The following is a 144179-nucleotide window of genomic DNA, read 5'->3' on the forward strand; positions in this document are numbered from 1 at the left end:
ATAGATAAAATATGGAACTATGAAAATATTTTCTCACTTATCTTGAAATGAAATGATATATTTATGACAATTTTTAATAATACATGATTTTATTTTTTTTTTCATTTTTTATTAGGTATTTCGCTCATTTACATTTGCAATGCTATACCAAAAGTCCCCCATAGCCACCCAACCCCTCTCCCCTACCCACCCACTCCCCTTTTATGGCCCTGGCGTTCCCCTGTACTGGGGCATATAAAGTTTGCGTGTCCAATGGGCCTCTCTTTCCAGTGATGGCCGACTAGGCCATCTTTTGATGCATATGCAGCTAGAGTCAAGAGCTCCGGGGTACTGGTTAGTTCATAATGTTGTTCCACCTATAGGGTTGCAGATCCCTTTAGCTTCTTTGGTACTTTCTCAAGCTCCTTCATTGGGGGCCATGTGATCCATCCAATAGCCGACTGTGAGCATCCACTTCTATATTTGCTAGGCCCAGGCATACTCTGACAAGAGACAGCTATATCAGGGTCCTTTCAGCATAATCTTGCTAGTGTATGCAATGGTGTCAGCATTTGGAAGCTGATTATGGGATGGATCCCCGGATATGGTAGTGTCTACATGGTCCATCCTTTTATCTCAGCTCCAAACTTTGTCTCTGTAACTCCTTCCAAGGGTGTTTTGTTCCCACTTCTAAGGAGGGGCATAGTGTTCACACTTCAGTCTTCATTTTTCTTGAGTTTCATGTGTTTAGGAAATTGTATCTTATATCTTGGGTATCTTAGGTTTTGGGCTAATATCCACTTATCAGTGAGTACATATTGTGTGAGTTCCTTTGTGAATGTGTTACCTCACTCAGGATGATGCCCTCCAGGTCCATCCATTTGGCTAGGAATTTCATAAATTCATTCTTTTTAATAGCTGAGTAGTACTCCATTGTGTAGATGTACCACATTTTCTGTATCCATTCCTCTGTTGAGGGGCATCTGGGTTCCTTCCAGCTTCTGGCTATTATAAATAAGGCTGCTATGAACATAGTGGAGCATGTGTCCTTCTTACCAGTTGGGGCATCTTCTGGATATATGCCCAGGAGAGGTATTGCTGGATCCTCCGGTAGTACAATATCCAGTTTTCTGAGGAACCGCCAGACTGATTTCCATAGTGGTTGTACAAGCCTGCAATCCCACCAACAATGGAGGAGTGTTCCTCTTTCTCCACATCCACGCCAGCATCTGCTGTCACCTGAATTTTTGATCTTAGCCATTCTGACTGGTGTGAGGTGGAATCTCAGGGTTGTTTTGATTTGCATTTCCCTGATGATTAAGGATGTTGAGCATTTTTTCAGGTGCTTCTCTGCCATTCGGTATTCCTCAGGTGAGAATTCTTTGTTCAGTTCTGAGCCCCATTTTTTAATGGGGTTATTTGATTTTCTGAAGTCCACCTTCTTGAGTTCTTTATATATGTTGGATATTAGTCCCCTATCTGATTTAGGATAGGTAAAGATCCTTTCCCAATCTGTTGGTGGTCTTTTTGTCTTATTGACGGTGTCTTTTGCCTTGCAGAAACTTTGGAGTTTCATTAGGTCCCATTTGTCAATTCTCGATCTTACAGAGCAAGCCAATGCTGTTCTGTTCAGGAATTTTTCCCCTGTACCCATATCTTCAAGGCTTTTCCCCACTTTCTCCTCTATAAGTTTCAGTGTCTCTGGTTTTATGTGAAGTTCCTTGATCCACTTAGATTTGACCTTAGTACAAGGAGATAAGTATGGATAGATTCGCATTCTTCTACATGATAACAACCAGTTGTGCCAGCACCAATTGTTGAAAATGCTGTCTTTCTTCCACTGGATGGTTTTAGCTCCCTTGTCGAAGATCAAGTGACCATAGGTGTGTGGGTTCATTTCTGGGTCTTCAATTCTATTCCATTGGTCTACTTGTCTGTCTCTATACCAGTACCATGCAGTTTTTATCACAATTGCCCTGTAGTAAAGCTTTAGGTCAGGCATGGTGATTCCACCAGAGGTTCTTTTATCCTTAAGAAGAGTTTTTGCTATCCTAGGTTTTTTGTTATTCCAGATGAATTTGCAAATTGCTCCTTCTAATTCGTTGAAGAATTGAGTTGGAATTTTGATGGGGATTGCATTGAATCTGTAGATTGCTTTTGGCAAGATAGCCATTTTTACAATGTTGATCCTGCCAATCCATGAGCATGGGAGATCTTTCCATCTTCTGAGATCTTCTTTAATTTCTTTCTTCAGAGACTTGAAGTTTTTATCATACAGATCTTTTACTTCCTTAGTTAGAGTCACGCCTAGATATTTTATATTATTTGTGACTATTGAGAAGGGTGTTGTTTCCCTAATTTCTTTCTCAGCCTGTTTATTCTTTGTGTAGAGAAAGGCCATTGACTTGTTTGAGTTAATTTTATATCCAGCTACTTCACCAAAGCTGTTTATCAGGTTTAGGAGTTCTCTGGTGGAATTTTTAGGGTCACTTATATATACTATCATATCATCTGCAAAAAGTGATATTTTGACTTCCTCTTTTCCAATTTGTATCCCCTTGATCTCCTTTTGTTGTCGAATTGCTCTGGCTAATACTTCAAGTACTATGTTGAAAAGGTAGGGAGAAAGTGGGCAACCTTGTCTAGTCCCTGATTTTAGTGGGATTGCTTCCAGCTTCTCTCCATTTACTTTGATGTTGGCTACTGGTTTGCTGTAGATTGCTTTTATTATGTTTAGGTATGGGCCTTGAATTCCTGATCTTTCCAAAACTTTTATCATGAATGGGTGTTGGATCTTGTCAAATGCTTTTTCTGCATCTAACGAGATGATCATGTGGTTTTTGTCTTTGAGTTTGTTTATATAATGGATTACATTGATGGATTTTCGTATATTAAACCATCCCTGCATCCCTGGAATAAAACCTACTTGGTCAGGATGGATGATTTCTTTAATGTGTTCTTGGATTCGGTTAGCGAGAATTTTATTAAGGATTTTTGCATCGATATTCATAAGAGAAATTGGTCTGAAGTTCTCTATCTTTGTTGGATCTTTCTGTGGTTTAGGTATCAGAGTAATAGTGGCTTCATAAAATGAGTTGGGTAGAGTACCTTCTACTTCTATCCTGTGAAATAGTTTGTGCAGAACTGGAATTAGATCTTCTTTGAAGGTCTGATAGAACTCTGCACTAAACCCATCTGGTCCTGGGCTTTTTTTGGCTGGGAGACTATTAATAACTGCTTCTATTTCTTTAGGGGATATGGGACTGTTTAGAAGGTCAACTTGATCCTGATTCAACTTTGGTACCTGGTATTTGTCCAGAAATTTGTCCATTTCGTCCAGGTTTTCCAGTTTTGTTGAGTATAAGCTTTTGTAGAAGGATCTGATGGTGTTTTGGATTTCTTCAGGATCTGTTGTTATGTCTCCCTTTTCATTTCTGATTTTGTTGATTAGGATTTTGTCCCTTTGCCCTCTAGTGAGTCTAGCTAAGTGTTTATCTATCTTGTTGATTTTCTCAAAGAACCAACTCCTCGTTTGGTTAATTCTTTGAATAGTTCTTCTTGTTTCCACTTGGTTAATTTCACCCCTGAGTTTGATTATTTCCTGCCGTCTACTCCTCTTGGGTGAATTTGCTTCCTTTTTTTCTAGAGCTTTTAGATGTGTTGTCAAGCTGCTAGTATGTGCTCTCTCCCGTTTCTTCTTGGAGGTACTCAAAGCTATGAGTTTCCCTCTTAGAAATGCTTTCATTGTGTCCCAAAGGTTTGGGTACGTTGTGGCTTCATTTTCATTAAACTCTAAAAAGTCTTTAATTTCTTTCTTTATTCCTTCCTTGACCAAGGTATCATTGAGAAGAGTGTTGTTCAGTTTCCACGTGAATGTTGGCTTTCCATTCTTAATGTTGTTATTGAAGATCAGTCTTAGGCCATGGTGGTCTGATAGGATACATGGGACAATTTCAATATTTTTGTATCTGTTGAGGCCTGTTTTGTGACCAATTATATGGTCAATTTTGGAGAAGGTCCCGTGAGGTGCTGAGAAGAAGGTATATCCTTTTGTTTTAGGATTAAATATTCTGTAGATATCTGTCAGGTCCATTTGTTTCATAACTTCTGTTAGTTTCACTGTGTCCCTGTTTAGTTTCTGTTTCCACGATCTGTCCATTGATGAAAGTGGTGTGTTGAGGTCTCCCACTATTATTGTGTGAGGTGCAATGTGTGCTTTGAGCTTAACTAAAGTGTCTTTAATGAATGTGGCTGCCCTTGCATTTGGTGCGTAGATATTCAGAATTGAGAGTTCCTCTTGGAGGATTTTACCTTTGATGAGTATGAAGTGTCCCTCCTTGTCTTTTTTGATAACTTTGGGTTGGAAGTCGATTTTATCCGATATTAGAATGGCTACTCCAGCCTGTTTCTTCAGACCATTTGCTTGGAAAATTGTTTTCCAGCCTTTCACTCTGAGGTAGTGTCTGTCTTTTTCCCTGAGATGGGTTTCCTGTAAGCAGCAGAATGTTGGGTCCTGTTTGTGTAGCCAGTCTGTTAGTCTATGTCTTTTTATTGGGGAATTGAGTCCATTGATATTAAGAGATATTAAGGAAAGGTAATTGTTGCTTCCTGTTATTTTTGTTGTTAAAGTTGGCATTCTGTTCTTGTGGCTGTCTTCTTTTAGGTTTGTTGAGGGATTATCTTCTTGTTTTTTCTAGGGCGTGGTTCCCGTCCTTGTATTGTTTTTTTTCTGTTATTATCCTTTGAAGGGCTGGATTCGTGGAGAGATAATGGGTGAATTTAGTTTTGTCGTGGAATACTTTGGTTTCTCCATCTATGGTAATTGAGAGTTTGGCTGGGTATAGTAGCCTGGGCTGGCATTTGTGTTCTCTTAGTGTCTGTATAACATCTGTCCAGGCTCTTCTGGCTTTCATAGTCTCTGGTGAAAAATCTGGTGTAATTCTGATAGGCTTGCCTTTATATGTTACTTGACCTTTTTCCCTTACTGCTTTTAGTATTCTATCTTTATTTAGTGCATTTGGTGTTCTGATTATTATGTGTCGGGAGGAATTTCTTTTCTGGTCCAGTCTATTTGGAGTTCTGTAGGCTTCTTGTATGTTCATGGGCATCTCTTTCTTTAGATTTGGGAAGTTTTCTTCAATAATTTTGTTGAAGATGTTTGCTGGTCCTTTGAGTTGAAAATCTTCATTCTCATCCACTCCTATTATCCGTAGGTTTGGTCTTCTCATTGTGTCCTGGATTTCCTGGATGTTTTGAGTTAGGATCTTTTTGCATTTTCCATTTTCTTTGATTGTTGTGCCGATGTTCTCTATGGAGTCTTCTGCACCTGAGATTCTCTCTTCCATCTCTTGTATTCTGTTGCTGATACTGGCATCTATGGTTCCAGATTTCTTTCCTAGGGTTTCTATCTCCAGCGTCGCCTCACTTTGGGTTTTCTTTATTGTGTCTACTTCCCTTTTTAGGTCTAGTATGGTTTTGTTCATTTCCATCACCTGTTTGGATGTGTTTTCCTGTTTTTCTATAAGGACTTCTACCTGTTTGGTTGTGTTTTCCTGTTTTTCTTTAAGGACTTGTAACTCTTTAGCAGTGTTTTCCTGTTTTTCTTTAAGGACTTGTAACTCTTTAGCAGTGTTCTCCTGTATTTCTTTAAGTGAGTTATTGAATTCCTTCTTTATGTCCTCTACCATCATCATGAGATATGCTTTTAAATCCACGTCTACCTTTTCAGGTGTGTTAGGGTGTCCTGGATTGGGCGAAGTGGGCGTTCTGGGTTCTGATGATGGTGAGTGGTCCTGGCTTCTGTTAGTAGGATTCTTACGTTTACCTTTAGCCATCTGGCAATCTCTGGAGTTAGTTGTTATATTTGTCTTTGTTAAGAGATTGTTTCTCTGTTGATTTTGTTACCCTCTATCAGCAGGCGTGGGAGACAAGCTCTCTTCTCTGAGTTTCAGTGGTCAGAGCAGTCTCTGTAGGCGAGCTCTCCTCTTTCAGGGAAGGTGTACAGTTATCTGGTGTTTGGACCTCCTCCTGGCTGAAGGTGAAGGCCCAAAACAGGATCTTTCCCAGAAGCTGTGTTGCTTTGGCCAGGAAGGTGGCCAGTTGTCTGGAGTCGAAGATGTCGCCGCCTCAGAAGCTCTGTGGCTCTTGTCCGGAAGGAGGCCGGCCGTCTGGAGCTGAGGATGGCGCCGCCTCAGAAGCTCTGTGGCTCTTGCCGGGAAGGTGGCCTGCTGTCTGGGGCTGAAGATGGCGCCGCCCAGAAGCTCTGCGACTCTCGCCCGTCCCAGAAACGGCTGGCACTCTGTATTCCACACGGTCACCCGTGCAGCCTGCCCTCCGCGGAGTCCCGGAGCCAAGAAGGCTCCCGCCGGCGCCTGTGCCACAAACCTCTCAGGCCGGGCAGACCCCCGTGCTCTCACCAGGAAGGTGGCCGGCTGTCTGGAGCTGAAGATGGCGCCGCCCAGAAGCTCTGCGACTCTCGCCCGTCCCAGAAACGGCTGGCACTCCGTATTCCACACGGTCACCCGTGCAGCCTGCCCTCCGCGGAGTCCCGGAGCCAAGAAGGCTCCCGCCGGCGCCTGTGCCACAAACCTCTCAGGCCGGGCAGACCCCCGTGCTCTCACCAGGAAGGTGGCCGGCTGTCTGGAGCTGAAGATGGCGCCGCCCAGAAGCTCTGCGACTCTCGCCCGTCCCAGAAACGGCTGGCACTCCGTATTCCACACGGTCACCCGTGCAGCCTGCCCTCCGCGGAGTCCCGGAGCCAAGAAGGCTCCCGCCGGCGCCTGTGCCACAAACCTCTCAGGCCGGGCAGACCCCCGTGCTCTCACCAGGAAGGTGGCCGGCTGTCTGGAGCTGAAGATGGCGCCGCCCAGAAGCTCCAATACATGATTTTAAATAATAAATGCATAGAAATTTTTAAAAATACATATAATTTTAACTATTTTGTAGCAAACTCAATTACAAAGAGCCATTTTAAATAATCAAATACTATGAAAAGTATATAATAGATGCCAATTTATTTTTGTCAGTGATTATGTTATTAAACCTCAGTATGATTAGTCTTCATTATTTTCAACTCAAATTAGTAGTAATTTTTGATAATTCAAAATTAATTTACCTAAATCTTATCGTAACATTATTTAAAAAGGGTTTAGTTCCTATAGGTACATAGGCTTCATATCAGGAAACCTATTTCAAAGCAACTCTCCAAATTTCAAGCTGTCAACTACAATCCACAACCCAAATATACTTAAAACTATTTCTGAAAATCTAGTTATCCTTGAGAGATGGCTTGGTGGTTAAGAGTACTTATTGCTGTTGCAAAGGACCTAGATTCACTCCCCAAAACACACATGGTGGCTCATAACCATCTATAACTCCAATTTCAGAGAGTCAGAAACCCTCTTCTGACCAACATGGACACTAGGAATGCACTGGTATACATACATATAGGCAGACAAACACATTTAAAATAAATATAAATACATCTTTCCAAAATTCTAGGTGATAAATGTAGTAGTTCAGTTGGTAGAATATTTACATATTATGCACAAAGCCTTGAGTTCAATCCTCAACACTATAAAAAGTGGTGTAGTGGCACATACAGGTAATCTCACCTTTTAGGGGTAGAAACAGGACCATCAGAAACTTAAGATCATCCTTAGGTATATAGCCACTGCAGAGTCAGCCTGGGTTACATGAGGCTTTTTCCTAAAATAATTCTGTCTTACACTGTCAGTAATGTCCAAATGTCTTCTACATGACATTTACTTAGATATGGAAAAGCAAGATACAGTGAATACTGGTCTGAGATTTAGCTGATTTATTTTTTGTCTTGCCATGGTCCACAAGTAGCTTTGACATCTTGAACATGTTATTTATTACAATGTTTCTTATTTTCCCACCTATAAAATGAAGCATTTATAAAATTTTATGGCCCCTTCTAGCACTTTCTATGGTCTGAAATACCCACATAAGGAAAAAAATGTATTAACTAAAAATTAAAACAATTTAGACTATTACGTTATTTCTTGTAATTATTCTGAAGTAATCAAAATACAAAAATATTATCAATATTAACACTTAGGTACTCAGCACAAATATTTCCTTTGGCTCTACTTTCTTACTATCATACACAGTGGGAGCTTCCCTTGTGTTCCACATTTTCTAGACAGCTTAAGTTTTGAACAATATACTACAACTTTTCAACATAAATTCTTCATGTGATCATCACAAATGGTAACATGCAACTGCCATGGTTCTGTATGACTCTTCTAATTAGTCTGTAGGAAAACTGCTTATATTACTGAAACAATCAAATAAAAAACATCAAAATTAAAAATAATATGAATGTCAGTAAGTGAATAATGATATACAAATAGGTCATAATCACCTTGTAACCTAACTGGTATAGGAGATAATAGGAAGCAATGAGATCACACAAAATTTGAGCATTGTAATAACATTATCCTCTCTTGTTTTTATTTTAATATTTCTTGCTTCCAAGTTTCAATCCTATAATTCTAGCTACACATGGATTAATAGACTATGTTATGAAATGTGTCTACATGCCTGAGAATTTCCAGTAAAACATGTGTTTATCCATTAGGGGGATTTGTGCAAACTTCCTTAATAATCATATTATTTATACAATAATCAATCACTGATTAAATTTTCTGTATTTTTACTTTATATTTTGAAATGGATATGATTTGCTCCATTTTAAAAATATGTTGCATTATGTGGTTTAAATTCGTGTAACATATTAAAATGGTATTATTAATTGCAATCCATTGATAAATGACTCTAGACAAAGCATCTTAAAATAGTATATGTTTATAACTAACATACACTGGATGGTCTGACTAAAAATCTTGATTTCTCAACTGAATAATTATAATCCAGGAGCATGTTAGTCTAAATATTCCTGTTTTGTGACTGTAGAAAAGAATTTTAAATATTTAATTATTTTTGTCAATACATAAGGTAGTTAAAGAATTCATAGAGCTATAGAAATACACTTATTTTGCAGTGGTTTATAGGAGTTGAGTCCACTGAAATTCATAAATTTGTTTAATACAGAGATGTATGTAAACTAATTTCTAAAGAAATGAGCATTAAAACAATTTGGTTGCTTAATCTGTCAGAGACTTGATTGCCAGAGAGCGGGGACACCCGGGAGGCTCCTCTTCTCAGAAGAGAAGAGGAGGGAGAGGATCTCTGTGAGGGGTGACTAGAAGAGGGAGCAGCATTTGGTATATAAGTAAATAAATGAATGAATAAATAAAGTTTTAAAATAAGAAAATTCCATAACAAAACCTAATACTTAGTGTGCTATTTAAAAATAATTTTGTACATAACTTATTCCTTTTTAATTCATCTCAGAATTGGATATGCAACACCACCTAGAATGAGCAACTTTCAATTAATATATTTTATCAATTAATTAACTTTTTACACTTCATATTTTATCCCCTCCCCATCCCCAGTCCACCCTCTGACTGTTCCCCATCCCATACCTCCTCCCCACCCCCTCCACGTGTATGTCCCCATCTCTCACCCCACCAGACCTCTAAACTCCCTGGGGCCTCCAGTCACTTGAGGGTTAGGTGCATCATCTCTGAATGTACACAGACCCAGATGTCATGTACTGTATGTATGTTGGGGGCCTCATTTCAGCTAGTGAATGCTACCCATTTGGTGGTCCAGTGTTTGAGAGGTATCAGGGGTCCAGATTAATTGAGACTGCTGGTCAATCGCCCTTCTCAGCTTCTTTCGCATTTCCCTAATTCAACAATAGGGGTCAGCTGCTTCTGTCCATTGGTTGGGTGCAAATATCTGCGTCTGACTCTTTCAACTGCTTGTTGGTTCTTCCTGAGTGCAGTCATGATAGATCCCTTTTTGTGAGTGCTCCATAGCCTAAGTAGACCTCCCCTTGAGCTGTATCCCACTTTGGGCCTGTCACTGGACCTTTTTTTCCTCAGGCTCCTCTCCAATTCTGTCCCTGCAATTTTTCAGACAGGAGAAATTATGGGTCAGAGTTGTGACTGTGGGATGGCTCTCCTTTCCCTCATTTAATGCCGTCTTCCTGCTGTAGGTGAACTCTATAAATTCCCTCTCCCCTCTCCCTACTGTTGGGCATTTCATCTAAGGTCCCTTACTTTAAGTCTTAAGAGTCTCTCACCTCCCAGGTCTCTGGTGCATTCTGGAGCCCCCCACCCCAACCTCCTATCTCCCAAGGTTGCCTGTTTCCATGCTTTCTGCTAAATCCTCAGGACTTCTGTCCTTTTCCCTCACCTAATACCAGATCAGCTTCCCTCTCTCCCCACTCCTACCCTGTCCCCAATCCACTTTCCCTCCCAGATCCCTCCCTCCCTCCGCACTTGTTCTTGCTTTCTTCTCCCTCCAAAGTGGGACTGGGGCACTCTCACTTGAGCCCTTCAGTTTATTGAACTTTTTGAGTTATATGGACTGTATCTTGAGTATTTTGTGTTTTTCCCCTTTTTTTTTTTTTTGGCTAACATCCACTTACTAGTGAGTGCATACCATGGTGAACTCTCTTTTGAGTATATTCCCAAGACTGGTATAACAGGGTCTTCAGGTAGATCTATTTCCAATTTTCTGAAGAACCTCCAGATTGATTTCCAGAGTGATTGTCCCAGTATGCAATCCCACCAGCAATGAAGGAGTGTTCCTTTTTCTCCAAATCCTCTTCAATGTGTATTGTCACCTGAGGTTTTGATCTTAGCCATTCTGATTGCTGTAAGGTGGAATCTCCTGGTTGTTTTGATTTGCATTTCTCTAATCACTAAGGACTCTGAACATTTCTTTAGGTACTTCTTATCCATTCGAGATTCCTCAGTTGTGAATTTTCAGTTTAGTTCTATACCCCATTTTTTGATTGGGTTGTTTGGTTGTTTTTTTTTTTTTTTTTTGGTGATTAATTTCAGTTCTTTATATATTTTGAATATTACCCTCTATCAAATGTGAGGTTAGTGAAGGTTTTTCCCAATCTGTAGGTTGCCAATTTGTCTTATTGACTATGTCCTTTGCCTTATGGAAGATTTCCAGTTTTATGAGGTCCCATTTATCAATTCTTGATCTTAAAGGCTGAGCCATTGGTGTTCTGTTCAGGAATTTTTCCCTTGTGCCCATGTATTTGAGGCTCTTTCCCAATTTCTCTTCTATTAGATTGAATGTATCTGGTTTTATGTTGAGGTCCTTGCTCCACTTGGACTTGAGCTTTGTACAAGGTGACAAATATGGGTATATTTTCATTCTTCTACATGCAGACAGCTAGTTAGACCAGCATCATTTATTGAAGATGCTTTCTTTTTTCCATTTTATATTTTTGGTGTCTTTGTCAAAGATCAAGTGACCATAAGTATGTGGATTTATTTCTGGGTCTTCAATGCTATTTCATCACTCAACATGTCTGTCTATGTACCAATACCATGCACTTTTTATCACTTTTGCTCTGTAGTAAAGCTTGAGATCAGGGATGGTGATTCCCCCAGCTGTTCTTTTATTAAGAGTTGTTTTCACTATTCTGTTTGTTGCTGTTGTTGTTGCCTTTCCAGATGAATTTAAGAATTGCTCTTTCATTGTCTTCGAAGAATTGTGTTGGGATTTGATGGGGATTGGATTGAATCTATAGATTGCCTTTGGGAGGATGGCCATTTTTACTATGTTAATTCTGCCACTCCATGAGCGTGGGAGATCTTTCCATTTTCTAAGATCTTCTTTGATTTCTTTCTTGAGAGACTTGAAGTTATTGTCATACAGGTCTTTCACTTGTTTGGTTAGAGTTACCCCAAGATACTTTAAATTGTTTTTGGCTATTGTGAAGAGAGTTGTTTTCCTATTTTCTCTCTCTGCCAGTTTCTATCCATTGTATATAGGAAGGATACTGAGGTATTTGAGTTAATTGTATATCCGGCCACTTTGCTGAAGTTAATTATTAGCTGGAGAAGTTATCTGGTAGAATTTTTGGGGTTGCTTATGTATACTATCATATCATCTGCAAATAATAATACCTTTATTTCTTCTTTGCTAATTTGTATCCCCTTGATCTCTTTTTGTTGTCTTATTGTTCTAGCTAGCAATCAATTACTACATTGAATAGATATAGGGAGAGTGGGCATCCTTGTCTTGTCCCCAATTTCAGTGGTATTGCATCCAATATGTCTCCATTTAATTTGATATTGGCTGTTGGTTTACAGTAAATTGCTTTTATTATGTTTAGGTCTGGGCCTTGAATTTCTGATCTCTCCAATACTTTTAACATCAAGGGGTATTGTATTTTGTCAAATGCTTTTTCTGCATCTAAGGAGAAGATCATGGGATTTTTTTCTTTGAGTCTGTTCATATGGTGGATTATATTAATGGATTTTCATATATTAAACTAACCTTGCATTCCAGGGATGAAACCTACCTGATCATGGTGAATGATGGCTTTGATGTGTTCCTTCTGTTTTTATTTTGTTGAATAGTTTGAGAACAATTGGTATCAGATCTTCTTTGAAGGTCTGGTAGAATTCTGCACTAAATCCATCTGGCCTTGGGCTTTTTTTGGTTGGGAGGGATGTTGTTGTTGTTGTTGTTGTTGTTGTTGTTGTTGTTGTTTTTAAAGTGTGGAATAGTGTGCCAAAAATAGCACCCTTTTTTATTAGATATTTTCTTTATTTACATTTCAAATGTTATCCCCTTTCCTCGTTTCCCATCCGAAAAGCCCCATCCCCTCCCCACTCCCCCTGATTTCCAACCCACCCACTCCCGCTTCTTGGCCCTGGCATTCTCCTATACTGGGGCATAGACCCTTCACAGGACCAAGGGCCTCTCCTCCCACTGATGACCAACCAGGTCATCCTCTGCTAAATATGTAGCTGGAGCCACGGGTCCCACCATATGTTTTCTTTGATTGGTGGTTTAGTCCCAGGGAGCTCTGGGGGTAGTGGTTAGTTCACATTGTTTTTCCTCCTATGGGGCTGCAAACCCCTTTAGCTCCTTGGGTACTTTTGACTTCTTCTATTTCCTTGTGTGATATGGGCCTTTTAGATAGTTTACCTGCTCTTGATTTAACTTTGATACTGTGTCAGCTGTCTTGAAAATCATCCATTTTATCTAGATTCTCCAGTTTTGTTAAGTATAGGCTTTTATAGTAGGATCTGATGGTTTTTTGAATTTCCTCTGTTTCTGATGTTATCTCTCCCTTTTCATATCTGATTTTATTAATTTGTATACGGCCTCTCGGCACTTTAATTAGTTTGGCTAGGGGATTATCTATCTTGTTGATTCCTTCAAAAAACCAGCTTCTGGTTTTGCTGATTCTTTGTATTGTTTTCTTTGTTTTTCTTTGGTTGATTTGGGCCCTAAGTTTGACTATTTCCTGCCTTCTACTCCTCTTGGGTGAGTTTGCTTCTTTTTCTAGAGCTCTCAGGTGTGCTGTTAATTTGTTAGTGTAAGATATCTCCAGTTTCATTACCAGGGCACTTAGTGCTGTAAACGACAGCTTTAGGCCATGGTGATCTGATAGGATGCATTGGATTATTCCAGTCTTCTTGTATCTGTTGAGATTTGTTTTGTGACCAATTATGTGGTTGATTTTGGAGAAGATACCATGAGATGCTGAGAAGAAGGTGTGTTCTTTTGTTTTAGGGTGAAATATTCTGTAGATCTCTGTTAAATCCATTTGTTTCATAACCTCTCTTAGTTTCCATGTGTCTCTGTCTAGTTTCTGTTTCACTGACCTATCCATTGGTGAATAGAGTGTTGAAGTCTCCCACTATTATTGTGTGGGGTTCAATGTGTGTTTTGAGTTTTAGTAAAGTTTCTTTTATGAATTTGGACACTCTTCCATTTGGGGCATAGATGTTCAGAATTGAGACTTTCTCTTGGTGGATTTTCCCCTTGATGAATATGAAGTGCCCTTCTTCATCGCACTTGATAACTTTTGGTTGAAAGTGTATTTTATTGGATGTTAGGATGGCAAATCCTACTTATTTCCCAGGACCATTTGCTTGGAAGACCTTTTTCCATTCTTTTACTCTGAGAAAGTGCCTGTCTTTGTTTTTGAAGTGTGGTTTTTTTTTTGTTTTTTGTTTTTTTTTTTTTTGGATGCAGAAAAATACTGAATCTTGATTGCATATCCAGTCTGTTAGTTTATGTCTTCTTATAGGTGGGTTGAGTCCATCAATATTGACAGATATTAAAGAGATATGACTGTTTGTTTCTGATTTATTTGTTTTTGTAGCTGGCTTTATGTGCTTGTGGCTCTCTGCTTTTGACTTTGTTGTGAGATGCATAATAGATTATCTTTTCTTTGGTGCATGTATCTTTCTTATGTTGAAGTTTTCCTTCCATGATCCTCTGTAGCGCTGGGTTGGTAGATAGATACTATTTGAATTTGGTTTTGTCCTGGAATATTTTGGTTTCTCCATCGATGTTGATTGAGAGTTTTTCTGGATACAGTATCTTGGGCTGGCATTTGTGTTTTCTTAGTCTGCATGACCTCTGACTAGGCTCTTCTGGTTTTCATAGTCTATTGAGAAGTCTGGTGTAATTCTGATACGTCTACTTTGTATGTTACCTGGTCTTTTCCCCTTGCAGCTTTTAAGATTCTTTATTTGCTCTGTGCATTTAGTGTTTTGATAATTATGTGTTGAGAAAATTTTCTTTTCTGGTCCCATTTATTTGCTGTTCCATAGGCTTCTTGTACCTTTATGTCCATCTCTTTCCTTAGGTTGGGGAAGTTTTCTTCTATGATTTTGTTGAAGACATTTTCAAGTCCTTTGAGCTGTGAATCTTCATCCTCCTCTATTCTGATTATTCTTAGATTTGGTCTTTTCATTGTTTCCTGAATTTCCTGGATGCTTTGGGTTAAGAGTTTTTTTATGCTTTGAATTTTCTTTGACAATTGTGTCAATCTCTTCTACTGTATCTTATACACCTGAGATTCTGTCTTCTATCTCTTGTATTCTGTTGGTAATACTTATATCTGTAATTCCTGACCTTTTTCCTAGGTTTTCCATTTCCAGGTTTACCTCCATTTGTGTTTTCTTTATTGTTTCTACTCCCCCTTTTAGGTCTTGGATTGCTTTATTTAATTCCTTCACCTGTTTACCTGTGCTTTCCTGTATTTCTTTCAGTGAGTTATAGATATCCTCCTTAAAGGAATCTATTAACTTCATGAGATGGGATTTTAGGACAGATTCCTGATTTTCAAGTGTGTTCGTTTATTCACAACCAATGGCTCCAGCTGCATATTTAGCAGAGGATGACCTAGTCGGTCATCAATGGGAAGAGAAGCCCTTGGTCCTGTTAAGGTTATATGCCCTAGTATAGGGGAGTGCCAGGGCCAGGAAGTGGGAGTGGGTGGGTTAAAATGTGGTATGAGAACTAAGTTCTAATGATGCCCACATATTTTGGCTTCTGTTGCTTGTGGTCTTGTTCTTGCCTTTTGCCATCTTGTATCCCTGGTATTTGTTGATCTAAGTGACTGTATGGTCTGCTTCTTTTGTCCCTGCATTGCACTAAGTTCATAGCAGTCTTATTTATGATAGTCAGAAGCTGGAAACAATCTAGATGTTCCACAACAGAAGAAAGGATACAGAAAATGTGGTTCATTTACACAATGGAATACTACTCAGGTTAATATCTTTTTTTTTTAAAGGGCACTCTATAGCATTGAGACTGCAGACTTTCAGAATCAAAATGGCAGAGTTTCAATTCCACTTTGATCACTTACTACCTTGAAACCATGAGCAAGTTAGTTAATCACTGTTTTAATTTGTTTTCCTATAGCATGAATTTTAAAACAGTATCTACTTAATAGAAACGCTATTAGGATTGAATGAGTTGCCATGTAAAATGCACTTGAGTTGCAGCCAATCAATTCTGGTTATATATTCTGTAGTCTCTATTATACATCTTACACTATATTGAGATACTGACTGACTTGACCTCATGCAAGTCATGTGCTTGCAATCCCTATTACTCTTCAGTTTTTGTGTGCAGTTGTGCTCTCATGGCCAGCAAATACTGTTTTGATAACAGAAATCCATTCCTTCTATCTCCTACAATATTTTCATCTCCTCTTCCATGATGATTCCTAAGACTTTGGGGGAGATCGAGTGATCTAGATGCCCCACATAGAGTTAAGCATTCCACAGTATCTCATCTGCTGCATGTTTACTACTTATGGAGCATCTCTAAAGAAAGTTGAGAGGTACACTAATATATGTGTATAAAGTTAAGAACTTAGAAGACAGTTTATATTATATCCATTTATCAGAATAATAGGACATGGTTGTTCCCTAGGGCCTATAATCTAGCTAGTCATAGATTTTTTTGTCCCAGTTAATGGTATTAGGCATGGGTTCCATCTTGTGGATTGAGTTTTAAATCCAATCAGATGATTCCTAAGACTTTGGGGGAGATCGAGTGATCTAGATGCCCCACATAGAGTTAAGCATTCCACAGTATCTCATCTGCTGCATGTTTACTACTTATGGAGCATCTCTAAAGAAAGTTGAGAGGTACACTAATATATGTGTATAAAGTTAAGAACTTAGAAGACAGTTTATATTATATCCATTTATCAGAATAATAGGACATGGTTGTTCCCTAGGGCCTATAATCTAGCTAGTCATAGATTTTTTTTTGTCCCAGTTAATGGTATTAGGCATGGGTTCCATCTTGTGGATTGAGTTTTAAATCCAATCAGAGAGTGACTGTTATTTCCATACATGTGCACTACTGCACCAGTGGGTATATCTCACCAGGGAATATGTTGTTTATAGGGTTTATAGCTTGGTAAGACCTTTGGTGATTTTTCTCTCCCAGTAGCATGCATAGAACCTTCAAGAAGTGTAAAAGATAGTCAGTGTGAAACTTCTGGGGTAGTTTGAACTGGATTTCTCTGTGTGCTATGACTCAGGTGTGTGGTGCTTCCAGTAATAAGACACACTGAAAAGTTCTGGAGGGTGACCAAGAGCAATGTAATAGTTTGTATTTTGGCAGAGGAGGTTTATAACCCCACTGACAAACAAGTTGAAAAAAGGTAACCAATAACTGGCACTGAAGTTGTTTTTTTTGCTTGTGTTTGTTTTTGTTTTTTAATAACCCCTGCCCCTCCTCTGTTAGAGGGAATTTCCATTTAAACTCATCTTATGTGTATATATTGTAAGAAACTTCCATAGTAGTAGGTTTCTTTATAGCATTTTCAATGATCTCTAATATTAGTTATTCTTCCACAACACCTCCTTTGCTACCTAGATCCATTCATGTTCCATTATTTCCATTTCTCCCTTCATACTACCTGAAGTTCCAATAGAAAGAGAGACTAATATTGGAGCAGAACAATATTCAAGTTAGTAAGTAACAAAAGTCCCTTTTTCATGAAATCTACTCTATACTTGCTTTTCTTTAACCAATTATCATAAAGCAGCTATAATTTACAAAACTGTCAGCATATTTTGTCACACAATGCTTGCAAACTGGTAACCATCCATAAATATTAATAGTAGAATTGTTATACCGGGAGCAGCATGTGGCGGAGCTGCGCTGTGCTCCACTCCTTTCTGCTCTCCGGCGCTGGCCCGCTCACCGGCTGTAAAAAATGATGAAAGAAACCACTTACTACGATGTTTTGGGAGTCAAATCCAATGCCACCCAGGAACAATTGAAAAAGGCATATAGAAAACTGGCCTTGAAGTACCACCCTGATAAGAATCCAAATGAAGGAGAAAAATTTAAACAGATTTCTGAAGCTTATGAAGTTCTTGCTGATTCCAAAAAAAGGGAACTATATGATAAAGGAGGGGAGCAGGCGATTAAAGAGGGCGGAGCAGGTGGTGGTTTTGGCTCACCCATGGATATCTTTGATATGTTCTTTGGAGGAGGAGGAAGAATGCAAAGAGAAAGGAGAGGTAAAAATGTTGTTCATCACCTCTCAGTGACCTTAGAAGACTTATATAATGGTGCAACAAGAAAACTGGCTCTGCAAAAGAATGTGATTTGTGACAAATGTGAAGGCCGAGGGGGTAAGAAAGGAGCAGTAGAGTGCTGTCCCAACTGCCAGGGGAAGGGCATGTAGATAAGGATTCATCAGATTGGACCAGGAATGGTTCAGCAAATTCAGTCAGTGTGCATGGAGTGCCAGGGTCATGGAGAACGCATCAGTCCAAAAGACAGATGTAAAAGCTGCAATGGAAGAAAGATAGTTTGAGAGAAGAAAATTTTAGAAGTTTATATTGATAAAGGCATGAAAGATGGTCAGAAGATAACATTCCACGGTGAAGGAGACCAAGAACCAGGACTTGAGCCAGGAGATATTATCATTGTGTTAGATCAGAAGGATCATGCCGTTTTTACAAGGCGAGGAGAAGACCTTTTCATGTGTATCGACATACAGCTGGTTGAAGCATTGTGCGGCTTCCAAATGCCAGTATCTACTCTTGACAACCGAACCATTGTCATCACCTCTCATCCAGGTCAGACTGTCAAGTATGGGGATATAAAATGTGTGCTAAATGAAGGTATGCCAATATACTGTCGGCCATATGAAAAGGGACGTCTAATCATTGAGTTTAAGGTAAACTTTCCTGAAAATGGCTTTCTCTCTCCTGATAAACTCTCTTTGCTGGAAAAACTCCTTCCTGAAAGGAAGGAAGTAGAAGAGACTGATGAAATGGATCAGGTAGAACTGGTGGACTTTGATCCAAATCAGGAAAGATGGCGTCATTATAATGGAGAACCTTATGAGGATGATGAACGTCACCCCAGAGGTGGCGTCCAGTGTCAGACGTCTTAATAGGCCAGTCATCAGTCACTCTTTGACATTCTGTATGCAGTAGTGAATGTGGGAAGGACTGTAATCATAATAATCTCACTACTTGGCTATTGTTTTTGTTTTATTTTTTATTTATATATATATTTTTGCAAGCAGGTGCACTTACTTTATTTTTTTCATTTTAAATTATTTTTAATATTTTTATTACATATTTTCCTCAATTACATTTCCAATGCTATCCCAAAAGTCCCCCATGCCCTCCCCCCACTTCCCTACCCACCCATTCCCATTTTTTTTTTTTTTTTTTGGCCCTGGCGTTCCCCTGTACTGGGGCATATACAGTTTGCGTGTCCAATGGGCCTCTCTTTCCAGTGATGGCCGACTAGGCCATCTTTTGATACATATGCAGCTAGAGTCAAGAGCTCTGGGGTACTGGTTAGTTCATAATGTTGTTGCACCTACAGGGTTGCAGATCTCTTTAGCTCCTTGGATACTTTCTCTAGCTCCTCCATGGGGGGCCCTGTGATCCATCCAATAGCTGACTATGAGCATCCACTTATGTGTTTGCTAGGCCCCGGCCTAATCTCACAAGAGACAGCTATATCTGGGTCCTTTCATCAAATTCTTGTTAGTGTATGCAATGGTGTCATTGTTTGGAGGCTGATTATGGGATGGATACCTGGATGTGGTAGTCTCTAGATGATCCATCCTTTTTTCTCAGCTCCAAACTTTGTCTCTGTAACTCCTTCCATGGGTGATTGTTTCCAATTCTAAGAAGGGGCAAAGTGTCCACACATTGGTCTTTGTTCTTCTTCATTTTCCTGTGTTTTACAAATTGTCTCTTATATCTCGGTTATACTAAGTTTCTGGGCTAATATCCACTTATCAGTGAGTACATATCATTTGAGTTCTTTTGTGATTGTGTTACCTCACTCAGGATGATGCCCTCCAGGTCCATCCATTTGGCTAGGAATTTCACAAATTCATTCTTTTTAATAACTGAGTAGTACTCCATTGTGTAAATGTACCACATTTTCTGTATCCATTCCTCTGTTGAGGGGCATCTGGGTTCTTTCCAGCTTCTGGCTATTATAAATAAGGCTGCTATGAACATAGTGGAGCATGTGTCCTTCTTAACGGTTGGGACATTTTCTGGATATATGCCCGGGAGAGGTATTGCTGGATCCTCCGGTAGTACTATGTCCAATTTTCTGAGGAACCGCCAGACTGATTTCCAGAGTGGTTGTACAAGCCTGCAATCCCACCAACAATGGAGGAGTGTTCCTCTTTCTCCACATCCTCGCCAGCATCTGCTGTCACCTGAATTTTTGATCTTAGCCATTCTGACTGGTGTGAGGTGGAATCTCAGGGTTGTTTTGATTTGCATTTCCCTGATGATTAAGGATGTTGAACATTTTTTCAGGTGTTTCTCTGCCATTCGGTATTCCTCAGGTGAAAATTCTTTGTTCAGTTCTGAGCCCCATTTTTTAATGGGGTTATTTGATTTTCTGATGTCCACCTTCTTGAGTTCTTTATATATGTTGGATATTAGTCCCCTATCTGATTTAGAATAGGTAAAGATCCTTTCCCAATCTGTTGGTGGACTTTTTGTCTTATTGACAGTGTCTTTTGCCTTGCAGAAGCTTTGGAGTTTCATGAGGTTCCGTTTGTCAATTCTCGATCTTACAGCACAAGCCATTGCTGTTCTATTCAGGAATGTTTCCCCTGTGCCCATATCTTCAAGACTTTTCCCCACTTTCTCCTCTATAAGTTTTAGTGTCTCTGGTTTTATGTGAAGTTCCTTGATCCACTTAGATTTGACCTTAGTACAAAAAGATAGGAATGGATCGATTCACATTCTTCTACATGATAACAACCAGTTGTACCAGCACCAATTGTTGAAAATGCTAACTTTCTTCGACTGGATGGTTTTAGCTCCCTTGTCAAAGATCAAGTGTCCATAGGTGTGTGGGTTCATTTCTGGGTCTTCAATTCTATTCCATTGGTCTACTTGTCTGTCAGTATATCAGTACCATGAAGTTTTTATCACAATTGCTCTGTAGTACAGCTTTAGGTCAGGCATGGTGATTCCAGAGGTACTTTTATCCTTGAGAAGAGTTTTTGCTATCCTAGGTTTTTTGTTATTCCAGATGAATTTGCAGATTGCTCTTTCTAATTCGTTGAAGAATTGAGTTGGAATTTTGATGGGGATTGCATTGAATCTGTAGATTGCTTTTGTCAAGATAGCCATTTTTACAATGTTGATCCTGCCAGTCCATGAGCATGGGAGATCTTTCCATCTTCTGAGATCTTCTTTAATTTCTCTCTTCAGAGACTTGAAGTTTTCATCATACAGATCTTTCACTTTCTTAGAGTCACGCCGAGGTATTTTATATTATTTGTGACTATTGAGAAGGGTGTTGTTTCCCTAATTTCTTTCTAAGCCTGTTTATTCTTTGTGTAGACAAAGGCCATTGACTTCTTTGAGTTACTTTTATATCTAGCTACTTCACCGAAGCTGTTTATCAGGTTTAGGAGTTCTTTGGTGGAATTTTTAGGGTCACTTATATATACTATCATATCATCTGCAAGAAGTGATATTTTAACTTCCTCTTTTCCAATTTGTACCCCTTGATCTCCTTTTGTTGTCGAATTGCTCTGGGTAATACTTCAAGTACTATGTTGAAGAGGTAGGGAGAAAGTGAGCAGCCTTGTCTAGTCCCTGATTTTAGTGGGATTGCTTCCAGCTTCTCTCCATTTACTTTGATGTTGGCTACTGCTTTGCTTTAGATTGCTTTTATCATGTTTAGGTATGGGCCTTGAATTCCTGATCTTTCCAAGACTTTTATCATGATTGGGTGTTGGATCTTGTCAAATGCTTTTTCTGCATCTAACAAGATGATCATGTGGTTTTTGTCTTTGAGTTTGTTTATATAATGGATTACATTGATGGATTTTCATATATTAGACCATCCCTGCATCCCTGGAATAAAACCTACTTGGACAGGATGGATGATTGCTTTAATATGTTCTTGGATTCGGTTAGTGAGAATTTTATTGAGTATTTTTGCATCGATATTCATAAGAGAAATTGGTCTGAAGTTCTCTTTCTTTATTGGATCTTTCTGTGGTTTAGGTATCAGAGCAATTGTGGCTTCATAAAATGCGTTGGGTAGAGTACCTTCTAATTCTATTTTGTGAAATAGTTTGTGCAGAACTGGAATTAGATCTTCTTTGAAGGTCTGATAGAACACTGCACTAAACCCGTCTGGTCCTGGGCTTTTTTTGGTTGGGAGACTATTAATGACTACTTCTATTTCTTTAGGGGATATGGGACTGTTTAGATCGTTGACTTGATCCTGATTTAACTTTGGTACCTGGTATCTGTCCAGAAATTTGTCCATTTCGTCCAGGTTTTCCAGTTTTATTGAGTATAGCCTTTTGTAGAAGGATCTGATGGTCTTTTGGATTTCTTAAGGATCTGTTGTTATGTCTCCCTTTTCATTTCTGATTTTATTAATTCGGATTTTGTCCCTGTGCCCTCTAGTGAGTCTAGCTAAGGGTTTATCTATCTTGTTGATTTTCTCAAAGAACCAACTCCTCTTTGGTTAATTCTTTGAATAGTTCTTCGTGTTTCCACTTGGTTGATTTCACCCCTGAGTTTGATTATTTCCTGCCTTCTACTCCTCTTTGGTGAATTTGCTTCCTTTTTTTCTAGAGCTTTTAGATGTGTTGTCAAGCTGCTAGTGTGTGCTTTCTCCAGTTTATTCTTGGAGGCACTCAGAGCTATGAGTTTCCCTCTTAGAAATGCTTTCGTTGTGCCCCCTAGGTTTGGGTATGTTGTGGCTTCATTTTCATTAAACTCTAACAAGTCTTTAATTTCTATCTTTATTCCATCCTTGACCAAGGTATCATTGAGAAGAGTGTTATTCAGTTTCCACGTGAAAGTTGGTTTTCCATTATTTATGCTGTTATTGAAGATCAGCCTTAGTCCATGGTGATCTGATAGGATGCATGGGACAATTTCAATATTTTTGTATCTGTTGAGGCCTGTTTTATGACCAATTATATGGTCAATTTTGGAGAAGGTCCGGTGAGGTGCTGAGAAGAAGGTATATCCTTTTGTTTTAGGATAAAATCTTCTGTAGATATCTGTCAGGTCCCTTTGTTTCATCACTTCTGTTAGTTTCACTGTGTCCCTGTTTAGTTTCTGTTTCCACGATCTGTCCATTGATGAAAGTGGTGTGTTGAAGTCTCCCACTATTATTTTGTGAGGTGCAATGTGTGCTTTGAGCTTTACTAAAGTGTCTTTAATGAATGTGGCTGCCCTTGCATTTGGGGCATAGATATGCAGAATTGAGAGTTCCTCTTGGAGGATTTTACCTTTGATGAGTATGAAGTGTCCCTCCTTGTCTTTTTTGAAAACTTTGGGTTGGAAGTCGATTTTATTCGATATTAGAATGGCTACTCAAGCTTGTTTCTTCAGACCATTTGCTTGGAAAATTGTTTTCCAGCCTTTCACTCTGAGGTAGTGTCTGACTTTTTCCCTGAGATGGGTTTCCTGTAAGCAGCAGAATGTTGGGTCCTGTTTGTATAGCCATTCTGTTAGTCTATGTCTTTTTATTGGGGAATTGAGTCCATTGATATTAAGAGATACTAAGGAAAAGTAATTGTTGCTTCCTTTTATTTTTGTTGTTAGAGTTGGCATTCTTTTCTTGTGGCAGTCTTCTTTTTGGTTCGTTGGGGGATTACTTTCTTGCTTTTTCTAGGGTGTGATTTCTGTCCTTGTATTGTTTTTTTTTTCTGTTATTATCCTTTGAAGGGCTGGATTCTTGGAAAGATAATGTGTGAATTTGGTTTTGTCGTGGAATACTTTGGTTTCTCCATCTATGGTAATTGAGAGTTTGGCCAGGTATAGTAGCCTGGGCTGGCATTTGTGATCTCTTAGTGTCTGTATAACATCTGTCCAGGCTCTTCTGGCTTTCATATTCTCTGGTGAAAAGTCTGGTGTAATTCTGATAGGCCTGCCTTTATATGTTACTTGACCTTTCTCCCTTACTGCTTTTAATATTCTATCTTTATTTAGTGCACATGTTGTTCTGATTATTATGTGTCGGGAGGTATTTCTTTTCTGGTCCAGTCTATTTGGAGTTCTGTAGGCTTCTTGTATGATCAAGGGCATCTCTTTCTTTATGTTTGGGAAGTTTTCTTGTATTATTTTGTTGAAGATATTAGCTGGCCCTTTAAGTTGAATATCTTCATTCTCATCAACTATTATCCGTTGGTTTGGTCTTCTCATTGTCTCCTGGATTTCCTGGATGTTTTGAGTTAGGATCCTTTTGCATTTTGTATTTTCTTTGATTGTTGTGCCGATGTTCTCTATGGAATCTTCTGCACCTGAGATTCTCTCTTCTATCTCTTGTATTCTGTTGCTGATGCTCGCATCTATGGTTCCAGATCTCTTTCCTAGGGTTTCTATCTCCAGCGTTGCCTTGCTTTGGGTTTTCTTTATTGTGTCTACTTCCCTTTTTAGTTCTAGTATGGTTTTGTTCATTTCCATCACCTGTTTGGATGTGTTTTCCTGTTTTTCTTTAATAATCTGTAACTTTTTAGCAGTGCTCTCCTGTATTTCTTTAAGTGAGTTATAAAAGTCCTTCTTAATGTCCTCTACCATCATCATGAGAAATGTTTTTAAATCTGGGTCTAGATTTTCAGTTGTTTTGGGGTGCCCAGGACTAGGTGGGGTGGGAGTGCTGCGTTCTGATGATGGTTAGTGGTCTTGATTTCTGTTAGTAGGATTCTTACGTTTGCCTTTCGCCATCTGGTAATCTCTGAAGCTAGCTGTTATAGTTGTCTCTGGTTAGAGCTTGTTCCTCAGGTGACTCTGTTAGCCTCTATAAGCAGACCTGGGAGGCTATCTCTTTCCTTAGTTTCAGTGGTCAGAGTATTCTCTGCAGGCAAGCTCTCTTCTTGCAGGGAAGGTGCCCAGATATCTGGTGTTCGAACCTGCCTCCTGGCAGAAGTTGTGTTCCACTCACCAAAGGTCTTAAGATCCCGTGGGGAATCCTGTGTGGGTCCTTGCGGGTGTCAGGAGACTCCGCTGGCAAGGCACCCAGGTGCTGGAGTGGCTGTTTTTTGTTTTAATATTCAGCTATTGTAGTGTTTTAAAAGTTAAATGAAGGATAAACACAAATATAAAAGCTCTGACTTTGCCCTGTATGTATGATGACTTCAGTGTTCAAGATGAAAATGAATACTTGTAAAAACTAGTTTAAAAAGTTCCCTAGCATCTGTTTGGCCATATCTTGTGTGTAACTGATAATAGCTGTGTACATTAGACTGACATGCTAGGTATGTGTTGTATGACCCTTCATTGTTAAGCTATGGGATTAAAATTCTGTATTTAACTGGTAATCAAAAGAAAACAATTAGTTACATGTTGGTCTGTCTAGTTGTATGAAGTGAACCAAATGTGATGCCTTTGCATTGTATTGCCTCAGCCATTACTAGAAGGTGGCATAATACATTTCACCTGTGTTATTAGTGATAGAAATGATTCATTCCTAAAGAAGTTTATCATAAGCTACTGCTTAACGGCTTGCTCTTCTAGATTGCATTCCCTTCTGCTGTGCCATTTTTAAGATATATATATATATATATATATATATATATATATATATATATATATATATACATAAACAGAAAACATGATCACCTTTTTCCCCTTCTCAAACCATGATAAGCCCTTGCTTGGGTGTAGTGACTTCCAAAGCCCAAGTAATTTACAAATTAAAGTGATGAGATCTGTAAGTGGAGGGGTGATTTGCATGTATAATCCAGGGAAGGTGCTCCTTAGGTCTGTTACAGGCTTTCTATTCGACTTAGGCTCCAATATAACTCCAGTTTAATGTTGGTAGTATAGCAAATTATGAATAGATTTGTTATATGTTTTGAAGTCACATGCTTACATGCTTAAATCTGGATATCAGAATTTAAGCAGTTACTGAAATGTATGACTGTCTAATATACTGATTACAAAGTGAAAAAAAAAAGAATTGTTATACTGATATCATTCATCATAGAGTATAGCCACCAAAAATTTGTCATGGGTTATGTCTTCATGATTGTGTTATTAATTAAACTAATATCTTGGTTGTTTTTTCTTGAAGTCAGTTTAGAGCTTTTGCTTTTTAAAATATATTTACTTAATTTTACTTATATATAAGCTATGTACCTAATTTAGAAACAAAACTTTATAAAGAAAATTTACTCAAAAAGCATCGATTTCCTCTTGTGGACCTGAGCTTCATTATTATTTTTCTGCAAGTGTTTGTCCTAAAGCCATACCTGACTTTTTCTCACTCTTTCATTTCTCTTTTGAGAATATGAACAAATATGTGTGTATTCTTATAGAAAATTCTGCTTTGAAAGGGTTGTTTAAAATGCTTGAAAAATAAGTTGTAACATAACTGATTTTATAGTTAAATTTTTTTAAATTCAGTCCTGAACAGGTGCCAAGGTCTTAATAGCTGTTTTCTGTCTAAAACTTTGTATGATTCCTTTACAGAAAGACAAGCTATATAAAGCTATTTATTTTTATTTTTTACTTTCAAATTTGGTTGAAACTGAAACAAGTTGTATAAACAATCTCAAATCTAAACATTTTAGAATCTGACATTAATTTTTATTTAGACAATCTTAGGAATCTTAACATGTCTACTAACTTTCTGAATTTTAATATCTGAACAGCTAACCCTTTGTTTTCTCTTTGTATTCTTCAGTTGTCTGATAACTATGGTGGTGGCTCAAGAGCTGAGGGGGGATCTTTGGCAGTACCTATGAAAGAAATTACTAGAAGATCTTCTGAAGTACCTGTTTGGAGATCAGCAGAAGCACCTACTTGGGGACCTGAAGGAGGAAGACCTGCCAGGTTTGAAAGAGGCTATGCTGCAAATCCTGCTAAAGATTTTGCTGTGAGGCCTGAACAAGGACTCACAGTGATTCCTGCAAGGGGCCGTTCTTTAAGCCCTGCAAGAGGCTACACTGACAGATATGGTAGAGAACGTGCTGTGAGTCTTGCAAGAGGATACACTGAGAGACAAGCAAGTCCAAGAACCCTGAGTCCTTTTAGTACACATGCTGTGAGTTCTGCACAGAAAATCACTCTGCAAGCAGCACGAAGACCTCCCATGAGACATGAAGAAGAATTTCTTGTGGGAGCTGCAATGGGACTTACTGTAAAACCAGCAGAAGGATATGACAATGAAACTTCTCAATCTGCCAGACTGTATACCCAGTAAGTTTTTATTACACATCTTTACAATAACCTACCTAGTATTATCTCTAAAGCAAAATTGGATTTTTCATATGCATAAATTTATGACTATAAGTGAAAAGATGCATTATATAGGAGTTTTGAGGATTTAAGAAAAGAATTCAGTAAAAAGAAATAGTTCAATGGAAAACTTGTTGACTACATATCTCTTTTATTTAGGGATAATTTACAAAGTAAAAAAAGACCACTGTATTAGATATTTCCAGAAGGTGACAAAACATTTGAAAAAAGATAAATCTACCTTTTAGAAATATATAATTTTTATATATTCCCCACAAACAATAAACTATAAAATCATTTTACTGTCTCTTAATATTCAAACAGCAACAATAATCATACATAAAATGGTAAGACAATACTGGAAAAAACCTTGTACAATTAATTGAAATGATGATGTCAATTTATCTTCTACTTTATTATCACTTGAACAATATTATATAGCTGCAAGATTCACCCAAACTGCTGGGTGTGGTGGCACACGCCTTTAATCCCAGAACTCAAAAGGCGGAGGCAGGTGGATTTCTGAGTTCGAGGCCAGCCTGGTCTACAGAGTGAGTTCCAGGACAGTCAGGAATACACAGAGAAACCCTGTCTCAAAACAAAACAAAACAAAACAAAAAAGATTCACCCAAACTATCAATTGTCTCTAAGGGTTTTATTTGTTTTCCTCCATATAATAGTATCATATATATATATACATATATATGTGTGTGTGTGTATGTATGTATGTATGTATGTATATATGTGTGTATATATATATATATATATTATGTATATATATGTGTGTGTGTGTATATATATATGTGGTAATAAATTGTATAACATAAATCAGTGTGCTTTTGACTACTTTAAAATTAATGTTTCATTCATAGTTTCCTTACTTGAAAAAAAATACTTGTTATCTAATGCTACACCCCAAAAACAGTTTTCTAAATAATGTAGCTCTTGAAGTATATTTGAAACATTTATTTTTCCCCTCAGTCTTTCTCCATCAGTACTTTGTCTGGTACTGAATAGCTACCGATTTGAATAAAAAAATACTCTTTGGAATACCAGTTATACCTACTTTAGAATTGGAAAATATATTCTGAATTAAAAGCATTTATTCCTTCATGAGTATAATGATAGAAGATCCTTCCAGTTTGTGGAAGTTGTTTTTTCATGTTTCATTGACTTTAAAAATCATTTTTAGCAAATTGAATTATTGTGCTTTTGTTTTTTGCACATCTTTAAAATGTAATTACATCAACTTTTCCTTTCTCTTTCCTCACTCCATCCCCTTCCAAGTCTCCTTCCCACTACTCCTTCCATGAGTTATATGTTGATAGCATCTTCTACGTGTACGTATGTCCGTATGCACACAAATAATAAAAACACAACTTGCTGAGTCTGTTTTAGTGGCTTATGTGCATATGGTTTCAGGGATGACCATTTTGGATTGGACAAACAATTAGGGACTCGACCCTGTGATAGGCTACTTCTCCATCTCTCATCAGTCATCATTTGCCTATAGTTCCTTGTCCAGGTGTATGATTCTGACACTTTTTGCCTTGTTAACATGATGATTGATGCACTGTGAATATTTAACTGTTGGTGAAATTATATCTTCAAAGCAAATGGCTGGAGGATATGCTGAAACCCACTTTTCAATGTAGTCACTTCAGAAATATTGACTTACCATTTCCTTCAGAACTTGCTAAATCATAAATTCTACCACACTGGGCAACCTTAATTCAATAATATCTATACATTAGCTATAAATACAACTTAATTTTCTCTTTTCTTTAAGAGATTTTTCTATGTCATGCCTGTATAATAGCCCTGCAACAATTATTCTTTAGAATGACATCATAATATACATTTAGATATAAATGACAATGTTGTTACTTTTTCAAATCACAGGAAGTTCTTGATAAATACTATTGTCTAATTATAGGCTAGTGATTAAACATATCTGTGAAACAATATCAAATATCTACAGCAATTGATATGCATTTCAGTGGCCATTTCTAAATTCTTTTACATTGCTCCATTGACTATATTTAGTAAGTTTATTGCTTGATTAATTTAACTTATAATAATATATAAATTTTGGTTTATATTAAGTCATCTTAGAAACAAGTTCAAATGCATATGTTTATAGTAATTTCAATATAGATGCTCAAATATATTACTTTATTGTTTATTTTTTGTTTAAAATCAATTTTAATAAATACTTATATGATTAAGAACTATAAGCTATTCGATATCATGTGAACAATAAAATATGTTAGCTCTTTTTTAAATATTTTTTATTACATATTTTCAATTACATTTCCAATGCTGTCCCAAAAGTCCCCCATGCCCTCCCCCCACTTCCCTACCCACCCATTCCCATTTTTTTGGCCCTGGCATTCCCCTGTACTGGGGCATATACAGTTTGCGTGTCCAATGGGCCTCTCTTTCCAGTGATGGCCGACTAGGCCATCATTTGATACATATGCAGCTAGAGTCAAGAAATCCAGGGTACTAGTTAGTTCATAATGTTGTTCCACCTATAGGGTTGCAGATCCCTTTAGCTCCTTGGGTACTTTCTCTAGCTCCTCCATTGAGAGCCCTGTGATCTATCCAATAGCTGACTGTGAGCATCCACTTCTGTGTTTGCTAGGCCCCGGCATAGTCTCACAAGAGACAGCTATATCTGGGTCCTTTCAACAAAATCTTGGTAGTGTATGCAATGGTGTCAGCATTTGGAAGCTGATTATGGGGTGGATCCCTGGATATAGCAGTCTCTAGATGGTCCATCCTTTCGTCTCAGCTCCAAACTTTGTCTCTGTAACTCCTTCCATGGGTGTTTTGTTCCCAATTCTAAGGAGAGGCATAGTGTCCACACTTCAGCCTTCATTCTTCTTGAGTTTCATATGTTTAGCAAATTGTATCTTATATCTTGGGTATCCTAAGTTTTGGGCTAATATCCACTTATCAGTGAGAACATATTATGTGAGTTCCTTTGTGAATGTGTTACCTCACTCAGGATGATGCCCTCCAGTTCCATCCATTTGGCTAGGAATTTCATAAATTCATTCTTTTTAATAGCTGAGTAGTATTCCATTGTGTAAATGTACCACATTTTCTGTATCCATTCCTCTGTTGAGGGGCATCTGGGTTCTTTCCAGCTTCTGGCTATTATAAATAAGGCTGCTATGAACATAGTGGAGCATGTGTCCTTCTTACCGGTTGGAACATCTTCTGGATATATGCTCAGGAGAGGTATTGCTGGATCCTCCGGTAGTACTATGTCCAATTTTCTGAGGAACCGCCAGACTGATTTCCAGAGTGGTTGTACAAGCCTGCAATCCCACCAACAATGGAGGAGTGTTCCTCTTTCTCCACATCCTCGCCAGCATCTGCTGTCACCTGAATTTTTTATCTTAGCCATTCTGACTGGTGTGAGGTGGAATCTCAGGGTTGTTTTGATTTGCATTTCCCTGATGATTAAGGATGTTGAACATTTTTTCAGGTGCTTCTCTGCCATTCGGTATTCCTCAGGTGAGAATTCTTTGTTCAGTTCTGAGCCCCATTTTTTAATGGGGTTATTTGATTTTCTGAAGTCCACCTTCTTGAGTTCTTTATATATGTTGGATATTAGTCCCCTATCTGATTTAGGATAGGTAAAGATCCTTTTCCAATCTGTTGGTGGACTTTTTGTCTTATTGACGGTGTCTTTTGCCTTGCAGAAGCTTTGGAGTTTCATGAGGTCCCATTTGTCAATTCTCGATCTTACAGCACAAGCCATTGCTGTTCTATTCAGGAATTTTTCCCCTGTGCCCATATCTTCAAGGCTTTTCCCCACTTTCTCCTCTATAAGTTTCAGTGTCTCTGGTTTTATGTGAAGTTCCTTGATCCACTTAGATTTGACCTTAGTACAAGGAGATAGGTATGGATTGATTCGCATTCTTCTACATGACAACAACCAGTTGTGCCAGCACCAATTGTTGAAAATGTTGTCTTTCTTCCACTGGATGGTTTTAGCTCCCTTGTCAAAGATCAAGTGACCATAGGTGTGTGGGTTCATTTCTGGGTCTTGCAATTCTATTCCATTGGTCTACTTGTCTGTCACTATACCAGTACCATGCAGTTTTTAATCACAATTTCTCTGTAGTAAAGCTTTAGGTCAGGCATGGTGATTCCACCAGAGGTTCTTTTATCCTTGAGAAGAGTTTTTGCTATCCTAGGTTTTTGTTATTCCAGATGAATTTGCAGATTGCTCTTTCTAATTCGTTGAAGAATTGAGTTGGAATTTTGATGGGGATTGCATTGAATCTGTAGATTGCTTTTGGCAAGATAGCCATTTTTACAATGTTAGCTCTTATACATGTGTGTTCCTATATAGGTACATGTTTGCATATACATACATGTATAAATATTTACTAACTTTTCAAGATACTGCAATTTTCTATATATTTTTTTTCTAATTTGGTTTATTATAGATTGACCATGATGCCATTTCCAGTATTATTTCCAAGATCTTGTTGTTCTTGTTAATACTGCATAATATTTTTCTATTGCCACTTGAACATTTAGTAAGAAACAGAGGGTTAAATGTTTCCAACATTGAAAACATAAGAATAAACACTTTTAATTTTTAATGTACTATTTCATTGCTTATTTCTAAATTACTTTTAGTTTGATTTTAAAACCTTTTTTCTTTTCTTTAGGAATATTTATGATGATGATAATGATGATGAAGATGACGATGATGATGTTGATGAAAATGAATCCTCACTCATAATGGTAAAATTACACACATATCAGTATAGTATTGTGTGAAAGTTATATTTCTCTACTAACATTGAAGTCATCCTTCCATGTCAATTCATATAAATTCATTTTATCCTTTCTGTTTGATGGAAACTATTAAATGTATAAAATATAACTACCTGTATATATTGAATGATTTTGGAAGAATGCAAACAAAATTATTGTCAATGGGCAAGAAGAATAGAAATACAGTTTTACTATTTACAACTCATACTTCTATTTTGCTTGAATATTTTGCATAATATTTAACTTAGTCCTTTTAGTATATTCATAATTTTAAAATAAACAGGTATCTTGTGAAGTGAATATTAGGCAGGGTGTATATCATAAGCTCTGAAAATACAACGTCTCAATCATATTTTTTTTACTTTCCTAAGGAGAAACTTAATGCTACAGATAAATCTTAGAGTCACAAAGCATGGCTAGACAACAACAACCTGGGTTTACTTTATTTGCTCATACACATTCATTCATTGAGTATTTTATGATACAAAAACTCAGCAATTACCATACACAGTATAATAAATTGGAAAAAATTTACAAAGTTGCCTACAAGAATGGTGGCTGGCACAGTATTATGAGACTTATTTTCTTATATTTCAATTCCTCATTTTAATTCCATGTAAGTTTCTCTGAACTGTCATAAACTTATTATCAAAAAACAATAAACTATCAGAATAGTGAGTAATAAGTGTAAATATAAAATATTGAAGTAGCTAATAAGTTCATCCTACTATGTATTGAAAACAATATAACAGGCGAAACTAAGGTTAATTCCAGAATTGAAGGATACTTTAATAGAAAGGGGGATAGTGATTCAATCACTTAAAATTGTTTTTTAAATGTTCCTACATGTGTAAGATGGCTCCTGGTAATATCCATCCCCTACTACCATCCTCTAACTCCCCCTATAACCTCTCCAACATGTCTCTCTATTTTCACTTCCAGTTAACTCCTCCACAACTTCCCCAACATATTCCCACTTCCCTCCCAAGTTCATGGCTTTGTTTCTTTATTATTGTTGTTAATTTATAACTGACTAAATCCATTTAGTGATTCCCACACGTACACAAGTGTAGGGTCATCCACTTATTCTTGGAGTCCCTAACAATGTCTCCTCCACCCTTTCATACACAATGAAAAGTGCTACAACATTCTTTAGCAGACATTAATTGACTTTAGTTCCTCAGCTAGGGATATAGTATCAAGATCCCCTTCCTCCTCTAAGATGGAATAGTAAATTCACTTGATATTGTGTAGGTCTTGTGTAACAACCACAGCTGCTGAGAATTTATGTGTGCAGCAGTCTTCGGGTCCAGAGATCAGCCTTTCACATCAGTACTACTCATCTTGCAGCTCTTACTTCCTAGTTAATCTCTCTCCTACAATAAAATAAGTAGCCTTTCCTGATTAAAATAAGATACTTTGTACTTTTAAATTTTTAAAGTATTTCTGTATTACATCTATATGTTTAAATGAAGATGAAGTGTTATCATTACCTGATCAAATGAAGATAGAAATTTATTATAGCCATTTAAGTTGATACATTAGTTAATTTGCATGTTCTTTTCTTTGTAGAATTTTATAAATTGTTTCATGAAGGCAAAAGCCCAAAACTGGATTGACTGTAAGTTTCTTTTTTTTCCCTTCTGTTCTTATAAATGCATTTCTCTCAATTGCTGTTTTTATTGAAGAGCTAAAACAAAATGTCAGCACTAAACTTCTCAGAGTTGTTATAGAATATTTTTGTTATAGGTCTTTTTAAGGAGTTGTAGCATGAATAGATATTAATGTATTAATATTAATTAATATTAATGTATGCATGCCACATGAAAATATCCTAATATCAATGGTTTGGCCAAAGAAATAGAAACACATGTATTCTAAGAATTATACCTGACTCAAAATTTCACTGACTTCATGAATTTTCCTTTTGTCAGTCATTTTACAAACTGACCATTTCATATATGAAACTGTGTGTTACCTATTGAGGGATTTCTTTTCATGATCTTTTACTTTTTATGTTCCATAAAATTAATGAAATAGAAAGCCTACTTTTTTTCACTTTGTTAAAGAGGGATGATGCCTTTTACAGATGTGTTGATTTAATTTTATTACAAAGCAGAACTATTGTGCAAGCAATACTAGGGCATTATACTGCTCTGTTAAACTGTTCTCTTGGGCAGTGAGCTCTAATAAATAGTTGACCATAAGAAAAATGTGCAACTTTGTGTAGCTTTGTGAAAATATTTACTTACACTTTTTGACATAAACCGTTCAAATAAAGTAACCTAATATGAGCAACTATTCAACCTAAACCTGCCTGAAAATTTGCTTTTGTTAGTAGAATCCCAAGAGAAGAGTAAATTGATAAATAGACTAATTGTTACAGGCTGTATTATGGAGTGATAAACTTACAGTAATATATAAGAAAGTTAAAATTAATATGTGAGCATATTTAAATTGGAATAATAAACATAGGCTTGTCTTGACCTTTTTCAAAGCAGTGGGTGATAAACTCAATACATAAAAGTATTCCAAGAACAAACTTCTATCTTTATTATATTGACATACTTTAGTAGAAGTATTTTTTACTATCTTTAATTTTTGTTAAAGTCCAGTCATTATCCCCATCCCGTTCTGCCCTCCAACAGTTTCTCATCCCATTTCTCCTCCCCCATCTCCAAAAGGACGTCTCTACTCAACCAGAATCCCCATACCCTGCCAGACTTCCCCATAAGCTGGAGCCTCAAGGGTTAGGTGCCTCTTCTCTCATTGAAGCCAGACCAAGCAGTCCTCTACTGGGTGTGTATCCAGGGCCTAAAACCAGCTTATATATGTTACTTGATTTGTGGATCAGTGTCTGAGAGATCTCATGGGTCAAGGTGAGTTCAGACTGCTACTCTTCCTATGGGGTCACTTTACTCCTCAGCTTCTTCCAGCCTTTCCCTAGTTCAACCACAGGGGTCCCCAACTTCTGTTCATTGGCTGGGTATCTGCTTCTGTCTCAGTCAGTTTTTTGTTGAGCCTCTCAGAGAGCAAACATGCTAGGCTCCTGTCTGTAAGCACACCATAGCATCAGTAACAATGTCAGGCCTTGGGGCCTTCCCTTGAGCTAGATGCCAATTTGGACCAGTGACTGGACCTTCTTTCCCTCAGTCTCTTATCCATTTTTTGTCCATATAATTCTTTTAGACAGGAATAATTCTGAGTCAGAATTTTTGCTTTGGGATGGCAACCCCATCCTTCTACGTAATGCTCTCTGTCTTTCTACTGGAGTTGGACTTTGTAAGTTCCCTCTCCCCATTGTAGGGCATTTCATCTAAGGTCCCTTCCTTTGAGTCTTGAGATTCTCTCACCTCCTGGGTCTCTGGTACATACTAAGGGTTGTATATTTCTGTTCATTTTGTTGGAACTTGGGGCTTCACTCCTAGTCCCCCACCCAATACCTGGTCATGTTCCCCTTCTTACCTGCCCCTCCTTTTCCCTCTCACACCCAGGTCCCTCCCTCCCTCTACCCTCTGATTTCTTCTCCCTCCCAAATGGGGTTGAAGCATCCTCACTTGGACCCTATGGCTTGTTAACCTTCTTGAGTTCTGTGGACTGTATCCTGGATATCCTGTAATTTTTTGGCTAATTCTACTTATTAGAGAGTACATACCATGCATATCCTTTTGAGTCTGTTACCTCACTCAGGATGATATTTTCTAGTTCCATCCATTTGCCTACAAAACATCATGATGTCCTTGCTCTTAAAAGCTGAATAGTATTGCATGGTGTAAATGAACCACATTTTCTGTATTCATTCCTCCAATGTGAGATATCTGGGTTGTTTCCAACTTCTAGCTATCACAAATAAGGCCACTATAAACATAGAGGAACACATACCCCTGTGGCATGGTGGGACATCTTTTGAGTATGTGCACAAGAGTGATATGGCTGGGTCTTCAGGTAGATCTATTTCCAATTTTCTGAGGACCTCCAGACTGATTCACAGAATGGTTGTACCAGTTTGCAATCCCACCAGCAATGGAGGAGTGGTCCTCTATCTCTACACCCTCTCCAACATGTGTTGTCAACTGAGGTTTTGATCTTAGCCATTCTAATTGGTGTGAGGTGAAATCTCAGGGTCATTTTGATTTGTATTTCTCTGATCATTAAGGACTTTGAACATTTCTTTAAGTGTTTCTTAACCATTCAAAATTCCTCTGTTGTTAATTCTCTGTTTAGCTCTATGCCCCATTTTTTTATTGGGTTGTTTGTTTTTTGGAGTTTAGCTTCTTGAGTTCTTTATATATTTTGGATATTAGCCCTCTATCAGATGTGGGGTTAGTGAAGATGTTTTTCCCCCCATCTGTAGGTTGCCAATTTGTCCTATTGACAGTGTCCTTTGCCATACAAAAGCTTTTCAGTTCCGTGAAGTCTCATTTATCCATTCTGAGCCATTAGAGTTCTGTTTAGAAAATTTTCCCCTGTGCCCATGTGTTCGAGACTCTTCCCTACTTTCTCTTCTATTAGTTTCAGTGTATCTGGTTTTATGTGGAGGTTTTTTTTTATTCTTTTTTTATTAGATATTTTCTTTATTTACATTTCAAATGCTATCCCGAAAGTCCCCTATGCTGTCCCCCCGCCCTGCTCCCCTACCCACCCAGTCCCACTTCTTGCTCTGGCGTTCCCCTGTACAGGGGCATATAAAGTTTGCAATACCAAGGGGCCTCTCTTCCCAATGATGGCCGACTAGGCCATCTTCTGCTACATATACAGCTAGAGACACAAGCTCTGGGGGTACTGGTTAGTTCATATTGTTGTTCCACCTATAGGGTTGCAGACCTTTTCAGCTCCTTGGGTGCTTTCTCTAGCTCCTCCATTGGGGGCCACTTTGTTCCATCCTATAGATGACTGTGAGCATCCACTTGTGTATTTGCCAGGCACTGGCATAGCCTCATACAAGACAGCTATATCAGGGTCCCTTCAGGAAAATCTTGCTGGCATATGCAGTAGTGTCTGGGTTTGGTGGCTGTTGGACTTGAGCTTTGTACAAGGAGATAAGAATGGATCAATTTGCATTCTTCTGCATGCTGACTGCCAGTTGAACCAGCACCATTTGTTGAAAATGCTGTCTGTATGGTTTTAGCTCCTTTGTCAAAGATCTGGTGACCATAGTTGTGTGGGTTCATTTCTGAGTCTTTAATTCTATTCCATTGATTAACCTGTCTGTCTCTGTATCAATACAATCCTGTTTTTATCAGTATTATTCTGTAGTACAGCTTGAGTTCAGGGATGAGGATTCCCTCCAGAAGTTCTTTTATTGTTAAGAATTGTTTTTGCTATCCTGGGTTCTTTGTTTTTCAGTATGAAATTGAGAATTGCTCTTTCCATGTCTTTGAAAATTTGTGTAGTAATTTTTATGGGGATTGCATTGAATCTGTAGATTGCTTTTAGTAGGATGGCCATTTTTGCTAATTTAATCCCACCAGTCCATGAGCATATGATATCTCCCCATTTCTGAGGTCTTCTTCAATTTCTTCCTTGAAAGATTTGAAGTTCTTGTCATACAGATCTTTCACTTGTTTGGTTAGAGTCACACCAAGGTATTTTATAGTATTTGTGACTATTGTAAAGGGTGTTGTTTCCCTATTTTCTTTCTCAGCCTGTTTATCGTTGTATAAAGGAAAGCTACTGATTTGTTTGAGTTAATTTTATATCTGGCTACTTTGCTGAGGTTGTTTATCAGCTGTTGAAGTTGAAGCCCAGAAAGTGGGTGGGGTTCACGCAGGGGTTGGGGGTGGGGTGCAGATGGGTCCTGAGTCTACTTGGTTCTTCAGGGTTCTCAGCTGCTGCTTTTGTTTGGGAGCATCCCTTACCTGTGGCCCTGGCTGTGGCTGACCTCCTGGGGGCCTTCTGAATGTGGAGTCTTCCCAGTAGCTTAGAAGTATTTTTTTAAAAGCCAAGTTGTTTTTATATCATTCTTAATGTCATTTACACTTATATGAATGATCTTTGATTTATATCCATTAAGTTACTATAATTAAAACTGTAACTCATTTAAAATTTCATTATCTACCCTTACAGATTTAGGCTATTGAACTGCTGAGGTTAAAACCATTTATATCACCCATTGCATGACAATAAAATACTAACAAGGAGATGGAATTTTGATCAAATATTGCAACAAAAACTACAAAAGACAAAAGACCAAAGAAGAGGAAATGTATAAAACATTTGAAATATAGAATATCTTTAGAGAAGTTCATAAATATTGAGTTATATGGCCATGTATAAGACTCAGAATTTCAGTAGTAAAAAATATTATGTTTCTTAAGTTCATCTTAAATTTTTCAATCAGAATTTTAACAGGATGTATTTGGAAGCTAACACTAGTTTAAAAATTAATATTTGGGAAAGTTGTATAAAAAATGCAAGAAGAGAAATTATAGAATTAACTGATCATAAATATACATTATAAGTCATAAAAATTTAGTACATTATAATATTGTCCAGAAAAGTTAAAATATTTTTATATTTTAATGAAAGAAATAATAAATACATATATATCAAATGTACAAAATAATTCAAGTTCAATAATGAGAATATTTGAAATTAGCAAAGAAAAAATTATTTAATAGATGGTTCAGAGCAACTGTCAGAATCTTTGGGAAGAATAAATATCATTAGATTCCTATTTTATATAATATACAAAAGTCAAGAAGTATTTGTGATTTAAATGTAAAAATGAATAAAAGTTCTAACAGTAAAAGCAGAAAACATATACTTTTCATATTTGTGGCTAACTATTAAAAAATTATGTACATACCACAATGCCATAAACAAAAGAGATAAATTTCAAATATATATGACAAAGTGTTAATCTCCTTAATATATCAATCAATAAGTTAAAAATTAACAGAATAAGAGAAAACAAAAAGAAATTGGAAACAAAAAAATTCTAAAATGACTATTGGCAAAGTAAGAAATACAAATGGTTAAAATTAAAATATTGCCTTTTGTAGTGGGAAGAAAAACTTTCTAATACTGGGGAGCTATAAGATTACTGCAGACTTGTAAAAATGTTATGATAGTTTGAAATATTACATTTTTATGATATCCAAACTAATATTTTATTCCTGTTCGTTTTGGCAGGTTCCTGGTTTAGAAGGCTCTTGCCCACATTTTTCTCTGAGGAAGACCGTCATTCTTGGCCTAAAAATCGATTTTGTGCAATTGCCTGTACAGAACTGGGCCATGGAAAATGCGAGGGATGGCTCTGGCATAAAAGACCATCTAGAGGAATCTCTCTCTTTAGTTGGAAAAAATACTGGTTTATTTTGAAACACTCAACTCTCTACTGGTTCTCACATCTGAATGTAAGTGCACCACAAAGGAAAGGTCTGTTGCTGAAAAGAGTCTTTTGTGTTAGCAGTGAGGGCATACACTTCTGGCAAATGAAAAGATGCTCATAAGATCTAATGTCAGGGATGAGCAATTGATGTTACTTCATGCTTTTAAAGACTGTCTAAGCTGTCTAATATATCTAGTAAAGGTATCTTAATCAATGATTTTGAAATCAAAAATGCCTGCTTTTACTCCAAGCCCTTTCTTTCACTTATTAACTTCAAGAGGCCAAGCAAATACCTTCTTTGAAGCCCATTTTCTTTAAAACAAGTCATAATGCTTGCCAAAAATGTCCATCCCACTTTCTCTTATGTATTGATCCTCTTCCTCTCAACCAAGTTCATCTCACAAACTTAGAAGTACTAGGATCCTTTCATTTAGATAAAAGTAAAATGAGCCATGTGCATTTCCCTGGTCATAAAGCCCAACAAATATCATTTTATAGTCCAGAATTTACAAGGCCATACGTTTTGTTTTGGATGTACTGACCTTAAGCTACTCAGGAAGTATTTCCAGTGTGAAGAGGAAGCCAGAGCTTTCATTTAAGCTTGAGCATTTACGTTAATGCCCTGACATGTACAGCCAGGCTTCTTGATACATTATTTATGCTTTCTGCTTTCATTAACTCAGTTAAAATACCCCTAAACACACTGTGGGGACAAATTTCAGAAGTTAACCTTGACATTTTGTTGTTTCTAAGTCTAATAATTTTAAACTGTATTTGGCCTTTCCTCATTTTCATCCTGCCACTACTCTTAAACACTTTTTCAAAATTGTCACATGTTCGAAGTGACTTCCAAGTTTATGTTACTCAGGAATCAGCCCTAAATTTTCTTGTTGTTACACATACCTTTCAATAAGAATATTACCCATGTATACAACCTCAACTAATGTATGTATACATGACTTGCACATATTTATATCTACACCCTGAATTTTTCTTCCTGTATTTAGGACTCATAAGTTCAATGATCTCTCCATTAGGCTGTCTCAAGATTCTCCCTATTCAGCATGTACAAAGCGAAATTCCTTATTGTGCCAACCTTAAAATGATCTCTTCACTGTGACTTTCTGCTAAGGAGTTATCCTCAACCCTGTACTATTTTTCCTCCTACAATGTATCCATATCTAGTTTAACAAAAATTATCCCCTAAGTATCTATCAAATTCATCATTTTCACTGTCTAGTGCAAGCCATTGTTTGCTTTCAAAAAAATTCAATAGCATCCAGTCTGTCTTCTCCTGTTCACTTTGGCCTTCCTCTAATTTAGTTTACCACTCTAATTAGCAGATCTTTTAAAGTATAAATTGCCATATCCATACTACCTCATCTCACCACATTTTTCAAAAATTTTCTTCCTTAGTGAAATTCATTAACAACTTTCCATTATGACTCTTACACAAAAATGTCCTTCACATGGAATGGCAGCCCGTCCATGAGTCCTGCTTTTCTTTCTATCTTGTACTATTCTTCCTGTGATGTTTACAATCCAGCTATACTTGACACTTCTATTTTCTCTAATGTGCTGTGCTTCATCCATTCATGGAATCTTTTCATGTGTCTTCCTTCTTGTTGTAATATTCCATGATTCCAATTGTTAACTTCATTAACAACCCACTCTTCCTTCAAATCTTACCTCAATACATCACTTCTTTAGGGAAGCCTATCCTACTCCACTCGTTCAAATCTCATTATCTGTCATATCATCATATAACTTTGACCACAGGTTTGGCCCCTTGTAATTCTACTTTATTATTTTTATATTAAAATTCTCCTAGATCACAAACATTCACAAGTACTATATTTGTCTTCCTTGGCATCACCTTCATCAACTCAGCAATTTATCTCCCATATGGGGAACAATATATGTACTCAATGCATAATAATTGAATCAATGAGTATTTGTGATAGTAGAGTTAACATATGTAAAGAACAATTGCACAATGTCAGTCACATAACTCTTTAATAAATACTTATTAGCATATCATCCTCTTCCCCCTTTCTCAAATAATATGGAAAAATTCCATTTTCAAATTTAAATTTTCAAGAGCAAATATAAAATACCAAATGAATCCATATTCTGATGAAATATGATGGATGTTGAAATAATTCTGATGACCTTAAACAGAAAGAAAATAGTACATTCTATCTACTCTGTTTTTTTCATTTGAAGAATGTTCTCACAATTAATTTACTTGATATAAGATAAATTAATGTTATGGCACCCTTTTCAATGGTTCCAAATTTGAGAGTGACTTTTTATCAGATTATTATCAAATGTATAGGTTTTGACTTTTAACTTCAAGATTACTAGGCTCATATTTTCTCATATCTTTAATACTTAAGCTCGGCTTTGTGAGTTAAAAAATATTACAACCTAGCAATAATGTCATTACCTTTTCAGCATTGAAGAAACTGTAATTCAGAAAAAAGTGACTTGGCAAACATGGGGGAGATTTATGATGACTACAACTTAATATGTTCTATAAACATGTTGAAAGGTGTTCAACCTTGTGTCAATTCATGGCAATGCCTTACAAATTTGATGAGCTCCTTATATGATATAAAAACACAAGGAATAGAAAATTATATTTCAAAATCTGCTTTGTGATGTTCATATGCTAAACAATTTCATCCTTAGATGTTTCACTATTTGATGTTTTAGAAGCTTTGAAGGTGAAAATGATTGATACATGTAATCATCGTTCTGTGTGAGACAACTGAAGGTTTAGTAACATGCTAAATGCTGCTATAGCTGATTGCCTTGCTAGCCTTCATTGATACATATTTTTGTCTGCTTTGCCTTAATGATGGTGAGAGCTGTTTGCATATTTTCAAATAATTCTGTACAATCATTAATTTAAGAGTCTGTTGTTACCATCGCTGGTTTAATAAATGCATGGTCCATTTGCTTTGCAGAAAGCTATTTCAAGTGCATGCTAAGCAAACAGCATTCTTTAATAAGCATTCTAGAAAAAAAATGTTTGTGACAATACTGGTGACCTGGCTCTTGCTTCTCCATTTCAAGTTGTAGCACTCTCTCTTAAATCTTAATGCTTCTGCTTATATTTTTTCATTCTTTCCTAGGACACCAAGGCTGATGGTTTCATATACCTACCAGAATTCCGAATTGACTTAGCTCCACATTGCAGAAGAGACCAGTAAGTAATGATAGACTTTTAAATTCAGAGTTCAAATTAATACTCTAAAATAGAGCTATAAAAGGAATCCAGTTTATACTTTTAAATTCTTCTAATAGTTCATTCTCTGATTGTTCAGGCTAGTAGCATTTGAGGATTATACTGTGAGGATAACTTATATTTAGTAGATTCCATTGGATTAACCTAATAGTTAAAATATTCTCAAGCTGTGATACTACTCTAATATATTATTTATCAACATTTAATTATGAATTATTTTAAAATAGGATTATTTTATGTAATAATCATAATATATATTTTTAATTTATTTTTACACTCCATTTATCAATAACATTAAATAAAAGACTATAAAAAGGTGATATAGATTTAATCTTTTTATATCTTAAAATGTCTGCTAAAGTATTTAAGAATTCATGGTTAAAGTAAGGCATGGGGCAGGGGAAGTTTGGGGAAACTGAGGGAAACCGAAAGGTGCTATGGTCTATGGAATGGGAGGCCAGATACACCTGTAAATTTTATTTATTCCTCTCATTTTTATAATGTTCTTTATAGCATTTTCCTGCTATTTTCATTTTAGAAAATACAATCCAATCATTATAATGACAAATAATTCATAGTACAAGTATGTTTTCGTACTTTTATAAGAATCCCTGTAGAAAGGGAAGAAATACCCAACCCCACTACTTGTGGATTTGGTGGAGATGTTAATATGCCACACAGCAAGAGACTGCAAAGAAAATATTTACTTACTGAATGAGGCTTTTGTAGCAGAACCTAATAGGCAGGTTATATAGCTATTTCAGGCTATATAAAATAGTTGGAAAAGGGAGATTAGCTTGATTATTTTCTTGTGGTCATCAGTGGCTTTAAAGATTAAGGGTCCAACCAAACAGGAAGAGTCAAAAAATTAAAATTGAAAGTTATCAGCATTCAAATATCAAAATAGCTTGTCTTACTTAACTGTATTTAAGTATCCCTAAAGAAAATGAACTGCATACATATATGTAGACATTGTAATTCTCAAATATCCTCCTAAGTTGTTCAGTTGATGCCCTTTAAAAAAACATGAAGGTGAATTCTAATGCATTTGCATCTTCTAAATTTGATTTATTCTTTTTCTTATATCATTTACATAGTTAAGTGGTAATGTAGCTATAAACACAGTAAACTAAATGCTATAATATATACTGCAACTACCAAAAAATTGAAACCTTTTACAGCCAAAAAGACCAAATTTTCTTTGATATTATTTAGTGAAATTCAAAATTGAAAATAAGGTTTACAGTCTGGAGAGATGGCTCAGTGGATAAGAGCACTGGCTGCTCTTCCTGAGGTCCTGAGTTCAATTCCCAGCAACCACATGGTGGCTCACAACCAACTTTAATGGGCATCTGATGCCATCTCCTGGTGTGTCTGAAGATAGCTACAGTGTACCTACATATATGAAATAAATAAATATTGTTAAAATCCACTAATTTAAAAATTTAAAAAAAATCAGGGTTGTTTTGTTTTGTATTTCCCTGATGACTAAGGATGTTGAACATTTCTATAGGTGCTTCTTGGCCATTTGAGATTCCTCAGTTGAGAATTATTTGTTTAGATCTGTACCCCATTTTTAATAGGGTTATTTGATTTTCTGGAGCTTATCTTCTTGAATTCTTTTATATTGGATCTTAGCCCTCCATCAGATGTAGGATTGGTTAAGATATTTTCCCAATCTGTTGGTTGCTGGTTTGTCCTATTGACAGTGTCCTTTGCCTTACAGAATCTTTGCAATTTCATAGGTCTCATTTGTCTATAGTTGATCTTAGAGCATAAGCCATTGGTGTTCTGTTCAGGAAGTTTTCCCCTGTGCCCATGTATTCGAGGCTCTTTCCCAATTTCTCTTCTAATAAATTCTGTATATCTGGTTATATGCGGAGGTCTTTGATCCACTTGGACTTGACCTTTGTGCAAGGGGATAAGAATGGGTAAATTTGTATTCTACATGCCAACAGCCACTTCAGCCAGCACTATTTGTTGAATATGCTGTCTTTTTTCCACTGGGTGGTTTTAGCTTCTTTCTCAAAGATCAAGTGACCACAGGTGTGTTGATTCCCTTCTGAATATTCAGTTCTATTCCGTTGGTCTACCTGTTTGTACCAATACCATGCAGTTTTTATCACTATTGCTCTGTAATACAGCTTGAGGTCAAGGATGGTGATTCTACCATAAGTTCTTTTATTGTTGAGAATAGTTTTCACTACCCTGGTTCTTTTGTTTTTGTTTTTCTGTCAACTGAATTTGAGAATTTGCTCTTTCTTTCTCTGTGAATAATTGAGTTGGAATTTTGATGGAGATTGCATTGAATCAGTAGATTGCTTTTAGTAAGAGGTCCATTTTTACTAGGTTAATCCTGCCAATCCATGAGCATGGGAGATCTTTCTGTTTTCTGAGGTCTTCAGTTTCTTTCTTGAGAGGCTTGAAGTTCTTGTTCAGATCTTTTACTTGCTTGGTAATTGGTACACCAAATATTTTATATTATTTGTGACTATTGTGAAGGATATCGTTTCCCTAATTTCTTTCTCAGTTCATTTATCCTTTGAGTAGAGGAAGGCTACTAATTTGTTTGAGTTAATTTTATATCCAACCACTTTGCTGAAGTTGCTTATCAGCTGTAGGAGTTCTCTAGTGGAATTTTTAGGGTCACTTAAGTATACTATCATATCATTGGCAAATAGTGATATTTTGACTTCTTCCTTTCCAATTTGTATCCCCTTGATCTCCTTTTGTTGTCGAATTGCTCTGGTTAGAACTTTGAGTAATATATTGAATAGACAGGTTGACAGCAGACAGCCTTGTCTTGTCCTTGATTTTAGTGGGATTGCTTCAAGTTTCTCTCCATTTAATTTGATATTGGCTACTGGATTGCTCTACAACAGCTTTTGCTGTTTAGGTATGTGCCTTAACTTACTGATCTGTTCTGTAAACATCTGTTAAATCCATTTGGTTCATAACTTCTATTAGTTTCTCTGTGTCCCTGTTTAGTTTCTGTTTCTATGATCTGTCCATTACTGATAGTTCAGTATTGAAGTCTCCCACTATTATTTTGTGAAGTTCAATGTGTTTTTTGAGTTAGCGAAGTTTCTTTTATGAATGTGGGTGCCCTTGCATTTCGATCATAGATGTTCAGAATTGGCAGATGTTCAGAATTGGCAGATTTTTTTCTTTGATGGGTATCAAGTTTTCTTCCTCACCTTTTTTTATAACCTTTGGTTGAAATTCAGTTTTATTGGATATTAGAATGACTACTCCATCTTGTTTCTTGGGACCACATGCTTGGAAAATTCTTTCCAGCCTTTTACTCTGAGGTAGTGTCTGTCTTTGTCACTGAGGTGCATTTCCTGTATTCAGCAAAATGCTGGGTCCTCTTTACATATCCAGTCTGTACTATATGTCTTTGTATTGGGGAATTGAGTTCATTGATTTTTTTTTAAATTATATATTTACTTTATTTAATTTCAAATGTTGCCCCTTTCCTGGTTTCCCCTCCGAAAACCCGATATCCCCTCCCCCCTTCCCCTGGTCACCGTCCCACCTATACCAGCTTCCTGGCCCTGGAATTACCCTACACTGGGGCATAGAGCCTTCACAAGACAAAGGGCTTCTCCTCCCATTGATGACCTACTAGGCCATCCTCTGCTACCTATGCAGCTAGAGCCACGAGTCCCTCCATGTGTTTTCTTTGATTGGTGGTTTAGTCCTTGGGAGCTCTAGGTGTACTGGTTAGTTCATATTGTTGTTCTTCCTATGGGGCTGCAGACCCCTTCAGCTCTTGGCTCCTTTCTCTAGCTCCTTCATTGGGGACCCTGTGCTCAGTAAAGGATTTGGATTTAATCTTTTATGTGTGTTTCTAGACTAATTTGAAAATGATTTTTAAAAACTTTCTAAAGAGGTTTTCTAAATCAAGGCCAGCATCCCTATTTTACAGATGAGTAAGAGTAAATGTTTTCTACCAGTTCCTGGGAACATTGTCTGGCACCAAGTAACCTTTTAACACATAACATGACTAGAAAAGAATTGAACGAACTATAAAATTCACAGTAATTGAAAATAATGTTCTAATACATGATGCAGTATAAGGATGACCATTTCTTGCTAGAGTAGGGTGAAAGTATACAATCAAGGTGATTATAGAAAAAAATTTTGTATAAAAGTTGATATCATAAAACTCAGCCTTGTAGAGAGACTTATAAACTCTACAAGGGAGCAATCACAGCTTCTATTACTAGGGATATCATCTAATTATATTGCATTGACTAGAAAATACTGTGATAGGAACTATGCAAGAGTTTGCTTTTGACCAAAAGAAACTTGGTGTTATGAATATCCATAATATTAAAGAGTACCCTATATTACAACAATTATTGTCAATTTGATGCTCTTGGGGTTCTGTTTTAATAGAACATGTTTAAAGTGTTTGTTGTTTTGTCTTTATTTCCATAATTTACTACTAGACAGCATATATCTTATGCATGGAAATATAATCTATGAAGGACATTAATATATAAGAGGTACATAGAAAATTTTTGTTAGTTCTAATATAATTTAAATACATGAAAAACTAGCATGCAAGCAAAAGATGAAAGTTGGGATTATATTCACATATAATTGCTAGTGATATTAATGAGTAAGTGATATTAATAAGTTAAGCAGGATCCTCAGAAAATTTCTATTATTTCTGTAAATAATTTATATTATTGCTAAGTTGACACTAGTATTCAAGTGCCATATTTCTTTCTAGATAGCTAGATAGTGTATAGGTACATAGATGTATGACAAATTGACAACAGATAGATGGATTTATAGATATAAATTATATCCTAGGCACAGATACATCATTTATTATTGACAAGAGATCAAAAGAAAGAAGATGGTCATATTTATTTGTTTCTATATGTCAATAGAAAAATACCTACTGGAATTTAAAAGAACTATCTGAGAGGAATTTCATTATTCTTCAGAAGCTTAGAATCTGATTAATAACTCAGTTATTTGAAATCATCCTAGTCTATCAGTTTGCTTAAAAACAGTAGTGTTCTAATTCCATTTGTGTTTGTCATCTGACACATTGTTTTATACCTGACCTATTTTTGATTATATTGTTGTAGCTTTCTCCAAGGACTCTGTTCCAAATGATACTGTTTAAATATTTTCTCCCAAACTTCATTTTATTATATTGTTAATTAGTGACTTTTTAACACCATGATTCCCAAGGGGCCTTTTGTTTGTTTAAACAAATGATCCCTAAATTCCTGTGGTCCTGTGGAAGACCAAGCAGATAAAATTTATACCACTCCTGTGTGTATTGAATTTACAGGGAAAGCTATTTTTCTGTGTAAAGATCAAAGACATTGATTTTGCCCAAATTAAAGTAGATTTCTACAATCATAGAGAAATTCAATTCATGTTGTGGTGACCCTGCCCCCCCCCCGCCAATCATAAAATTATCCTCATTCCTACTTTATAGCTATAATTTTGCTACTGTTACGAATTGTAATGTAAATACTGCATTTTCTCATAGTCTTAGGTAAACCCTGTAAAAGGGACATTCAAACCCCAATGGGTATGCACCCCACAGGTTGAAAACCACTGTATTAGATATTTTAATATATGGCTGTTTCAATCTTTTCAGAGTTTTACAGTATTAAATGTTCCAATTGTTGTTAGAAAGAAAAATGAATTGTCTGCTTTTTGCCTTTTTCCATAGTGCTTTCCAAGCCACCCATGCAAGAATCAAGGATTTCTACTTTGCTGGCACATGCTTGGATGAAATGAATTAGTAAGTAGTTTATGTTAATGTTTTCACTTAATGTATATTGAAGAACAATTATGTTACAGGTATGTCCTTTAATCAAAAAAATGGCCTTTTAAAGATAAAAATTATTACATTTTCATCCTATTGTGATTTAGTATATTAAAGGCCAGGGTACCAGTGTGTAGAAATAAATGAGATGGAATAAGGCTTACAGGTAAGGTACATTGATACACTGAAATGTTTATGAACCTTCAAGTAAATAACTTTATTCCAAGAGGCAAAGAAATCATTAAACACATTTCAGAAATAGGTAAGATCATACAGAGAAGAAACTGGGGAAATTAAGACTAAAGGCCTTACAGTGAGATAGGTAAATAGGCTTATTTGGACTATAATGATGGCAATGAAATTTAAAAAACCAGTAGATATATTCAAGATACCTTTCAGAAGTAAAACAACTCAGTTTTCTATGGTTCTTAAAGGTGTAGAAGGTGTCAAGGATGACTAGGTGTCTCATTCATAAACCAAGATAAATTTCATCATAATTTGCAATAAGATGGGGACAAGTAGAAGGTTATCATGTTTCTGGGACAAGAGTATAAATTTTGTCTGAGAGCATGTAGGGTATCTTCATAAATCCCATGGAATTTAAAGTAGACAGTTCTTTTTAGTAGAGCTCAGAATGAAAGACTCACTGGAGATATAGTTTGTGAATCATCTACAGTGAGAATAATATTTGAAGCCATAGGAATACATGATAACAATCTGAAGAGTGGTTCTCAAGGTCAGAATATACTATAAATCTTATTTAAATACATATTCCTAGGGCCCATATCTAACTCATACAATTCAATCATTTAACAAGCTTCTGGGTAATGATGAGTATTCTGATGATTCTAAGAGTCTGAGAAACACTGACCTAGAAAGGGGATGTAAGAAAGATAAGAGTGAGATAAAAGGATGGACCATCTAGTGATTGCCATATCCAGGGATCCATCCCATAATCAGCTTCCAAACGCTGACACAATTGCATACACTAGTAAGATTTTGCTGTAAGGACCCAGATATAGCTGTCTCTTGTGAGACTATGCTGGGGCCTAGCAAACGCAGAAGTGGATGCTCACAGTCAGCTATTGGATGGATCACAGGGCCCCCAATGGAGGAGCAAGAGAAAGTCCCCAAGGAGCTAAAGGGATCTGCAACCCTATATGTGGAACAACAATATGAACTAAGCAGTACCCCAGAGCTCTTGACTCTAGCTGCATATGTATCAAAAGATGGCCTAGTCAGCCATCACTGGAAAGAGAGGCCCTTTGGACTTGCAAACTTTATATGCCCCAGTACAGGGGAACTCCAGGGCCAAAAAGGGGGAGTGGGTGGGTAGGGGAGTGGGGGGGTGGGTATGGGGGACTTTTGGGATAGCATTGGAAATGAAAACGAGGAATATACCTAATTTTAAAAAGAGGAAAAAAGAAAAAAAGAGAGAAAGATAAGAGTGAAAAGGGATCTCTGGACAATTAAATGTTTAATAGCTGAGTATAACCTGTAAAACATAAATTTCAGGAATATGGGCATAATTGCAATGATTTCTAAACATAATTATTTTATATACTCCTGAGATTGTGTAGCAGAGATGGTATTATGCCCTTAAGGAAAAAAAATGTTACACTTTCTAACTTAGGGCTTTTTACGACTCCAATTTATTTGCAATTATGATATTGGCCCCAGAAGTTAATATGTAAATATCTATAGATAGAAGCTTGAGTGCTCATTTCCCCTATCCTAAGTTATCTAAAAATGTGCCTAAATTTACACACCAAATTATTTTAGTCAGAACTATCTAATATTTTTCTTACTGTGTGTTTTCAATGTAAACTGAAAGCCAAATGCCATTAGATACCTTATAGAATATTCAACATTCATCAGTAATCACAGTGGTTTTACTAGCATTTACAACTACAGAAGAAAATATAGTCCATTATAGTTCTATGTACTATTGTTGGTGCTTTTGAAAATCTTGGGAGAATGGTTGACAGTAACTTCTTTTATTGAGGTGGTTGTTCAGCTGCCTTTTGCAGGTTGATATTGCTTTGTATAATGAAGAAATATGTGTTATTTGATTACTTTTACATTAAATTGCTAGAATTTTTGAAAGACTGCACAATACAATTGACTAAACATTTCTTATTTATCTTCATTATTCTGCTGTCCATAAATTGACTATAGCCATGCGCCACAAATTAGTTGAAAATTTATTATTCTTTCAAATATATCACCTTTAATCTTCGTATATATTAAACATTATGTCTACAGAAGTAGGTGGATGCAATTTTACCACTGTAACAAAAAATTTCATGTAAATAAAATATGTGCTGCCAGACATTAATTCCAAATTAAAACAACCTTTTTGGTATTTTAAAATCCATCCTACAAATTTTAAGGTGAGTTGACTAACATTAACAATGAATCTTTCTCTATAGCAGAGTCTATATTCATGTTTAATTAAAATTAAATTAAATTACCCTTAATTTCAAAGAGAATATTGCTAACATTTGTATTCAACATGCCGGAAGGAAGCGTTCTTCTTCCCTTAGTGAGTTTATTATATCCCAATCTCAATTTTAATTATGTGGAATTTAATACTGGTGCATTGCTACTGTCTATAATTTATGCCTTAGAGACCCAAGCACAACTTTCTTATTGTCTGGAGGAAAAAATAACCTCCTTCTTGACAGCACTTAACTAATAACTTTTTATAAGAAGAAAATAAAATTCTAACGATTATCAGAGACGCTATGTGAGCTTTCCCAGAAAAAGGAATTCTAATTAGAATAGCTAGAATTCTTCTGAAAAGGCACCAGAAATATACTTAAACAATAAGTGCATTTTATGCTGTCAAGATAGGAAGTAACGGAAGATTGGCATTTGGGAGAAAATAGGGAAGAAGGGCAGTGTTTAAGTATAATCATGCCTGTTGGCCTCTTGTCTTCATGAAGAAGTTGTGGTGCTTCAAAAGAGTTAAATCCATTACCTGTTCATTAAGTGGCTTACAAAAGAGTTAAAATGTGTCATTAGATACAAAATGACTAACAGAAACAAGTCTCAGATATTTGGCTGCTTAAATAACATTAAAACAATTAAGCTGTTTCAAAGCAAAAGTGTTTTAACCCTGACAATTACAATATGACTCATTCTCCTTACCTTTTAATGTTCAAGTGCAGTCTAAGTGAATGTATTCTATGGCATTCTCTCCATAAGAATTTTTTCTACCCGAGAAATGCTAAAAGTACTCTCTGATAAATCTTTGTTGGTTACATTTAAAATATTCAAATTACTATGTCATAATGTGCTGTAAGAACCCAGAAATCTTCATAAATTTTATTTAATGTAAAAATTTAACAAGTATAATTTATTGAGAAGGAATTAAAGCCAGCCTATAATTATTTTCATTTTCAGTATTTACTATTTTCCTTCCAAATCATAGAATGTGATATAATTTAAGAAGTGAAAGAAATGAAACATAAAATTGTTTCAATTAAGATAAATAAATACTTGCCTATATTGAAAAATAAATGAGTTCAAACATACACATGGAAAAAGGAAATTAAAACATTGAAAGTCATATATGGCTGAACCACCCTTAGCTCATCCTATCTCATCTGCTATCTGAAGCTAAGTAGGGAGGAGCCTTGATAGTACTTAGATGGGAAACAGTTTTAACAAATATATGCTAGAACTATTTTTCCTTTTAATTAGTAAAAGAAATGACATACTTTGATAAGAGAAATAAATACTTTACAAAAATGCATTGAGTTCAAGGGATGACTAAAATGTCATCTAAATCAGTATAGTTTCACTTATTTAAGTTGTGATATAACATCTAATATCAAATAGTTTTTAATATGAATTTGATTTTGCATTAATGTGAAGTTATATTTTGAGTAATATTAGACACATAGACAAAAAGAGTAACCCTACATTAGTGTAATTTTTGTCTACCAACTAACTTCTAATATATATATGTATATATATAATTACATATAATTATATATATATATATAATTTAGATGACAAAAAATATTTTAAGTGGTATGTTAACACAAACCTATGATCTCCACACTTCTACTCAGGCAGCGGGTTCTCAAGGGTACCTCAACTACATTGTGAGATCTTGTGTTGAAGTAATTATTTAAGAAATTAATTGTCCTTTCATCTAAGCTCCAAACTTTGTCTCTGTAACTCCTTCCATGGGTGTTTTGTTCCCACTTCTAAGGAGGGGCATAGTGTCCACACTTCAGTCTTCATTCTTCTTGAGTTTCATGTGTTTAGCAAATTGTACCTTATATCTTGGGAATCCTAGGTTTGGGGCTAATATCCACTTATCAGTGAGTACATATTGTGTGAGTTCCTTTGTGAATGTGTTACCTCACTCAGGATGATGCCCTCCAGGTCCATCCACTTGGCTAGGAATTTCATAAATTCATTCTTTTTAATAGCTGAGTAGTACTCCATTGTGTAGATGTACCACATTTTCTGTATCCATTCCTCTGTTGAGGGGCATCTGTGTTCTTTCCAGCTTCTGGCTATTATAAATAGGGCTGCTATGAACATAGTGGAGCATGTGTCCTTCTTACCAGTTGGGGCATCTTCTGGATATATGCCCAGGAGAGGTATTGCTGGATCCTCCGGTAGTACTATGTCCAATTTTCTGAGGAACCGCCAGACTGATTTCCAGAGTGGTTGTACAAGCCTGCAATCCCACCAACAATGGAGGAGTGTTCCTCTTTCTCCACATCCACGCCAGCATCTGCTGTCACCTGAATTTTTGATCTTAGCCATTCTGACTGGTGTGAGGTGGAATCTCAGGGTTGTTTTGATTTGCATTTCCCTGATGATTAAGGATGTTGAACATTTTTTCAGGTGCTTCTCTGCCATTTGGTATTCCTCAGGTGAGAATTCTTTGTTCAGTTCTGAGCCCCATTTTTTAATGGGGCTCAGAACAGGATATGGCAGGGTGGATCCCTGCCATATCCAGGGATCCACCCCATAATCAGCATCCAAACGCTGACACCAGTGCATACCCTAGCAAGATTTTATCGAAAGGACCCAGATGTAGCTATCTCTTGTGAGACTATGCCGGGGCCTAGCAAACACAGAAGTGGATGCTCACAGTCAGCTAATGGATGGATCACAGGGCTCCCAATGGAGGAGCTAGAGAAAGAACCCAAGGAGCTAAAGGGATCTGCAACCCTATAGGTGGAATAACATTATGAACTAACCAGTACCCCGGAGCTCTTGACTCTAGCTGCATATGTATCAAAAGATGGCCTAGTCGGCCATCACTGGAAAGAGAGGCCCATTGGACATGCAAACTTTGTATGCCCCAGTACAGGGGAACACCAGGGCCAAAAAGGGGGAGTGGGTGGGTAGGGGAGTGGGGGTGGGTGGGTATGGGGGACTTTTGGTATAGCATTGGAAATGTAAATGAGCTAAATACCTAATAAAAAATGGAAAAAAAAGAAATTAATTATCTATACTGATAGTATATAAAATAAATATATGTATTGTTGTAGTAACAAAATCCAGAAGTAAAAATCCATCAGTGGAGTTTTTCAACTTGATGGAAATAGTTGTCCATTTAAAACATAAAGTTGTGACTTTAATATATGTTATACAATTGCAATGGTAACCAAAACCAAAACATCTTTGGAATATACAAAAGGAAGAAATACTTGTCACTGAATGTAACTATAACAAAGTGAATGGAATTCAGAGGAATGCAGGAAGAGAGGAACAAGACCCACAAAACCATGAGCAAAATAAAACAAATGTCGATAGTAAGTCCTTCAACATCAGTAATTACATTTAAATGGAATACATTCTATAGTCAAAGGACATAGAGTCTCAATTTATCCTTTTTTATTTTTTATTAGATATTTTCTTTATTTACATTTCAAATGTTATCCTCTTTCCTAGTTTCCCCTCTGAAAAACGCCTATCCTCTCCCGTCTCCCCTCTCCCCCTACTCACCAACCCATCCACTCCCATTCCTGGCTCTGGCATTCCCCTATACTGGGGCATAGAACCTTCAAAGGACCAAGGGTCTCTCCTCCCATTGATGACTGACTAGGCCATCCTCTGCTACATATACAGCAAGATCCATGAGTCCCACCATGTGTTTTCTTTAGTTGATAGTTTAGTTCCAAGGAGCTCTGGGGATACTGGTTAGTTCATATTGATGTTCCTCCTATGGGGCTTCAGACCCCTTCAGCTCCTTGGGTACTTTCTCTAGCTCCTTCATTGGGGACCCTGTGCTCCGTCTAATGGATGACTGTGAGCTCTGTATTAGTCAGGAACGGGTAGATCCTCTCAGGAGACAGCTATATCAGGCTCCTGTCAGCAAGTCCTTATTAGAATCAACAATAATGTCTGATTTTTGTGGTTGTTTATGGAATGGATCCCCAATTGCGGCAGTCTCTGTATGGTCGTTCCTTCAGACTCTGCTCTGAAATTTGTCTCAGTAACTCCTTCCATGGTTATTTTGTTCCCCCTTCTAAGAAGGATTCTGAGCTCTTGGGCTAATATCCACTTATTGGTGAGTGCATATCATGTGAGTTCTTTTGTGATTAGGTTACCTCACTCAGGATGATGTCCTCCAGATCCATCCATTTGTCTAAGAATTTCATAAACTCATTGTTTTTAATAGCTGAGTAGTACTCCATTGTGTAAATGTATCACATTTTCTGTATCCATTCCTCTGTTGAGGGACATAGCTTCTGGCTATTATAAATAAGGCTGCTATGAACATATAGTGGAGCATGTGTCCTTATTACATATTGGAGCATTTTCTGGGTATATGCCCAGGAGTGGTATTGCTGGATCTTCCCGTAGAACTATGTCCAATTTTCTGAGGAACCGCCAGACTGATTTCTAGAGTGGTTGTACCAGCTTGCAATCCCACCAACAATGGAGGAGTGTTCCTCTTTCTCCACATTCTCACCAGCATCTGCTGTCACCTGAGTTTTTTAATCTTAGCCATTCTGACTGGTGTGAGGTGAAATCTCAGTGTTGTTTTGATTTGCATTTTCCTGATTTAAACTGTATCATATAAGTGCACATAGAAAATGAAAGGATGAAAAAAGTTTCCCTTGAAAATGGAAACTGTATGTAGCACAGTTGTAGAAGATGGAAACTGATTGAAAGCACAAATGCCCAAATTTAATCAGGAAAAATATGGACTTTGAGTCAAGAGTTACTTTTTTAAAAATCAGGGCAAGGTGAATACATTTGTTGTCAGTATTGGTGATCTGAAGCACATCTAGGGATCTACATGGTGAAAGAAACATGCTGACTCCCACATGCACAGGTCTTTCTCTGACCTCCACAAACAGACTATGATGTACATATAATGTGCCTTGTGTCACATGTACTATACAAGCATGAAAGCATGCACATACAAACAAATGCAAATATATAAAAAATAAACAGAAACACACATTCTTTTTTTTTCCATTTTTTATTAGGTATTTAGCTCATTTACATTTCCAATGCAATACCAAAAGTCCCCCATATCCACCCACCCCCACTCCCCTGCCCACCCACTCCCCCTTTTTGGCCCTGGTGTTCCCCTGTACTGGGGCATATAAAGTTTGCAAGTCCAATGGGCCTCTCTTTCCAGTGATGGCCGACTAGGCCATCTTTTGATATATATGCAGCTAGAGTCAAGAGCTCCGGGGTACTGGTTAGTTCATAATGTTGTTCCACCTATAGGGTTGCAGATCCCTTTAGCTCCTTGGCTACTTTCTCTAGCTCCTCCAATGGGAGCCCTATGATCCATCCATTAGCTGACTGTGGGCATCCACTTCTGTGTTTGCTAGGCCCCGGCATAGTCTCATAAGAGACAGCTACATCTGGGTCCTTTCAATAAAATCTTGCTAGTGTATGCAATGGTGTCAGCGTTTGGATGCTGATTATGGAGTGGATCCCTGGATATGGCAGTCTCTACGAGGTCCATCCTTTCATCTCAGCTCCAAACGTTGTCTCTGTAACTCCTTCCATGGGTGTTTTGTTCCCAAATCTAAGGAGGGGCATAGTGTCCACACTTCAGTCTTCATTCTTCTTGAGTTTCATGTGTTTAGCAAATTATATCTTATATCTTGGGTATCCTAGGTTTGGGGCTAATATCCAGTTATCAGTGAGTACATATTGTGTGAGTTTCTTTGTGAATGTGTTACCTCACTCAGGATGATGCCCTCCAGGTCCATCCATTTGGCTAGGAATTTAATAAATTCATTCTTTTTAATAGCTGAGTAGTACTCCATTGTGTAGATGTACCACATTTTCTGTATCCATTCCTCTGTTGAGGGGCATCTAGGTTCTTTCCAGCTTCTGGCTATTATAAATAAGGCTGCTATGAACATAGTGGAGCATGGAAACACACATTCTTAAGTAATCATGAGAAATTGTCTAGGTAAGGTAGACCACTAAGTTGGTCATAAAATAAGATTCAGTATATTTTTAAAGGATTAAAGTTTTTAAAGTATCCTTCCTTAGCTAAAGGAAAGAAAAATAAAAGTCCTTACAAATAATTCAGAACCTTTAGTTAATTTGATATAAAAACTCTCAACACACTAATTTCTACTATTAAAAAATATGTCCATGTACCTTTTAAAAACAAAGAGTAACAGAACTAAAACTTTGAAGTCACTATTATTTTAAATTTGACCCTCCATAAACCACTGAATGTTAATTCACTCACTGTTTTCATCTCAATAGAGGACCATAGCATTTGAGACCAAAAAGCCTAAAGAACAGTAAATTCATTCAGTACTCAAAAACAGTATTTCAAAGACCAATAATGAAATTATAAACTGAAAATTCCAATGGTGGCTATTATCCAATGAATTACATACAAATATATCTGTCATGCAGGACTTTACAGATAACTCTTAGTAAAGACATCCTTACTACAACTAAAGTAAATATGGGTTTTCATTGTTCTTAAATCTGAGTGAATTTACAAGTTCCCAATGAAGCAAAAAATTGCAATATGTGATGTTTCATGATTAATAATTGCTTATTTGTTTTATATTAACTATCACCACGATACCTAAGTAACTTGAGAGACAGATAAGAAAAAGGGCAAGACTAGAAGTTCTATATAGACATTTTCTCAAGAGTAAACATGTATAAAAGACTGACAAACTTTGTTTAAATTTATTTTTATTAGATATTTTCTTTATATACATTTCAAATGCTATCCCGAAAGTTCTCTATACCCTCCCTCCGCCCTGCTCCCCTACCCACCCACTCCTGCTTCTTTAGCCCTGGCGTTCCCCTGTACTGGGGCATATAAAGTTTGTAATACCAAGGGGCCTCTCTTCCCAGTGATGGCCGACCAGGCCATCTTCTGCTACATATGCAGCTAGAGAAATGAGCTCTGGGGTACTGGTTAGTTCATATTGTTGTTCCACCTATAGGGTTGCAGACCCCTTCAGCTCCTTGGGTACTTTCTCTAGCTTCTCCATTGGGGACCCTGTGTTCCATCTTATAGATGACTGTGAGCATCCACTTCTGTATTTGCCAGGCACTGGCATAGCCTCATACAAGACAGCTACATCAGGATCCTTTTAGCAAAATCTTTCTGGCATATGCAATAGTGTCTGGGTTTGGTGGCTGATCAGCTATTAAAAACAATGGATTTATGAAATCCTTAAACAAATGGATGTATCTGGAGGATATCATCCTTAGTGAGGTAACCCAATCACAAAAGAAGTTCTTAGATATGCACTCACTGATAAGTGGATATTAGCCCAGAAACATAGAACACCCAAGATACAATTTGCAAAACACAAGAAAATCAAGAAGAGGGAAGACCAATGGGTGGATACTTCATTCCTTCTTAGAATAGGGAACAAAATACCCATGAAAGGAGTTACAGAGACAAAGTTCAGAGCTAAGTTGAAAGGATGGACTATCCTGACAAACTTTTTTGATCACATATTTTAGGCTTCATATATTGAGAACTCTTTATACTCTTGTTCTCCAGTGAGTGTAAGTCAAATTCAACTTTATTTAAGTTCTGTCTGGTAGGAATAGAGTTTAGAAACATAATTGAATTGTTATTTCTTGTTTCTACGTTTCATGTTTGTTCAAAATAATACTTCAACTCTCAATTATTTTATGAAAAATAATCCACAAATATGTTGGGATTAAACAATATACTATAGAACAACACATGAATCAAGAAGTCAAACAAGAAATTTAAAAATACTTTGATGTAGAAAAGTAAAAATAAAGAATGTAAAATATAACAAAAACTTATGAGATACAGCAAAAGCAGGGATAAGAAGGAAGTTATAACCATAAATATTGCCTTATTATGTTTTGTGATGCTATAATAAAACACATGTCCAAAAGCAACTTGGCAAAGCAAGTGTTTATTTGGCTTACATGCCCACACTAATGACAAGAGAAATCAGAGTAGGAACTAAACTCTAGAACCTGGAGGCAGGAAATAGAGTAGAAACCATAGAAAAATACTGCATAATGACTTGCTCCCCTTGGATGGCTCAGGGAGCTCTACTCCAGAACAACCAGCCTAGGAAACACCTCCTACATTATTCATTAGTCAACAAAATGCCCAATAGACCTGTGTGTGTCTGTCTGTACTGGCTAGTTTTGTGTCAACTTGACACAGCTGGAGTTATCATAGAGAAAGGAGCTTCAGTTGAGGAAATGCCTCCATGAGATCTAACTGTAAGGTATTTCCTCAATTAGTGATCAAGGGGGAAAGGCCCCTTGTGGGTGGGACCATCTCTGGACTTGTAGTCTTGGGTTCTATAAGAGAGCAGGCTGAGCAAGCCAGGGGAAGCAAGCCAGTAAAGAAAAACCCTCCATGGCTTCTGCATCAGCTCCTGCTTCCTGACCTGCTTGAGGTCCAGTCCTGACTTCCTTTGGTGATGAACAGCAGTATGGAAGTATAAGCCGAATGAACCCTTTCCTCCCCAACCTGCTTCTTGGTCATGATGTTTGTGCAGGAATAGAAACCCTGACTAAGACACCGGGTCAATCATATGGAGCCATTTTCTGGATTAAGATTCCTTTCTCTCTAGTGACTCATTTGTGCCAAGTTGGAAAACAAAAACAAAAAAACAAAAATCAAACCCAGCCAAAACAAATGAACACATACACAAACAAGAACAATCAAAAATTAACAACTAAAATTCACCCCTGTAAGAACAGTGAAACAAACTAACCCTAAATCTAGAAGGAAAGGCATGGTCTTGATAAAACCAATCTCTTTTTAAAAATTTTTAGGATATTTTCTTTATTTACATTTCAAATGTTATCCCCTTTCCCGGTTCCCCCCACCCCATCCCCCATCTCCCTGCTTCTATGAGGATGCTCTCCTACCCATCCACCCACTCCTACCTCCTCGCCCTCAAATTCCCCTACATCGGGTCATCTAGCATTCTCAGGACCAAGGGCCTCTCCTCCCATTGATGTCCAACTACGCCATCCTCTTCTACATATGCAGCTGGAGCCATGAGTCCCACCATGTGTAGTCCCTGGGAGCCATGGGGAGTCTGGTTGGTTGATATTGCTGTTCTTCTTATGGGATTGCAAACCCCTTCAGCTCCTTCAATCCTTTCTCTAACTTCTCCGTTCTAGAACCAATCTTAATGAGTTCGGTTCCCAGTACCCACACAGGGCAGCTTATAACCCCAGTCATAAAAGTACTAATACTGTAAAATTCTTAAATTAATTAAATTCACAAATACAGAAAATTGAACCATGGGAGCATACATGTGAGACATTTAGTGGAGATACATTCAAGTTCTGCATGATTTAAAACTCCTGATATATATGTGTGTGTGTGTGTGTGTGTGTGTGTGTGTGTGTGTGTGTGTGTAGCAATATGAAAGTACTTACCACAATGAACTACGTAGGATAAATTTTATTGTGGTTTCTTTAACCACAGCAGTGTGAAAAATACTCCATATAATTATGCCATATAAATACATTAAAAATTATCCTAATTCAGTAGACACCAAAATTGCCTATAACAATATCTATTACCCATGATGACTCACAACACACATGGAATGGAAAAGAATTTTCTTAATTTGATAAAAATAGCCATAAATAAAATAGATTTAACATCAGAATTAATCTGAAATAAGTACTTCGTTCTAAGGTAAGGAAGAAAGCTGAAGTGTCTATTCTTATTATACATTCAATATTATACTTGAGATTTTATTCTGTATTGTCAACCAAGAAAGGTGAATAAGTGGGGGCATTTTTATTTACAGGTAACTTGATTATCTATATAGAAAATTAATCCAAGTCATTTTGAAAGCAATGTGTAATAAATGAAATGACCAAGATTCTAGGATTTAAAAATCAATATACAAAAATTTTGTATTTCTTTATTTCAACCACAAGCAATCAGAAATTAAAATTCTAAAATGTCATTTAAAATAGTATCCAAATATATTAAATACTTGATTCAACAAGAAGGCTCAGCAAATAAGGGTGCTTACTGCAAGACCTGAGTTTTATCCTCAAGACCCACATGGTTGAAGGAAAGAACCAACTCAAGCAAGTTGTCCTATCTATGTTATTATACTATATTAAATTACAATATAATAAAATTTGATATCTACCATGACCTTTATATAAAAATAATAAATAAAGGCAATGTTGTATTAATAGAGGACTGAGGATGTAACTCAGTTGGTTCAGTGATTGCTCAGTAATGCGTAAAGCACCTGGTTTGATACTCAGCACTATGTAAACCAGGCATGGTTGCTCTTGCCTCTAATGCCAGCACTTAGAGGCAAACGCTGGAAGATCATGTCGAGTCATCTTCTATAGAGCATGTTTGAGGTCAGCTTGAGATACATGAGACCCTACAATACACATACACAAATGTAAACACACACACACACAAGAAAAGAAGGAGGAGAAGGAAGAAGAGGGAGAAGGAAGAAGAAGGAGAAGGAGAAAAGAAAAAGGAGAGAGAGAAAGAAGGAAAGAAAAAGAGAGGAAGAAGAGAAGAGATAAATTATTGTAATAATGGGAAGAACAAATATATTCTAAGCAAGTTATTAGAATCACCATCCACAAATATACTGGCAAATTGAACCATTGAAATGAAATATCTTATTTTTGAGTGATAAAGAAAATTAAAATACAAAATACAGAAAAATATTTACAAACCCTGCATTTAAATATGGTTATATCCAAAATATACAATGAATTTCAATAAGTGAATACAAAATTTTTTAAATGTAAATAAAGAAAATATACAATAAAATACTTTTAAAAAAGAAAAAATATGAATAAAAATATTTGACTTGATACTTGGTTATCAAAGATATTTAGATAATAGATAATCATGAAAAATAATTTCCAACATTTTCACTCATTGTATCACTTATTAAAAATGGTCAAAATAAAATCACTGACACTATTGAACACTGTTGATAGTATAGAGTGACTAGAATATCCACCCATTTCTACTAGAAATGGAAAGGCTGCAAATTACATTAGGAAACAGATGTTAAACATGTATTATACACATGGTCCCGTCATTCCAGACTTATGCATTTGTCCCAAAGAAATAAAAGTATATATCTGTACAAAGGCTTGTAAAACTAAAGTCTGGTTATTATGATCTGTGAAAACTAGCTTTACCTTGACATAATATGCCTTAGGCAAAGTAAGAAAGTTCTTCTTGTGAAACTAAATATGTGTCTCAATAGGGTACCACACTGAAAGATTACTTGTATGATTTTTTCCTTATTCTTTTTCTACACTTTTTTGTTTCTTTGATTTTTAGATTTATTTATTTTATTTATATGAGTACACTGCAGCTGTCTTCAGACATACAAGAAGAGGGCATCAGATCCCATTACAGATGGTTGTGAGCCACCATGTGGTTGCTGAGAGCAGTTGGTGCTCTTAACCACTGAGCCATTTCTCCAGTCCTTTTCCTTATTCTTATTTTGTTTGTTTATTCATTTATTCATTTAAATTATTTTATTTACATTCCAATCATTGCCCCCTCTTAGTCCCCCCTCCCACAGTTCGTCCTTCCATTCCTCCTCCCCCTTGCCTCTGAGAGGGTGCTCTCTCCCCCACCAGGCCTTCCCCTTCCCTGACACCTCAAGGCTCTCCAGGATTAAGTTCATCTCCCACTGAAGCCAGAACAGGTAGACCTCTGCTACATATATGCCAGGGGCCTTGGACCAGCCAGTGTATGCTCCTGGTTGGTGGCTCAATCTCTGGGAACTCTCTGGGGTCTGGTAAGTTGAGATTGACAATCTTCCTAAGGGGCCGCTCTCCCCTTCAGTTTCTTCAATCTTTCCCCTAATTCCTCTATAGGAGTCCCCAACTTTAGTCCAATGGTTGGGTGTAAGCATCTGCATTTGTCTCAGTCAGCTGGTGATAGGGCCTCTCAAAGGACAACTATGACAGGCTTTTGTCTGTAAGTAATAGTGTTAGGCCTTGGTGCCCTCCCATAAGATGGAGCCCAAGTTGGGCTGGTCATTGGACCACCTTTCCTTCAGTCTCTTCTCCATTTTTGTCCCTGTAGTTCTTTTAGATTGGAGCAGTTCTGAGTCAAAAATTTTGACTGTGAGTTAGTAACGCAGACCCTCCACTTGAGGCCCTATCTACACTTCGAGTTCCCTCTCCCCAGTGTTGGGCATTTTGGCTAAGGTCATTTTGGCCATTGAGTCCTTAGATTCTCTCACCCCCAGATCTCTGATACTTTCTACAGTGTCTCCCCACCTCTCACCACTGATGCTGCTTATCTCCTTTCATTCTCTTTGTCCCTCTGGGCTTTTCTTCTGCCTTCTCATACCTAATCCTGTTCCCTTTTCCCCTCCTCTCCCCTCTCCCATTCAGGTCCCTCTGTCCCTCTGCCTCTCATAATTATTTCCTTTCCCCTTCTAAGTGGGGTTGAAACCCCACTTGGGCATTTCTGTTTGTTATACTTCTTATGGTCTGTAGGTTGTATCCTAGGTATTCTGTGTTTTTTGGCTAATATCCACTTATGAGTGAGTACATGTACTTTCGGGTCTGAGTTACCACACTTAGGATGATATTTTCTAGTTCCATCCATTTGCCTGCAAAATTCATGATGTCCTCATTTTTAATAACCGTACAGTATTGCATTGTGTAAATGAACCACATTTTCTGTATCCATTCTTTGGTTGAGGTACATCTAGGTTGTTTCCAGCTTCTGGCTATTACAAATAAGGCTGCTGTGAACATATGCAGCACATACCTCTGTGGTATTGTGGAGCATCTTTTGGGTATATGCCCAAGAGTGGTATAGCTGTTTTTTCCGGTAGAAGTATTTCCAGGTTTCTGAGGAAATGCCAGACTGATTTCCAGAGTGGTTATACCAGCTTGCAATCCCACCAGCAATGGAGGAGTGTTCCTCTTTCTCCACATCCTCCCCAGCATCTGTTGTCACCTGAGTTTTTGATCTTAGGAATTCTGATTGATATGAGGTAGAATCTCAGGGTCATTTTGATTTGCATTTCTCTGATCACTAAGGACTTTGAACATTTCTTTAAGTGCTTCTCGGCCATTCAAGATTCTTCTGTTGTGAATTCTCTGTTTAGCTCTGTACCCAATTTTTAATTGGGTTATTTGGGTTTTTGGAGGTTGACTTCTTGAGTTCTTTATTTTGGATATTAGTCCTTTGTGGGATGTAGGGTTAGTGGAGATTTTTTTTCCCAATCTGTAGGTTGCCAATTTGTCCTATTGACAGTGTCCTTTCCCTTACAGAAGCTTTCCAGTTTCATGAGGTCCCATTTATCAATTGTTGATCTTAGAGCCTGGACCATTGTTGTTGTGTCCAGAAAATGTTTCCCCTGTGTCAATGAGTTCGAGGCTCTTTCCCACTTCCTCTTCTTGAGATTCACATTCTGTTAGATACCTTGAGGTCCTTGATCCACTTGGACTTGAGGTTTGTGTGAGGTGATAAATATGTATCTATTTTCATTCTCCTACATACAGACCACCAGTTGGAGCAGCACCATTTATTGAAGACTAGAATTAGTGTTTGATAAATTACATCACTCAGCTTTTAATAAATGCACACATTGACCCATAAAATTTTGGGTGCCTAGATGTAATAAGAGGACGACAAACATGATGAAGGCTGTCTCTTTCATCAACAGGCTATGAGAGGATGAATATTTAAAAGAAAATAGTGAAGCAGTATAATATATGCTACAATAGAGATATGGACAGTTCTTCCTTGAGAGGACTTAAGTGAGGCAGCATTGAAATTTCGAATTTACCGTGAAGGAGATCCAAAGTTACTGAAAACTTTTAACCATCAACTATAGTAGTGATTGTTTATGTTTAAAGGAGATCATACTGTTTGATAGTATGGAAGACAAATTTAACAGAGGAAATTTGGCAGCATATGTGATCATTAAAAATATCTTAGGTGAGTGTCATGATTCATGTCCATAATCCCAACATTCAGGAGGCTGAGGCAAAGGGATTGAATTGTCTACATAGAGTTGTAGCTGGAAATAGTGGAATGTAGTTGTAGTTCTAGCCACTAGGGAGAGTAAAGAAAAACATAGGAGTTTCTGATGAGGCCAGCCTGCACTATATAGGCAATTGAACAATATTCTGATTCAAATGTATGTAATTGGAGCCAGGTGGCAAATTATTCTATTCTACCTGAACTCAGCCACACTGATGATGTAATACTGTTGGATATAGAAATTTATATTCCATAGGACATAATCACAAACTGGATCTGGAATGCATGATGATGTTTTTTTTTCCTTTAGAGAATTCAAATAAAATTTACTTTCTTAGTATCCTACCCAGAAAAGTATTAGAATTGATGTCATCCAATCTTTGATAAAAGTTTCTATCTCATCCTCATCAAAAAAAGAAAAGTCTGGAAGTTTAATTAAAATGTTTTCAATGCTGTATATACATCTTATCTAAGCAACTACTAGCCTTTTAAATTTAATATTTACCACAATAATTTAAACAACTCATTCAGAAGCACAGAAACTGTGTTCATAGATCATATAACAAGAAATTTGGAGATGTTCCTTTCAGTGAGGATATCTTTATCTTAATAATGGAAGACTGATTCTGACATCAATTTCCTCTCCTTTGTAAAGTATTGTCAAAGCAAGACGTTCCTAAGTTATGTGGTTAAATATGTTAGATAACTAGATAGACAAAAGGAGATTTTCATAACTGAAGAATATCCAGGATAAGTGCAACTGTGACCTGATATATATAACTTAACAAAAATTAGAAATTATTTTATTAAATTACAGTGCTTAATTCACCAAAATGAATTTATATAGCTAACACATGAACATATTTCATGGCAATTATTTGGCTTTACATTTCTACACATAAAATCAGAAAACCCTCAGAAAGGGCATATGGTGTTGTGTAGCTGTGTTTCTATTGGAATAATAATTCCAAACAAGTATAATTGTTTTTATAAAGAACAGCTGAAGCCCATATATACAAGATAGAAATAGAGTTTATAAAATGAATGCAGATATATTATCTTTAAAATATCTCAAATCCAATTCTAAAAATACTTTCTAAAAGTAATATATTCATAAGAATTAAGTGATCAATAAGTATCAAAAAAGTTCTAACAGTTTTTTTTATTATTACTTTTAATTTTGCAGTCCATTTGTTACCCCATTCTGCCTGCCCATAGTTTCTCATCCCATTCCTCCTACCCTGTCTCAAAGAGGATGTTCCCATCCCCCCAACTCCCCACCCCACCTGGTCTCCTCACTCCCTGGGGTCTCAAGTCTGAAAAGTTAGGTTAATTTTCTCTCACTGAGACCTGACTAGGCAGTCCTCTGCTGTATATGTGTCAGGGGCCTCAGACCAGCTTGTATATGCTGCCTGGTTGGTGACTCAGTGTCTGAGATCTCAGGGGTCCTAACTAGTTGAGACTTCTGGTCTTCCTATGGGGTTGCCTTCCTCCTCAGCTTCTTCCAGCCTTTCCCTAATTCAACCACAGCTGTCCACAAGTTCAGTCTCTTGGTTGGGCCTCTCAGAGGACAGCCATTCTAGGCTCCTGTCTGTAAGCACACCATAGCATCAGCAGTAGTGTCAGGCTTTGAAGTCCCCTTGAGATGGGCCCGTCACTGGACTTCCTTTCCCTTGGGCTCTTCTCCATTTTTGATCCTGCAGTTCTTTCAGACAGGAAAGAACAAAATTCTGGGTCAGAGTTTCGACTGTGGGATGGCAACCCCATCCCTCCACTTGATGTCCTGTCTTCCTGCTGGAGGTAGACTCTAGAAGTTCCCTCTCCCCAGTGTAGGGCATTTCATCAAAGGTCTCTCCCTTTGAGTTCTGAGAGTCTCTCACCTCCCAGGTCTCTGGTATATTCTAGAGGATCCTGCCAACCCCCTATCTCTGGAGGTTGCCTGTTTCCATTCTTTCTGCTGGCCCTCAGAGCTTCAATCCTGTAGCCCGTCCCCCAATACCTGATCATGTTCCCCTTTCTCTCTCCCTATCCCCTCTCCCATCCAGGTTCCTCCTTTCCCCTGCCTCATGTGATTACTTTCTTCTCCCTCCCAAGTAGGATTTGAAGCATCCTCATTTGGACCCTTCTGCTCGTTAACCTCATTGAGCTCTGTGTATTGTATCCTGTGTAGTGTGTAATTTTTGGCTAATATCCACATATTAGTGACCACATACTATGCATGTCCTTTTGGGTCTGAGTTACCTCACTCAGGATGATATTTTCTACTTCCATCCATTTGCTTGTAAAACTCAGGATGTCCTCATTCTTAATAGCTGAGTAGTATTCTACTGTGTAAATGAACCACATTTTCTGTATCCATTCTTCTGTCATGAAACATCTGGGTTATTTCCATCTTCTGGCTAACACAGATAATGCTGTTATGAACATAGTGGAGCACATGCCCCTGTGGTATGGTGGAGCATATTGTAGCTTCCAGTGTTTTGTTAAGGTAGAATCATTAATGTATTTTCTTTTCTAGCAGCCTACAAAAATAATACCTTCCGGCACTGTGAAATCTAGCTAACACATAAAGAATTACCTTGTCAGTTTGAGGTTGATATATCTAGACCAATGTAAAGATACCTAAAAATGAGTCTATACAATTTTGGCAGAGGCTGGCCAAGTGAGGGGTACTCCTGGATAAGATATATGATCTTTATTAGTCATGACCTAGAAGATAGCATGAGTTTCACTACCTAGCATCAGTTCCTCTCACCACCCCAAAATCCAGTAGGAGAAGATGGAGACTAGATCAGGCAAATACTGCACACTCTGTTTATGTTGCAGTTGAGCAGCCACTAGTTTTAAAGTATTACTGTCAGTACCAAACTTTGCTCTACTGGCATACTTTCTTATTAAGCTAATCTGACAGAAGTCTGTTCCCTATGTTATTTTAAAAAAAGAAACAAGTAATATATAACGTTTGACTCTGAACTTTTAAGAATTCATCTTTATCAACCCCAACACAAGTCTTACATTTATTTTCAGTTTTTGCTTATATTTAACAATGTTTAACAAAACAGATTATTAAAGATTACTAAGTGTATCTGTAGAACACTTAATTTTTAAATTTTAAAAATCAATAATGCAAGAAAATGCTATCAGAAAATATAAAGAAATCCCATGGAGAATTGCAGTCTGCTTGAATCACCGAGGGCATAGAAGGAAATTTTTCATGAAAATGTTAGTGTATGTGGAAATTCATAATTCCATTAGAATGTGTATGTCAATGGATGAACACTCAGTTTAATGAAAAAATTTCTACCATAATAGCATTTGATAACTTAATAAAAATATTGAAGCTGGGCGTGGTGGCACACACCTTTAATCCCAGCACTTGGCAGGCAGATTTCTGAGTTCGAGGCCAGCCTGGTCTACAGAGTAAGTTCCAGGACAGCATGGGCTACACAGAGAAACCCTGTCTCGAAAAACCAAAAAAATAAAAAATAAATATATTAATTTTAATAGTTAGATATAGTAAAATTTAAAGTTTCTACAAGTTTATATAACATATAATTAATCTCTTACTGCTTTCTTCTTCTTTTTTTTAATTAGGTATTTTCCTCGTTTACATTTCCAATACTATCCCAAAAGTCCCCCATACCCACCCCCCCAATCCCCTATCCACCTACTCCCCCTTTTTGGCCCTGGCGTTCCCCTGTACTGGGACATATAAAGTTTGCAAGTCCAAAGGGCCTCTCTTTCCAGTGATGGCTGACTAGGCCATCTTTTGATACATATGCAGTTAGAGACAAGAGATCCGGGGTACTGGTTAGTTCATATTGTTGTTCCACATATAGGGTTGCAGTTCCCTTTAGCTCCTTGGGTACTTTCTCTAGCTCCTCCATTGGGGGCCGTGTGACCCATCCAATAGCTGACTGTGAGCATCCACTTCTGTGTTTGCTAGGCCCCGGCATAGTCTCACAAGAGATAGCTATATCAGGGTCCTTACAGCAAAATCTTGCTAGTGTATGCAATGGTGTCAGCCTTTGATGGCTGATTATGGGATGGATCCCTGGATATGGCAATCACTAGATGGGCCATCCTTTCGTCACAGCTCCAAATTTTGTCTCTGTAACTCCTTCCATGGGTGTTTTGTTCCCAATCTAGGAAGGGGCAAAGTGTCCACACTTTGGTCTTCGTTCTTCTTGAGTTTCATGTGTTTTGCAAATTGTATCTTATATCTTGTGTATCCTAAGTTTCTGGGCTAATATCCACTTATCAGTGAGTACATATTGTGCGAGTTCCTTTGTGATTGGGTTACATCACTCAGGATGATGCCCTCCAGGTCCATCCATTTGCCTAGGAATTTCATAAATTCATTCTTTTTAATAGCTAAATAGTACTCCATTGTGTAAATGCACCACATTTTCTGTATCCATTCCTCTGTTGAGGGGCATCTGGATTCTTTCCAGCTTCTGGCTATTATAAATAAGGCTGCTATGAACATAGTGGAGCATGTGTCCTTCTTACCGGTTGGGGCATCTTCTGGATATATGCCCAGGAGAGGTATTGCTGCATCCTCCTGAAGTACTATGTCCAATTTTCTGAGGAACCACCAGACTGATTTCTAGAGTGGTTGTACAAGCTTGCAATCCCACCAACAATGGAGGAGTGTTCCTCTTTCTCTACATCCACGCCAGCATCTGCTGTCACCTGAATTTTTGACCATAGCCATTCTGACTGGTGTGAGGTAGAATCTCAGAGTTGTTTTGATTTGCATTTCCCTGATGATTAAGGATGTTGAACATTTTTTCAGGTGTTTCTCTGCCATTCGGTATTCCTCAGGTGAGAATTCTTTGTTCAGTTCTGAGCCCCATTTTTAATGGGGTTAATCGATTTTCTGGAGCCCACCTTCTTGAGTTCTTTATATATATTGGATATTAGTCCCCTATCCGAGTTGGGATAGGTAAAGATCCTTTCCCAATCTGTTGGTGGTCTTTTTGTCTTATTGAAGGTGTCTTTTGCCTTGCAGAAGCTTTGCAATTTTATGAGGTCCCATTTATCGATTCTCGATCTTACAGCACAAGCCATTGCTGTTCTATTCAGGAATTTTTCCCCTGTGCCCATATCTTCAAGGCTTTCCCCCACTTTCTCCTCTATAAGTTTCAGTGTCTCTGGTTTTATGTGAAGTTCCTTAATCCACTTAGATTTGACCTTAGTACAAGGAGATAGGTATGGATCGATTCACATTCTTCTACATGATAACCACGAGTTGTGCCAGCACCATTGCTGTCTTTTTTCCACTGGATGGTTTTAGCTCCCTTGTCAAAGATCAAGTGACCATAGGTGTGTGGGTTCATCTCTGGGTCTTCAATTCTGTTCCATTGGTCTACTTGTCTGTCAGTATACCAGTACCATGCAATTTTTGTCACAATTGCTATGTATACAGCTTTAGGTCAGGCATGGTGATTCCACCAGAGGTTCTTTTATCCTTGAGAAGAGTTTTTGATATCTTAGGTTTTTTTGTTATTCCAGATGAATCTGCCGATTGCCCTTTCTAATTCATTGAAGAATTGAGTTGGAATTTTGATGGGGATTGCATTGAATCTGTAGATTGCTTTTGGCAAGATAGCCATTTTTACTATATTGATCCTACCAATCCATGAGCATGGGATATCATTCCATCTTCTGAGATCTTCTTTAATTTCTTTCTTCAGAGACTTGAAGTTCTTATCATACAGATCTTTCACTTCCTTAGTTAGAGTCACACCAAGGTATTTTATATTATTTGTGACTATTGAGAAGGGTGTTGTTTCCCTAATTTCTTTCTCAGCCTGTTTATTCTTTGTGTAGAGAAAGGCCATTGACTTGTTTGAGTTAATTTTATATCCAGCTACTTGATTGAAGCTGATTATCAGGCTTAGGAGTCCTCTGGTGGAATTTTTAGGGTCACTTATATATACTCTCATATCATCTGCAAAAAGTGATATTTTGACTTCTTCCTTTTCAATTTGTATCCCCTTGATCTCCTTTTGTTGTCGAATTGCTCTGGCTAGGACTTCAAGAACAATGTTGAATAGGTAGGGAGAGAGTGGACAGCCTTGTCTAGTCCCTGATTTTAGTGGGACTGCTTCCAGCTTCTCTCCATTTACTTTGATGTTGGCTACTGGTTTGTTGTAGATTGCTTTTATTATGTTTAGGTATGGGCTTAAATTCCTGATCTTTCCAAGACTTTTATCATGAATGGGTGTTGGATTTTGTCAAATGCTTTCTCTGCATCTAACGAGATGATCATGTGGTTTTTGTATTTGAGTTTTTTTATATACTGTATTACGTTGATGGATTTCCGTATATTGAGCCATCCCTGCATCCCTAGAATGAAACATACTTGGTCAGGATGGATGATTGTTTCGATGTGTTCTTGGATTCGGTTAGCAAGAACTTTATTGAGGATTTTTGCATCGATATTCATAAGGGAAATTGGTCTGAAGTTCTCTATCTTTGTTGGGTCTTTCTGTGGTTTAGGTATCAGAGTAATTGTGGCTTCATAGAATGAGTTGGGTAGAGTACCTTCTGTTTCTATTTTGTGGAATAGTTTGTGAAGAACTGGGATTAGATCTTCTTTGAAGGTCTGATAGAACTCTGCACTAAACCCATCTGGTCCTGGGCTTTTTTTTGGTTGGGAGACTATTAATGACTGCTTCTATTTCTTTAGGGGATATAGGACTGTTTAGATTATTAACCTGATCTTGATTTAACTTTGGTACCTGGTATCTGTCTAGAAATTTGTCCATTTCATCCAGGTTTTCCAGTTTTGTTGAGTATAGCCTTTTGTAGAAGGATCTGATGGTGTTATGGATTTCTTCAGGATCTGTTGTCATGTTTCCCTTTTCATTTCTGATTTTGTTAATTAGGATGCTTTCCCTGTGTCCTCTAGTGAGTCTGGCTAAGGGTTTATCTATCTTGTTGATTTTCTCAAAGAACCAGCTCCTCGATTGGTTGATTCTTTGAATAGTTCTTCTTGTTTCCACTTGGTTGATTTCACCCCTGAGTTTGATTATTTCCTGCCTTCTACTCCTCTTGGGTGAATTTGCTTCCTTTTGTTCTAGAGCTTTTAGGTGTGTTGTCAGGCTGCTAATGTGTGCTCTCTCTAGTTTCTTTTTGGAGGCACTCAGAGCTATGAGTTTTCCTCTTAGAAATGCTTTCATTGTGTCCCATAAGTTTGGGTATGTTGTGGCTTCATTTTCATTAAACTCCAAAAAGTCCTTAATTTCTTTCTTTATTCCTTCCTTGACTGAGGTATCATTGAGAAGAGTGTTGTTCAGTTTCCACGTGAATGTTGGCCTTCTATTATTTATGTTGATATTGAAGATCAGCCTTAGTCCATGGTGATCTGATAGGATGCATGGGACAATTTCAATATTTTTGTATATATTGAGGCTTGTTTTGTGATCAATTATGTGGTCAGTTTTGGAGAAGGTACCATGAGGTACTGAGAAGAGGTATATCCTTTTGTTTTAGGATAAAATGTTCTGTAGATATCTGTTAAGTCCATTTGTTTCATCACTTCTGTTAGTTTCACTGTGTCCCTGTTTAGTTTCTGTTTCCATGATCTGTCCATTGGTGAAAGTGGTGTGTTGAAGTCTCCCACTATTATTGTGTGAGGCGCAATGTGTGCTTTGAGCTTTACTAAAGTTTCTTTAATGAATGTGGCTGCCCTTGTATTTGGAGCATAGATATTCAGAATTGAGAGTTCTTCTTGGAAGATTATACCTTTGATGAGTATGAAGTGCCCCTCCTTGTCTTTTTTGATTACTTTGGGTTGGAAGTTGATTTCATATAGACTTAAAATAATTTATTTGGATGCAGCAACGATACTGAGATATTTTTAATAGATGTCAGAATTTTTCTGAGCCAGAAATGTAAGGAAATACATAGAAAATTTAATTTGTATTATACATTCTCTCTTTCTTTACATGCTCAGATACTAGATTTTTTTCTCCAACATATTTTAATATTTAAAATTATTTTTAAACATTATTTTTGAAGTATAAATACATTTTTAAACATTAATTATTTTGAAATATAAATTTTAGCTTTTAGAGGGTCAATGGAGGAATGACAGGTTCACCAAAGATATGAAAATACCAATAAAAATATGAAGCAAATGAAATATGAGAATTTTGAATTTTGTCAGATACCAAGCTATAAAGCACAAAATTTATTTTTCCAAAACATTAAATCTAACCCTAAGGAATGTTGTGTAATAAAACAGTCATGTAAATATTCTATACACTATCTTATATAGTAGTATATTATTTTTCTGTGACAAAATCCCTGTCAATAAACAACTTGTGGGAAGAGAAATTTATTTTGAATTATGGTATAAGAAAGGATATAATCCATTTTGGCAGAGTAAGCAAGGTAACCAGAAGGGAAGTGGTTTGTTTCACTGTTTTTGTAGTCAAGAAGCAGACAAGAAGTAGGTCTTGGCTATCAAATTTTAAGGTGACCTTTACTAATTCAGTTCTTCTGGAAAATCTCTATTTCCTAAAGGTTCTAAAACCTTTCAAAACAGCACCAAATGTTCAAATATATTAGCCCATGGAGATACCTCACATTCAGATCAAAACCTCCTGCATCTAATCCCTATAGGCTGATGAGATCTTATAATGTGAAACATATTTGTTTCAACTTCAGAAGTCCCTGAGGCCTTTAAACAATCACAACACTGTGTAATATCCCAAAGATTCTTCTGAGACTTGTGGTAATCTCTTAACTGTGATCTCTTATAAAGTCATATAAAAATAAGTTGCATGTTTCATCTTATAAAGGCACAGATGTCTCTATCTCAAAAAGGAAGAATGGGGACATAGCAAACAAAGATTTGACAAAAAAAAGACAGAAACCTCTCAGGGTAATTATCAAATTGTGGAATACCATGTACCAGCGTCTTGAGCTCATGATATATTCATCTGGACTCAAATGTGTTCAAGTAGCTGTTCCCCTCCAAATATGACACTGGAAGCACACATAGCTTCTAGGTAAGGTCAGCTTCACTCCATGCCTGCAGCTTTCTTCAGCATGCATCATATGATCCTGGTATCTCTAGCATCCTGGGGTTTCTATTGGAACTTGGGTGTCACCCAATGACCTCCTTGCAGGGAATATGACCATATCATACAACTCCTGGCATCATGTCTTTCCGTATCCTTGGTAACAGCCTTAATTACCAACTCATTCATATCTTCCATATCTGCAAAACGAGTAATTATAATGCTGTCGAATTTTAAAGACAACTCATGATGTAGTCTAGCCCCTTGTAGTAGGCAATGTTGGCTGTACCTGAAAAAAAAAAGTACTTGCACAAGCATTTTTTTTTGAGCAAGAAACACCTTCAGTAGCATTCTCAATTCAAGGCCACTCCTTTCAAATGAATTTGCATTTTTATAAGTTGGCAACTTGAATAGGTGAGGTATTGGTCGCTTTTCTACTTCAGTACAGAGTAACATCCATCCCTCCCTCTCTCCCTGCTCCTCCCTCCCCCTCTCTATCTCTCCCAACGTTACTATGCCTGTGAAATGCGGTCTCACTCTGTAGCTCTGGCTGGCCTGGAACTCACTATGTAGCACAGGGTGGCCTAGAACAGAGGTCCACCTACCTGTCTTTGGTTCTTGAGTTCAGGATTAAAGGCTTACACCACCATACTCTGGCTAGATTTCTCTTTATTGTGCCAATCAATGTAACAATTAAAATTACTTTCACTCCTGCCTTATCTGAAACTAAACTTATTCATATACCTTACCTCAGTAAATTGCATCTATACTATTTTTTTAACTTTACTTGTTACCTTCACTCATAATAGATCCAGATAAACAATTGTCATGGCATAGCCTGAATGCTATCCTGTCTTGAAATTTACTCTGCCTAACAAATTAATATATCATCTTACAATGCACAAGCAGAATGAAGCCAGATAATTGGCTAAATGTAACAGGAATGTCGTCTGTCACAGATTCTGATAGAGTACTTATTCTTTTTGAAACCTCATGAGATGAGCCTCTGCTATCCATGTTTCTCCTGGTAGTCAGAACTCCTAAGTTATAGCTCAGGTTATATTTACAGCATGTTAGGGATTGTGTAGCACAGAACTCCAAGTTCTTTTACATTCCTCCAACAGACCATTTCCAAAGGCCTACCATTTATATGATCAAATTTACCATGGCAACATCTGCATTCCTCAATGCCAAAATTTAGTATTGTTTTTCTCATTGCTGAGACCAAATATATATGCCAAGAAGCAACTAAAAAGAAGAAAGCTTTATTTTGGGAACAGTTTAAAAGTATAGTCTATCATGGTTGAAAGGCATTGCAGGAAGAATGTGAATCTAGTCACATTGCACTCAGAGTCAGGAGTCAGAATAGACAAGGAGTGGAGCCTGGATATCACAAACCAAGGGCTATTTCAGAAACTCACTTTGCCAAGCCAATTTTTGCCTCCTGAAACTTCCAAAACAGTGCTGATGGCTGGGGGCTAGATGTTCAAATACATGATCCTATAGGATCATTTTATTTTCAAACTACAATATGTAGCCACTAGTCACAAATGTCAAATACTAGAAATTAAGAAAGGAAACAAGAATTCCAACTTGATCTTGTTTTCTATATGCATGGGTCCATAAAATAACTTAAACTACTATTTTTTTTGTTAGCTGAAAAGTCCAATAAAATCTTGATATTAGGATATGTGTCTATAAAATATTAATGAAATTTCTAGTCTCATTACTATAGATCATTGATTTAATAGGCCTGTGAAGAATATGTTTTATTTTTGTAAGGTATTAGATACTATCAGTTAAAGAATTATTCTAGCCAGAAAGTTTTAAATTATAGTCTGTCACTAAGAAACAGAAATCTGTATTATATATGTATCTCATCAATAATAAGAACCTTTAAAAAATAATCTTAGTATCATAATTTTTACTGTTATAGTCCAATTCATAATTACTAAAATTATATATTTTCAATGTCAATCCACATGATAGTAAATAATTGTAGTTGAACAAAGCAAACTAAATATGAAATTTTGAGCTATTCATAACAAACATTATAAATGCTATATTATGAAGGCAACAGTATTTTTGGTAAACACATTTAATATTATTTACAGTTTAGACTGGTCACTTCTATCTTTCTTTTTTGGTACTCACGTACAGATTTCTGAAATTCAGGGAAATTAATAATGGCATTCAAATTAGTAGAAGGAGTGATTGTCTTATTCTGTTGTTAGTGTAGGCATCCAGTGACATGCCTTTTGTCTGGCAACAATTGCTCACAGATATTGTCTGATTAAAATCAGCCAATGTATCATTACATACTTTCAGCTTACTAGTATTTACCATGACTTTAATACTATGATTCATAGTATTATGAATAACAATTAATTCCATAACTCTCACTTTTGATTCCTGCACACCAGGAAAAAGAGGCAGACAGATATCTGTGAATTTAAGGCAGGCTTGGTCTACAAAGTGAGTCCAGGACTGTCAGGGCTTTGTTGCACAGAGAAACCCTATCTCAAAAAAGAAAAACAAAACAAGACAAAACAACTATGATTCATGCATATTAGGAATAAGAAACCATGACTTAGATTTTTTTTTATTTTCATACACCATCATGAAAATGTGGCCATAAATAAAATTATTGACATGTCAGCCATTTATTTCTTTATTGATAACATAGCTTAGAAGATTTGACTTTCAACCATGCAACTTTCTCTTATATCATACTGAAAGATGCTTCTTTTTTAACTGTTACACTTACCTCACATGATCTTCGTTTTCATTCTAGTTGTGACTATATTATTATTGTTATTATTATTATCATCATCATCATCATTATCAATAGGAATAATTATCATTTGATGTGAAGGCTTTTTCCTTTTAAATTTTAATGTTTCAATGAGAAAACAACAGTTCTTACCTCTTGTAATATTATACTCAATACGTATTGGCTGTTCTACTAACTAATGCTCTCCCCCATTTTATTTTTCAGTTGGGTTTGTCAGACGATAAAGTTGGCATTTGGATCATCCTTTGGAGATACAGCTGCTAATGCTGGTAATTATTACACAGTTCCAAATATTTATGACATTAAAGATGCAGAAATATGCCAGGCAGTGGCGGGCATAACTTTAACCTCAGCAAGGCAGACACATGTGGATCTGTGATTCAAGGCCAGCATGGTCTGCAGAGCAAGTGCCAGGGCTATGCAGAAAAACCCTGTCTTGAAATTTAAAAAAACAAAGAAATATGGTTTAAGTATAAATTTATAATTATTACAGCTTTCCAAGCATGATATTATCTTAAGTTTACCAAAAGTTTTACTATAATTTGTTTATCAAATACAAAACAGTTACTATTAAAATATTCATTAAAGAATTATTAAATAGTATCAAAATATTTTCATTTCTAAAACCTGGCTAAAACTAACATATATAAGCAAAATAAATATTATATCATCCTTTAGAGAGAGAAATGGCTTGGTATATTTGAAATTAGTATTTTATAGGTATAATGATACCTTTATATGCTTATTACTCTCTTGAATGCCATGTAATTGAAAGAACAAATAAATGTCTGACCTGTTCTCTAATGATTTCATGATCATGAATATAGTGGATAATCATGTCTATGCCCTTTTGTAATACTGGATATAATTCTGTTTTTTGTAGATAAAAAATTTGAGAACAGGAAATAGTACCTGCAGATACTTAGTTCCCTTCAAAATTAGTAAATAAGATTTGATCACTTTCATAGAAGAATCACTTAAAATTTCCTTGAGATCAACGAAACAATAAACATTTTATAAAATAGTATCATGTGTATTTTCCAATAATTTTTAAAACTCACTCATGTAATCTGACCTAGAAATTAAAGGAAAAAGAATAAAGGTGGGATAGGCTTATAGAGCAAATAAATATATTTTAGTCATTTTCATATTTATCAAGAAATTAAAAATTATTTATAAAATTGTAATATTTTTTGATAATAAGTTGCATTACACTTTTATCACAGAATTAGAGCATTTCAGGCTTAGAGCAAAGTTCATTAATATGAGTGAATAAAAAATAAAATTGCTTAAAGAGTTATTTATGATAGTTAATTTTTTAGAGAACTAATCCCCCAACACACAGAAGCACACACATACTCAAAAATGAAGATCAGCAAAGCACAATCTCTTCATATTACACTCACTACTCACTAGTATTTGCATAGTTGAGCTCAATTCAGTTGTCTTAAAATAGCACCAGGAAACAATATCATATAGCTAAAAATCCTAGAAACAGCAAAAGCAATAGCAGTATAACTAAAATATCAAGGGTAGTTGAATACAGTGGTCTGTGTATACACTAAATAGGCTACGTGACAGAAGGGGAGACAATAACAATGTTCATTTTCAAATGTGTTATATTATCTCGTTTCAATCTCTAGATAATCTGTTCAATCATGTAGATAATGCTGTCACAAAATTTGTGAGTTTCCAACTTTACTGTTGATAAAAGAATTCAGATTCAGAGGCCCATATTTTCTTACAGAATACAGACTTGCAAGTACTTCGGTTTATGCAAAATGTCTTGTGGCCTTGAAAAGAAATTTCCCTGTGATTTGGTGTGACTACTGCCAAGAAGCAACAACCGTAAGCAATATCACTATTTATATACTGATCAATACCAATCAAATGCATAAAACTCATACTTTATAGTCAGCAGTATAAAAAAAGTATATTTGTATCATAATCCAGATATTATGTATAAAAAATCTTAAGTGTGAAATATGAATTTCTCTTTAATAATAGAAGAATCCATAGAGAAATAAATAACAAAAGTATACTGATATTTCTTGCCTTCACTTTGGAGTCCTGGTTAATTAACAATGGTCTGATAAGTGGGCATTTAAGATACAGATTTTTATTTTTCAACTATTGAAAGGATGGTGTCAAGTTGAGTTGAGCATAAGAATGATATTTTCAAATAATAAAATTCTTATTATAATATCATTTTTATTTAGTTTACAAAATAATCCCAGAAGTCTATAGTTTCAAGTAGGTTTCTTTTTACTTTCTTGATTACTTTTTTATGTTTTTATTGCATATTTTATTTATTTACATTTCAAATATTATCCCCTTTCCCAATTTACTCTCCAAAAACCCCCTATCCCATCCTCCCTCCCGCTGCTTCTATGAGGGTGCTCTCCCACCCACCCTTGATGACTTTTTTTACATTTAGGCTGTGTGTGTGTGTGTGTGTGTGTGTGTGTGTGTGTGTGTGTGTGTGTGTGAAGGGGACTTATTATTAATTACAGTGCTTACAGGCTATTGTCCAGCTCATCCAACAAATACTGTCTGGCAATGAAAAGTCCAAAAATCTAGAAGTGGTTCAGTTCACATGGCTAGAATTCTGAGCTGTTCTTAAGTACACACCAGAAACTAGAAGTAGGCTCTAATGCCAGAAAGAAAAAAGAAAAAGAAAAAGAAAAAGAAAAGGAGAAAGAAAAAGAAAAAGAAAAAGAAAAAGAACTTGCCAACAAGAGTGAGGTCAAGCAAGCAAAGAGCAAAGCTTCCTTTTTTATATAGGGTGCCAACAAAATGTATGGTCCAGAATAAAGGTGGATATTTCCACTTCAAAAGACCTGGAATAAAGTTGGGTTATCCACTCCAAATGATTAGGAAAACATCCCTCATAAGTATACGTAGTTGATTGGGTATTAGTTAATTCCATATATATCCAGCCATCCCACCAGCAAAACCCCCATTAACAGATAAGATCAGGGGACAATAATGAATTTTAATGATGGAGGACAATATCAAGACAATAATAAATATACACACATATAAAGAAAATAATTGAATATGACCAAAACTTCCAAAGTCTGACATATATTCCAGAGACTGAATCTAAGAATACATAGGCTAGAAGTATCTGATATAAAGTCAAGAGTTTTGGGCAACTTAGTCAATGAACTATACCTGAGAATTTCATAAACCTAAAGAACAAAACATATCTAAGTATTTAAACCTGCAAATAGACATGTTCAGAGAAGCTACTTCTACAACATATCATAGTCAAGATGTCAAAACTACAGTGTAAAGACATAGAACTTAAGCTATTAGTAAAAAGTGGCAGTTCATGGAGGCAGAGACATCAGTAACTATAAAAGCAAGGAACACATGCAATAATATATTTCAAGACCTGAGCATAAATAATTGTCAATCAAGACAATTATACCTGTCAAAGTTATCTATTAAAATTGATGAAAAATAAGAATATTTCAATACTTGCATAGGTTATGCTACTCCATGACTCACAAACACATACTTGAATACATTTCATGAAAGCAATTGATGAGAGAAATGAACCAGGAAGAAATTAATCATGTTCAAAACAGCAAATTAGCAAATATCCAATGCTACCAGGGAGGATGAAAAACCTACCAAGAAACCAAACAACTAGAACAACCAGCAAAAGCATTTTTAATAGCAAACACTTCTCAACAATAGTCTTGAATGAAAATAGCTTCAACTCACCAAATAAAAACACAGAAGTAAATGGATTAGAATATAAGTTTCTGCTATTCTTTGTCTAAAAAAGAAAAAACAACTCACATAAATAGGAAAATTGAATCTATGTATAAAAATCAAACCAACAAATGGAAGTTAAAACAAACTAGAATAATAGTTCTCATATCTCATAATGTAGACTTCAGCCCCAAGGTATAAAACTACTGTACATGTTCATGTACCAAGTCTCAAGAGTCCCTAATTTCATTAAATTATCAGTAGGGGTAAAAACACCAAGGAGGGGAGTCGCCCGACACCCGCAAGGGCCCACACAGGATTCCCCACGGGATCCTAAGACCTCTGGTGAGTGGAACACAGCGTCTGCCGCAATCCAATAGCGCGGAACCTGAGACTGCGGTAAATAGGGAAGCAGACTACCCAGGCCTGACCTGGGGCACAAGTCCCTTCCGCCCCACTCGAACACCGGGGTACCTTGCCAGCTGAGTCGCCCGACAACTGCAAGGGACACACAGGATTCCCCAGGGGATCCTAAGACCTCTAGTGAGTGGAACACAACTTCTGCCAGGAGGCAGGTTCGAACACCAGATATCTGGGTACCTTCCCTGCAAGAAGAGAGCTTGCCTGCAGAGAATACTCTGCCCACTGAAACTAAGGAGAGAGCTAGCCTCCCAGGTCTGCTTATAGAGGCTAACAGAGTCACCTGAAGAACAAGCTCTTACCAGAGACAACTATAACAGCTAGCTTCAGAGATTACCAGATGGGGAAAGGCAATCAAGACCACTCACCATCATCAGAACGCAGCACTCCCACCCTACCTAGTCCTGGGCACCCCAACACAACCGAAAATCTAGACCCAGATTTAAAAACATTTCTCATGATGATGATAGATGACATCAAGAAGGACTTTCATAAGTCACTTAGAGAATTACAGGAGAGCACTGCTAAAGAGTTACAGGCCCTTAAAGAAAAGCAGGAAAACACAACCAAACAGGTAGAAGTCCTTAAAGAAAAACAGGAAAACACATCCAAACAGGTGATGGAAATGAACAAAACCATACTAGAACTAAAAAGGGAAGTAGACACAATAAAGAAAACCCAAAGCGAGGCAACGCTGGAGATAGAAACCCTAGGAAAGAGATCTGGAACCATAGATGCGAGCATCAGCAACAGAATACAAGAAACGGAAGAGAGAATCTCAGGTGCAGAAGATTCCATAGAGAACATCGACACAACAGTCAAAGAAAATACAAAATGCAAAAGGATCCTAACTCAAAACATCCAGGTAATCCAGGACACAATGAGAAGACCAAACCTACGGATAATAGGAATTGATGAGAATGAAGATTTTCAACTTAAAGGGCCAGCTAATATCTTCAACAAAATAATAGAAGAAAACTTCCCAAACAAAGAAAGAGATGCCCATGATCATACAAGAAGCCTACAGAACTCCAAATAGACTGGACCAGAAAAGAAATTCCTCCCGACACATAATAATCAGAACAAATGCACTAAATAAAGAGAGAATATTAAAAAGCAGGAAGGGAGAAAGGTCAAGTAACATATAAAGGCAGGCCTATCAGAATTACACCAGACTTTTCACCAGAGACTATGAAAGCCAGAAGAGCCTGGACAGATGTTATACAGACACTAAGAGAACACAAATGCCAGCCCAGGCTACTATACCCGGCCAAACTCTCAATTACCATAGATGGAGAAACCAAAGTATTCCACGACAAAACCAAATTCACACATTATCTCTCCACGAATCCAGCCCTTCAAAGGATAATAACAGAAAAGAAGCAATACAAGGACAGAAATCATGCCCTAGAACAAGCAAGAAAGTAATCCCTCAACAAACCAAAAAGAAGACAGCCACAAGAACAGAATGCCAACTCTAACAACAAAAATAAAAGGAAGCAACAATTACTTTTCCTTAATATCTCTCAATATCAATGGACTCAATTCCCCAATAAAAAGACATAGACTAACAGACTGGCTACACAAACAGGACCCAACATTCTGCTGCTTACAGGAAACCCATCTCAGGGAAAAAGACAGACACTACCTCAGAGTGAAAGGCTGGAAAACAATTTTCCAAGCAAATGGTCTGAAGAAACAAGCTGGAGTAGCCATTCTAATATCGAATAAAATCGACATCCAACCTAAAGTTATCAAAAAAGGCAAGGAGGGACACTTCATACTCATCAAAGGTAAAATCCTCCAAGAGGAACTCTCAATTCTGAATAACTACGCTCCAAATGCAAGGGCAGCCACATTCATTAAAGACACTTTAGTAAAGCTCAAAGCACACATTGCAACTCACACAATAATAGTGGGAGACTTCAACACACCACTTTCATCAATGGACATATTGTGGAAACAGAAACTAAACAGGGACACAGTGAAACTAACAGAAGTTATGAAACAAATGGACCTGACAGATATCTACAGAACATTTCATCCTAAAACAAAAGGATATACCTTCTTCTCAGCACCTCAGGGGACCTTCTCCAAAATTGACCATATAATTGGTCACAAAACAGGCATCAACAGATACAAAAATATTGAAATTGTCCCATGTATCCTATCAGACCACCATGGCCTAAGACTGATCTTCAATAACAACATAAATAATGGAAAGCCAACATTCACATGGAAACTGAGCAACACTCTTCTCAATGATAACTTGGTCAAGGAAGGAATAAAGAAAGAAATTAAAGACTTTTTAGAGTTTAATGAAAATGAAGCCACAACGTACCCAAACCTATGGGACACAATGAAAGCATTTCTAAGAGGGAAACTCATAGCTCTGAGTGCCTCCAAGAAGAAAGGGGAGAGAGCACATACTACCAGCTTGACAACAAATCTAAAAGCTCTAGAAAAAAAGGAAGCAAATTCACCCAAGAGGAGTAGACGGCAGGAAATAATCAAACTCAGGGGTGAAATCAACCAAGTGGAAACGAGAACTATTCAAAGAATTAACCAAACGAGGAGTTGGTTCTTTGAGAAAATCAACAAGATAGATAAACCCTTAGCTAGACTCACTAGAAGGCACAGGGACAAAATCCTAATTAACAAAATCAGAAATGAAAAGGGAGACATAACAACAGATCATGAAGAAATCCAAAACACCATCAGATCCTTCTACAAAAGGCTATACTCAAAAAAATGGAAAACCTGGACGAAATGGACAAATTTCTGGACAGATACCAGGTACCAAAGTTGAATCAGGATCAAGTTGACCATCTAAACATTCCCATATCACCTAAAGAAATAGAAGCAGTTATTAATAGTCTCCCAGCCAAAAAAAGGCCAGGACCAGACGGGTTTAGTGCAGAGTTCTATCAGACCTTCAAAGAAGATCTAACTCCAGTTCTGCACAAACTATTTCACAAAATAGAAGTAGAAGGTACTCTACCCAACTCATTTTATGAAGCCACAATTGCTCTGATACCTAAACCACAGAAAGATCCAACAAAGATAGAGAACTTCAGACCAATTTCTCTTATGAATATCGATGCAAAATTCCTCACTAAAATTCTTGCTAACCGAATCCAAGAACACGTTAAAGCAATCATCCATCCTGACCATGTAGGTTTTATTCCAGGGATGCAGGGATGGTTTAATATACGAAAATCCATCAATGTAATCCATTATATAAACAAACTCAAAGACAAAAACCACATGATCATCTCGTTAGATGCAGAAAAAGCATTTGACAAGATTCAACACCCATTCATGATAAAAGTCTTGGAAAGATCAGGAATTCAAGGCCCATACCTATACATGATAAAAGCAATCTACAGTAAACCAGTAGCCAACATCAAAGTAAATGGAGAGAAGATGGAAGCAATCCCACTAATATCAGGGACTAGACAAGGCTGCCCACTTTCTCCCTACCTTTTCAACATAGTACTTGACGTATTAGCCAGAGCAATTGGACAACAAAAGGAGATCAAGGGGATACAAATTGGAAAAGAGGAAGTCAAAATATCACTTTTTGCAGATGATATGATAGTATATATAAGTGACCCTAAAAATTCCACCAGAGAACTCTTAAACCTGATAAACAGGTTTGATGAAGTAGCTGGATATAAAATAAACTCAAACAAGTCAATGGCCTTTCTCTACACAAAGAATAAACAGGCTGAGAAAGAAATTAGGGAAACAACACCCTTCTCAATAGTCACAAATAATATAAAATATCTCGGCGTGACTCTAACTAAGGAAGTGAAACATCTGTATGATAAAATCTTCAAGTCTCTGAAGAAAGAAATTAAAGAAGATCTCAGAAAATGGAAAGATCTCCCATGCTCATGGATTGGCAGGATCAACATTGTAAAAATGGCTATCTTGCTAAAAGCAATCTACAGATTCAATGCAATCCCCATCAAAATTCCAACTCAATTCTTCAACGAATTAGAAAGGGCAATCAGCAGATTCATCTGGAATAACAAAAAACCTAGGATAGCAAAAACTCTTCTCAAGGATAAAAAAACCTCTGGTGGAATCACCATGCCTGACCTAAAGCTTTACTACAGAGCAATTGTGATAAAAACTGCATGGTACTGGTATAGAGACAGACAAGTACACCAATGGAATAGAATTGAAGACCCTCAGATGAACCCACACACCTATGGTCACTTGATCTTCGACAAAGGAGCTAAAACCATCCAGTGGAAGAAAGACAGCATTTTCAACAAATGGTGCTGGCACAACTGGTTGTTATCATGTAGAAGAATGCGAATCGATCCATACCTATCTCTTTGTACTAAGGTCAAATCTAAGTGGATCAAGGAACTTCACATAAAACCAGAGACACTGAAACTTATAGAGGAGAAAGTGGGGAAAAGCCTTGAAGATATGGGCACAGGGGAAAAATTCCTGAACAGAACAGCAATGGCTTGTGCTGTAAGATCGAGAATTGACAAATGGGACCTAATGAAACTCCAAAGTTTCTGCAAGGCAAAAGACACCGTCAATAAGACAAAAAGACCACCAACAGATTGGGAAAGGATCTTTACCTATCCTAAATCAGATAGGGGACTAATATCCAACATATATAAAGAACTCAAGAAGGTGGACTTCAGAAAATCAAATAACCCCATTAAAAAATGGGGCTCAGAACTCAACAAAGAATTATCACCTGAGGAATACCAAATGGCAGAGAAGCACCTGAAAAAATGTTCAACATCCTTAATCATCAGGGAAATGCAAATCAAAACAACCCTGAGATTCCACCTCACACCAGTCAGAATGGCTAAGATAAAAAATTCAGGTGACAGCAGATGCTGGCTTGGATGTGGAGAAAGAGGAACACTCCTCCATTGTTGGTGGGATTGCAGGCTTGTACAACCACTCTGGAAATCAGTCTGGCGGTTCCTCAGAAAATTGGACATAGTACTACCGGAGGATCCAGCAATACCTCTCCTGGGCATATATCCAGAAGATGCCCCAACTGGTAAGAAGGACACATGCTCCACTATGTTCATAGCAGCCTTATTTATAATAGCCAGAAGCTGGAAAGAACCCAGATGCCCCTCAACAGAGGAATGGATACAGAAAATGTGGTACATCTACACAATGGAGTACTACTCAGCTATTAAAAAGAATGAATTTATGAAATTCCTAGCCAAATGGATGGACCTGGAGGGCATCATCCTGAGTGAGGTAACACATTCACAAAGGAACTCACACAATATGTACTCACTGATAAGTGGATATTAGCCCAAAACCTAGGATACCCAAGATATAAGATACAATTTCATAAACACATGAAACTCAAGAAAAATGAAGACTGAAGTGTGGACACTACGCCCCTCCTTAGAAGTGGAAACAAAACACCCTTGGAAGGAGTTACAGAGACAAAGTTTGTAGCTGAGATGAAAGGATGGACCATGTAGAGACTGCCATATCCAGGGATCCACCCCATAATCAGCATCCAAACGCTGACACCATTGCATACACTAGCAAGATTTTATCGAAAGGACCCAGATGTAGCTGTCTCTTATGAGACTATGCCGGGGCCTAGCAAACACAGAAGTGGTTGCTCACAGTCAGCTATTGGATGGACCACAGGGCCCCCAATGAAGGAGCTAGAGAAAGTACCCAAGGAGCTAAAGGGATCTGCAACCCTATAGGTGGAACAGCATTATGAACTAACCAGTACCCCGGAGCTCTTGACTCTAGCTGCATATGTATCAAAGGATGGCCTAGTCGGCCATCACTGTAAAGAGAGGCCCATTGGACAGCAAAATTTATATGCCCCAGTACAGGGGAACGCCAGGGCCAAAAAGGGGGAGTGGGTGGGTAGGGGAGTGGGGGTGGGTGGGTATGGGGGACTTTTGGTATAGCATTGGAAATGTAAATGAGCTAAATACCTAATAAAAAATTTAAAAAAAATGAATTTATGAAATTCCTAGCCAAATGGATGGACCTGGAGGGCATCATCCTGAGTGAAGTAACACATTCATAAAGGAACTCACACAATATGTACTCACTGATAAGTGGATACTAGCCCAAAACTTAGGATACCCAAGATATAAGATACAATTTGCTAAACACATGAAACTCAAGAAAAATGAAGACTGAAGTGTGGACACTACGCCCCTCCTTAGAAGTGGAAACAAAACACCCATGGAAGGAGTTACAGAGACAAAGTTTGGAGCTGAGACGAAAGGATGGACCATCTAGAGACTGCCATATCCAGGGATCCACCCCATAATCAGCATCCAAACGCTGACACCATTGCATACACTAGCAAGATTTTATCGAAAGGACCCAAATGTAGCTGTCTCTTGTGAGACTATGCCAGGGCCTAGCAAACACAGAAGTGGATGTTCACAGTCAGCTAATGGATCGATCACAGGGCTCCCAATGGAGGAGCTAGAGAAAGCACCCAAGGAACTAAAGGGAACTGCAACCCTATAGGTGGAACAACAATATGAACTAACCAGTACCCCGGATCTCTTGTCTCTAGCTGCATATGTATCAAAGGATGGCCTAGTCGGCCATCACTGGAAAGAGAGGCCCATTGGACACGCAAACTTTATATGCCCCAGTACAGGGGAACGCCAGGGCCAAAAAGTGGGTGTTTAGTGGAGTGGGGGTGGGTGGGTATGGGGCACTTTTGGTATAGCATTGGAAATGTAAATGAGCTAAATACCTAATAAAATGGGGGAAAAACACCAAGGAGGTTCTGAAATAATACCTAGTGGAAGACTTCAGAATCCAGCCATCCATCTAGATTGAACACAAAAATTGCCAAAGAAACTTCAGAGATAAATTATATCATAGATGAGCTTGGTTTAACAGATAACTACATAATAGTTCATTTAACAAATAGGGAATATACAATCTTTTTCAGCTCATAATTTATTGTGTTGTATTTATTTCTATATCTGCAGCAATTATTTATGTTTTGATGTGTTTTTAAAAGTTTTATGTAGGTAAGTCTGTGCTCACATACAAGCTTATGATTGCCTCTTGCCTATAATACTCCCTATAAAGTATTAATTATAAATATGAATATTTCCTTATGAATATTCAAACATATAGTTTAAAGGATGAACTTTAATTCCTTAAAGTTTTTTTTTTTTGTGGAGCACTTTATTAAACTCATCTCTAAGTACTATTTTAAAAATATTATTAAATTCTTTTTTATTAATTATTTTATTTTCATTTTAAATGTTGTCTCCCTTCCCAGTCCCTCCTCCATGAACCCTTCACCTCACCCGACTCCCCTTTACCTCTATGAGGGTGCTCCACCACTCACTCACCCCTCTAGAAATCCCCTTCTCTGAGGTATCAAACCTCCACAAGCCCAAGCGCATCCCCTCCCACTGAGGGTAAATAAGGCAGTTTTCTGCTACATATGTAGTGGGAGCCAAGGACAGGCCCATGTATGCTCTTTGGTTTGTGACTTAGTCCCTGGGAACTCTGAGGGATCCGGTTAGTTGATACTATTGTTCTTCCTATGTGGTTGCTGTCCATTTCAGCTCCTCCATTTCTTCCCCTAACTCTTCCATTAGTGTTCCTATTAAATTTGTATACAAAGTTATAGTGTATTTTGATCATATTAAGCCCTCCAACTTTTCCAATGACTACTCTCCCCTGCCATGTCTACTAGCAGCAACTTTGAGATTTCCCTTTTTTTTGAATCTTCACCAAAATGCAGTCTATTTTTTCAGCACACACACACACACACTTATTTTGAATGATAAAATGGAGTTAATTGAGGAAGATGCTGATTTGAGAGGTCCACATTAATGTCTCTGAATTTTTTGGTTTTTTTTTGTTTTATTTAAAATATTTTTTTCATACAGTATAGCCTTATTAGGTTTTCTCTCCCTCTGCTCCTCCCAGTTCCTCCCCACCTCCTCTCCCATCCAGATCAATCCCCTTTCTGTCTCTGATTAGGTAACAAACAGACATCTAAGTGACAATAATAAAATAAAACACAGACAAACACATCAGAATAGAACAAAACAAACAAACAGATGAAAAAAAAATCCCAAAAGGCATGAGAAACAGATATAAATGTGGAGAAGTTCACACACTCAAGAATCCCATGAAAACACAGAATCAAGACATTATATGTACAAAGGACTTGTAGGCATAAAGAGAGAGAAAAAAGTAAAAATAAAAATTAAGTTTTTGTTCTTTCCCCCACTGAGTCTATTTTGTTTTGCCCATGAAATCTTGGGAGTAGAACCAGTCCTGGAATACGCTAACCTACTAGGGAGTCACATCATTACACAAAACTAACTCTGTCCTGGCAACTATTAAATATCAGTAGTTCCTCACCTAATGGTGATATTTCATGCTCACCTTACACCCTCTATGCTAGAATTTATCTGGCTCAATCTTGTACAAATTTTGTGCAAGCTGTCCCAATTACAGTGAATTTATATATATATATATATATATATATATATATATATATATATATATATATATAGAATTTATATATATATATATAGAATTTATATATATATATATATAACTGTCCTTTAGTATCTGGAAAACATAGTTTCTTGGTGTTATCTATGAATGCCATCTTTATTTCCTCAGATGAATTGATATGATGAGAGTCATACCTAAGTTGTGTGAATACAAAGCTTGGGCTGAGCCAGAGCCTTTCCTTCTCTGTTCTAACTATCCCTTGTCCTGGGCCTAGACACTTTTAGGCTCCATACAATCTAATCTTCCAAGTTGACTGATTCAATCCAGCTTTTCCCAGCTTCTGACTGAATTGCTTTGCTTGCCCTATACAAACCTTGGCAATCTGTTCCAATCTTCTGGTTTCTTGTTATTCTTTGGCTTGTTCTGTCTTCACCTGTGTCTGGTTCATTCTCTCTACAACCTGTGTCTGTAAAACTGTTTCAGAAAAAAAAATGCTATATATACACCACTCATATACTTTCTTTCTGTCTCTGTCTCTGTCTCTGTGAATGTGTCTCTGTTTATCTAATTGTCTCTCTCTGTATCCCCCCTCCCTCTCTATTTTTCTCTCTCTAAATAGTCTCTATTTCCTGTGTTGTTCTCATGTGAATTAGATGTATCCTATCTCTGACTTATTCTGTCAAATCTTTCTCTGATTCATCACTTTGTCTACTCCTCAATAAGACATCACTTTCAAACATGGCTGTTTCATTCTACAAGCTAACCTTACCTTCATTGTTTGAGATTAAAAGTGTATACAATGGGCATGTGTGTTTGAGACAGATCATACTATAATTAAGGGCTTGTCTGCATTTGGGCCAGATCATATCTTTGGATGTGATCCCTTGTCAGAACAGCCATGTTGCTGGATTAAAATTTCTCTATAGGTATCCACCACTTTTAGCTCTTAAAATATTCTGCCCCCTCTTTCTCAAAGATTCCTGAGCCTTGGGGATAGGACTAAAACCCATTCAAGGCTGAACATACTACACTCTCTTATTTTCTGGACATTGACCAGTTAAGGACTTTCTGAGTTAATGTCCATTGAAATATAGAAACTATATATGTATATATTTGTATGTATGTATGTATATATATGTATATATATATATGTATATATATATATATATATCCTTAACAAATGCAAAAAAAGGAATAAAATAATTCCCTGCCTCTCATCAAACCACAATGGAATTAAACTTCAAATAAATAGTAAAATAAACCTCAGAAATTATAAAATACTTGGAAACCAAATAATATACTACAGTAGAAATTAAAGAGGGTCTTTGATAATCACAAAATCAAATGAAAATGAGAGCACAGCCTATCAAGAAAGACTATAATTAATAACCTAGTGATGTAACTCAAGGCTCTAAAAAAAATAAAAAGTCAAACAAATGCAGAGGATGGCAAGGAACATTGAAAATCATGGCAGAAATTGATAGAGACAAAAAGCTGTGTTTTTCCTTTGGAAAGATTAAAAAGACTGGCAAACCAAACCAAAGATATAGAGAAAGGCCCAAATTAATAAAATTAGAGATGAAAGGGGAGTTAATACAACATAATCTTATTAACATATAAAAAATCTCAAAAATTACTGATCAATTTATTTCAGAATCGAGTTAAGAAGATGATACATCTTGACAAAGTTAGTTTCACCCAAGGGATACAAAATACACAAATCAATAAATATAACACATCATATTAATGGATGTAAAAATAGAAATCATCTAATCTTCTTACCAAAGAAGAGTCATATAACAATGCTCAGTATGTCTTCATAATAAAAGCCCTGAATAAACTACAACATATTCCAGCATAAAAGCTATATATAACAAACCTATAGTTCACATTATACTATAACAGGAAAAAATGAAAGCATTTCAACCAAAGTTCAGATTGAGATGAAGTGCTCATTCTCTTCATTTCAATTCAGTATAGAGGCTAAAGTCTCAGCTAGAGAAATGAAAGCAAGACAAAAATGTAAAGGGGACACACACTGTTGGTAAGGAAGATGTTACACTATCCCTATTTACAGAAAACATGATACTACTAAAAGACCCAAGGACTCAACCAACAAAACCTTTTAGATTTGATAAACACTCTCAATAATGTTACAGTACACACAATCAACATACAAAAACCAGTAGACTTTATATATGCCAATAACAAACATTAAGAGTGAAATTTGGAAAAACATCACATTCGTAATAGAACTAAAAGTAAAGAAAAATCAAACAATTTAATAAGGTAAAAGACCTCTACCAGGAAATTTTAAGATGCTGAAAATTCTTTTAAGAAAGATATTATATAGTGGAAAGAATTTCCACACTCCTGGATTGAAGTAATTAATATTTCAAAAATGGCTATACTATCAAAAGTAAGTAAGCTCTAAATTCAATACTATCCTATTCAGAATTTTGGTGATATTCTTCACAAAACTAAAAAAGAAAATAATCTTAAAATTCATATGGAGACACAAAGTACCATACAGAGACAAAGCAAGTTGAAGCAGAAAAGGCACAGTCAGAATTATAATTTTTCCTTTCCTCAAAATATATGTCAGAACTAGAATGACAAAAGACAGCATGGTAATGTCACAAAAACAAATTCTTTAGACAAATGCAACATAATAGATAATCCAAAAGTAAATCCACACAGCTGTGTACATCTAATTATTAACAGATATATTTAAAACATAACTGAAAAAATATGTCTCATTCAATAAATGGCACCAGCAAACCTGGACAATTACCTACAAAAAATAAGTTAGATCCACTTTGGAAATATTAAAAATGGATCAAAATCCTTAATTTAAACTTGTAAATACTAAAACTGTTAATGTAAAACATAAGGCAAACGTTGAGACATAGTTATAGGCAACAGCTTTCTGACTAGAACCCCAATAGCATACTAAATAGACCCAAGAATTGATAGGATTAAACAAAGTTTAAAACTTCTGCACAGCAAAAGAATTTATCAATAGAGTAGAGAGAGATTATATGCAATAGGAGAAGGTCTTAACCAGGTATACTGCAGACAGTAAATCAGCCAATGAGCAGTTGAGGCAGTGCTCAAAATTAGAAACACAAGTGACCAATAAATACTTCAAAATATTCTACATCCTGAGCTATAGAGGAATTTAACAATAAAAATACTTTTTTCTTGGATATTTTCTTTATTTACATTTCAAATGTTTTCCCCATAAAGTATTACAGAGTTAGGAGATGTAAAAATAAATTAAACTCCTATTCAAGTTATTAATATAGCATGTAACTGATAAATACTAACTAAAAGTTTTCAATATAATACTTTTTCTTTAATGTCACTCTTTCTTTGATTTCATTTATACAACTACTATATGGTAGAAACTAGAGAAAAACAAAAAGGCCAGTAGCCTCATTAATCAAATGTTACCAATAGTTAGCGAATGTGATGAACTTTACCATAGCTTCCTTGGGTGTGTGCCAGTGTGTGTCTTTTTTTCTTTTTCTTTTTCTTGTTCTTTTTTTTTTATTAGAACACAATGTGAAGTAGTAGCCAGGCAAATCAATTAATGCTAACTCTGTGAGAATGAGTGTTTGAAGCTGCTTTAACTCTATTTCATCTCCTTCAATGTTTGCTAGGCCCTGGGGTTTCAACACGATTCTAAACTGTTGGTTTGTAAAGTAACAGTTTGTAAAACTGGAGGAGACAGTGATGTTGGAATGGGGAAAATGAACACACAAGAAGCTCACTATTTTAATTCAACCACTCACATTGAACAAATGAGCAGGAGTTACTTCAAGTCTTTGGCTAATTTCTAGAGTTTTGAAAGTTGATTTTGATGTTTTCTGCCAGATTTTTTCAGTGCATTTATTAGAATTTTGTGTACACTAGAAAAGTTTATTTGTTGGGAACAAAAAAGGGGGCCCAGGGGAGAGGGAGAAGGGGAAGACCCACACCCTGCCAGAGTTTTACCTATTCTCTGGTCTGGAGCATAAGTTCAGGCGTGGGAGAGCTGCCATACACTTTCCACCCATTCCTGGGTGGGCATTCAAGCCTCTGATCCACACTTCAGGGGGTGGCCAAGGGGCAACCCTACCTGGGAACCCCGGAGCTACTTTGCTAAAGCCACCAGTGTTATAGGAGAAAGGGATGAGGGAAGAGGTTCCCAGCACCAACCAGAGTGAGTGCAGTAGATCTTGACTGGAGCACAGGAAGGCCTTCTAACAGGAGATTAGAAATGGCTCATTAGGAGAAAGCCTGTCCCATCCTCCAAGCGCAGTGGGCCTTGATGAGCAGAGACATTCTATGGTTTTAGAACTTTATTATAGAAATGCAGGGGGGAAGAGAGAAGGTAGAAAGAGAGGGGGTAAGGAGAGGGAGACAGAGACAGAGACAGAGAGAGAGAGAGAGAGGAAAGGCTAGAGAGAAAGAGAAAGACAGAAAGAGGAGAGGAGAGGAGAAGACAAAGAGAAAGGGAAGAGAAGAGAGGAGTGAGAGAAATGAGAGGTACGAGAACAAAGGAGTAAGAGAGAGCTAAGAGAGTGAGGTGGGGCTAAACAGCCCTTTTTATGGTCTTTACTGTGGCTAGGTAACTAGGGAGGAGTTTAGCCTGAAGGTCAGAAGCTTGGGCCATTGTGTACACAACTTCTAGCCATGCTTCTCTTGTGGAGGCTGTGGGGGATGGTCACTTAGGCAGGAGCCAGAGTTCCAGGAGCATAAGGGAACGCCTACCGTGTCATGTAGGTGAATTATGACTTCGGGGTTCAGAACTCAGCTCAACTGGAGACCAGCCTGTCTGTGAATAGCCCAATACCCCACATTTATTGGGGACTTAGAATTTCAGAGGGTAAGTCCATGACCACCATAGTGGGAAAAAGGGCAACAGGCAAGCAAGCATGGCACTGGAGCTGTAGTTTAGAGCTTACATTCACTCTACAATCATGAGACAGATAGAGCTAAATAGGAATGGAGCCAGGAATGGCCTCAATGCCCACCCCTAGTGACATATTTCCAGATCCTTCCCAAACAGAAGTAAACATACACAAATGAAATGGCTCATAAAACTATATTAAAACTAATGGTGTTCTTCGGCTGGAGAGATGACTCAGCAGTCCATCAAAATTGCTGTTTTTCTAAAGGGCTCAAGCCTGTCCTCCAGCACCAATATAGAGGGCTCCAACTACCTAAAACTCCAGCTCTAGGGGATCTGACACTGTTTTCTGGCATCTGGGGACAACCATACATAAGTGGTGCACGCGAGTGTGTGTGTGTGTGTGTGTGTGTGTGTGTGTGTGTGTGTGTGCACGTGTTTTAATAATTTGGGAGAACTTTTATAAGTCCTTTTTCTACCACTTTTGCTGATGTCTTAGGTTTTTTTTTTCCCCAGAGGTTTTTAAAATCTTCCAGGATTACATACTGGTGATAGATATAAGATCAAAGTTCAGAGTTTAGAAGTGGTTATCATATGTAAATGTGAATGTTTAGTATAAATTTATTTTTATATATCATCATACATCATGAAGTTAGGAAACAAATCAGTAGATGACAGCCACTGAAAATATAGTTTGCTATACTCACACATTCCAAGATAGGTGACATTAGGTAGGAGACACGTTGGAGACACTAAAGTCAGTTATTGTGTTATTACAAGAAAAACAGATGCTTAAAATTTTTCTGTGGATTCTGGGATTTAGGAGCTGTCCCTAGTTGCACAGTGCCTATTCCCAAAATAACTGATCATATGATAGCAGCCTAGAGACTAAGGTGATTAGAAGTATGGACTATAGCTTGGTTGGCTTGCATTTGACAAGTATTCTCAAAGGCAACTTGTTTACTGTCTCTAAGAAGTAGCAACCCTGATGGGTCAGTACTTTCAAGATAAGCAATATATCAACTATATATCTAAACCAATAACAACAACAACAAATCAATATATTTCTAAACCAGAAGAAATGATTCATCAAGTAAATGCTCTTGCCACACAACCCTAATGAACTGAGGTTCATTACTGATAACAGAGTTTTTGATTAGGTTGTTAGGAAATAAACTTGGAAAACACTAGACTAAAATAATCTATGTCTGAAAGAAATAGATCACTTTGGTGGAAATCTTAAATATTTCTCACTTTGGAGTAATCGACATATCTCTATAGTGTCCTCGTTAGTATTATCCTGTCCTTATAATAAAAGATGTAATGTATTAGAATCAAGAATGTTATTCAAAATGTTGACATAATGAACTGTATCTTTGAACTTGCATTTTCTTTCAGATTGTTTCTGTGAATCCAAACTTCCAGTACAGACGCACTCAAAATATTTCTGATGAGTTCATTTATTTCCGTCCTATTAATGCGGAAAATCGGGAAAGGGACAGAAAACAAAAACAACAGAATCTAACTTTGGTCACCCAGCAACCCACCCCTGAAGGTATCCATCAGAGGGACCTGGGGCTTATGAATCAGGTGGTGATAGCTACCACCCCACCACTAACTAAGGAGTTAGAAAGCACTGCCCTTGTAAAACCAAAAACTTCAGGGCTTCTTCGCATAGAGAAAATACCAATTAAGTATCTATGGGTCCCAGAATTTCAACGCTTAGAAGTTACAGGAATTGCCAGTCCAGAGGAAAGGGGTAAAGGCACCGCAATACTTGTTGCTGGTGTTCCTGGAAAGGAGGAGTTAGATGATACAGAAATTCCAACTTTGCACTTCACTGGGTTTGTACACCTGGAGGCTTTAATAAATAAATGTTCACCATCCTCAGAATACAGTCGCCCAGGAACCCCAGGAAATCTGTGGATGGAATCTCCAGAAAATGCAGAGTCCCCAGGAAGTGATGATATGGAAGTAGCGAGAAGCATGTATCCTTTTAGAGAAAGATCCATCTTTCGGCGTTCCTGGGCAGAGCTCTTAGAGGCACCACTAAACAGTGAGGGGCTCCATATTATCCAAACAGAACATATTCACAATGAAGAAAATAGAGATATGGGTTGCAACAAACTAACATTACAGGAAGAGAATCAAGTAATCCCCCTTCCCAAGGATCAACATTTCCAGGCTTTGCAAGGCCCTTTCCCCTTGTTGCCAGAGCGCCCTAAGCTCCAAAGGCAACGTAGTAGAAGCTTGCCAAGAAACAGTGAAGTCGGAGGCCAATATTTAAATACACCTGAATTCAAAGGAAGTGCAGAAGAAACGCCCTTCTTCCCACGTGATCATAATTTACTAACAGAAGGTAAGTTTTTTCTTAACTAGCTTTCACTACTTTTGTAACTTAAATGTAATTTTTTCATACAAATAGACTTTTACCAGTAAGTCTATTTATATGCCACCTACATTATCTATTCATTTCTACACCATAAAACATTTTTATGATGGCATTAGTTACTCGTCCTCAAATTTAACTGTTATATTCAATATTTGATCATTGCAGCCTGACGCTAAGCTGGGTGAATTCAATCACACACCTAATCATGGGGGTGGGGAGCATTTTAGAATACACAGACTTTTTAAGACTTCAAATTTGGAATAAAAGTTCATCTTTTAAAAAGAATCCCAAGTTAAGAAGAAAAGCATGAGAAAAATGACTAATCTTTACTCATTCAGTTTTAACCCATAGATCAGGATAAAGCCTCTAACACACTCATTCCCTAATAACTAAGTAGTAGAGAATAACAAAGCATGAGCTGATGGACATTACGAAGCAAACTGGTTAACACACAACTGACTATCTCCTCCTGTATGTGAGCAGCTTTTGACAAGAAGGGATGACTTGGCAAATGAACCACTAATATTGTAACCCATAACTGACTAAAAGTAATATTAACATAACATTTATAACATATTTGAAATCCTAGATTGAAATGTACTACTAACTATACAATAACCCTTTCGGTTTATCATTACATCTATGTAAGCATATCCGAAAATGATCCTATACAAGCTGAGTAGTATTAGGTATTTTCATGTCTAACTTCTCTTAGAAACCAAGTTGTATAACTTCATGAAATTTATGCCAAATAGAAATATTTCTTAAAAAGTAATGTCACCAAACTACTGAAGATGGTTCTAATGAAAAGTCTGAAGTCTAACCCAAAGTTTATTTGGAAATCAAATTGTAGCCCATTCTGTAACATTTCTATGTAAGACTATAAGAAGTTAGTTATCAAAGGAAGCAATTAAAATATAACCTAAGGTCAGCTCAGATCACATTATCCTTTGAAATGTAAAGTTGCTTCAACCTTATTCTCAAATTGAAAATAATTCTTAAGAATGCTATGGGGTTAGCAACAGGACACTGCTTAGTCAGTAAAGAGCTTGCCTTACAAGTTTGATTTTTAAAAGTCAGATTGAAGAAAGAGAGGCACACAGAGAGACACACACAGAGAGAATACTGTTTGTTATCCTAGAAATGAAGTTTGCTGGTAGGCTCCCTGGCCTATTTAGGAAATTTCAGGCCAGGGAGAGACTGCCTCAAAAACATTTTTAAAAAAATGAAAAAGTGAGCAACTCCTGGTGAATAAGATCCTAAGTTGTTGTATGGACTCCATGTGCACTTACACACAAGTGCCAACATGCTTACACACACACAGGTGCAAGTGCACACACACTCACACACACATACACCATTGAATAAATAAATACATTAATTAATTAATTAATTAATTACTTGGTGTGTCTAGTTTTCATGATTACCTCTTTTCTAATTTTTAGTTCCAATTAAATTCTAATTTCATTAAGTTTTCATACTACCAAAGAAATAAAATTACATAGTAAAAACCTTTGTTCCTAAAAGTCCTTCAGCTTGTAGCTCTTCTCTCACTACATTATAGTTCCTCCTTTTTCTCCACCTCCACTTTCTAGTCAACCTAAACTTCTGGTATATAAATACTTCCTCATTTTTTATCTTTGTCCATCTTTTGCATCCCAGAGTGTAATTTCTAAATAATAGTTGTATAAAGTGTAAAATCACCATGTCATTTTGAGGTAATTGAACTGAGATCAAATTTAGAAATACACTTCTCATCCCTAATCATAGCTTGTTCTCAAAACTGAAGCCAATCTTATCGTCACTTATAAACTTGTCTTGTGTTTTAGAAAATATCAAGGAAAGACACAGCATGGAGGGAGCCTGGCAAAGAGTAATTCCATCTCATTCTGGAGAACATTTTCCCATTATGCCAAGATTTGACAATTCTTCAATTCAAGGAAACTTTGGAATTCCTGAGGATAATTCTGCACGTCCCAGAGGCAATATGAGAATTCAGAGCAATGTCAATACTATCCCCATGGTTAATGTTGGAATTCCCATAGATAATCCTCAAGTTCTTAAAGGCAATACTGGAGTTCCCAGGGGCAGTGGTTTTGGAGTTTACATGGGCAATAGTGGTAGACCTTCTGGACATGTGGTATCTTCTCCACTTATTGAGCTCTCAAAGATAGGTGAACACCAGTTGTAAAAACTGACACTACAAAGCTATCCTGATAGCTGAAGAAACAAACAAAGACACTTAACATCAAAACAGACATGTACAAACTTGACAACTCAATGCTAAATGGGACATCTACATTCTGAATACACAAAGAACATAATTACCAAATCTGAGTTAATCATTTATTAAACTGGATATAACTAAATTGTACCTATCTAGTTTATTCTATATGTAATACTCAAATATATTCAGAGTAATCTGTAGAAGTGTGTTGTAGAAGTGTACTTCTTCATTGAGCAAAATACTAAGTAATTTTAAAATGACAATGTTTCCTGGTAATTTCAGGTCTTCTTGGATATACTTTGATAGACAAATGAAAATGATCTCAGAAGTATTGACATTTATTTTAATGAGTCTATCTTAATGTCCAAGATATTTATTGACTGAAATCTAAGAATCCAGGAGATTTGCCAAAAGATTCTTGAATATAGTACTTCTGTGAACTATTTTTAAAAGACATCTGGAAAAAAGTTCACTAACAAAAGTATTTAAATATGCCTATTTGTTTTCTGACATATACACAGCAAAATTGTAAATATTTATAGCAAGCCTTAAAAATACAAGGAGACAACTAACTGTAGAACTGTAAATAGCATATGTCGTTGTGATGTTAATATAAGACAACAGTAACAGCACCACATGATGCCTAAAATACTGCATGCTAAAACAGTGGTTTTGGTATGAAATTTAATTTTTTTACCTTTCCCAACCACTCTGTCAGTTTGCATAAGAAGATTCAAGATAGAAGGTAAAAATTATTGAAATTCTTTATGAGATGAATAAATAGGATGTTCTCAGAAAAATGAAGAAAGCATTTCATTGACCCAGATGATCAGCCCAGTATTAAAATTAGCCAATGTGGTTTATTTATACAGTACGGCTTTGTGGAACATTTATTTCATCAATTTTGTGAGGTAGATAAAATATTAGCAGAAGGTAATGAGATTAACTGATAAATTACTTGGGAAGGTAATCTCATTACAAACAAAACCCTGCTATTGTATTTATATTCATACCTAAAATAAACTTTGTGCTGTGTTTTAGGGCACATGGGCCACTATTCAATTTGTATATTCAAAATTTAAATTTTCCTGAATAATGGTTGCTGTTGTTTTTATAATACCAAGGGCAATTTAAAGAATAGGTTACCACCTAACCCCTTATTATGTGCCTTAACACATAGTGCAAGGGGTGGTAATCTTGGGTCTGAAGGCAAAGTCTTGCCTTTTTAGAAGATGTATGTGGCCTCTGAGGAAGGCGGTGAAGAGGCTTACTAGCCTCCCTCCCTCCCTCCCTCCACTCCCCATGGTTCAGCATGTGCTTTATGAACCAGGGCTTTGGCCTCAGAAAATAAGGAAAGGTAGTGAGAGGTTTTCTCCTACTTCTTACCAACCCAGAAGATGGGGTACCATTTCAGTCCTGAGTCACCTGAGTTTTCCATAGGGTGGCAAAACCACAGAAATCACAGAAAGAAACAGGCAAGCATACTTAAGTTACTGCCAATACTTGACTGAGACTAAAATAAAACCCAAGCTGACAGATCACCGTGCTTAACGGACAGTCTACTCTATATGCTCTCTTGTCATATTGATTTTAGAAAACAGAACTATTGCATTCTACGTTTCAAAGGAAACCACCTTGTGGGTGAAAAAACCTAACAAGTCACTAGAAGCTGAGAAATAACTTATCAAGAACTAATGTTTATCAAAAACAAGCAGAAAGAAAGACAGTAAACAAAATTTGGTTCAATTATATATGACACTAATATATAATTGAAGATAGTCACGAAAACACCAACTTCATCGTCAACAAAACCCTGCTATGTGAGTGTTATTCCTCATAATCCATATAATTTTGGATGTTGTGTTTAGTGGCTTAAAATTTAAATATAAATCTATGTGTACAGTGGCCAGCTGCTTCTCTCTCAATTTTTAAGAAATTAAATGAAACTGTCTAGTAAAGAATCAAAAATGAAGATGGTCTAAGAAGATGATTCTCAATCCTGTAAAAGTTCTTTAGAGTGGTTTTATTCTTCTAAATAATGTTAGTATCTATTGAACTCAGCAGTGCAAATGTGCAATAGCACATCATTAATTTATTTTCCAAGATTTTCCCCTAACTTCTTAGGGTTCTCCATGTCAAATTAATTCTCTAAGTCGCTCAAAAATATCAGAATTCTACAAAAAAAGGAGTAAAGATCATAGGTTTTTTTCAATAAGAAAACTTCATAACAAAACTTAGTATAACTTTCAAGAAGATTCATTAATTACATATGAGATTTCCATCTAATCATTATGATTTAAGTATGTTTTAGAAGTAAAATTCCAAAATATAGCAAAGTGCTTTTAACAAAGTACATGTGCCTTTTTCAGTAAATATTTCAAGAGCAGAGAGCCTTACAGATGTGGAAGATAAATTTTTGTGGAAAATGAAAGGAAATCTAAGAAAACAAAATTAAAATAAAACTATAGCTTTAAATTAAATAAAGTTCTGAATTATTATTTAAGAGGATTTTTGTTTCTTTTGATTTTGAAACTATTTCATTAATTAATAAAATGAACAAATAACCCTAAAGTTTATACTGTTCTCAGATACACTAATCTTCTATAAGTAAGTGTTCCTCAACCCAGCCAACTCCACTACATCCTTTACCTTACTTATTCCAAAGCAACTTCTTCTCCATAGCCTCCATATCTCATCCATACTTTACTTCTTTTCTCATCTGATTCCAGTGACACTCTCCGCGTGTTCACACCACCGTATTCATCATCATTTCTCTCAGCCTATTCCCAAGATTCATTCCAACTCCTGCCATACCCTTACTACCCCCTCTCTCAAATCTTACCCCACATAAACCGTTAAACTCCAATCCAGCAGTAATAATAAATTCTCCACACATTTTAACCTTTGGGGATCATGATAGAATGAATATTAAGGTAAAGGTAAAGACCGTGAAGGGAACAGAAATACCTATTTGATACCCTTTTTGATTTATAAAGATAAAAATCCATAGTATTAAAACAGCCATGTAGGATTGATGATGCAAAAATGTAGGGACCAGAATACCATGTACTCCCCCAACCATAATTCTTTGATATTTAAAATAAGATGGCTTATGCTAGACTTTCAAAGATTATGAAAGCATATACAGAATGACTTTGAAAGCCTCCCATTTTTCCTTTTAGTATATATTATAAAAACATTCTATTTTAGGCTCTTTGAGAAAGACATAAGATACCAACTTCATCTAAATTGTAAAATATGTTGATGGAAAACAATAAAAGATGCACTTTGTGAATTTACCTAGAGCATATTTTTGCTATTAAAATAATATTTTAAGAGTTTATTTTTTAAATGACTCACCTTTAGTAGATTTCCATTATCTAAAACAACTAATATTCACCTACAAACCAACTTCTTTATTCTTATACATATATTAGAGTAAGATAAAAGATCATCTTCAAATAAAATTCTCTATAAAATGCAGTGACATTTAACTTACAATCCTAAATTATGATAAAAGTACCAACAGTTAATATTTCCCAGATGCTCAATGTTTTTGAAGATCATCATGATGATATTAACTAATTTTCATAATTTCTCCATAAATAAACCTAGTCATTTAAAAATGAATATACATATATTTGATGATTCTAAAATCATAAAATAATAGATTCTAAAATTTCTTAAACCCTACATTTCTGTACAACACAATGCCAATACATACGCAGTGCAGAGTAGGATTTTAAAACAAGAAAATTTTCATTAAGTAGTATCAATTTGGAAACACCCACTATTTTAAAAATTCAGTAAAAAAATAATGAAACCACCTCTACACATTATACATCCCCAGTCGTCACACCCATCAGACACTCCAACCAGTGTTTCAGTTGGTTCTTAGTCCATTCATTCTGTTTCAGGCTAGTAGCTCTTTATTTCTCATTTCTGACACCTATCACCAGTGACTAGAGAACAAATCTGTCTAAAATCAGCAAAAGCTACCTGATGCGTATGACTTTAATATTTATTGTGAGTGTAAATTTCCACCTTTTGAAAGTGAAGGAAACAACTGGATTTTATTTTCAAAGAAAAGCTGGACAGTGAAGTGCACTAGTATGGTGAAACATTGTCCATTTTACACTGATGCTGTATTGAGTTTGTGAAATGTGTACTGCTATTATTTGCTGGCCATTTTTGAATTCTCTCTTGTTTACTAAGTATTTATTGTGATTTGTTTAAACAAAATACCATTCAAGGTGATATCGTAATATATATGTGATGTGTGTGAATTGGCCTGTATTGTATCTTTAAACAAACTGTGGTGTAGATTGATGTGATCTTTTTATTTATTCAGGGGTTGAATTATTGCAGCACTAGAGTATAGGACTCCGGGTGCTCATTCTATACGATTATGCTAATCTTGTAAAATTCACAACAGGTATTTTAATATCTTACTAATTTAAAATTCAAGTAAAGAATGTTACAGAGGGGTGGTATCCATTTAAAAACTAAATTGCTAAATCAATCTTATTTCTGTAGCATAACTCACCATATATTTATTGGAACTATGTTAAAAAGTAAAAACAATATTAATTCTGTACCTTTTGAAGTAGCTGCCCCCTTTCTATTACATAGTCTTTTATTGAAATATAGTGGCATGATGTGGGCACTTTTGCTTTTTAATATTGCTCTGTTTGCATTTGAGACACAGAGAATATCTGGAAAGAAATCTATATAGCAGCAGCAGAACTTTCATTTAATCACTGACAATTTTTGCTGCCATAATATGTTTTTCCTTAACTACCCTGAAAGGGTAATTTTTATATTTTATTTCAACTCCAATATTACTTAATCTGTACCTATCATATAAACCTAACCTTAGTTCTGATAGGTTGGTAACCATGAATATGGATATTTCAGACATTGACTTTAGTGTCTGAATCAGTTGTGAATAAAAACAAGACAGCTAATCTTCAACTTTACACATTGAAAACTTTGGTTTGTATAAATATTTTACCGGTTTCATTTATGTTCAAAATCTCATTAAAATTCAGTTTATCTTGATGCAAATACAGACTCTGCTGTAATGTGAATTGCAGAAATCTTATTAATTAGAACACCAGAAGTGTTTGATGCTACAGAAATAAAAATATCAATTCACTCCCCCCTCTTACATCTTAAAAGCTAAATTTCAACTCTTGGATAATGGTGTTTTTGCCTAAGTATTTTCAATTTTGTATTTGTACCTTGTTGAGACTTGTACTCTAAATTATGTAATCTATAAGTGTCAGCTGTTTCTCTTTCTTCTCAAGTAAATTGTGATACTAATTGTGATTGATGTCATTTTCTTATACTATATTTCTGCCAACTACCTTGTTAATATTTTGTGTCTGGTAAAATTTATTGATAGTTAATGACTTTGTGTTGTCCTCACGATTTTCCAATACATAACAATGATGTGTAAGGTGCATTGCAAAAAAATGTTGAAATTTGCTCTCTTTTCTAGTATGTGAATCTGCTGGAAAAATAAATATTTGACACATTAGTGAAAGTAATATATTTCTTCCTGAATTGAAATTGTCTTTTGCTTTAAATACTTCATATGTAAATTTATATTTCAATAAATGGTGTCATCTGCATTCAAACATTGTGTTTTCTGTGTTTATTTCTTTTAAAAACATTTCCTATAGAAACATAACTAAAACAGAACTTTTAAAATAAAAGAAAAAGAAGCTGGGCATTATGGTGTACTTTAATCTCAGCACGTGGGAGGGATAGGAGGGGGACCTCAGTGAATTTGAGGCCAGCATGGTGGTAGTGAGTCTCAGGCTATCCAAGTTGACATAGTGAGATGCAGTTTCAAAACACTTTCTTGGAATCAAACAAAAAATTAATAAAGACAAGAAAATACGAATACAGTTATTTGAAAACTTGAGAGATTACTCCATACCCCACAAAACACAGAAAATTAAAACAATGATAATCAATTTTGATAAAAATAAACTTTAAATATTGAGTAGCCTATAACTCAACCTATTCATGTGTAAACTAAACCTCATTATTTATGCAAAACACAAACTTCTATCATACCCAGGATTTCAGCTATAACTTTTTTACTGTTCTTCGGTGCTCAGCAATTTCTAACCATAAACTTCTGTAGTTTCCAATGTAGTTGGAAAATAGAGTGAGTAAAAAAAAAAAAGTGCTCATGAAAAGCTACTTTGTCAGTCATTAGTAATCACGATTCCTCCACTTTTAGAAAATGTAACTCTCAAAGTTACTTATGAATAAATATTGACACAGAAAGACCTGTTAGGACAAGAAATACAGAAGAATGTTTTCTTGGAGAAAATCAGAAATTTTCTCAATATGAAATCATAAAGAAGAATCAAGCCACATTTTTGTTTCTATTTAAACTTTGGATGAGGCAGAGTTTTTCCTAGTTCAATGAATCTCAGATTTAATACTCATCGAAGTTCAGATGTTATATGAAGACCTATGACATTTTATGGATTTTAGTGGAGTTATTTCTTTTCTTTTTTTTCCCATTTTTATTAGGTATTTAGCTCATTTACATTTCCAATGCTATACCAAAAGTCTGCCATACCCACACACCCCCACTCCCCTACCCACCCACTCCCACTTTTTGGCCCTGGCGTTCCCCTGTACTGGGGCATATAAAGTTTGCAAGTCCAGTGGGCCTCTCTTTGCAGTGATGGCCAACTAGGCCATCTTTTGATACATATGCAGCTAGAGTCAAGAGCTCCGGGGTACTGGTTAGTTCATATTGTTGTTCCACCTATAGGGTTGCAGATCCCTTTAGCTCCTTGGGTACTTTCTCTAGCTCCTTCATTGGGGGCCCTGTGGTCCATCCAATAGCTGACTGTGAGCAACCACTTCTGTGTTTGCTAGGCCCTGGCATAGTCTCACAAGAAACAGCTATATCTGGGTCCTTTCAGCAAAATCTTGCTAGTGTATGCAATGGTGTCAGCATTTGGAAGCTGATTAACATTTTTATTAGTTTAAAAACAAAAAACTGGGCAGGAAAGCTGTACATCTCCGCATCTGCCCTGAGGGTGAAGTAAAGTGGAAAAGCCATGCCATTTGACATACCAGCATGGAGGGCCACCACAGGGCACCAGACAGCCACATGGTGGGAAGAGTGAGCTTTAGAGAAAGAGTAAAGAATCCCAAAGTATTTTTAAAAAATAAGATAAAAATCTTTGTGGCTGTCCTAGTTAGGGTTACTATTCTAGTGATGAAAATCCATGGCCACAGCAACTTGAGGAGGAAAGGGCTTACTTGGCTTATGCTTCCAATCACTGTTCAACACTGGAGGAGGTCAGGACCGGAATTCATACAGAGCAAAAACCTGGAGGCAGGAGCTGATGCCGAGGACATGGAGGAGTGCTGCTCACTGGCTTGCTCTCCAGAGTTTGTTCAGCTTGCTTTCTTACAGAATCAAGGACCAGGTATGACCCCTACAATGGTCTGGCCCTTTCCCTATCAATCAGGAATTAAAGAAATATTCTACAGGCTTGCCTACAGCTGAATCATATGGAGGCATTTTCTCAATTTAGGCTCTCACCTCTCTAATGACTATAGTTTGAGTAAAGTTGACATGAAAGTAGTCAACAACAGTGGCCCATTGTCAAGTGTTCAGTTTCTACTGAGGTTGAATAGTAGGCCAGAGCTGACTCTCAAAAGGAGGATAGTTGTCTGCAAATGATGGCAGAGCCTTGGTCCAAAGATATCCTCTGATTAACATACAGTGGGCCTGCCAAAGCCCCCAACATCCTCTCTATCTGCCATTGCAACTTCAAGTATCATCATGTCCACAGGATCATATAGGCCAAGTAGTAAAGCATCCTTCAGAGTGGAGTGGACCTGTCAAAAAGCTCTCTATTCCAGGCCTAGTCAAAGCTAGCAGTTTTCCTAGTTGCTTGGTATATGTGCTAGAGTATAAAGAGGAATGTGCTACCTAAATAGGCCCAGGAAATATGCTTCTTTCTTGGTCATGGGAGTAGCCAAGTAAAATAACTCATCCTTCACATTAAAATAAATGTTTTGGCATGCCCCACATTGAGGACTCTTAAAAATTTTACCTAAATAAAAGGCCCTTGAATTCTGGTTGGATTTATTTCCCATCCTTTAATGTAACTGTTACCAACTTTTCCAAAGTGGTTATTGTTACCTTCTCTTAACTTGGTCCAATCAGCCTAATGTTGCCAATATAGTGGACCAATGTGATATTTTATGGAAGAGACTTCTAAGTTATTACATGGGCTGGAGAGTTAATACATCCTTGAGTAAAACTGTAAAGATAAACTTCAGGCCTTGTCTGTTGAAAGCAAATTCCTTCTGGTGGTCCTCATGGATAAATACAAAGAAAGGGGCATTTAATACATGAACAGTTGCATACCATGAACCAGAAGATGTGTTAATCTGTTCAAGTAAGGACACAGAGTCACTACCTGATCAAGTTTTCAATAGTCTCTTATTCTCCACAATCTGTCTTTTGCATTGGCTAGACAAGAAAGTTAAAGGGAGATGTGGGAACCACCACTTCTGCATATCTCAAGTCCTTGATAGTGGCACTAATGCCTGCAATTTCTCCATATATGTTATTTTTTGTTTCACTATTTTTCCTGGTAGAGGCTCCTATTTGACCTTTTCAACATTTTCTCCACAGGTCAAGAAACTAGAGTGAGTGAGTGTGTGTGTGTGTGTGTGTGTGTGTGTGTGTGTGTGTGTGTGTCCGTCCCATATATATGCATATATATTTGCATATATATATATATATATATATATATATTCTAGAACTGAGGAAATAACCACAAGATGAGTTTGGAAACCCAGGGGACCTTCTGTGAGCTGGACTTCAGACAAAATTCTATTAATCTTCTAACATCTATAAGCTCCTGCATTAACTGGAGGGCCACAGTGTTTCTTGGGTCCTCTTGGAATCAGTGTCAATTCAGAACCAGTACCATATAGACCCCAGAAAGTCTGATTCTTTACTTTCCCCCCAGTGTACAGTTATCCTTGAAAAAAGACTGTAGCTTCCTCTGGGAAAGGACTGGAAAAAGACAACAATGAAACACTTTTATTTTATCAAAGTATTTTAACAAAGTCCTTCCCTGGGTGTCCCTGGCTTTTTCAGAGTTAAGATTTCCAGGGTGAAGATTGGTGGGACTTCAAGTCCCAATCTTAGGGACAGCTCATGGGTTGGTGGGATTTTGAGCTCAGTGATTGGTGGGTTTTCAAGTTCTAAGGTTGGGCTTTTTTTACTCAGTAAGGAGCTTGGCCACTTGGATCTCATGATTGTGGGTCTGGCCTTTAGAATGTTCTGTGGGTGGAACCTGACTATTGGAGGTCATCAGGGGAGGGGCCTGGGCATTCACTTGCCTTGAGGGGCTTACAGACACATATTCCTATGCTTTATTGTACACATTGGATTGAGTTATCACCAGGAAACTTCTAACCAAATTGTTCTGAGTTTAGATATGCCTAAAATAAATGACTCAGGATCAGACTCTTGAAACTTGAACCAACACAGGTATGAAATCTCATTGAAACAAACTACCTTCTTGCCTCCCATGAGTCATGGTGATCTCAGAGACAACCCTCTCCCCTTGAACCCCAACCCCCATTCATTCTATTGGCTAAGCTTTCTACAGAAATTTTTATTCAACTTGTATTTTTCATTTGTAGTGTTTCAGTCTAGATTTCCTTTAGTGTGTTTTTATTGACTTCCTTTTTTCATTCTTGAATTCAATATTGATTTAGGTCCTATGTGATTCATTTTTAAATTTACAATAATTCTTTTGAATTATTTGTCTGGGATACAATCACAGTCTCACTGGCAGGCATTACTGTGAGATTAGTAATTTTTGGAGAAGTCATATTGACTTGATCTTTCTTAAAGGCATGTTTCTTCACATTTGCATTATAAAAAGCAAAAATAAGTTGAGGACATTGATTTTATTCTCTATTTTTCAGTTATCCTTATTCCTTCAGAAGAGTATTTTACAATGTTCAAGAAGGACCCAATTTTTTTTCTAGACTGGTGGTTAGGGCACCAGGATGAATAGTATTCCACTGAAAATAGAATACTGTCTTAAGTTAACAAGCCAAAGGGCCCAAGTGAGGACACCTCAATCCCACTTGGAGGGAGAAGAAAGCAATCACAGGATTGGGAAAAGAGGGTCCTAGGTGAGAAAGGGGAAACAGAGAGGAAGAGAAGAACATGATCAGGTATTGGGTTGGAAAAACAGGACTGAAGCCCTGAGGGCCAGCAGAAAGAATGGAAACAAGCAACCTAGGAAGAGAGGATGTTGGAGGGACCCTCCAGAATGTACCAGAGACCTGGGAGGTAAGAGATTCCCAGGACTCAAAGGAAAAACTCTGACCCATAATTGTTCCTGTCTGAAAGAATTACAGGGATGGAGCCTGAGGAAAAGAAGGTCCTGCGACAGGCCCCAAATGGGATCCAGTTCAAGGGGAGGTCCCAAGGCCTGACACTATTACTGAGGCTATGGTGTGCTCACAAAAAAGGGGCCTATCATGAATGTCCCACACCCAACCAATTGACAGAAGCTGGTGACCCTGTGGTTGAACTGGGAAAAATCTAGAAGAAGCTAAGGAGGAGGTTCACCCTGTAGGAGGACCAGCAGTCTCACTTAACCTGGACCACCAAGATTTCTCAGACACTGGACCACCAAACAGCTTGCATATACCAGCTGATGTGAGCCCCCCAACACATATACAGCTGGGTCTGGGTTCAGTCAAAGAAGATGCATCTAACCCTCTGGAGACCCCAGGGAGTGGGGAGGTCTGGTGGGGTGGGGAGTGGGGGGGGTGTGGGGACATCCTCATGGAGACTGGGAGGCAGGAGGTATGGATGTGGAACAGTCAGAGGGTGGACTGGGAGGTGGATATAATCTGGATTGCAAAAATAAAGATTAAATAAAATGAAAAAGAAATTTTTAAAAATTAGAATACTGTCTTAAAAATAATCATTCTCAAAATACTGCCCTACTACGAAGGTATAATAGTTAAATAAAGACCAACAGCCTCATTAACAGCAATTATTTTAAAAACTAAGGAAGTATTGATAATTCTGTATGCATTAATTTATTTGTTACATATGAATAGAAGAGAACAGAAACATAAGTGTTAAAATAGTTACCATAAAACAAAGTGGGGTAGATAGATTACAGCAGTTCCAACTAAAGTTGGAATGAAAAACACAGAAGAAAATTAAGACAATTAGAGGATAATTGCTGTCCCAAGTTACAGGGCTAGCTAGGACACAGAGAGTCTGTAAGTGAGACTAGCCAAAATTTGGGGGAAGCTTACGTAATAGAAAACAAAAACGAAAAACAAAAAGATCAATAAGGGAAAAATGAGATAAAGAGAGGACAAGAATATAGAATGGAGTTAGTTTGCTAAATTGACCCTGGGAAATAGATTAAAGGAATAAATATAATGAAAGAGAGAAATTGAAATAAAAGAACGAATGTTGTAGTGCCTGCTTACAGGCTTCAGCTTTAAGTCATTTGGAGGTCCAATGGTGGTCACACTTTGGGCAGTGCCTTAGAAGACAAATGTGGAGCGCTGAGCCTACCACAAGGCAGTACTATATATGGTATGTCCTGTCTTCATGGGTCGGGTTAAAAATATTGTCCCCCACTCCTGTGGAATTCTTCTTGTAACTCTGGTACCCCACTGGAACGTGTTTTTTTTTTTTTTTTTTTTTTTTTTTTCTGAAGACTCTGATTCCAACTAGTATTTGACCTTACTGATTGTTGCTCGGTTCTGGTTCAAAGGATTTTTCTTGTTGCTTAGCAGTATTCTGCTGCCCATGTTAAATGTCTAATTCTGGAACATTTTCTCAGAGTTTCATGAACATACTCTCTTAACAGAGGAGATGTGAATGTCTAGCAACTGACTCAGCAGAGATATTTTAAAAGTGGTATTCTGCAGCTGCTCTCCTGCATACCAAGTACACAGGATTTTCCTGGCATCGTTCCTTCCTCCTCTAGTGCTGCTCTTACATGCTTTCTGTCTGCTTTCCTCTCTTCTGCTGCTATTTAAAATCTCCACAACTGAAACTATAGTGAGATTGTTCTGAGCCTGTCTGCCTCAATCCATGGCTTCCACTGCTGTACTGGCATCCACTTTTGAATTAAGAATGGAGAACTCTCCAAATCAAGCCAATACCACTAAGATTGATTCAGGAATTTTTCTCCTGCTTTGTAAAATTCCATACATTTTTTTTTCTATTAAAACAAGTCATATTCAAGAATCACTCACCTGATATCTGTTGTCCAATTTTCTTCTATTTATTCCCTGGGCATGGTAGCAGAAGGTACATATGTGTCCCCTCCCATTTTATTACCTCTGTATGGATTTCCTTCTTCAGCACAGTAAATACCTATAGATGAATTGTTAAAAGGTTTATTAGTTGGAGACTTCTGGGTAGTATAAGACAAAATGTAGTTAAATTTATAAACTTTTTCATTATGAACAACTGTGAATACAAATAGATTATGATTGGGAATGACTGAGACATCAGACCTCAAGTTGATGTAGAAGAAACTCAAAGTGATATAATTGATTCTGTATGATTTGACTAATAGAGTTGATTAAGAGACATTATGTCACAAAGATAGAATTTATCAAGGGAGCACTACAGACCTATTAGAGATAAGAAAACTTGAGGATGCTAGGATATAAATGGTTGTTCACCAGCATTGAGCAGGCATTAAACCCATGCACATAACAAAGCAGACAACCTTGACTTATCATCGGCCAATAGGCCTATTTCTCTGTCAGAGAGTATGACTCTAACAGGTAGCTCAAAGGGGGCAGCACAGTGTGACAATTATCCTTAATTCTCTTGTCTTTACTTACATTGTTTAAAGTGTAACCTGGGGCAGAGACCTTAGATATATTTAGGGATGGTAGGGTTTGTGGAATATATAAACCCATAGTATACATAGTATACATAGTATACATAGTATACATAGTAAACATAGTATACATAGTATACATAGTATACATAGTATACATAGTATACATAGTATACATAGTATACATAGTATACATAGTATACATAGTGAAGGGATTCTAGACAGCCCCGAGTGGCAAGCATGGCTCTGGCAGGACTTGCTTTTCTCCCCCATTCCCTCTGCCCTGCTAAAAACCATTAGATTATGTTTCTAAAGCTAGCCATCAAGGCCTATTCCCTTATTTGGTCACTTCCTCCTCCTGAGACTAACAGAGCCCACCAAAGCCCTTTTGGTTCATCTAATTAACATCCCCAATCAAAATGTACTACCTCATCCTTTCCCCATTCTGACAACATCCTACCCCTGCACCTAACCCTCAAGAGAGTAGGTCTCAGGGAGTTTATTGATCAGGTGAGTTGAAGGGTGGGGGTGGGAACATCCTCGTGGAGACAGGATGTTGGGGAGGAGTTATGGGATATGGAACAGTTGGTAGATGGACATGGGTGTGGATAAAATCTGGAGTATAAAAAATATAAATAAATAAATAAATAAATAAATAAATAAATACTAAATTATACCAGCGAGGTCATTGTTCTGAGTCAGAAAGCAGCTGCTTTAACTTTTCTTCCCTGCTCAATAAAGGATCTCTCTGTAAAAACAGGTGTTCTGGGTGTGCTTTGTGCCTAATCTAATATCTGAAAGGGAACTCCCCTCTGTATGTGGAGGAATATCTTTCACATAGTAAAATCTATTTGAGGATGGCTTCTGCCAGAGCTTCAGCCAGAGCTGGAAAGGCACTATTCATAAAGACTTTATTTTGTTGAGTGTATGGAATGATTTCTCACTGAGGGGTGCACATTTCTGCTACAGAGTAGAGAAAAGAGGGAAGAAAAGATGCTCTCTTAGTTCTTCTTGTTGTGATAAAAGCAATCTGATAAAAGCAACTTCAAAGAGAAAGGGTTTATTTTGAAAGGAAAATTCCCTCAAAACACGGGTCCTAAAATCTAGCCCAAGATTCAAAAATTTCACTACTCATAGAATTTCTGGAAAGCAGCTAACCCCTCTCCACAGACCCTGGAACCCAGAAGTGGCAAAAATAGGCAGTTTAACTTTTCTCCCACCCGATGGTTTCAAAAAGTAGTAAATCCAGAAAAACAGTTTCTAGGTCTGCCATAGCCATAGCACATTTCCATACTCTCAACTGCAAAAACAAATTCATCTTCTGGATGGAGACTTTTCTGAATATAGCAAAAGACAGAGAAGTCATGGCATCAGGAAGCTAGCTCGGACCCTTGTGTCAGCACTAAGAAAACAGAAAACAGGAAACAATAATCAGGAAGGGAGGAAAGTTATATGGTGGTTTGAATGAGAATGTCTCTCAAGTAATGGGAGAGGATGTGGAGAAAGAGGAACACTCCTCCATTGTTGGTAGGATTGCAAACTTGTACAAGCACTCTGAAAATCAATCTGATGCTTCCTCAGAATATTAGAAGTAGTTCTACCTAAAGACACAGCTATACTGCTCCTGGGCATATACCCAAAAGATGCCCCACTATAGTACAGGGACATTTGATCAACTATGTTCATCGTAACCTTATTTGTGATAGTCAGAATCTGGAAACACCCCAGATGTCCATCAACTGAAGAATGGATACAGAAAATGTGGTTCAGTTACACAATGGAATATTACTCAGCTATTAAGAATGAGGACCTGCACAAAGATAGAAGCAATGCATGTGGAAGGTACATAGGCTTGTATTGATAGGGTTGTACACTGGAATGCTGTCCCATGCCTAGAGGCTTCTTTTGCTCAGACATGTATAGTCAATTAATAAACAGGTGTATTTCTCAAACAAGAGTGCTGTACCATGTCTCTCATCACACCACTTGAGAGTTTGGAAGACAGCCTATGCTACACAGTTGTGTGTAGGTCAGCCTAGAGTATTGGTTTGATGTCCTGAGTGAGAAAGATTAAAATAAAGATGTATGTATGATTCTGTGAGTTATTTGGATCCTAATATTACTATCATTGTATTGTGAATGTTGCACATGGTAAATCTATATCATTCCTTAGAACAGGGAGCTATTAGTGATTTCATCTTTCTTTTCTCTTCTTTTCTTTTTTGCCTTTTTATGAAATGTGAGGTGAATTGTATGTAGTATTTTTTCATTATCAGATGATTAAGGACCCAACACACCTACAAAACTCTTCCAACCTAATATTTGTCCTGTCGAAAAGAAATGCACAGTCAAAAGATGGAGCAGAAACTGAGGGAATGGCCAACCAATGACTGGCCTAACTTGAGCTCCATCTCATAGGCAAGCACCAATCCCCAACACTGTTGATAATACTTGTAAAAAGGAGTGTAGCATAACTGAGGTTCCATGAAGCAACTGGCTAAAACAGGTACAGAGACTCACAGTCAAATATTGGACAGAGCTTGGGAATTCTTATGAAAGTGATGGGGGAAGGATTGAAGGTCCTTATTATGCAAGATGGAGTCTGTCCTGCTACTTCGGCCTCTTCATCCTGAAGGGAATAGGAACTTCATAGGAAGACCAACACAGTCAACTAACCTGGACCCTTGGGGGCTCCCAGAGACTGAATCACCAACTAAAATGCATACATGGGCTGCACTGAGGCCCCAGCATATTTGGAGTAAATGTGTAGCTCAGTTTTCATGTGGTTCTCCCAACAATTGGAAGGATGCTCTCCCTAAAGCTGTTACCTCTCTGTGGATTCTGTTTCCCAACAGTGCTTCATGTTAAATGTCTTAGAAAGATCAGGGATATAAAGTGCATACCTGAAAATAATTAAAGCAATATACAGCAACACAATAGTCAACATCCAATTAAATGGAAAGAAATTTAAACACATCCCATTAGAATCAGGAACAAGACAGGCTGCCCACTATCTCCCATTCTATTCAACATTATACTAGAAGTTCAAGACAGAAAAATAAGACAATGAAAGGATATCAAGAGGATACAAATTAAAAAGGAAGAAGTCAAAATATCACTATTCACAAATGGTATAGTAGTCTACATGTGTGTCCCAAAAATTCTACCATAGAACTCCTACAGGTGATTCCCAATTTATAAGATACAATTTGAGAAACACATGAAACTCAAGAAGAACAAAGACGAAAGTGTGGACACTGTGCCCCTTCTTAGAATTGGGAACAAAACACCCATGGAAGGAGTTACAGAGACAAAGTGTGGAGCTGAGACAAAAGGATGGACCATCTAGAGACTGCCACATCCGGGGATCCATCCCATAATCAGCCTCCAAACGCTGACACCATTGCATACACAAGCAAGATTTTGCTGAAAGGACCCAGATATAGCTGTCTCTTATGAGACTATGCCGGGGCCTAACAAACACAGAAGTGGATGCTCACAGTCAGCAATTGGATGGATCACAGGGCCCTCAATGGAGGAGCTAGAAAAAGTACCCAAAGAGCTAAAGGGATCTGCAACCCTATAGGTGGAACAACAATATGAACTAACCACTACCCCCCGGAGCTCATGTCTCTAGCTGCATATGTATCAGAAGATGGCCTAGTTGGCCATCAGTGGAAAGAGAGGCCCATTGGTCGTGCAAACTTTATTATTTGCCTCAGTACAGGGGAACGCCAGGGCCAAGAAGTGGGAGTGGGTGGGTAGGGGAGTAGGGGGGAGGGTATGGGGGACTTTGGAATAGCATTGGAAATGCAAATGAGGAAAATACCTAATAAAAATAAATTAAAAAAAGAAAAGAAAAATGATTGGATACATCATGAACTCAAAGCAATCAGTAGCCCTCCTTTATATAAACAGCTGAGAATATGGAAACAATACCCTTCACAATAATAAAAATATCTCCGTGTAACTCTAACCAAACAAGTGATAGACCTGTATGACAAGACCTTCTCCAGGCATGGTGGTGCATGCCTTTAATCCCAGCAGAGGCAGGCAGATTTCTGAGTTCGAGGCCAGCCTGTTCTACAAAGTGAGTTACAGGACAGCCAGGGCTACACAGAGAAACCCTGTCTCAAAAAACTGAAAAAAAAAAAAAAAAAGAACTTCAAGTCTTTGAGGAAATAAACTGAAGAAAATATCAGAAGATGGAAAGATCTTCCATGTCCATGGACTGATAGGATTAACATAGTTAAAACAGCCATCTTACCAATAGTACTATAGAGTCAATGCAATTCCCATCAAAATTTCAACACAATCCTTTTTTAAATAACTTTGGAAATTTTAATTTAATTTTAAATAATTTATTTCTTTTTTTACACTCCATATTTTATCCCCTCCACCTCTGGCTACCTTTTGCCTGTTCCACATCCCATACCTCCTCCCATGCCCCAGTCTTCACATGGATGCCCCTATTCCCCACCCCAGCTGACCTCTAAACTCCCTGGGGCCTTCAGTCTCTTGAGGGTTAGGTGAATCTTTTCTGAATAAACACAGAACCCGCAGTCCTCTACTGTATATGTGTTGGGGGCCTCACATCAGCTGGTGTATGCTGCCTAGTTGGTGGTCCAGTGTTTGAGAGATCTCAGGGGTCCAGATTAATTGAGACTGCTGGTCCTCCTACAAGACCGCCCTTCTTAGCTTCTTTCAGCCTTCCCTAATTCAACATGAGTCAGCAGCTTCTGTCCATTGGTTGGGTGCAAATATCTGCATCTGACACTTTCAGCTGCTTGTTGAGTGGACTTTGCCATGTAACTTCACTACCATCTTGATTAAGTTACCACAAGGCATAAACCAACCAAGACAAAAAACACCTCCTCCAAGCTATGAGGCCTAAACCACATGATGCCTCCATATTTTCCATCACACTAACAAGCCTCCTGTTTAGTCCCTTCTTTCCCTTTCCAACCTGTTTGTTCTCCCTTCCTCCCTCCTCAACTGCCCAAATCACCCCTCTTATGCAGCCACTTTTGGCCCACTGGTAGCCCTTAGTCCTCCCACTCCTTCATGGGGCCTCATTTACTTCCCCCTACTCCGTCTAAACTGATCATAGTGCTCAGGTTGTTCAGGGTAAACGTCTGTATTAGTCAAGGTTCTCTAGAGTCACAGAACTTATGAAATGTCTCTCTATATTAAGGGTATGCACTGTAATGACCTATAATCCGGAGTCTATCTAACCCAACAATAGGCAGCTATCAATGGGAAGTCCATGATTGTTGCAGATAACCCTGCAACTAATGGTATTTGATGTTAATTCTGTTCCCCTGTGGGGGGCTGTGAACAAGGAATGAGTCAGCACTCAGATGATTTCCTGTAAACCTTGTTTCCACCTTAACTTATAAATCAAGGCTAGAGCCCTTAACTGGGCAAAGAAAGAGGGAAAGGTAGAGCTGAAGGTGTATACCACCGCCTATGGATTAGGATTTTTTTCTGTCCCAGGCTGGCCTTGAACTGAGAACTGCTTACCACAGTCTCCAGAAATAAAGGCATGTACTACCTTGCCTGGGGCTTAAATTTTTCATAGCCACTATACCTCAAGATCTGGATCAAAAGTGTGTGTCATCCCGTATCAAAATCTGGGTCAGAAGCCTGTGTCTTCCAGCCTCAAGATCTGAACCACAGGTATCCTGTTCAATTCTAGATTGTAGTTTATTCCAGATATTGTCACGTTTACAATCAGGAATAGCCATTACAAAGTCCCCTTCTCATTAAGTGAACCGTCCCAAATAGAAAAGAGATTGGAGTCCAACACTGCTAATGCTTCCACCTTTATTGCAGAATTCCAGTATGTTACCCAATCTTACAACTTCACCTTCCATGGTGTTTGTATGATTCTCATCAGCAATCTTCTCCCCAGGGAATGCAGGTGAGTCTGGGACTAGGCTAGAGTCCATGCAGACAAAAATCTATCAAACTAATCCAAACTAATGCCATCCACCTAGCTGTGGTTGAGACAGCCACCAACCAGGACCCAGAACGGAATTACAATACCACAGGGGGGCATCCTACATAGGGGTCAATTTAGAACTTGCCTTTTGGCCAGTTTCCACAAGGCCACCCTTAATGCTATAAATTATTTTTAAAAATCCAAGAGGTCATCTAGGACGAACATGAAAACCCATCTTAATTCCTAGACTGCCTCCCAAAGTCCCTCTTACAATATACCTATTTGGACCCTGAGACCCCAGATGAAAAACAACTCCTTCTGACCTACTTCTTCTCACATTTCTCCTGATATTAGGGCCAAACTTGAACCCTTGACTCCATGGGCAGAATTCTTGGCTGTGATCTTCAAGGTATACAATGAGGGAGATGAAAAGCCTGAAAACTAAAATACCTGATGCTGGCTAAGGCCTTTTAACTGGCTGTAGTAGCTGCCAAGATTCCAAAGCACAAAAACGTCCTGGTCCCTGCTTCAAATGAGATCAGGAGGGTCATGGGCCCAGGCGTGTACAAACCCTAGCAAATCATTCCAACCAGGCCTACAGTGCCATCAAAAGGGACATTTGTGCTGACTGTCCCATGTCCCTCATGGCATGGAGATATTAAACATAGTTTGCCTTCCAGCTGACCTAATTTCTGGCAATGGGCAACTGAGAAGGCCCAGGCTCCCTTAGCCCAACCATGGCCATCTCTGACAGGGAACCTCTGGTAGTCATCACAATATCAGGGCCATACATCTTCTTCTTTCTGGACACCAAGTCTGCTTTTTCAGTCCTGATGGAGTTTTGGGGACCCAACCCTCTTGTTCATCTCTTATTCGAGTTGGGGGACAGCCTTACCAACTTCACCAAACCCTACCAGTTAGCGTATCTTTAGGGAGATTCCTCGATCCCTCTCCTTCTAATGATGCCAACCTACTATTCACTTGTGGGAAGGGACCTCCTAGCTGCTGCAGTTTAGGAGTCATCACTTACACCATCTCAGTCAAGCAAGAATAGTTTATTGAATGCACGCCTAAATATTGGATGTCCAGGACTGTAAAGCAGACTGTGGGAGTCTAATTGTAGTATTAGTCTGCTCTCAGTAGACTTTTTATAGGAAAAAACAAGTTTAAACGCTTAAAGGGCAAGGGGCAGAGCAGTTGTCTTACTAGGCAATGTATTATCAGCTAACCTTTAAACTGATTGGTCCTGAATAAGGTAAGCAGGTGGATGGGTGGTGAACAGGGGAATTTCAGAACATTGAGTATTATAATCATAAGGTTTCTTTTACTTATTAGTAGTACATTTTACTGTCAGCCACAAAAAAATCATAGTGAGCTCATAAATAGATGTAGGCAGGGCTGCCTAGTGGTCAGCTCTGACTTACCAATTTAGATATAACAATTTATATTGACCTTTGAGTTGATGGTTCCTACGTAAAGCTTTATGGAAAACTTTAAGACTGTTAAACCTGATATAGAGCATCTGGAACACATAGAACAAACAGGGTATGTGGTCAGCATGTCCTTGAGCCAAGTCACTTCTCTGTATCAATGGCTGGCAGGCATGTTACAGCAACAATATGAAATTCCTGGCAACTATGGAACAAAATGGCTACAGCTATTCTAGGAAGGGAAGATCAGACTATAAAAATGCCCAAATTTTTGAGTTGTCCCAATGACTCAAATCATTGACTCAACTACTTTTCCTGAGGCCATGGGGACAAACTTATATCAACCTCTGTTGGCTTAAAATTTTTTGACAATTTGATCTCCCTTAACAAGTGTTGCTGTTCTTATGCTGGCAGACCTTGTTGTGTTCAATCCTATTCAAAGGGACCCTAGTATTGGAGCTGCCCTGGCCACCTGGGATCAGTGTAGTCAAAGATGTTCTCAATCATCTTTTCTAAATAGTAGTATATATGAGGCCATAGATGCACAAGTAATTAAGAGTCAGACATTTTAGTGAGGATAAAGGGACTGATATAGGGAGTTATTCTTTTTTTATATTTTTATTATTATGTATTTTCCTCAATTACATTTAGAATGCTATCCCAAAAGTCCCCCAGACCCTCACCCCCCACTTCCCTAACCACCCATTCCCATTTTTTTGGCCCTGGCATTCCCCTGTACTGGGGCATATAAAGTGTGCAAGTCCAATGGGCCTCTCTTTCCAGTGATGGCCAACTAGGCCATCTTTTGATACATATGCAGCTAGAGTCAAGAGCTCCGGGGTACTGGTTAGTTCATAATGTTGTTGCACCTACAGGGTTGCAGATCTCTTTAGCTCCTTGGATACTTTCTCTAGTTCCTCAATTGGGGGCCCTGTGATCCATCCAATAGCTGACTGTGAGCATCCACTTATGTGTTTGCTACGCCCCGGCCTAGTCTCACAAGAGACATCTATATCAGGGTCCTTTCAGCCAACGCTTGCTAGTGTATGCAATGGTGTCATCATTTGGAGGCTAATTATGGGATGGAACCCTGGATATGGCAGTCTCTAGAGGGTGCACCCTTTTGTCTCAGCTCCAAACTTTGTCTCTGTAACTCCTTCCGAGGGGTGATTGTTTCCAATTCTAAGAAGGGGCAAAGTGTCCACACTTTGGTCTTAGCTCTTCTTGACTTTCATTTTTTTTCCATTTCTTATTAGGTATTTAGCTCATTTACATTTCCAATGCTATACCAAGAGTCCCCCATACCCACCCACCCCCACTCCCCTACCCACCCACTCCCCCTTTTTGGCCCTGGCGTTCCCCTGTACTGGGGCATACAAAGTTTGCATGTCCAATGGGCCTCTCTTTCCAGTGATGGCCGACTAGGCCATCTTTTGATACATATGCAGCTAGAGTCAAGAGCTCCGGGGTACTGGTTAGTTCATAATGTTGTTCCACCTATAGGGTTGCAGATCCCTTTAGCTCCTTGGGTTCTTTCTCTAGCTCCTCCATTGGGAGTCCTGTGATCCATCCATTAGCTAGCTGACTGTGAGCATCCACTTCTGTGTTTGCTAGGCCCCGGCATAGTCTCACAAGAGATAGCTACATCTGGGTCCTTTCCATAAAATCTTGGTAGGGTATGGAATGGTGTCAGCGTTTGGAGGCTGATTATGGGGTGGATCCCTGGATATGGCAGTCTCTACATGGTCCATCCTTTCATCTCAGCTCCAAACGTTGTGTCTGTAACTCCTTCCATGGGTGTTTTGTTCCCAATTCTAAGGAGGGGCATAGTGTCCCCACTTCAGTCTTCATTCTTCTTGAGTTTCATGTGTTTAGCAAATTGTACCTTATATCTTGGGAATCCTAGGTTTGGGGCTAATATCCACTTATCAGTGAGTACATATTGTGTGAGTTCCTTTGTGAATGTGTTACCTCACTCAGGATGATGCCCTCCAGGTCCATCCATTTGGCTAGGAATTTCATAAATTCATTCTTTTTAATAGCTGAGTAGTACTCCATTGTGTAAATGTACCACATTTTCTGTATCCATTCCTCTGTTGAGGGGCATCTGGGTTCTTTCCAGCTTCTGGCTATTATAAATAAAGCTGCTATGAACATAGTGGAGCGTGTGTCCTTCATACCAGTTGGGGTTTCTTCTGGATATATGCCCAGGAGAGGTATTGCTGGATCCTCCGGTAGTACTATGTCCAATTTTCTGAGGAACCGCCAGACTGATTTCCAGAGTGGTTGTACAAGCCTGCAATCCCACCAACAATGGAGGAGTGTTCCTCTTTCTCCACATCCACGCCAGCATCTGCTGTCACCTGAAATTTTGATCTTAGCCATTCTGACTGGTATGAGGTGGAATCTCAGGGTTGTTTTGATTTGCATTTCTCTGATCATTAAGGATGTTGAACATTTTTTCAGGTGCTTCTCTGCCATTCGGTATTCCTCAGGTGAGAATTCTTTGTTCAGTTCTGAGCCCCATTTTTTAATGGGGTTGTTCGATTTTCTGAAGTCCACCTTCTTGAGTTCTTTATATATGTTGGATATTAGTCCCCTATCTGATTTAGGATAGGTAAAGATCCTTTCCCAATCTGTTGGTGGTCTTTTTGTCTTATTGACGGTGTCTTTTGCCTTGCAGAAACTTTGGAGTTTCATTAGGTCCCATTTGTCCATTCTCGATCTTACAGCACATGCCATTGCTGTTCTGTTCAGGAATTTTTCCCCTGTGCCCATATCTTCAAGGCTTTTCCCCACTTTCTCCTCTATAAGTTTCAGTGTCTCTGGTTTTATGTGAAGTTCCTTGATCCACTTAGATTTGACCTTAGTACAAGGAGATAAGTATGAATCGATTCGCATTCTTCTACATGATAACAACCAGTTGTGCCAGCACCAATTGTTGAAAATGCTGTCTTTCTTCCACTGGATGGTTTTAGCTCCCTTGTTGAAGATCAAGTGACCATAGGTGTGTGGGTTAATTTCTGGGTCTTCAATTCTATTCCATTGGTGTACTTGTCTGTCACTATACCAGTACCATGCAGTTTTTATCACAATTGCTCTGTAGTAAAGCTTTAGGTCAGGCATGGTGATTCCACCAGAGGTTCTTTTATCCTTGAGAAGACTTTTTGCTATCCTAGGTTTTTTGTTATTCCAGATGAATTTGCAAATTGCTCCTTCTAATTCGTTGAAGAATTGAGTTGGAATTTTGATGGGGATTGCATTGAATCTGTAGATTGCTTTTGGCAAGATAGCCATTTTTACAATGTTGATCCTGCCAATCCATGAGCATGGGAGATCTTTCCATCTTCTGAGATCTTCTTTAATTTCTTTCTTCAGAGATTTGAAGTTTTTATCATATAGATCTTTCACCTCCTTAGTTAGAGTCACGCCAAGATATTTTATACTATTTGTGACTATTGAGAAGGGTGTTGTTTCCCTAATTTCTTTCTCAGCCTGTTTATTCTTTGTATAGAGAAAGGCCATTGACTTGTTTGAGTTTATTTTATATCCAGCTACTTCACCGAAGCTGTTTATCAGGTTTAGGAGTTCTCTGGTAGAATTTTTAGGGTCATTTATATCATATCATATCATATCATATCATATTATCTGCAAAAAGTGATATTTTGACTTCCTCTTTTCCAATTTGTATCCCCTTGATCTCCTTTTGTTGTCGAATTGCTCTGGCTAATACTTCAAGTACTATGTTGAAAAGGTAAGGAGAAAGTGGGCAGCCTTGTCTAGTCCCTGATTTTAGTGGGATTGCTTCCAGCTTCCCTCCATTAACTTTGATGTTGGCTACTGGTTTGCTGTATATTGCTTTTATCATGTATAGGTATGGGCCTTGAATTCCTGATCTTTCCAAAACTTTTATCATGAATGGGTGTTGGATCTTGTCAAATGCTTTTTCTGCATCTAACGAGATGATCATGTGGTTTTTGTCTTTGAGTTTGTTTATATAATGTATTACATTGATGGATTTTCGTATATTAAACCATCCCTGCATCCCTGGAATAAAACCTGCTTGGTCAGGATGGATGATTGCTTTAATGTGTTCTTGGATTCAGTTAGCAAGAATTTTATTGAGGATTTTTGCATCTATATTCATAAGGGAAATTGGTCTGAAGTTCTCTATCTTTGTTGGATCTTTCTGTGGTTTAGGTATCAGAGTAACTGTGGCTTCATAGAATGAGTTTGGTAGAGGACCTTCTGCTTCTATTTTGTGGAATAATTTGTGCAGAACTGCAATTAGATCTTCTTTGAAGGTCTGAAAGAACTCTGCATTAAACCCGTCTGGTCCTGGGCTTTTTTTGGCTGGGAGACTATTAATGACTGCTTCTATTTCTTTAGGGGATAGGGGACTGTTTAGATCGTTAACTTGATCCTGATTTAACTTTGGTACCTGGTATCTGTCTAGAAATTTGTCCATTTCGTCCAGGTTTCCAGTTTTGTTGAGTATAGCCTTTTGTAGAAGGATCTGATGGTGTTTTGGATTTCTTCAGGATCTGTTGTAATGTCTCCATTTTCATTTCTGATGTTGTATTAGGATGCTGTCCTTTCGCCCTCTAGTGAGTCTAGCTAAGGCTTTATCTATCGTGTTGATTTTCAAAAAGAACCAACTCCTCTTTGGTTAATTCTTTGAATAGTTCTTCGTGTTTCCACTTGGTTGATTTCACCCCTGAGTTTGATTATTTCCTGCCTTCTACTCCTCTTGGGTGAATTTTCTTCCTCTTTTTCTAGAGCTTTTAGATGTGTTGTCAAGCTGCTAGTGTGTGCTTTCTCCAGTTTCTTCTTGGAGGCACTCAGAGCTATGAGTTTCCCTCTTAGAAATGCTTTCATTGTGCCCCCTAGGTTTGGGTATGTTGTGGCTTCATTTTCATTAAACTCTAACAAGTCTTTAATTTTTATCTTTATTCCATCCTTGACCAAGGTATCATTGAGAAGAGTGTTATTCAGTTTCCACGTGAAAGTTGGTTTTCCATTATTTATGCTGTTATTGAAGATCAGCCTTAGTCCATGGTGATCTGATAGGATGCATGGGACAATTTCAATATTTTTGTATCTGTTGAGGCCTGTTTTGTGACCAATTATGTGGTCAATTTTGGAGAAGGTCCCGTGAGGTGCTGAGAAGAAGGTATATCCTTTTGTTTTAGGATAAAATGTTCTGTAGGTATCTGTTAGAGCCATTTGTTTCATAACTTCTGTTAGTTTCACTGTGTCCCTGTTTAGTTTATGTTTCCATGATCTGTCCATTGATGAAAGTGGTGTGTTGAAGTCTCCCACTTTTATTGTGTGAGGTGCAATGTGTGCTTTGAGCTTTACTAAAGTGTCTTTAATGAATATGGCTGCCCTTGCATTTGGAGCGTAGATATTCAGAATTGAGAGTTCCTCTTGGAGGATTTTACCTTTGATGAGTATGAAGTGTCCCTCCTTGCCTTTTTTGATAACTTTAGGTTGGATGTCGATTTTATTCGATATTAGAATGGCTACTCCAGCTTGTTTCTTCAGACCATTTGCTTGGAAAATTGTTTTCCAGCCTTTCACTCTGAGGTAGTGTCTGTCTTTTTCCCTGAGATGGGTTTCCTGTAAGCAGCAGAATGTTGGGTCCTGTTTCTGTAGCCAGTCTGTTAGTCTATGTCTTTTTATTGGGGAATTGAGTCCATTGATATTAAGAGATATTAAGGAAAAGTAATTGTTGCTTCCTTTTATTTTTGTTGTTAGAGTTGGCATTCTGTTCTTGTGGCTGTCTTCTTTTTGGTTTGTTGAGGGATTACTTTCTTGCTTTTTCCAGGGCATGATTTCTGTCCTTGTATTGTTTTTTTCTGTTATTATCCTTTGAAGGGCTGGAATCGTGGAAAGATAATGTGTGAATTTGGTTTTGTCATGGAATACTTTGGTTTCTCCATCTAGGGTAATTGAGAGTTTGGCTGGGTATAGTAGCCTGGGCTGGCATTTGTGTTCTCTTAGTGTCTGTATAACATCTGTCCAGGCTCTTCTGGCTTTCATAGTCTCTGGTGAAAAATCTGGTGTAATTCTGATAGGCCTGCCTTTATATGTTACTTGACCTTTCTCCCTTGCTGCTTTTAATATTCTATCTTTATTTAGTGCATTTGCTGTTCTGATTATTATGTGTCGGGAGGAATTTCTTTTCTGGTCCAGTCTATTTGGAGTTCTGTAGGCTTCTTGTATGATCATAGGCATGTCTTTCTTTATGTTTGGGAAGTTTTCTTCTATAATTTTGTTGAAGATATTTGCTGGCCCTTTAAGTTGAAAATCTTCATTCTCATCAACTCCTATTATCTGTAGGTTTGGTCTTCTCATTGTTTCCTATATTTCCTGGATGTTTTGAGTTAGGATCCTTTTGCATTTTGTATTTTCTTTGATTGTTGTGCCGATGTTCTCTATGGAATCTTCTGCACCTGAGATTCTCTCTTCCATCTCTTGTATTCTGTTGCTGATGCTTGCATCTATGGTTCCAGATTTCTTTCCTAGGGTTTCTATCTCCAGCGTTGCCTCACTTTGGGTTTCTTTATTGTGTCTACTTCCCTTTATAGGTCTAGTATGGTTTTGTTCATTTCCATCACCTGTTTGGATGTGTTTTCTTGTTTTTGTATAAGGACTTCTACCTGTTTGGTTGTGTTTTCCTGTTTTTCTTTAAGGACTTGTAACTCTTTAGCAGTGTGCTCCTGTATTTCTTTAAGTGAGTTATTAAAGTCCTTCTTGATGTCCTTTACCATCATCATGAGATATGCTTTTAAATCTGGGTCTAGATTTTCGGTTGTGTTGGGGTGCCCAGGACTAGGTGGGGTGAGAGTGCTGCGTTCTGATGATGGTGAGTGGTCTTGATTTCTGTTAGTAGGATTCTTACGTTTGCCTTTCGCCATCTGGTATTCTCTGGAGCTAGTTGTTATAGTTGTCTCTAGTTAGAGCTTGTTCCTCAGGTGATTTTGTTAACCTCTATCGGAAGACCTGGGAGACAAGCTCTATCTTTAGTTTCAGTGGTCAGAGTACTCTCTGCAGGCAAGCTCTCCTCTTGCAGTGAAGGTGCCTAGATATCTGGTTTTTGAACTTGCCTCCTGGCAGAAGGTGTGTTCCACTCACCAGAGGTCTTAAGATTCCGTGGAGTGTCCTTTGAGGACCTTGGGGGTGTCCAGAAACTCTACGCACAAAGAACCCCACTGCTGGAGTGAACCAGAAGGGACTTGTGCCCCTGATCAGGCCGGTTATCTGCTTCCTTAATTAATGCAGTCTCAGGTCCCGCAAAGTTGGATTGGAGCAGACACTGTTCCACTCACCAGAGGTCTTAGGATCCCGTGGGGAATCCTGTGTGGTTCCTTGCAGATGTCCAGAGACTCTGCAGGCAAGGCACCCCGGTGCTGGAGTGGACCTGAAGCGACTTCTGCCCCTGCTCAGGCCAGGTTATCTGCTTCCCTAGTTAATGCAGTCTCAGGTCCCGCGCGTGATTGTATTGGAGCAGAGGCTGTGTTCCACTCACCAGAGGTCTTAGGATCCCGTGGGGAATCCTGTATGTTTCCTTGCGAGTGTCCAGAGACTCTGCCAGCAAGGCACCCCGGTGCTGGAGTGGACCAGAAAAGGGAGGGAGTTATTCTTTATTTATTTTTATTTTTTATTATTAAGTATTTTCCTCAATTACATTTAGAATGCTATCCCAAAAGTCCCCCATACCCTCCCCCCAACTTCCCTACCCACCCATTCCCATTTTTTTGGCCCTGGCATTCCCCTGTACTGGGGCATATAAAGTTTGCGTGTCCAATGGGCCTCTCTTTCCAGTGATGGCCGACTAGGCCATCTTTTGATACATATGCAGCTAGAGTCAAGAGCTCCGGGGTACTGGTTAGTTCATAATGTTGTTGCACCTACAGGGTTGCAGATCTCTTTAGCTCCTTGGATACTTTCTCTAGTTCCTCAATTGGGGGCCCTGTGATCCATCCAATAGCTGACTGTGAGTATCCACTTCTGTTTTTGCTAGGCCCTGGCCTAGTCTCACAAGAGACATCTATATCAGGGTCCTTTCAGCCAACGCTTGCTAGTGTATGCAATGGTGTCATCGTTTGGAGGCTAATTATGGGATGGAACCCTGGATATGGCAGTCTCTAGATGGTCCATCTTTTTGTCTCAGCTCCAAACTTTGTCTCTGATACTCCTTCCATGGGTGATTGTTTCCAATTCTAAGAAGGGGCAAAGTGTCCACACTTTGGTCTTAGCTCTTCTTGAGTTTCATGTGTTTCTCAAATTGTATCTTATATCTTGGGTATCCTAAGTTTCTGGGCTAATATCCACTTATCAGTGAGTACATATCATTTGAGTTCTTTTGTGACTGTGTTACCTCACTCAGGATGATGCCCTCCAGGTCCATCCATTTGCCTAGGAATTTCATAAATTCATTCTTTTTAATAGCTGAGTAGTACTCCATTGTGTAAATGTACCACATTTTTTGTATCTATTCCTCTGTTGAGGAGCATCTGGGTTCTTTCCAGCTTCTGGCTATTATAAATAAGGCTGCTAAGTCAAGTGCCTTTGGAGGTACTAAATCGTAAAGGAGAAATTTGTGTAGTTAACATCTGTACATTAGAGTGTTGAAGGTCTCAAGACTTCATGTCTTATATAAACCTGTGTATAAGTAGAGGCCTTGTCTTTTTTAGGTTAGAGAGAGAGTTTAACATTTTTGTTGGAACTAATGATGTCTAAGATCCTCTTACTGGTGACCTGGAATTTCTGGATGTTAAATTTCTGGAGGGTCACTATCAGATGTATAAAGGTAGAGTCTCTGAGTTCTGTATTTATATATTATTCCATATGTTGGAAAGAAGCTGAATATAGCCATTGATAGGCCCCATGTCAGAAGCAGAACCCTGCAGCTCAGGGCCCCTGCTTCTGACTATTAGCGTCTGACTGGCAGTGTTAGTCTCAAACAAACTTGTACCAGGGCAGGAATGACAGAGGCAGGGGTGATGGTACTTAGAGAGGGCCATGGTGGCCAGTGGAGGTAACCAAGCCCATGTCTGGCAGATGAGGGCTGGTTTCCATTTTCTATGCCAATAAGCGCCCCTTTCTGGCACTCTCAGACCAAAGATGTTTATTGTGTCATTTGTTCTTTGTCTAAGTGGGGACGGGACATTTATTTTTTAGGTAGTTGTAATGACTATGCCTAAAAGAGCTATAATTGTTCTCAACAGGTGGCCCTATCTAAAACACATCTTCTGTTTTTCTGTACTATGTTTTATATTATTTATATTGTTTTCATTTTTATTTGAATGGGGCTGTTTCTTTAGTATTTTTTAGAGTGTCTCTTAACTTTTTATAACTGAATGTAACTGTTTTTATCAGTTATCTAGGGAGCTAATGTTTTATAGCATCGTATAACAAAAAAGTATATATCTTGTCCCCTACAATCAGGGTCTCCAGTTGAAAGACAGGCATATATCTAAAAGGTGGCCCAATTACTTTTTTTATATTTTGAATCTTATATCTAAAAGACATAGATAATGAGGGAACATATATGTTTGTAGTCTATGGGTACCTATTTTATTTTGGCCCAAATAACTTAAAGGTGAGGGTTGGGGAACCATAAGCAATGATATTCATAATTAGGCTTTTGTCTGTAGTTCTAATCACAGTTCATATGTGTTGTACTGGAGCATGTGACTCAGCAGCTCAAAGCAACACAACAGAGAAAAGGAGTCCTTAGAGTCTTTTATCAGTCTGGTTTTTAAGGGATCCTGTGGGTGTTGTTGATGACTCATTGCTGGTCTGTTTCCTGACATTTCCAGGAGGTAAACTTTAGATGAAAGTGATTAATTTATGACTGGATCTCATCTATTTTTATGGCCATCGGGGTGGTCAGGATCATGAAGTGGGGTCTTTTTCAGAGTTCCCAGGGGGATTCCTTTTTGACCTATTATTTATGCCTGTAAAGTGGGACAGAGAATGTCCTATTTCTCTTCTGTAACTGTTTCTTGTTGACATTAGGATGGTGTAAAGGGACCCAGAAAGGTTTAAATGCTAGTCAAAGGCTGGACAATAAGCCAGTTATCAGAAGCATCTGATTTCTGATTAGCTGACTCAGATGAAAGACAGGGAGGAATCACATCGGCTGGTCTGGTTAACATCAGAGTTTAGCAGATATATTGGGTGATCCCTGGATGAAGTCTGTCAGTCATGTGCAAATCTTCTGAGACAAATATAGACTAGGGACAGAAATTAAAATTGTCTAGTAGTTGGGTAAGGTAAAAAATTCCAATACAAAGAGAAAAACCTCATTTTTTTATAAACAGGGCAGGTGTACTTATCTGAAGTCCATTTGATCTGTGGCAGGCATATCTAAGGACTCAACTTCCTGAAGTTTATATGAGCTTTAGTTTATAAAAGGATATAAATTAGTACTTACCATTGTATTGAAAGCTATATTTTAGAAAAAGTAATTAACAGGTGACTGTTAGACAACAGGAGAAGAATCTTGTCTTTGAGACCTAGTAAAAGCTGTAGGTTTGGGTTAAAAAGGCAGAACATTTTTTTTTTAATTTAGAGGGCTAGATATATAGATTGAACACAAATGTTTTTAGTACAATGGCAAGTATCTTTGAGTTTATATTTAAAAGACAAGTAAAGGAAATTTAAAGTCTTGACAAAATTGTAAACTGTTAGTGTTTTTTTTTAGCTTTTCAGAACTCCACTGATCAATGTTAAAATTTTGAACTTTGAAATAACAATAGCATTGGGGGATTTAAAATATTTTTAATATCTTAAATTATTTTTTATATTTTATAATTACTATTTATATACCATATAACTTTTTATTAGATGTTTAAATCTTAGTTTTATTTACTAACTTTAAATATTTTTATGTGAAAGAATTCTTCATTTAAAATTATTGCTTGCTTTCAACATCATCTAAAGTTTTTTTTATCATATCTTTCAACCTTTATCATATTTATTTATTTATTTTTGGTTTTTCGAGACAATTTTTAGACCTTACATAAAGTTGAAATTTTATATTTTTATCTAATTATTATAAGACTTAGACAGTTGATTATTGAAAGCAGTCATTTAATATGAAGCCTGTGAGTAAGGCAAACCTATTTGTCGTTTTTCATAACAGTTTATCTTGATGTAAGAGTTAGTTGCCTGGTTTATTGTTGGTTTTGTTTTTTGTTTGATTGTTTTCACTGTTAAGCTATACGTAATTTAGCCATCAATGTAACCAGAGATCTGAAGAAAGATAAATTGTAATTTAAATGACCTGTGTATCAATTAAAATGACAGACTAGTCATTACTTAGACAGCTATCCCAGGCTCCTGCGTCTCTATGGCACCAAGGGCAGAGGCAGTCTTTTGCCATCAAGCCTCGAAGACAAAGAGGCGTGTTCCTCAGGCCAGGCTCTGGCATCAGGAAAGGCATTGGGACAGTTATGCTCAGTGGTTACCATACCATAATCCTAGTTGTGCCCTTTGTCATTGTGTCCATATCTTCTTGGAGACCTTGGGGGATTCACTGTTAGGATTCTGGAGTTTCTGTCTGTTGTGGTAAGTTTTAACATATTAAATGTCATATTTAGCAGAACTCTGATTGGTTTGAGGGCTACCTGTATTACCAAACATATCCGAGTTCTTAGTTATCTGTTTTAACTTCTATCTTTCGAACACAAAACAGGAAACTAAATAAAGCTTAATCTTGAAATTAACTGTGTCAGTACTTAGCATGACTTTAAACATATTTTTGAATATATTAAAGGATTTGATCATCTTTAAGGTTAATGACTATCAATCTCTGTTAGGCTTGGACTTTAAATGTTACAGTTTTAAGTTGAAGTTCTTCTAGTATTAAAAAAAAACCCATAAACATATTCTATAAAGAGACTAGGAACTTTTGTGACCTTTTTTGGTAGAGCATCATACAACATAACAATTTCCCATACGATTTAGTTTAAGCTAAAGCCAGTATCAGGACAGAAAAAAGTTAACTAGTTGAGAAAAATGGCAAAGACCTTGGCTGAAAAGGCGCTTATCTGATCCTTGGGCATGGTGGAACCTAGTCAGAGCTCAGGCAAATTCAAGAGCCAACAATTCTTAACCTTTTTGATATTGTAAACTTCCAAAAAATTAATTAAGAAATTTTTAGTTTTTTATCCTCGGTATCTTTACCATAATTTATAGAACAATTTATACCTGATATAATAAGAAAAAGACAAAACTATAACAGAGAAAAAGACCTCAGGAATATACATCTAATTGACATCTTATTGCATTAATCAATAGCTGTATTTTTGGTAAGCCGTGGCTATTACAGTTCTGAGCAAGAAGGATTTTCTGTTTAAGTTGTAGTAATGTTTTTGATTATGGATAATAATTTTCTTCTGTGGCAGATTTTTATAATTTTTAAAAATGTATTTGAGACGACTGTCTCAAAGTAACATGTAGTTTTCCTGACAACTCTTATTCTCTCTCCAAGATACAATTCACAGACCACATGAAGCCCAAGAAAAAGGAAGGCCAAAATGTGGATGCTTCAGTCCTTCTTGGAAGGAGAACAAAGTATTCACAGGAGGAAATATGGAGACAAAGTATGGATCACAGGCTGAAAGAATGACCATCCAGAGACTGCACCACCTGGAGATCCATCCCATAAACAGTCACCAAACCGAGACACTATTGTGGATGTCAAGAAGTGCTTGCTGAAAGGAGCCTGATATAGCTGTCTCCTGAGAGGTTCTTGCAGTGACAAATACAGAGGCAGATGCTCTCAGCCAAACATTGCACTGAGCACTGGGTTCCTAATAGAGGAGTTGGAGGAGTAGCTAAAGGGGTTTGCAACCCCATAGGAAGAACAACAATATCAACCAGCCAGACCCACCCCCCCCCCCCCGCAGAGCTCCCAGGGACTAAACCACCAACCAAAGAATACACATGGTGGAACTCATGGCTCCAGCTGCATTTGAATTAGAGGATGGCCTTGTTGAACATCATTGGGAGGTGAGGCTTTTGGCACTGTGACGGCCCAATGCCTCAGTGTTGGGGAATGCCAGGGCAGGGAGGTGGGAGTGGCTAGGTGGGTGGGGGAGTACCCTCATAGAAGCAGAGGGAGGGGGAATGGGATAGGGAGTATCTGGAGGGGAAACCTGGAAAGGGATAACATTTGAAATGTAAATAAATAAAATATCCAATAAAAAAAGAACTAGCCCATTTCTGTTTTATTTTGAAACTTTTGTACTATATTTATCATTAGATCTATTTTACCATCATAGGGACTGTTTAGGTTTTTTTTTAATCAAAATTGTCCCTCTTTGTGGGTCCATAATTTGATTGTTGTCTATTATATATTTTAAAATCATTATAATTGCTATTAAATTATTTCCTTTATTATATCCATTATATATCAACAAATACATTTCAATAAAAATTTAATAATTTTAAAAATATTTCATAACTTTATATTTAACTACAATTTAAAGTTTCTTTTGTCATATCAAAATAAAGTATCTTTTTTAAGAATGAAGTTATAGAGAATAACTATAATTCTGGAAGGCAAGACCAATTTTTAATTTTTAAAAACAGTTTAAATAATTTAGTGTTAAAAAATACCAAATATATAATTTTAATGTTATAAAGTTTGGCAACCAGGAACGTTCTTGTATATGAACTTATGAAGGTACAGTTTTAATATCTCATTAAAGAAACAGTTTTTAAATCTTATCATTTATAATTCTGGTTTTTAGGACAGATATTGTATTAAAATATTATCCCAATTTAAAAGTATTTTTAGAGATCTGTTTCCTTGGGTGAGCTCATGTACTGTGTTGTCTAGAATGACTCTAGCCATTAGTTGCCAGTTTTAAACCAACTTTTTATTATCAATGTTACAAATTTTTAATCATATCTAGTAGCTTATAAACCAATAATCTATAGCTAAGACATGTAGAATAGTTTCATATATTTAAGACCAGTCAGAAACAAACATGGAGTGGCTTCACACTTTTATGTATTTAGTAATAGACACAAATTTTACATTTTTTTCTAATTTTAATTTTAAGAAAGGAGTACCTTGTCACCTGCTAAACCCAATTCTTACAGTTATAGATATTATTTTGCAGGGTAAACATCTGTCAGCTTTCTTATCAGAGAATCTGAGAATCTGAAAAGCCGAGAAGTTGCTGACCCCTTAACTTTTTTTTTATTGGATATTTTATTTATTTACATTTCAAATATTATTCCCTTTCCAGGTTTCCCCTCAGAAACCCCCTATCCCATCCTCCTTCCCCCTACTTCTATGAGTACACCCCCCACCCACCCACCCACTCCTGTTTCCTGGACATCGAATTCCCCTACACTGGGGCATCGAGCCTTCACCAGACAAAGGGCCTCTCCTTCCATTGATGACAGACAAGGCGATCCTCTGCTACATAGGCAGCTGGAGCCATGGGTCCCACCATGTGTACTCTTTGGTTGGTGCTTCAGTCCCTGGGAGCTCTGGGAGTACTGGCTAGTTCATATTGTTGTTCTTCCTATGGGTTGCAAACCCCTTCAACTCCTTCAGTCCTTTCTTAAACTCCTCCATTGGGGTTTCTGTGCTCAGTGGAATGGTTGGCTAGGAGCATCCACCTCTGTATTTGTCAGGCTCTGGCAGAGTCTCTGGAGAGAGCTATATCAGACTCCTTTCAGCAAGCACTTCTTAGCATCCACAATAGTGTCTGGGTTTGGTGATTGTTTATGGGATGGATCCCCAGGTGGGACAGTCACTGGATGGTCTTTCCTTCAGTCTCTGCTCCACGCTTTGTCCCTGTATTTCCTCCCTTGAGAATTTTGCTCCCCCATCTAACAATGACTGAAGTATCCACACTTTGGTCTTTCTTTTTCTTGAGCTTCATGTGGTCTGAAAGTTGTACCTTGGATATTCCAAGATTTTGGGTTATTATCCACTTATCAGTGAGCGCATAAAATGTGTGTATAGGCCCCTTTAAAAGCAGCATGTAGGGGAAAGTCTCAAAGATATGGGCACAGGGGAAACATTCCTGAACAGAACAGCAATGGCTTCTGCTATAAGATCGAGAATCGACAAATGGGACCTCATGAAACTGCAAAGCTTCTGTAAGGCAAAAGGCACTGTCAATAAGACAAAAAGGCCACCAACAGATTGGGAAAGGATCTTTACCAATCCTAAATCAGATAGGGAACTAATATCCAATATATATAAAGAACTCAAGAAGATGGACTCCAGAAAATCAAATAACCCTATTAAAAATGGGGTACAGAGCTAAAAAAAAGAATTCTCAACTGAGGAATACCGAATGGCTGAGAAGCACCTAAAAAAATGTTCAACATACTTAATCATCAGAGAAATGCAAATCAAAACAACCCTGAGATTCTACCTCACACCAGTCAGAATGGCTAAGATCAAAAATTCAGGTGACAGCAGATGCTGGCGAGGATGTGGAGAAAGAGGAACATTCCTCCATTGCTGGTGGGATTGCAAGCTTGTACAACCACTCTGGTTCAGTCTGGTGGTTCCTCAGAAAATTGGACATAGTACTACCAGAAGATCCAGCAATACTTCTCCTGGGCATATACCCAGAAAATGTTTCAACTTGTAATAAGGACACATACATTCTCCACTATGTTCATAGCAGCCTTATTTATAATAGCCAGAACTTGGGAAGAACTGAGATGTCCCTCAACAGAAGAATGGATACAGAAAATATGGTACATTTACACAATGGAGTACTACTCAGCTATTAAAAACAATGAATTTATGAAATTCTTAGGCAAATGGATGTATCTGGAGGATATCATCCTGAGTGAGTTAACCCAATCACAAAAAAAAAAAACACACATGATATGCACTCACTGATAAGTGGATACTAGCCCAGAAACTTAGAATATCCAAGATACAATTTGCAAAACACATGAAACTCAAGAAGAAGGAAGACCAAAGTGTGGATACTTCATTCCTTCTTAGAATGGAGAACCAAATAGCCATGGAAGGAGTTACAGAGACAAAGTTCTTCTGAGACAGAAGGAAGCACCATCCAGAGAATGCCCCACTTGGAGATACATCCCATAACAACCACCAAACCCAGACACTATTGCATATGTCAGCAAGATTTTGCTGAACGGACCCTGATATAGCTGTCTCTTGTGAGGCTATGCCAGTGCTTGGCAAATACAGAAGTGGATGCTCACAGTCATCTATTGGATGGACCACAGGGCCCCCAATGAAGGAGCTAGAGAAAGTATCCAAGGAGATGAAGGGGTCTGCAATCCTATAGGAGGAACAACAATATGAACTAACCAGTACATCCCAGAGCTTGTGTCTCTAGTTGAATATGTAGCAGAGTTTGTCCTAGTAGGCCATCAATGGAAGGTGAGGCCCTTGGTCTTGTGAAGATCATATGCTCCAGTACAGGGGAATGCCAGGGCCAGGAAGCAGAAGTGGGTGGGTTGGGGAGCAGAGCAGGAGGGGTATAGGGGACTTTGGGGATAGCATTTGAAATGTAAATGAAGAAAATATCTAATAAAATAAATCAGCATGTACAGACAATCAGTCCCTGGCAGATCTTCTCTAGTGATGCTAGACTCCTAGCTGCAGGTGTAGGGCTCCAAGGGAAGTTTATCAGTTTTGTTGTGCCAATTTAGGCTGTTTTTTTTTTTAATCTTTGAAATAAGCTAAAACTAAATTAAGGGGTGAATGGTCAGAAGATAATGGTTTCCCCTTTTCTGAATGTGAAACACGGAGCAACAATCAGACCAGCGTGTCAAGGACGAATAGAGCTGGGGGAATACCAGAAGGGAAGAGAACTAGTTGTCCCACCAAAGGGAGCCAGAACCAGAACCAAGCATTCTCTGAGTGGGAACAAGAGAGGAATCAGGACATGTCCTGATCTCCTCTGACCCTAGGAGATTTTGCTGAGTTTACCTCTACTCCTTTGGGTCTCTGAAAGTCTATATCAAACCAGAAACAACAAAAACAAGAAAAAACAACTGCACAGGTCCAAGAAACTTAACTTCTCACAGAGGAAGCCAGCTTGGCGGGATTCATTAGCAATAAATAAGGGGTGTTCGAGGGTAAGGGGCATGCGTTCCTGGTCAATGTACCAAATATTGGAGTCCAGGAATCATCACTGAAACCATAAATATACTATTTCAGTTAAGCAAGAATAGTTTATTGGATGCACCCCTGAATATTGGATGTCCAGAATTGTGGGAGTCTAATTGTAGTATTAGTCTGCTCCCAGTAGACTTTATAGAAAGAAAAAAAAATCAAGTTTAAAAGCTTAAAGGGCGCCAGGCGTGGTTGCGCACACCTTTAATCCCAGCACTCGGGAGGCAGAGGCCAGCCTGGTCTAGAGTGAGTTCCAGGACAGCCAGGGCTACACAGAGAAACCTTGTCTCAAAAAAAAAATCAACAAAACAAACAAACAAACAAACAAAAAAAGCTTAAAGGGCAAGGAGCAGGGCAGTGGTCTTACTAGGCAAAGTATTATCAGCTAACCTTTAAACTGATTGGTCCTGAATAAGGTAAGCAGGTGGATGGGTGGTGAACAGGGGAATTTCAGAACATTGAGTATTATAATCATAATCATAAGGTTTCTTTTACTTATTAGTAGCACATTTTAGTGTCAGCCACCAAAAAAAAAAAAAACATAGTGAGCTCATAAATAGATGTAGGCAGGGCTGCCTGGTGGTCAGCTCTGACTTAAGCCAATTTAGATATAATAATTTATATTGACCTTTGATTTGATGGTTCCTATGTAAAGCTTTATGAATTTTTTAAAATTAATAAACCTCATTTAAAACAGTTATAACTTATAGAAAAACACAGGGTATGTGGTCAGCACGTCCTTGAACCAAGATACTATTCTGTGCCAGAATAAACTGGCTGGCAAGTTACAGCAATAATATAAAATAGCTGGCAGACACAGAACAAAATGGCAACAGCTATTCTAGAGGATAGTCAGACCACATTACTAGCCAAAGTGGATCCTCTCTTTCTTTTATTTCCATCATCCACTTGACCACAGGCTCACCAAACATTCCCTTCCTCCATCTCCTCCAAACCACACAATCTGACACACCCTAACACCCTTTTTCCTTACTGGCTTCCCAGTTGGATCCAGAGTATGTAACATTCAAATCTCCTCTCTAGTAAAACACCATCCCCCATCATTCAAATAGAAAACCCCACCAAATATATAACCCAGGCTCAATTATTGCCCGTCCCCCTTCCTGCAAAGCCTCAGGGGACTTAAGCCTCTTATCTCGGACCTTTAAACAAAAAATAATTTTCTTCCCCATTTAACACTGCCATATTCAAGGTTTAAAAAAAAACCTAATGGAACCTACTGCTTGGCTCAGGATCTCTGACATCAACTCTTCAGTGGTTCACCTTCACCCCCATTGTACCAAACTCTTATATCTTCCTCTCAACCATTTCCTCAGAGAACTATCAATTTTTTGTGCTAAACTTTAAGGATATCTTCTTTTCTGTTCTCTGGACCCCAGTCACAAAATATCTTTGCCTTTACTTGGACTGACCCTGACACTTACCTTTCTACACAAACTCCCTTCACAGAGGTTCAGGGACAGTCCATATGTATTTGACCAGGCTCTAGTCTCTTATTCGTTTTTTATTCTTCTGAAATCCAAGCTTATATAACATGATGATCTTCTTTGTAGTTCAACCTTCCAAACTAGTCAGACCAACATCTCTACCATATCAAACTTTCTGTCCAGCTAGGGATATAGATTTTCACTTGCTAAAATCCAACTGTCCATACCTCAAGTTACTTATCTGGGACTAGTTAATTACTCCAACTCACAAGATACTTAACTCAGTCGTTTTTAGTCCCTCTCACCAAGGATGGAATTCAATCCTTTCTAGGGTTGGTGGGCTTCTTAAACACTTGGATTTCTCTTTTTCTCTTCATGCCTATCCCTTGTATACAGCAGCCATTGACCCCTCTCTTTGTACCCATTGCCAAGCCATTTTGTAAGCTTCAACAGGGTCTAGGCCCTAGCCCTACATTTTCCAGACTTAACGCACCCCTTCTCTATGTTCCAGAAAAGAAAGAGAATGCCCTCTGATCCCAGCTCACCAACTGAGATCATCCTTTGCTCCTGCTGCATGCTTAACCATAAAATTAGACTATCCTATTCAAAGATAAGCTTATTTCCTGCAAGCTCTGGCTGCAACTAAACTTCTTTTTTTTTAATGTGAGAAAAACATGTTTCTTTTTTTAATATTTTTATTACATATTTTCCTCAATTACATTTCCAATGCTATCCCAAAAGTCCCCCATACCCCCCCCACACTTCCCTACCCACCCATTCCCATTTTTTGGCCCTGGCATTCCCCTGTACTGGGGCATATAAAGTTTGTGTGTCCAATGGGCCTCTCTTTCCAGTGATGGCCGACTAGGCCATCTTTTGATGCATATGCAGCTAGAGTCCAGAGCTCCGGGGTACTGGTTAGTTCATAATGTTGTTCCACCTATATGGTTGCAGATCCCTTTAGCTCCTTGGGTACTTTCTCTAGCTTCTCCATTGAGAGCCCTGTGATCCATCCAATAGCTGACTGTGAGCATCCACTTATGTGTTTGCTAGGCCCCGGCATAGTCTCACATATGACAGCTATATCTGGGTCCTTTCATCAAAATCTTGCTAGTGTATGCAATGGTGTCAGCCTTTGGAAGCTGATTATGGGGTGGATCCCTGGATATGGAAGTCTCTAGATGATCCATCCTTTTGTCACAGCTCCGAACTTTGTCTCTGTAATTCCTTCCATGGGTGTTTTGTTCCCAATTCTAAGAAGGGGCACAGTGTCCACACTTTGGTCTTAGCTCTTCTTGAGTTTCATGCATTTAGCAAATTGTATCTTATATCTTGGGTATCCTAAGTTTTGGGCTAATATCCACTTATCAGTGAGTACATATTGTGTGAGTTCCTTTGTGATTGTGTTACCTCACTCAGGATGATGCCCTCCAGATCCATCCATTTGGCTAGGAATTTCATAAATTCATTTTTTTAAATAGCTGAATAGTACTCCATTGTGTAAATGTACCACATTTTCTGTATCCATTCCTCTGTTGAGGGGCATCTGGGTTCTTTCCAGCTTCTGGCTATTATAAATAAGGCTGCTATGAACATAGTGGAGCATGTGTCCTTCTTAACGGTTGGAACATCTTCTGGATATATGCCCAGGAGAGGTATTGCTGGATCCTCCGGTAGTACTATGTCCAATTTTCTGAGGAACCGCCAGACTGATTTCCAGAGTGGTTGTACAAGCTTGCAATCCCACCAACAATGGAGGAGTGTTCCTCTTTCTCCACATCCTCGCCAGCATCTGCTGTCACCTGAATTTTTGATCTTAGCCATTCTGACTGGTGTGAGGTGGAATCTCAGGGTTGTTTTGATTTGCATTTCCCTGATGATTAAGGAAAACTCTTCTCAAGGATAAAAGAACCTCTGGTGGAATCACCATGCCTGACCTAAAGCTCTACTACAGAGCAATTGTGATAAAAAAAAAACTGCATGGTACTGGTATAGTGACAGACAAGTAGACCAATGGAATAGAATTGAAGACCCAGAAATTAACCCACACACCTATGATCACTTGATCTTCGACAAGGGAGCTAAAACCATCCAGTGGAAGAAAGACAGCATTTTCAACAATTGGTGCTGGCACAACTGGTTGTTATCATGTAGAAGAATGCAAGTCGATACATTCCTATCTCCTTGTACTAAGGTCAAATCTAAGTGGATCAAGGAACTTCAAATAACAAAGAATTCTCACCTGAGGAATACCGAATGGCAGAGAAGCACCTGAAAAAATGCTCAACATCCTTAATCATCAGGGAAATGCAAATCAAAACAACCCTGAGATTCCACCTCACACCAGTCAGAATGGCTAAGATCAAAAATTCAGGTGACAGCAGATGCTGGCGTGGATGTGGAGAAAGAGGAACACTCCTCCATTGTTGGTGGGATTGCAGGCTTGTACAACCACTCTGGAAATCAGTCTGGCGGTTCCTCAGAAAACTGGATATAGTACTACCGGATGATCCAGCAATACCTCTCCTGGGCATATATCCAGAAGATGCCCCAACTGGTAAGAAGGACACATGCTCCACTATGTTCATAGCAGCCTTATTTATAATAGCCAGAAGCTGGAAGGAACCCAGATGCCCCTCAACAGAGGAATGGATACAGAAAATGTGGTACATCTACACAATGGAGTACTACTCAGCTATTAAAAAGAATGAATTTATGAAATTCCTAGCCAAATGGATGGACCTGGAGGGCATCATCCTGAGTGAGGTAACACATTCACAAAGGAACTCACACAATATGTACTCACTGATAAGTGGATATTAGCCCAAAACCTAGGATACCCAAGATATAAGATATAATTTCCTAAACACATGAAACTCAAGAAAAATGAAGACTGAAGTGTGAACACTATGCCCCTCCTTAGAAGTGGGAACAAAACACCCTTGGAAGGAGTTACAGAGACAAAGTTTGGAGCTGAGATAAAAGGATGGACCATGTAGACACTAGCATATCCGGGGATCCATCCCATAATCAGCTTCCAAATGCTGACACCATTGCATACACTAGCAAGATTATGCTGAAAGGACCCTGATATAGCTGTCTCTTGTCAGAGTATGCCTGGGCCTAGCAAACATCGAAGTGGATGCTCACAGTCGGCTATTGGATGGATCACATGGCCCCCAATGAAGGAGCTAGAGAAAGTACCAAAGAAGCTAAAGGGAACTGCAACCCTATAGGTGGAACAACATTATGAACTAACCAGTACCCCGGAGCTCTTGACTCTAGCTGCATATGCATCAAAAGATGGCCTAGTCGGCCATCACTGGAAAGAGAGGTCCATTGGACACGCAAACTTTATATGCCCCAGTACAGGGGAACGCCAGGGCCATAAAAGGGGAGTGGGTGGGTAGGGGAGAGGGGGTGGGTGGCTATGGGGGACTTTTGGTATAGCATTGCAAATGTAAATGAGCGAAATACCTAATAAAAAATGGAAAAAAAATGGGGCTCAGAACTGAACAAAGAATTCTCATCTGAGCAAATGAACTTCTTATGGATGAATAAAAATGGTTAGCCTTTCCTCAGCCACTACTGTCTTTTTACCACCTAGCCTATCCCCTAGCGCACAATGGTCACCAAACACTACTCCCTTCCTGAGTTCTCTTTCTTTGAGTAGCATTGGTAGAGGATGCCACTCTTACCTTTCAGCCATGCCCAAGTCTCAACATTTCAAACTAATTTGAGTTGCAGATTTTACCCTCTTGAGATGTATACAGATCATTTGTTTATGCTGGCTTTTGTCACCCACCATATTTGATTCCAACTCTACCTTTTCAGAGGCTTTTTCCCTTCACCTGCTCTAACTATCTGTCTTTCCTTACTTACTAGGTAATGGTCCTCTCTCTGGCTCCTGGAGCCTGCTGCAGCCTCCAGGGCCTCTATAAGAACCTTCCTGTTTCCTTGCCTCCTTCCTTTTAGAGCTTCCTGCCTTGCAGTTTCCTTAATCTCTTCCGGGCCCCTGTGACTTTGTCTCTTCTGTCTCTCAGTCCCACACAGCTTCTCCTGGGCTTTTCTTCTGCCTCTTTAGCTCCCACTTGGCACTTATAGCAACTCCCTCTAGCAGAGTTCATTTTGTGACCTTTCCTCTCTTCCACGAACTCAGAGTTTATTAAACCTTGCTCTGTTACTATAAACAGCTTGGCCTCAGTGCAATTCAATGGCCAAAATTGGCATGCTCGACTTTCTATGGTGACACTTTCTGCCACTGAACAAACTAATTATTCAAAAAAAATATATTTAAACTTTTTCTCTTCTTTATTTTTTTCCTATCTACACTTGTTCAGGGTAGCTCTTATATAAGAATGTTTAACATCTAAGAGACCTCTACCTCTAGCCAACAACCTGCCTTAATAGGGTCAGGAAATTGGTCTATATTAGGCTGTCAAAGGCCAATTCAGTTCCCTATAACTCCCTTTTCCATCTTTCTTTCATTGGAGCTTAGCCTCATGCCTATTTTCTCTATGACCAAAAGGAAGATTCCTATAAAAGGTGTCCAGAGACTTAAAATAGGTTACCCATATTGGTCCTGCAAATACCATGAGACAAATCTGGGCCATCCGAATTGCAGATCAGCTACTGAATAACATTGCCTGGCCACTTTGAAGAATGTTGGTTGTGTGTCCCTTCTGTGTCAAACCCAGGACCACCATTTGTGGCTTCACCCATTGGACTACTAGACTCACCTTGCCACTCATTAACTGCTCTGAGCCAGATATCACTGCCACCCCTTATATATGCCACACCCATCTCTTGGGTATGACAGACTGCTTTAACTCCTCGGTGACAAACATATGTACACTGGATTCATTAGACTGTAATAATACCCTGACCCTGAGCACTAGTACTCAGCCCCTGTGTCTGAATGTTCACAAATATCTCAACTTTCTGCAGGTCTCCCATTTACCACTGCCTACCAACTGGTTAGTCGGGGACTTATGCCCTGGTGTTCCTTTTTCAAAAATTGGGGATGGTACTCAGAGAAGAACCCTTCCTTGCTGGTTCCTATTATAAAGTTTCTAGGGGCACAACATGAGAAATGAATGGTACAGGGCCTACCCCTTCTTTAGTTCTTCTGGGTATAACCACTGGTGCTGCCATTGGAACAGTGGGACTGATTACTTCCCTACCTATATACTATCAGGTTTTTCTCTCAGTTCATCCAGGATCTCCAACAGATTTCTTAGGCCATCCTTACTCTCCAGGGCCAAGTAGACTCACCAGCTACCATGGAACTACAGAATCAATGATGATTTTATTTACTAACAGCAGAAAGAGATAGCTTTGCATCTTCCTCAGGAAGAAATGTTGCTTTTATGTCAACCAGCTGGGTGTAGATTCAACAACTCCAGATAGATCTCTAAAAACAGCTTGATGCCCCTGGCCAGAGGATCCTTGAGAATCCAGTATGGAATTGGACACTGCCTTTCTTAACCTCGTTTTCCTTCTATTCCTAATCCTACTAATTACACTCTGTCTTATAAACTTCATCTCTGAATTTCTTCAGCAGATCCAAAAGATATCTAACCAGACTTTTAAGCAGTTGCTATTACAGGATTACCAACCCTCTATCTAAGGATCTAAAGGCCTGCAACTCCTGACTATACCCTGATGGTGAAGATAAGCTTGTCTTACGATCCTTGATGCTCCCATACAGCAGGAAATAGTTTAATGATAATGTTGCCCATTTTACCAATCCTTAATGATTTATTAATAATAAACACAAAAGAGGGGAATGTAGAGTAAAAACTCTAAGCTTACATCAAGGTTTTGAAATTCCACCAATCCCTGAGCTTAAAAACCCACCAAATCCCCGGCCTCACCTCAAGCTCAGGAATTGAAATACCACCAACCTCCATCCTGGGAAACTCCACCCCCAGGACACCCTAGTAAACCTGCCTCCCACTCAGTTCGCTGCTGCTTCTCTCCCAACCAGAGGCCCCCACCCCCCTGTGTGGAGTTTGTTATGTGGTGTGACTCTGTGGTATTCTTTTGCTCCCAACTGTCAGGATTCCTTTCCCTTCAGCGCTGCAATGCTCACATTGGGGAAAACTTTTCTTCTCGGGGCTGCAACACTTCCATAGGTGAAACGTTTCCCCTCAGAGATATAACACTTACATGTTCTCTTGTATAAGCCCCTCCCTAATGAAGATCCTTATAAAGCTTTCCTCAGACAGCACCGTAGAACATCGGAACATTAGTCTACTAAAACACAAACTGCTTATCACTCTTATGAGGGGCATTTTTTTTGATCAGATTATTGAGGCAAGGAGACCCACCTTAAATCTGGGCCACACCTTCTGGTGGCAGGCCAATCAAACACATGGAAAAATGAGGCTGCTTGTTACCTACTTGCCCTCACTCTCACTCTACCAAGTTCATCGGTCCTGTTGCTGCACATTCCTTCATTGATGAGAACCAACTTCTGGGTTCTAAGACTGAAGACTAGCAGCTCTGCAAAAAGTCTTCAGGCTTGCAGGGCCA

General features: G+C 37.7%; 1 protein-coding gene and 1 pseudogene across 2 annotated transcripts; both read left to right on the forward strand.

Annotated features, from left to right (window-relative positions):
- Gm6335 (predicted gene 6335) lies at positions 17513-25808 on the forward strand (annotated as a pseudogene).
- Positions 26478-104390, forward strand: 4933403O08Rik (RIKEN cDNA 4933403O08 gene). 2 transcript variants are annotated; one of them, XM_011247708.1, is made up of 10 exons: positions 26478-27062; positions 31799-31874; positions 33480-33528; positions 39042-39265; positions 42381-42454; positions 48204-48275; positions 76810-76874; positions 78353-78453; positions 95534-96494; positions 98357-104390. In XM_011247708.1, exons 1-10 carry the CDS (start codon positions 26605-26607, stop codon positions 98716-98718), a joined length of 2442 nt encoding a protein of 813 aa, XP_011246010.1. In that variant the 5' UTR covers positions 26478-26604; the 3' UTR covers positions 98719-104390. The 2 variants fall into 2 exon arrangements, with proteins under 2 accessions (XP_011246010.1, NP_001170860.1); NM_001177389.1 differs by lacking the exons at positions 26478-27062; positions 31799-31874; positions 33480-33528; ... (3 more) ...; positions 76810-76874; positions 78353-78453 and adding an exon at positions 94089-94111 and having other exon boundaries at positions 98357-98892.
- The last annotated feature ends 39789 nt before the right edge of the window (positions 104391-144179 follow it).

The sequence above is a fragment of the Mus musculus genome, chromosome X, assembly GCF_000001635.26.
Source record: "Mus musculus strain C57BL/6J chromosome X, GRCm38.p6 C57BL/6J".
Taxonomy (NCBI): domain Eukaryota; kingdom Metazoa; phylum Chordata; class Mammalia; order Rodentia; family Muridae; genus Mus; species Mus musculus.

Bases quoted from the DNA above. Each gene is read 5' to 3' on its own strand.
- 4933403O08Rik (XM_011247708.1), top strand. From the start codon at position 26,605: ATGAAAGAAATTACTAGAAGATCTTCTGAAGTACCTGTTTGGAGATCA. The intron at 27,063-31,798 runs GTAAGTTTTTAT...TCTTTTCTTTAG, and splicing joins TCTGCCAGACTGTATACCCA to GAATATTTATGATGATGATA. The intron at 76,875-78,352 runs GTAATTATTACA...ATTTTCTTACAG, and splicing joins AGATACAGCTGCTAATGCTG to AATACAGACTTGCAAGTACT.